At 38.9% G+C, this 144,179-nt stretch overlaps 1 protein-coding gene across 2 annotated transcripts; it reads left to right on the top strand.

The window, feature by feature from the left end:
* The first annotated feature begins 40,868 nt into the window (after positions 1-40,868).
* On the top strand, positions 40,869-115,645 carry LOC309602341 (transducin-like enhancer protein 1). 2 transcript variants are annotated; one of them, XM_082335842.1, is made up of 20 exons: positions 40,869-41,098; positions 41,809-41,909; positions 43,542-43,605; positions 43,699-43,743; positions 62,781-62,843; positions 63,770-63,844; positions 82,883-83,087; positions 83,834-83,850; positions 92,451-92,567; positions 95,729-95,782; positions 97,322-97,474; positions 98,286-98,430; positions 99,147-99,337; positions 100,761-100,837; positions 109,289-109,538; positions 111,320-111,567; positions 113,578-113,725; positions 114,087-114,237; positions 114,685-114,761; positions 114,922-115,645. In XM_082335842.1, the coding sequence occupies exons 1-20, from the start codon at positions 41,075-41,077 to the stop codon at positions 115,027-115,029; spliced, it is 2,313 nt and encodes a 770-aa protein (XP_082191968.1). In that variant the 5' UTR covers positions 40,869-41,074; the 3' UTR covers positions 115,030-115,645. The 2 variants fall into 2 exon arrangements, with proteins under 2 accessions (XP_082191968.1, XP_082191969.1); XM_082335843.1 differs by lacking the exon at positions 95,729-95,782.
* Positions 115,646-144,179: the final 28,534 nt, after the last annotated feature.

The following is a 144,179-nucleotide window of genomic DNA, read 5'->3' as shown; positions in this document are numbered from 1 at the left end:
AATGGATTAGCTACACAACCAGTCCCACTGTAGGGCCTTATTTCTCAAGTAACTTCATGACTGCTTTCCAGCTTGGCAGGGACTCTCTTCCTCTAAAGCTAGCTCCAGCTCGTTCTTGTTATCAATAGTGCAGCTCAAAGGATTAGACACAAAGAGCTTTACAATTTAATGAAAACAGCTGTTGAAACAACAATTAAGGCAAACAATAGTTTGCATGAAAAACTATTAATTATGCAAAGTTATGCAGAAAGTAAAATACTCTTTTATTCATAACCGCCTAATGTGACTGACAGAAAGTTAGACACCTTCCCCACTGTTGGTTTAAAGGTGTCAGCAAGTGGTGTCGCTTATAATAATATTCACCATTTTTTGTTTTGTTAACGTTTGAGCAGCTAATGGTTTTAAAGCCTGTGAATTCTCTGTGGCATGGCTGTAGCAGAAACAAGTAAAACAGTAATCTAATGAGCTAATATTTCATGTTGAGGCAGTGCTGAGCTCTGAAGTTTACTGCGCTACTTTACTACAAACAATGCTTTACGCAAGCAGTTCGGCATATCACTATTTAAATGTATTCTTCCCTTTTGTACTCTGCCTGCTTTACACAGTCTCTTCCATCATGTGCCATTGTGGTGATGCCTTAAAGGCAGGCACTTGGCCAAATCACTCACCACAGGTTGCTTCAACAGTATTCACTTGACTCCCCCTTCTTCTTTCACTGGACTGTTAGCCCCCTACCTTCTTGTCTCCCTTCTCACTGACTCTCAGAAATTCATTGCTTCTCTATTTGCAGTCTCCATCCTTGACTAGCAGCGCCAAGAATTGACTTTCCGTCTTTTGAATACAGTATGTTCCACATCTTGCCTCCTTACAGCACCTTGAGCCATTGTACCAAGAAGTCCCATTTAAAATGTTATTAACTTTGCAGATATAAACACTGTCTTATGCCTCCAACTACTGTTTATTTCAGGCTGCCAGTTAATTGGCATGCTCTAACACCCTTATTAAGCCAACTTGAAAATATGGCTTCAGAATGCCTTGGGAATTTAACTAATTTCATGCTAGAACTTAATAAGTAGGATCTGACACTCTTTCATATCTTCAGTAATCCATTAGGTGACTGTAACTCCTTTCAGTGACTGGATGAAAGCTTTATTAGTCACAGGGTCTCTACTCTAAACATGTCACCAGAATTTAGTACAGTATCAGCACTAAAATGCAATTGACTTTCTGACTAAATAGACTTTCAATGATATCCCAGAATGTCGTTTTGGATATCCACTTTAAAAGCTTTCTGCTAAACAGGATTATAATTCTATTCAAACATTCATTTTTGTTTCCTTGAGCAATTTTAATTTAGCAACAAATATATAGTAGTGACACAAAATAAAGTAAAAGAAAATAATCAATCCATACGGTATCAGCGCCTCAAATGATGCAAATGGAGTTGTGCCAAATTACGTTATTTAAGAATCTCACCCAATATTTAAATCAATGTCCTGTAAAGCTGCTTCTTTCTAAAGTCCACTGTATAAACTTTCTTCCTTCCCTCACTTCATCTGTTAAATATCTTCCTTTTCCCTTTTTTTCACTCAGTTTCATAAAGTGAAGAGTTGTTTTATCCATGCTGGCTGATGCTTTAAGATTGGATCTTCTGTCACCAGTGTGTCTCTAGCAGCCTGTAAAAGTTCATTAACACATTTCCTGGCAATAATCCAGTTAATGTATATTTGTTTAAAATCTCAAAAATAATTTTATTATGAGAAAATGCAAACTCTTTTTCCAATGGTAAGTTAGATGGAAAGCAAATGTCCTATACAGCAAGTTGCAATTTATATTATTCACTAGAGACTTCTAAACAGCATCTGAAATTTGAAAGCAATTACGCCAGTTATCCAGATGTGATTTTTCAATCACTGTGGTTTTTTTAAATTTTTTAAAATTTTTTTAGCAGTTCTTATTCAGTGGTACTTCACATAGCTGTCACACTGGCACAGCACTCCCAACTCTTCATTAGTCATTCAGCTCATGGAGCTTAATTGGACAAGGCTAGAGCGAATTTGACAAACATCACAGCAGCAGAAAAAGCAATCACTCTTTCAAGATGAAAATTTGTTTGATGTCTTACTGTGTAACTCATTTACTCTCCTTGGGCATCATGTGACCTGAATGTTAATCAGCCATTGATTGGCTTCTCTCTGTGGACAGTCACATGGTGAGAATATTAATGGACTGGGACCGGTAGCGGCACTGGTAGGCAACCTTTGGATTGGCTGCCAGGTTAAGATAGGGAGATAAGTGGGTGCTTGATGAACACTTGACAGAACTTCACAGAAAATTAAGGCCCTAAAATAGCATGAGAAAGTCTTGTCAAATCAAGCATGATTATCATTGAATGCTTAAGGAATTCATCATCTGCATGAAATTGATACACTTCAGCACTAGCAGGCCCTGCAGTCAGCAGGGACTCATCAGACTTTTATTTATATGTGTTCACCAAATCATATTAATTCTGAGAGCTAAAACATGCTAAGGATGAAGGTTATTTTCTGTTCAATCTAATTTATCTATGACAATAATCATCACTAATAATATGTCAAATTAGATTGCAGTCATTTTATGCATGCATGCTGATTTGGAAAATAGTGTTAAACTGTCCCATAGTAATTAACAATTGGTAAAGGTGTGCAGGACCTGAGGTCATCAGCCTATCTAGATGGAAAATTACATTTTATAGAAGGGATTTATAGATATGTATCCTTACCAAATTCTGAATATAAATTACAACCTGTAAAAGCAGATGTAATTTTTTTATGATGCTATTAGGGCTTATAATCATAGAATCATAGAATGCTTTGGATTGGAAGGGACCTTAAAGATTATCTAGTTTCAACCCCCCTGCCATAGGCAAGGACACCTTCCACTAGACCAGGTTGCTCAAAGCCTGATCCAACCTGGCCTTCCATAATCACTGAAGGAAGAGTGTCCTTGTCTCCAAATTATTTTGGGCCAAATTCTGCTCCTCTAGAAATGAAAAGGAGTTATACCATGGCTTCAGAAGAACCAACAATTGATTCTTTGTTCTTTGTATTTTCCTTTTTTTTCTTCTTCAGTGGGTTAACTTTCTAATCATTTACCGACAGCTTCTAGCTTTTAGTACAGATTTAGCAAGGTTCTGTAAGTACTTATACATGAGTCTATTCACTGTACAAGCATTAACAGCAGCAGTGGTATTGTAATTACATGTATTATAACAATGCACATTGCATAACATCTGCCAGTGTTATTAATTTAATACATTCAGATCTTGATGCGATGTTGGTGGGTGGGGGTTTTTTGTTGTTGTTTTGGGGTTTTGCTCTCATTTTTTCTTTTAGATGAAAGAATGATTGGAAATTGTGCAGATTAACCCACCCAGAATCCCCTATTCTTAGGGAATCATTAAAGCAAAAACTGTTTCTGCTGAAACACTCTTAATAGGAGTTCTTTTTTTCACAGTAGGTATTTCATGGTACTGATTGCTTTAATACTTTTACAGTCTCTTGACTTATAAAGTATTACTATATTATAAAATGCTTGGTTTTAAACTGTCTGCTTGGTAATGAAGTTCTAAGGGACTATTTATATCTTTTTTGGCTGGTTTGGTTACAAGAATTTGCACACACACATACACATACACACAGAAAATCATGCTTTGGCTTACAGAATTACATTTTAAAAATAAGAGGAAAATAATCTGTTGTTTCTTATTTTCCCTACTCTAATCTCTCGTGATCCTGGTACTGCTTCTCTCTCTCTTTGGAGGCCCTCTTTATTGATTAAATGAATCTGCTCGAAAGGCTGGTTCCCAGGCTCTTTGATCTAATCCGACCTGATCTTATCCGATCGCTTCAGCAGGACATTGGGGAATTAACAATAAGCAGCTTTACCACAAGTGTTTAATAACTCAACACAATCTCCTTATGGCTCCGAGCTGCTCATGTTCTCATCCAGTCAACAGCTCACGGTGTAACAGATTGGACATCCCTCTGAACCTGAGGAATTTTCATGCACTGTGAAACTAATCGCTTCAAGTTCCTTCATAAATCACACAAAGCAGATTTCAGCATCTTAACAAACTGGGAAAAAAAAAAAAAAAAAAAAAAGGAATGGGGGGAGGAATTCATCCACTGAGCTAAAGACCAGGAAGGGGCATGAGGAGGTATAATCTAAAGTCTGTCATCTTATTTAATGTGTTTCTCATCTGCTTAACTTTCACAAGCATAAAATAGTTCAGGCAGACTAAATCTTTACAATCCTTCAAGCCCACACTGACCTTATTTTTTTTCTTCTCTATGATAGAAAACATGTGGTTTCTACAGCAGTCGTGTTATTTTTGTCCCTGTAACAATCCTTGAGTTTGCTGGCAGCATGCAATTAGGCAGGTAACGTGACATGGAGTGGCAAGGTATTTTAACTTCCCATTGCATGTACCTACTAACAGTGAATAGATGAGCAGAAGGGATGCCTTGATGCTGAGAGGAGAATCAAGGTTACTTTTTTGGAATCTGAGAGCAGTAGCATCTTCAGAATGGATCCAGTATGAGATTTGTTTAATCCTTAGACCTTTCCATGTCATAGCCCTCCAGAGAAATTGAGTTTTATTTCCGCTTTCCAAGCATCAGAAGAAGAATCAAAGCTGTTGACATTTAGTCTCTGACTATCATCTCTAAACAACCAAACAGACAACTGAGACTGTGTAAGGAGGTAAGGAAAGAAAAGGAGTGACTCGACAGAAAACATCACCCTTGGGAAAAGGTTCACTAAATGTTAGAAAAGGGAGCTAGGATTTTTAGACCCATGAGGAAGGCATTACAAAACTTGGCAGTTTTGCTGTATAGCCAGCTCACGTGGCCAATGCCTTTGGGATTCAACTACACAAGTTTAAAATTTACCCAACATCTCAAAATTAAATTCACTAAGTCCTTTTACACAGTTGTGAAGACTTGTAGAGTGTCAAGAAATAGTATTAACAAAGCAAATGTACATATCAACATAGGTTCATCTGAAAGATTTGTGAACATAATTTTAACAAAGTTTTGTTAGTTTTAAGGAGACATGAAAGATATTTGATTATTGGTTTTGCTGTCAACTTTTTTATCAAGTTACAAAGCCTAGCTTTGTAACACAGGTTCTAAATAACACCAATTCTAAATCTAGCTATTAATTTAGCCCTTGCTTTGGAAAGCAGGTATCTACTGTCAGAAAGTTCCTTGCTGGATTCCTTACACTCAGATGTTACTCTACAGTGTGGCTTGTAACTGAGAATGGACGCCTAGCCAAGGTACTGCAAAAGTATCTCATCTTGCTCAGATCTTAGATCAATGGGAACTTCTAAAATTATTGAAGGTGCAGTTCATTTTCAAATACATTTTTGAAATTAAATTTTTAAATTTAAATACAGTTATGAAATTCAAATCAATTCAATGATTTTCTTTACTATTCCCTTATAAAGACTACTGAAAGTATCTCCATAAAGTATTTAAGGTCAATAGCAAATTCTTTTGATCTGTAGTTCAGTCAAGAGGCATTAAGAAATTCTTGAAGGTTAGCTTGAAGGCTATGTATGTATTGTTGAAGTCATCTGAATCTTTAAAATGATGGCAAGAAATGGCCAAATCTCCTATAAATGGAGTCTTCTTCCATACATAAGTTTACTTTCCAATTATGAACAATGCTTTTTGTCTGGTTCATGTCATGGGGTCACCATGCAAGGCACCTTTAACTGCTCTTTCTTGCTCAGTAGCAATCACCAGACATCAGAGACTTCTTTATTCTGTATTTACTTGACTTTGATATTAACCAGTGATGATGGCAAAGCCATGGAAAACTTTGCTGAGAGTTATGATGTGTTGATCATTTGAAAACCAGCCACAGAAACTCAAAAATATTGTGTGCTCATTGTGGATGATTACTAGAAACCAGCCCAAGGAAGAAACACAACATACATTAAATTAATTTAGATGGAGATATTTTCCTAGCAATGAAGCAATATTTACAGAAATTATATACTATGCAGATGCTGCAACAGAGGGATTAACTCTGTTGCTGTTGTGCTTGGAGTCCACTGCAATTTAATGTTGATTTATGGCATTTACACCTAAACATTTTCCAGAAATGTTCCATTTGGTGACTGCATTTTTCAAAAGTCACCAAATTAACAGGACTGACTTGTGTAGGTGGACATATGAAAAACTTTTTTCACTATCCCTCGTCAATCAAGTAACCACAAAAAAGCCACTAAACTCGGAAAACAATTCTGGAAAATATTGTTGTATGACTGACAGTTTGGGGCTTTCATGACACTGGCTGAGAATTTTCCAATATAACAGTTTTTTCAGATCACTTATTTGATTAAGGCTTTGTTGTGTCACAGGAGGGAAAAAGGTTCATTTTTATGAACTTTTGATGAAATACAGTCAGCACTCTTTTGCAAAGCTATTTCTTCTCCTGCTATCTCACCTGTCATAGTTCTTTAAAGCTTAAAGCCCAACAAGTTTCAGTAGCATACCTGTTGTACAATTTGCCCCTAAGGCACTGGACTGTGGCTCTAGACAGCTTGATTTGTGAACCCCATAGCATTGTGAAACCAGAGTCTGGAAGCCTGAGAAAACCCAGCAGCTCAGCAGGAAGCTTGGAGATCTCAAGAATGAGGGCTTGAACTGATGTTCACATGACTTTCGTGCTTCCTCACAGAGCTGAACACCAAATCTCTTCTGCTTTCATGTTTTCTACACAGAATATTTTGATTAATTCAGAACTAGTATAATTTTTATGGTTGATTTTCCCATCCTTTTTTTTTTTTTTTTACTTCTATTTTACATTCCAAAATTTGAACACTGTGTGGTTGTTGTTTTGAGATTTAGCTTTTGTTTTTCCAAATTTTCCAGCAAAAGAGAAATGCTGATTTTTCACACTATGCTTGTAGCTGTTGGATCCAGTGTGACTGCATGGTTATGTGATTTTGACGTCTTTCAGAATCATAGCACTCAGATCTTGTTTGGTATTCCCATGCAGGACAATAATGGGAACGGATGCTTGCCTATAGCTGGTTTCCCTCTTGGCATATTACAAATGGGATGAAGGAAGATCCAGAATTTTGCCTTAGTGTGAGGGCCAAATGTTATTTGGAGCCTTACACTTTGAAATTAGAGCAAGGCTAAAGACATCAGTCTCTGGGGAAATCTGTCCTATAAAGAAAGCTGCACTGGTGTCCTTAGCTTCACAGGCTGGTGTAAAGATAACAAACGCACTGTACTCATAAAGCTGGTTTATCAGAGAATGTGGAGACAGGCTAAAGGTTTAGACCTTTATATTCATCATGCTCATTGCCCAGTCTCACTGTATCTAAAACACATATGCTAGGATAAAGATCCTGACTGACAGCCAATGGAACGATGTAACTTTAAAGTCTATTAGTCATTATAGAAATGCTTTCTGTATGAAGCAGTATAAGAATATGAAAGGAAACTAAAGGTCTTCATAATTTTTACCATTTTCTACTCCTGCTTCCAAGACCAAGCGCTTTGATTGCACTAACACAACACATGTTTATATGGGTATAGTAAAAATAAATAGAACCCTAACAAAACAAAAGACTGTATTTTGTACATAAGATGAAGGGTAAGAGCAAATCACATATGGCAGATATTAGTCGTGGTTGTTTAATGCCCAGCTGAAGGCAATTCAGCTATCTAAGGATGAGAAAGGTATAAGAACTAAGTGCAGAAGTGTTAGGTCCAGATATACTGACTTTATCCAGAAGTTACATTTCTGCCTTTCACCTATGGCTGCACACTGTTGTATTGCAATGGGTAGGGCAAATCATATTTCATAGAAGTCTAATAATGAAGTATGTAATGAACATGCTTTCTCAGTGATGCACTGATTGGGTGAGCCTGCAAAGTATGAAGCAGTGTCATGAAGAGATATTATAGCTGAAACTGGATTGAAGCGGTGCAGCCACTTCCTTGCAGCACAGCCTGTAGCTATGCAAGTATCCTGCAAGGTACCGCATTGTGCTATGTTGGCACAACACATCTTAAAATATGGCACAGGTTCTCCTTGCATGCCTTACTATTTAAGGATTGCAAGATACCAGAGACTTTTTTGCCTGGAAAGTACAAAAACAGTACTTATTTTCCTGTTTTTCTCTATATTTCACTTGTTCACATTCCAATCACTGAAATTTGGAGACTTCCTACGGACTATACTATACTATACTATACTATATAAACTATACTATATATTGTGTCTCAGCTGCATACTTGTCAAAGCTTTAATGTATAAATTACAAGGCAGGACATCTGATTCTTCCTCTTTCCTATAAGCCTCCATATGAAAGTAATATGGTATAAAATCCAACAATGATTTCATGTTCTGTAGTAGCAAAACCACTTTTTTTTAACATAAAGTATCCTGAAAGCTTTGGAAAACAGGCTCTCTCTTCAAAACAGAACACCAGGCTTTGTCAATTTTTTCAGCTTTAAAAATACAGCACCAGCATTATAACAAACTTCCTCCTTTCGAGGTCACCAAACATGCAGTTTTGAAGAGCACACATAGTAATTATGCAATGAGTAACTAAAAGCTGAATTCAAAGCAAGCACCTTTGTTTATATCAGAAATGGCAGTGAATTGTACTCAGGACTTAAAGCTGAGCAATTGAGAACACCATGAACTATGACAGTGCTTTTCAAGTATTCTCCTCCAGGTCAACGTTGAACACCCAGAGTACTATGTTAGGTTAGGTTATATTTTCTTCTTTATTAACTATATTTCTGTTACTGAGGTCAATGAGCTCCAATGTTTTGAACTGAGGCACTTACCTGATCAGTAAGTCACAAGTTCTTTAGTCTTTGCAAAGACAGGAATCATGGTTCTTGGGTGCTAGTCTAATGCCTGTGCAGTTGTCCAAGCAAATTCCTTGGGAGCTGTAGGCTGGATTTCTTTAAAGGTGTCTAGTTGCTTAAAAATATGATAGAAATAAAGTAAATATATAGGGATCCTGCAGTCTTTGAAAATTAAACTAGTGATGGGATTACTCTGTCCAAATTGACGTGTCTACATATAAGCTAGTTTTCTGGGCTTTCCTTATAGTCAGCACAGAAAGGTAATTCTAGGTTTACATTCCTCTCACCCTAAGGCAATTTTTTTTGCAATAACTTAGATGAATCATGTTCTAGAAATGCCCATTTCACTCCATTGACCCTCAGAGGTTCCTAGCTAAGACATAGAAGTTCACACTGTAAGCCATCTAGGTGAACTGCATGTCACCCTTGGTGCCTGCTTGCATCTCTCAATGTAAAAGAAAATCTACACATCATCCCACTGTGTTTACGGATTCTTAAATTCTGACTCTTCCTGTACTTAGCAAAAATTGTTGCTACCATCCAGCTTCCCAGTTAGATTACTATCTGAATCAGTACAGTGATATTCAAGGTTTAAAAATTATTACAGCAACATGTAAACACAGTCTTGACATCAAATATAGCAAAAAGCATTCTCTCCTAGCAGGCTGCTGCCATTCATATGAAAAAGGGCATACTGTGTTATTTAAAAAAAAATCCCAAATGAAAGCCACAAATTGGAAAAGAAGTCTATAAAATAAAAGTGCATCATGTTTTGTCTGTTTTTGAAATACGGTCAGACTAAACCATTAAGTGGGGATCTTGTTGCATAATGTCTGCAGAATTCAACCACAAAGCCACTACACCAAGAATGTTGTGCCAAACAAAACATATCAAGACTAGTTATGCTCAATAAAATCTCTAAATCAAATGAATGTTCTTCATGCTTAGAACACTGCCTGATGTCAGAGAAAACACATATGAGCTTGCTTAGATATGGGAAAGTCTTTTGGTGTCAATTTATTCATTAAAAAAAAAAAGTCCAAATTCAGGCTAGAAAAAAAGAAAGGCCAGGTAATTCTTTATCCGTATTAGTAGATTTTTAGTGGGTAAATTTGCATCAACGAAGGCACGCATAGGATTAAGGGTTACTGTAGTGGGCCCAGAATTCCCTTTATTTCTGATGAAACTTGGAGGCAGGGATGTAGGAATTACGAGCAGTATGACTGAATAGTTTGTATTAATATACAAAGAGAGAGGCGGGTGTGTGTGTGTGTGTGTAGGGTCTGGGGAGAAGCCATAGAGGGTCAAAGTTGAGAAAGGAGTCAGGTAATCATGACTTATAACAGAAGTACATTGGATGTTTTCAAAAGACAAGTATTTGCTATTTCTCCAATACAAACACATGCAACTGAGAGTGCAAGAAAACTATTTTTTAGATATAACACTGTGGTGGTTTGACCCTGGCCAGCAGCCAAGCACCCACACAGCTGCTTGCTCAGTTTCCCCCTGCACAGCAGGACAGGGGAGGCAACAAGAAGAACAAAAGCAAGGAAACTCATGGGTCAAGAAAAAGACGGTTTAGTAAATGAAGGAAAGATAAAAAACAAGTGATGCAAAGGTAATCAAAGACCACCTCCCACAAGCAGACTGATGCTCAGCCAGTCTCTGAGCAACAGCCACTCTGGAAAACATAAAAACCCCAAACAACACTTTCTTCTTCTACACCAGCTTTATTGCTGAGCATGACATTACATGGTACAGAATAACCCTTTGGCCAATTTGGGCCAGCTCACAGCTGTCCTGGCTGTGTCCTTTTCCAATTTCTTGCCTGACCTCAGCCTACTCACTGTGGGGTTGGAGAGAGTGGGAAAAAGAGAAAGCCTTGACACTGTGCAAGGACTATTTAGTAACAGACAAAACATTGGTGTGTTATCAACATGATTTTAGTCACAAATCCAAAATAGAGCACCACACTGTCTGCTAACAAGAAAGTTAACTCCATCCCAGCCAGACCCAGTACAAACACTGAAACAGTTAAATGGCAGAATGTGTAACACATTCAAATAATTCTCTCTATAATAATTGTATCCAGTTGCATTGCTTTTATCAGGAATCACTACCATGTGTCATACGATATGCTTCACTCAAAAGGACTCTGGTTTCCTTCAGTGGATTCCAGTTTTTCTACAGCTTCAATCCTACAAAAAACTTATTCAAAATACTGCTTTGCGATACACAAGCCTTTATCAGTTTTGTTGTAGGATTTCTGCCAATTACCTGAACTGTAATGAATAAAAGAATGTATTATATTAAGTGCTGTATCTGTCTTCCCTTGGTCTGCTTCAGAAACACATCAAGACAATAACATTGTCCTCATTTGGAGAGGAAACACATCTCATTATTCACCTCTTTGTAAAATTCCTATTCCTAGTAGTCAGATAGCTGACCTTCCTACCTAAACAAGGTGTTAAAATGGTTAAGAGATTTGTTGAAAGTGACCAGTAACAGAGAGTCTAAGTGTAACATAATCCTCTTCAGAAAGCTATTTGTTGTTCTAGCCACAATAATCAAGGTTGCCGTGCCAAATCAGTTTCTTGATTATCTTTGCATAGTTTTATGCACCATCACAGGTCCAATAACAAACTGATGATAAAATAGCTTTGTTAAACAAAATTAATTTTATTGGACATTTCATGCCTCCTCCCCGCAAACCTAGCACGCATATGCTGTCTTTTTCTATACTGACTTAACTATTTAGAAATCACAGACTTTGTGGGTGATTACATTTTCAGTTTGGGAAAGAAATAATTAAAGACTTACTGTACTTTTAAAATCATTGTGCTTGATTCTGTAACCAGTCCTTTTAAATTTCTCATGGGAGTATTCTTACTGAACCCAATAAGCTTTCATAGGCAAAAATTTGGAAGACCAGGCTTTGCTAGGTGAATAGTGTTTACATGCACAATACAAAGATCTATTAGCAATACTTAAAAATCTTCAAAGAGCTAGTAGTCAAAATACACTAATTTTTACAAGCATCTATGAAATACAGACTACTACTCTATTTTAGGGATGAAACTGCTGACAAACAGGGAGATCAAGCTGGTTTACTCAAGCTAAATTTAATGGTATGATGGTGAACATTTTACCATCCTCAGCCAGACTATTATGAAAAAAGGCTGGTATAGCATTCTTGCGTATGAAAACCTGACGAAACGTAATAGTCAATCTCAGGAACATCTTTCATGTCTTTCTCAAGAAAAGTCATGAAAAGGCTTGTGGAGAATAGTATAATTTCTGCAAGGTGCTGGGAAAAAAATTCCCACAAGAATTGTAAAGTTTTGACTTTTTTTACCTCCATCTTGGAATGAAAATAGAAATTATGTAAACATATATGAACCAAAAATCTGAAGAAAGAAGATTAGGATCTGATCTGTTAAAACTTTCAAATTAGACTCTATTTCTCTGGTTATCCATCAACATGTTTATGTGTTTCTCATTGAATGGTCATTTTGACCTGAAAATCAGAATATTTTCTGAGGATATCTTGGTCAAGTTTCTACGAAAAATCTTCAGATTCAAAATGGAAATGATACAGTGAGGAGGAAAAATCCTCTGTTTTAATGCAAAACCAATTTTGTCCATCAGAGATTTGCAATGGACATTTCATCAATGTCATGATGAAGGCTGCTTCATTTCACCTGTACCTGCTTGCAACAAATTAGATTTGTTTGTAAGCATAGATTATAAAAGTTCTTCAGAGTTTAATAAAATTCATACACTTGTAAGCATATCTTATTGTATCTGCAAGCACATAAACAAAACTTCTCTTGCAAGCACAGTTTCTGCGATTCATGAACTTAGTCATATACATAGTTTGCACAAGGCACACAGAATGTTCACGTTAACTTATGCAGCGTATTTTAAAAATATGTTAAGATAAAGAAATTTAAATTGAAAATAATCTCTGCAAGCATAAGATGCACAGTTAAGTAATGAAGTAAATCAGATAGCTCTTCAAGGAAGATTCATTAGAAAAACTGATGGACATAACTGGCTTGAATGGCTCTGTTTCCAGAACATTATAAACTACAAACTTTTGTACCTACTTACTAATTCTATAAACAAGAGTCTATTTTAGATTGTCCATATCAAATGCTGGTTTGCTTTAATCTATAGAAAATATCATAGCTGAGGTTAAGGATTTATTTTGCTGTTACCATTTTGAGGAAAAAAAAAAAAAAATCAGAAAGCAACAAGAATGTTTTCCCTATGACCTCAAATGTATATTCTGGTATTTTAAGCTTGTCCCTGACTCTACCTGAATTCTAACAAAGGAAAAAAAAATAGTCTGGAAAAGTTAGTTTATTTTATTTGCTGCTTCTCAAAAATCAGGAGAGGTAAAGAAATATTGGTAATAAATTGTTTTTTCCTGAAGTATACACATACATTTAGTGGCTCTCATGTAGTCCTAGACAAGTAGAAAACTACCAGAAACACTTGGAACTGTTGTTATCTCCCTTTTGTATATGGAAGGGAAATAATTCAAATGACTTCCAGTAGGAAGAATTGCTTGCACATTTTACTGCAAACTTCCATCACTCTGTATGAGGTGGTATTGTGATCTAATTCATCATCTGGTCATAACTTCACCATCTCTTGGCACCATATTCTAAACTTTACATGACTGCGATACTTCTTTGATTCCTGAGTGAAGGCAATTATGTGTAAATCAGCCCTCTAAGGAATCCATAGATATTGCAGTGTTTTAAAATCCAGTTCTTGTCCCTTTATTCCAATGCAATAACTTCCCTGCTGTTACTTTAAACATTGTAAATAATTTCAGTTCTTTTATAGTAATTGGAAACTTATGCAATTTTGTGGCTTAATATTGCATATGTAAATATAGGTTAATTGAAACTGCCAACTAATAAATGCTCCTAATATAATATTCATAAACCCAGGATATTTCATACAAATATTTGGTTGCATATGAGACATCTGAATTAAATTTGGCTTTGAATTAAATAAAAAATAAAGGTGCTTTCATTTTATTTCATTAAGCTTAAAATGTCGTACTAGACATTGGAAAAGTGAATGAATTTGCACAGCAAGATTAAGGCAACTATGAATAACAGAACATGCATAATCATATCATATATTGCTCTTCTTCAGTCTTATTAACAATTTATACTATTAAAAAATATCTCTGGATAAGAAACTGCAATGGTTGGTAGTTAGAGGCAAAACACAATCATACTTTCCCTGTCAACATTCTTAAAAATGTCTCCATTTCAGTGTATATCTGTTGTATTGAAAGATATGTCCTCAGCTTGCTCATGGTATATTGCTGCTTACAGCTTCTAAAAGGCAGCAGGTGTGACATGGGACTAGTAAATTTGCTAGTCAAAATAAGAATTACTTTAAAATAAGAATATAACCTCATGAAAATGTAAGCCCACTGCACTCTTTTTTATACTGTATGCTTTGTAAGAAACACTGTTGCACAGCAATCATCAGGCAGCTTTACCACTAAACTAAAAAAGCCACTAACACTCTAAACCCTAAATATGTGCGCTAAGACTTCAGCCAGCCTTTTCACCATTTCCTGCAGGCTGTGTAATGGATAACTGCCTGTGTCCTTCTTTGCACTGATGGCCCCAAGTGATAGAGCTCAGGCAGACTTTCCCCAAAAGTACTACCTAAAGTATCTGGACTAATAAGACATTAAGCAGACTGCTGAAATGTTTAATTGGGACAGGGGATAGGGGGAGGAAAAAAAAAAAGAAAAAAAAAGAAAAGCATAACGCGTAGTAATATTTTTGTCAATAGGGTGCTAACTGTAAAGCTGAATGACAGCTATGACATAGCTTTACGTATTGTTCCCCTACTGTGTCTCACATCACAGTAGCCTGCTAATGTATAAAAGGGTGATGGAGTTTGTACAGTATTAATGTAATTATGACAAAAAACTGAAAATGATCTGCTACTGATCTTGAAAGCACACAGACGTCTGTGAACCAAGAGCGCTTAGTTTTATACTCTCAGTATCCTGTGAATGGGTTGCAGTGTTTGGTGGGTAGGTACTTTTGGGGAACCAGCCTTTGGCATCTGCACTGGGAGGTGCAATGTGGCTGCCTGTGAGTTTGCAATGGCACAATTCTGGCCATACACTCACCAGCATTTCCTGTCCATAGCCATTGACAAAGTGACGGAAAAGTTGTATGTGATTTCTTTTTTCTCTGAGACACTTTCCATGACTGAATTCTCTGAATTGGAAGTGTTAGTGGCTCTCAGGCCATAGAGGAAATTAGCCTTACATCTGTACAGACATCAGGGTTGTGTCTGTGTACGCAAACCTTTTTCATGTCCGTCTTCCCAAATAGCCTGACTTTTTTCTTAATGCACATGGCTTTGAGATGTCAGCAATCTGCCAAAAGCTGAAGACTTGGCCAGGGCAACTTTGGTTAGCAAATTGGCCAGCATGTGTTTCCAATATGTATGCTATTGCCTTAATTAGGTTTAATTAACAAGTGTTTATGTCTGTTGTAGGGGACAATGACTATCTAGTGAAGGCTTATTTATTGGCAACATATGGCATTCTGGTGAACGATTGCCAGAATAACTGTAATGAAGCATTTAAAAGAACTTGTTCAGTTCAGACTTCTGGAATACTAAAAATGTTTTTCAGATGTCTGCATAGTGCGGGAGGTGCCTCTTAGATCAGTTATTTGAAAATGGACCTGGTGCTCCTTTCAGCACCTTATGACGTGAGGGGATGGGAGGTGGGAAGAAACTGTCATGGTATTAAACAAAAATTTGCATATAAAACAAGAGAGATGCCAGAAAGCATAACTAATAGTATTATTTTAAAAAGTTACTAAAATTCCTTCTCTATATCCTAACACCATTATGTACACCCTAGACTTTACAGTGATAACCAAAGAAGTAGGATCTTCATTTCAAGTGACCCTGAAATTTAGCATTAACTTTAAGTAACTTTTAAAGTAGGTCACAATTAGAAATGTACACTGCTTGTGGACTCTATACAACCACAGATACTAACTCTAGTTAAAAAGATTTGTCTCTAAAATTTATCTAAGAAAAAAAAATAGGCACATCCCACATAATAACAGACGTTGGTCTAAGCAAATACAGATGTTGTAACATAATGCTTTTTAATGGGATTGGCCAGTAAAAGCATCAAATTCAGAACAATTGTTTGCCATTGAAGTTAATCTGATCCAGGGTCAATGCCGACTGCATTTCTATCTGGATTTTAGCTAGGAGCTCGTTGGCAGTTTAACTGCCTCAGAATAAAAATCTTTATTATTTCATGGAATTATCTTCAATTTTGTTGGAAACAATGGGGGTGTTAGCCTTCATCAAATCTCTTTTTTTTTTACATCTTTGAATTCTTGCTCTCAGGAGTGTACTTGCAAACCAGCAATGGAAAAAGAGACACACCAGTTCTGGCACCCCTGTGGCATAAAGTGGCATGCAAACTGAATTTACAGGCTTCTGAGGAGGTTGCCTTATAAATGGAAATTTCCAGGAGCAATTCTTCATTCTGGCTAAGTCTTCTCACCGTCAGCCGCACCCCTGATATTACTGAGAGGAATCTACACCATGCCCTTCCCCACCCCTCACAAAAAGAGAGATACATCTCTTTCCTGTAGGCAGCTGCCACAGCTCCCCTCTCCCTGGGCTGGCAAAGTATGTGGTCTGTCTCTGTGGCTCTCAGGCACAGGCAGATTTTTGCATGCAGTCCATAGCGTCAGGACCTGTGCCCACCCATGCACTACACAGCTAAATTTACTTGCTCTCCTTTTTACAAACTTCTGCAAGCTTTAGCTTGGCCACAGCTTAGGTAAGGGGCCAGCATCTTTCCCTCTTAAAGATTAAAACTTCCATATATCCTGTTTCCCTAAGGCCACGTTGGCACTTCCGCACCTCCGCAGAAGATATCATACTTCTGAGCTTACTCTCTTAAGAGGTTTAGAGGGAATCTGACCGCATCCTCATGTGCACACACAGGTTTGAAAAACTGCAGTTAAAACTTTTTACAACGAAAAAAGCTAGTAGCTTATTTCATGCTGGTTGTGCTTGAAACTCTTATCACCAAACCTGTTCTTACCTCTAATTTGAACAGGATTTAATGTGATGCTGTTAAATGGAACTGTATCTTCAGATTATATTTTACTATTGATTCACTCTCCTATACTTACAGTTTTTTCTTCTTTGTCCTCCTGAACAGTTCTTTCAGAGTTGCTCTTTGACTTTGCTTCACAAATACAGAATTTTTCATTCATCTTTCCTAGATATAAAGAAAAAGTCTTCAAGAAGTTCTTTAACAGTCAAATCTTTGCCTTTCATTGAGTCAGTGCCATTTTACACGTAAAAAGATGCAAGTGGCATAAACACTTGGAATTTAAGAAAGTAGATACTTACAAAGGTAGTTTTTGCTGTTTTGCAAGGTTAGCAGTCAGATTCACTTCCCAGCTGTACTCACACAATTGCCTATAATTTTTTCCCCTCAGATCAATGTTGGTGTTCCCCTTCGTTTTCTACTTAGCTACATTGGGCAGCTCCTATATACACGGAGCAGCCTTTACTTGTGGAGTTTAACAAAGATCCTGGAGTATAAATTAATAATACATATGATGAGGCACTGCAGATAACCAGCAAGTATCCCCAGGAGGCAATTAATAAATGCAAATTTTGGGGGGGGGAAAGTGCTATATTCTTAAATTGTAATCTCTTTCCTTTTTTTTTTACGGAACATAATATGTGACAATCCTAAACTAGATAAACCTAGTACTAGGGTCTACTTCAAGGTGAATACTTATTATTTTTTTCTTGCCCCTCTTTACATTGTTTTTATACTTTACAGATAATCCCTGTCCCGGTTTCAGCTGGGATAGAGTTAATTTTCTTCTTAGTAGCTGGTAGAGTGCTGTGTTTTGGATTTAAGATGAGAATAATGTTGATAACACACTGATGTTTTGATTGTTGCTGAGTAGAGTTTACACTGGTCAAGGACTTTTCAGCTTCCCGTGCTCTGCTGGGTGCACAAGAAGCTGGGAGGGGGCACAGCCAGGACAGCTGACCCAGACTGGCCAAAGGGCTATGCCATACCCTATGGCGTCATGCTCAGTATATAAGCTGGGGGAAGAAGAAGGAAGGGGGGGATGTTCGGTGTGATGGTGTTGGTCTTCTCAAGTAACTGTTACGCGTGATGGAGCCCTGCTTTCCTGGAGATGGCTGAACACCTGCCTGCCCATGGGAAGTCACGAATTAATTCCTTGCTTTGCTTGTGTGCGCAGCTTTTGCTTTACCTGTTAAACTGTCTTTATCTCAACCCAGGAGTTTTCTCACTTTTACTCTCCCGATTCTCTCCACCATCCCATGGTCGGGGAGTGAGCGAGCGGCTGTGTGGTGCTTAGTTGCTGGCTGGGGTTACATCACGACATCCCACTAAAACTAGAGCAGCTATTTAAAAATAATAGCTTCATTCAACACAAGGAAGGCTAACGAAACTGACTCAGTATATTTAATTATAGTCTACCATACTGTTATGCCATTGCCAAGAGCTAAACATTATCAAATACTGAGATGTATTTACAAGTGACAAGTAAGATATCTCAGTTTCAAGGGACTGCATGGTTCAGGGGTGTTGCAATAGGACGCATACACCACCAGTATAAAGATCGCTAGTTCAAGTGTGGACCAAGACAGTCATGGGATCAGAAGTCCTATGTGGTTACTTCTGTAAAAGTATTTTATCAGCATACCATTTATAAAGAGATGTCACAAAATCTCTAAATCATTGAAATTTAGCCAAGACTGGCTAAAAACAGATGGCATTTCAGTTTCTTGTTCTGAGAAAAGACTATAAAATACTCAGAGGGAGTAAAAGCTCACAAAACTGATTTTTATAATGCTGGAGATATGCTTTCAAGAGGAAAAGGGAGGAACTATTTTCCACTAATTGAAATGCTATTACTCATATGCAGTATGTAGGACAGAGTTGATTTTAAAACTATCACAGTCCTTCAGTGCCTTAGGAGCTAATGATTCATGTGAAACTTACATATTCAGGGCAAATGCAGCCCTAATACAACCCCACAGAAGTCAGTGACATTATGCCTTTTATACCAGGTTTGATTTTAGTATGTACTTGCTTGTTTTATTAAGTAGACCTGCTGCTTGATTGATACTACAGTTACAAAAAAAATAAACAAGCATATTAAGGAAGTTAAAGGATATTTTTTGAAGGGGAGTATTTTTGTCATTACCTTTGTAATTGGGCCTCCACAGTTATTATTACTGAAATACTGGAAGACTTCAGGCACCATTTTGTACCCAGAAAATGTAGACATTAGACAGGTTTCCTCATTAAAGTTTTATCTGGAGGCTCATAACAAAATGCATTTTCAAAGTAACAGTTTACTAGTAATGTGGCAGACAGGAACAGTTCAGCAGTTTTGCTACAACAGTTCGTTTGTTTGGTAAGATGCTATGCAAACTAGAAAAGTCCTCTGAAATATATTCTTATTTGTGCAAGGGTAAGAGACATCTTCTAAGAAATGCTGCTGTGGTTATGAAATAGTATTTCATCAGAAGATGCAGAAACACTTTGGGAGGCTGAACTGTAGCTAGGATTTTTTTTAGTCCACTCCAAGGAAGGCAAGGTAAAATAATATACATATAAAAATTATACTGGAAAGCAATATTATAGCAACATTAAAGTGGAAATTCTGGTTGTCCAAAAAGGCAAGGAGCTCTAAGCCAGGTTTCTCATTGTAAGCATGATGGTGTCCCTCATCACTTCTGAAGTTCATGACTTTTTTCATTATTTATAATTGCCTAATATGTACGCTGAGTGAATTCTCATAACTTAATGGTTGACAAGGAAAAGAAAGTGTTCCTTCCTATGCTACAACTTGCTGAACAACATGTCACGCAGGCCTTTTAGGTATGCTCAAGCAAAGATAGAAAAAATGAAAGTATCCTCACATGAGAAAAGCTTTGAATTCTTCAGGCTGAACCCTCTCTCAGGGGAGTAATCCAGCAGCTGGCACTCAAGTGAAACAGGGCGCTATGCTGGAAAAAAGGGAGTGAAATTCCCCTCTTTCTCTCTCCCCCCTATTCCTTCAATGCACTTACGAGACTCTGCCTTGCCCAGCTGTCAAAAGAAAAGACTAATGCCCTGGGCTGTGGGTGTAGGTGCTCCATGTAAGAAATATCCCCCCACAGTCCCAAGCCTTGACATGGATTGTCCTGAAATTTCCCCACATCCTTGTCCAGGCAGCTCTGTTTGCTACCCAGTGCTCTCATGGGACCTCACCTTTCACATGCATTGTACCAGTAGCCTGAGGGTGTAACAGAAAGCTGCGTGTTCACCATGGAATATGAGGGACAAGAGCCTAAAAACAAGGGTCATCAAAAGTCCTAAACCCCCGCAGGGACCAGTGCCTCAGCTCATGGCCTGACCATATCCCTACCCAAGTCAACAAAGGATCAAGCTGCACTACAAATAAGGCTTCAGATTTACTTGAAATGGGGGAAAGTGTAACTAAAAAATATTGAAATGACTCTCTAACCCAGAAGGCTCTTTAAATCATTCTCCTTCCTACATTCTTCAAAATCCCCGATTGTGGCCTTCATCTTAACACGAAGTACAATATTGCACAGAACCAAGATTAGCCTTGTCATAGTGAAAAATAACCATCTGGCAGTCCTGGTACAGTGTAACAGTGTACTACATTGAAGAGAAACAGCTCATTTTAATTATGAACAATTAGTCTCATATGTAATACTGTAATTGTGTTTAAGAACTTTAATTTTTGTCACTTTCCCTAGAAGGATCAATGACATTTTTCTATAAGAAAGTGGGTGGTGACAAAATTGGAGGAGTGTATACAACAAAATTTAAATTTTGTCCCTTTGTTCAAAAGTCTCCTTGCCTGCAGAAAATTATAAAAAATATCTAGTATCTGCCAGAAATTCAGTCCCAGGTGTCAGCTTTCTGCCTCAGAGCAGTATTTCTATTTGCCACTCCTCTTCCGAACATGTCACGCAGCAAGGCAAGCACTGCTGCTGACATGACCCTGATAGGCTGACATACAAACAGAAATGAAAATTATGATTTTCCGTCTCCTGCTCATTGCCTGAATGCCCTTATAATGATACTATTCAAAATGAGTGTTTACTATTGAAAGTGGGTGTTTGCTCTGTATGTCTTGCATAAGACTACCATCACATTTTCTCTCACGTAAAGTGACTTTCAAAAGTTGTTTTAAACCCTGAAGAAACAGGGTTAAAATTAGGAACTACTTCCCTTCTATATGCTGACTCAAATCAAAACTAAACAAAAGAAAAATCTCCTTAACAGTCTTGAACTAGTTCTTGTAGGCCAAACAATGCAAGAGCATACCTGTGAAGATAAAAAGGAGTGATAGAAATACTAATTTAGGATGTTATTCATCAGATATAGTATACTATTCATCAGATGTTTGACTCTATAGGGCTTGAACTTCTGACACAGCATCTGCTACAGTAAAAGCTGGTGTTAAAAAGCAATGACCTTGAGATGTGCAGAGCTTTAGTCTCCATGCAGTAGCTGACCAAATTTGTAAAATCAGCAAAAGGCAGAGTCAGAACACGCATAAGAATAACTCAGAAGCTCTTTCCCTCTCCTACTTTTTTACCATCTAGAAATAATTCCACTCCTCCATAAAGTTTTTTAAAGATAATCCACTAATTAGATTATGATTACACACTTCTAGGTTTTGCCACTGGATTTCACAACATTGGTTCATCTGGACATTAATTGTGTTGTCAATTCAATTAAAGAGCTTATCCACCATTTATTCATTATGTGCATTTCTGAATTGTCCATGACAGCAGGATGCAGAACTTCAGCATGCATTTATTTTGAGCAGTTCATGGAAAGACACTTAAGGAGAGCCCACCTTTCCCTTTTCTCTTCCTGCATTGCATCTTTCATGATGACTCAGTCTGCAAATAAGGTAGATCAGATTTTGTTTAACTGTTAGAACAGAAAACATCTTCCAGGAGGGATGAATGTAAAGTCCAATTTCAGATTATGAGTCTCTGAGGCAGGAAGGGTCTTGTTTTTTCTTTGTGTTGTGTGTTTCACAAAGGGATCCCAAGTCTCACCTCGGGCTGCTACAATAATGAGACATTAATGATTTTCTGTGAAAGACACATAGAAGCACAATCATATGTGCATAGATTTTGCAGCATAAAATGTCTATCATACATGTAAGAATGAATTTTTGTACAGCATTAAACAATTTCTGTTTTTAGAAAACAAGAGAAGCCAAGAATCCAGGAACACAGTAATGCCTAAAAAATTTTCACCTCTGTGAATTAAAATATAACAATTCCAGTATAAATTAATATAGGCAATTGCAAACCCATGAAAAATGGGTTCCATGTAATGGAAACGGCAAATGTGGTGCTCTAGTAATTATCTCTAAACAGAAGCCAAAATTGAGTTGCAGTATTTAAAAGTATTTAAAAGAATATAACTAGAAAAAAATATTTAAGGTAAATATAAGGCTCATAAGGAATTTTTTAGTTATTAAATTTGTATTCTAAATTGAATCATCTTCAAGTCTCATAGACCTTCTTTTTCTTTAAGTAAATTGAACTTACTTTAAGGATCAATCAAAACTCAATTGTAATATAGCATAATAAATTCCCATACTATAAAAGTGATGCTCAGAACTGGGAGCAATCAGTACTGAACAGAACATAAATTTTGTTCTCTGCTTTTTTTGTGTGTTTTAGGAAGTATTTTGTGGATGCATGGTTTAACCCCAGCCAGCAACATCAGTGTGTTATCAACATTATTCTCATACTAAATCCAAAACACAGCACTATACCAGCTACTAAGAAAAAAATTAACTCTATTCCAGCTGAAACGAGGACAGTGGAATATTCTGGCACAAAGCATGTAACACACTTTTATTTCAAGGGGAAGATGCACCTTAAGCTCCATAGATCAAGGAATCTTAGCCACAAAATGGAAATTCTGCTATTCACATAGCTTGAACTTCTGCATAACATTTTGCCCCACCCAGTAGTAATCCTGGACTACCTGTCTGCCTGGTATCCACTCAGCCTTACAACAGAGGCAACATGTTCTCACAGAAATTTTATTTTGCAGAATCAGCATTTTGAGATGAAATACTGTTCCACTGGAAGTTTTCTAGTAGCTCTAAAGGCAATAGTTCTAATCTCACAGGTGTACCACAAGAAACCAAGGCTATTTTTCTGCCACCCATGTGCCTGAGCAGAGGCTCTGTGGCTTTATGCTGCTCCTAAATATTCCCCAGCAGTATGAGCAGTTTCTTTATTACTTTTTATTTTCATGTTGGATCAGAAATCTTCCTGTTGCACTTCTACTTTTTGAGGTGTGCCCCCACAGTCTGTCTTTGGGTCTTGCCTGCCTTCTCTGCACAAACACTTCTAAGTCTTCTTAAGGGGGTGCTTCCATCTAACAGGCAAGGCCAACAGAAGTGGAAGCCATGTGCCTTACCTTGCCCAGCCAGCAACCAAATATCTATGGATTTTAGGTATGCATTTTATTTTGCACACCCCCCTTTCTTGACAGCCACTGCTTTGAAATTCTTACAGGGGTCTGCCTTCTAAGGAGCTGAGACAGGGAAGCATGCTTACTCAACAGTCCTGCAGACTGGGATCTGCAGAAGCAGGATCCTTCATAGGAGCACCCAGATGTTGCTCTAGGTTCTTTGTGGGTGAATAGTTTTATCACGTTTTTTATGGTCTTCTGGAATCCTATACATATTAGTTCTTTACAGGCAAAATCAACTCTTACAGAAAGAGACACAATGTTATGTTTCCAAACAAAATATTTATTTCCAGAAGACTTAGCCCATGTAAGTCTGTAGATCTTTCAACAGTTAATGCCCTTCCTGGGCTACTTCACACCAAAAATTGTGACTTTTCAGTGCTAGTAAAACCTTCCTTGGTATTTCTACATATTGATGTGTAGCAATGATGCTTGCATGCAACAGATGACTCCAGGAAACATCAAAATTTCTGAAAAGTTTACTATAACATTATAATAAAAAATTATTTTCCTTTAGGAAAAGTGATATATTAAATATAAGTTTTAAATTATAAGTGCTTTCAACCCAATAATGTGCAAATCTGCAGATAGGTATAGTGGGAATATGTTATCAAGAAGCAATGACATTACATTACACAATGAAGAAAGTGAATGTTTCTTCTTTCAAGCAATTTGAATGCACTTGCATTTCTATAACAAGCCATGTTTTTTTTATAAAAAGAACCAAAATAGTTGATTTCTGAAGGACAAGGAAGTAAATTTAAGGTAATAGCTATAATTATGTCAGGAAGTGCAGTGAAGGTCATTGAATACTGAAAGCTGTGACCATTTGTTGATTGATCTACTAATTCCAGCTGAGAGGACTATGAAAATGTAGGTCTCAGTCCTGAGGAAATATCATCCGTGATTGACAGAGAAGTATTTTTTCCCACTAGAAAGAGTCAGGCTTCCATGGGGACAGACTAGCTCTTTGCTTTTCCTCACTATGCTGGATTTCAGATGGAAGAATCTAAATGAAGAAGGACACCTAGTAGAGGTTTGAAACAGTGACTTGGTAGACAGAGAGTTGTAGGCTTGAAAGATAATTGAGGTTGACTTCTACCACATAACAGCAACTCACAGCCATTAGGTTTCTTTCTTATTTAAGCAAGGCTTATCAATTCCCACTAAGCTTCATTCACAGGTTTGAGAAACCTGAGCCAATGCTTGTAAAATGGATAATATCAAAAAAATTTCCAGAAATTCCCTTTGTTAAATAATGCAAGACCTGAAAAACAGCATAAAGAGAATCATATTCACATTAAATGAGTTTTATTATTTCATACATACATATAAACATGTAGGAATGCCTGTGCCCTGCTGTTTATGAGAAAGTTCAACATACATTTGATTTAAAACCTAGATTAATTGATTTTTTCATACTTTCCATAATTTTTATCATTTAAGTATACCTAAAAGAGAGCTTTTTAGTATACATAAACCAAACCATGCACTCTGTATAGAAAAGTCTGCTTATATTCCCCAAATTGCTATGACTTCCCTCAAAAGATTGTTTTAGGGTTCTTTTTGGCTAAAGATTGGGAGAAACTCCACCCGAAAGACAACATGGCTTAAGACCACACATTATCAGTGTAGCATGGGACTGCTAGCATGAAATTTCTCTGTCTGCTGATGTGACTCCTTCCCTTTGCAGTTACTGCAGCTCTGTTAGATCTAGATGTATAAGAGCACAAAGCTGTCATCCATGATGCCCGGAGTTTTTTCTTCTCATACTGGTTTTCTTGCTGTATCTCTGGGTACATCAGCTGTCTTTTACTATTTCTTCAGTTGCATCTTTATTCTGTCTTGAATTTCTGCCTAAAATGTCAGCAAATATTTGATGAAAACAAACAAACAAATAAAAAACAAAAGGAAAAGAAATGAGGTATCTTCGTGATCATACCTGACTACGCACCTAAAATTTTTCAAGAAGTAGAAGGAAATTGTGGGAGAACAGAAAGACCTGCACAGGCCCTTTCCACATGACAAAGCACTGTTATGCAGCTATCAAGTCCAAGTACCTGATAATAGCACCCTTTGTGACACAAGGAGAAGGGAACTGCACGAAGTGTTCCTTGAAAAGGAACATAGATGCTACTCTGTTTTGAAAAAGCAAACTTCTCTTGTGTTGTACCTACTGACTATCCTGATATTCTGTAGAAAGGTAAGACAGGGTACACGATGGCTGCTGTTGCTCCTCTCTCATGTTGGCACATTATCATGTTGTGCTGGTGTCACTCCAGTAGTTTGCATTAATCAGTAAAGCAGGGTTGGTGTTCCTGTATGTCAGCAACCGCAAATGTCAAACAAAACATGAAATGTTTTGACTGTCGTTTTTTCCAGTGGAGGCCCGAGTGTGATCTTTGGAAATTATTTTAATATATAACATTAGGACCCAGTCACTTTTCTTCAGTTCTTCAAGGTTGTTTTGTGGTTATTCCAGCTAGTTCCCCATTGCAATGGGTTGAACTACCTCACCCTTGCTCCACAAGATAAGTCAGTGTACTGCAAAACTGCATCCCATCACAAAATCTTTTTTCCTTACAGAAAAGCTATAAGGACTAGTTTCTGCCAAACTACTCAGTCCATGGTTGATAACAAGCTTTAAATGAGGTAGTGTGGACACTGGAAGTGATCTAGCTGTGACCACTAATTGCAAAGCACATTCTGACCTGTGCGCTTCTTTACCATACTTCAGCATGCTTCCTATTCCATTTTAAATCTTCTTTTCCACAGCTGCTAGGAGCATAGACCCATGTATTTTGCAGCAGAATCCTAAACAGGGTTTGTGAAGAACAGTTTGGTCACATGAATCTTTGTTTCTGCCCCTTAAAACTCAACTCTGATGACATGAAAGAAAAAATTAAATATGCATTACTTATTTTTTAGTGTTGCTAACCCTATTCTCAGTTCCTACAAAGATGGCACAATAATCAGATAGCTGAAGCTAAAACCTAGGCACTTTGCAAAATACTCCAAAGCAGTTATTAAAAAATACTTTAAAAGAAGTACTTACTTTTTTAGCCAACATTTTTAATATATTCTAGTTGCCAAAGATATAGTGCTAAATTTAAATTCCATGTGATTTCTTTTTGGTAAAAATAAAAAACAAAAGGGATAAAACACAATCTCGGTTATGTGATTGTTTGACTTTAATAACCTTCAACACCTACAGATGTTGTAACTGGAACCCTGGTACTTCATTTCCAAACTACAGACTTCTTCCTTTTGAACTAAAAGGAGAGGTCTTTTGGCAGTGAGCTGTAGCTGGACCTGTACATCCTTTCTGAACTGAAAAAAATCACTAGACACATAACCAGCCCTATCCTCAGCAACAGAAACCCCTCAGTCCTTAATATACCCATGTATAAAAGGCTGGGTTTACAAGAAGCTGGGAGATGCCTGGGCCCAACCTCCTTGCAACAAAATGATTAATAACTCCACTTGACTAAATCTTCTTTCTTAAATACCTCTGGCACATGAATATTCAGCAGATTTAAGTAAAAGATAAGTTTTAAGTGGTAATACAACAACAGACTCTTTGATCTAGACTGACAAAACCAAAATTTTGAATTAGAATATTTTTAATATAACGAAAAAAATATTTGACTAATTTTTTTCTTGCTTGACAGAAACATTCCTACTTCCCTTTAAAGTAAATGGGTTGGACACCAAGCCAAACATTTATTCCAGTATGGAATTACAAGACTGGATGAAACAAGGTTTCATAATTGCGGCTGTTTTTACCCTGAAACCCTGGGGCTGTTACTTGGCATGTTAAAAAAAAAAAAAAAAAAAAAGCCACCTAGTGGTGCTTTTGTGGGACCAAACCAGCACAACTATATACATCAAGTACCGCAGGAACCAGTGAATTGACTGGCTGTAGTGTTCCTTCATAAAACCAAAGGAGTATGCCACAGTGGAAGTTGCTGGATTCCCCTAATGAACGACCAACTCTTTCATTTTGTTGCACAGCATCCAGAGACCAAGACGTAACTTTTGAGCATGTCCCGTTGTAGTGCTCTGCAGCCTTGCAAGACGTCTCTTTTCCCTCTCTCACCAGTAGGCAGCAGGAGTAATGCAAATGGAAAATGAGGGAATGGTGTGTGAAACAGGAAAAGTGTCATCTCAGAAAAAGCATCATGTATTCTAAAAACAATATCTGAGACTTTCAATTTAACAGAGGAAATATAGACATATCACCACCCCATGTGAGCTCTAATGTGTCATTCTTCACTATACTGAAATCCCAGTCTGGTACTGCATACCACAGACACTCACTTCACTCTTGCCTACCAGACCCAGTGTGAACCATACACAAGCTAGTTACATGATCTCACAGTTTACCCGTTGTATGCAGATGAAAGGTACATCTATTCTTATGCTCTCTTTTAACCAGACTCAAGGATGAAGATGAGTTCACAGTTTGTTTGCTTTCTATCTATAAATGTAAAACGTCATGTCTAACTCCATCTAATAAGCTAAAGGACCAAGCATATATATCAGCTAGAATATCCTTTCCACAAGTACACAAATCAAATACTTTTTATAATTTCTTCTATTTTGTATAAAATGATCACAAATCCCAGTGGCTTTCCATCTCCACAATCATGAAACATCTTTTGATTAGCGTTGTATTTGCTCATGTGAATATATGGATGTGTGTGAGTGTGCACACGTGTGCATATGGAGGAAGAGAAAAAGTTGAACAACACATTCTCATATTTAAAAATGTGAATGTTAAATCCCATCTGAATGAAGCATATTGCCCCAGAAAAGGACAGACTGGCTTGAAAGGAAAGTGCAACAATAAAACAAAATAGTCTAAAGCATAACTTTAAATCAGTTAATATGGTGGCACTTTTACAGCTGAGTTTGCATTTAATAAAATCAGATTCTTTACTGAAAAGGGTGAAACATACTTTGACTTATTTTTGTATAAAATTTTGGGGAAAAAAAAGAAATAGGAATTCTTACACTGTGAGAAGAATGTTTCACAATTTTTTATCATATGATAAAAAGTTAAGGTCTTTTGGACTCTTAATTACAGAATTATCTTACGGAGCTTTTTTTCTGCTTAAGCTATCAACAGATATTTATGATTTCATTTAAGTTATTCTCCAAGTACTGATTTGGTGGTAAAAGCTACGTTAATATGTCTGTTTTCACAGATATACACATTTGAAAACAGATGATCTAAATGAAGGTGGTATTCCTTCAGGCAGGCTGTTTGCATTTATCAACATCACTCCAATACTTCCAGTGTGTTTTAACACTTCCTCAGGTGCCAGTTGCAGTTTGCCATTTATACTGAGGAACAGAAGGTATAAAATGGTGAAAGCAGAAGACAACAGCATTCCCTGGCATCTGACGCTCTAACAGGGACATTTTTCAGCATTCTGTATTCATTTTGAATAATCGTTTGGAAAAGGGATAGAGAAAAAAAAAAAAGTGAGGTTACTTTGGTTTGACTTTCAATTAATCACAGCATGAACTGAAAGTTTTACCTTCTGGATCATGTTCTCTCTTCCCAGCCCTTTGGGTTCACTGAATGCCCTGCCTGGGAATTGAACAGATCTGTTGCTACCTCATGCTGTTGTATAGGTACACATGTATGTGTACATGTATGTATATTACCAACATATATGTACATATGCATAAATAACTTCCCGATTTACTGAAGAACATATCTCTCTTTTTCTCAAAACAATGAATAAACACAAAATTATACCCTGTATTATGCAAGCTTTTGTATTACATCCATCATTTAGTATATACCACACTTCATGCCCTAAATAGTGCCCGAGAGTCTCTCTTTCTTCTTAGCTGATCTAAGAGGAAGATGGGAATAACATTTACACATTTTTGCTATTATTTTGTCTGTACAGGATGCTTACAAAATTGTGCTTTTCCAGGAAATTTGGGAAAGAATAACACTCACATTTTCATTCAAGTAACACTTTAAAAGTGACACATCTTATTCACGAATGGGCAACTAATAGTCACGTACTAGACAGAAAATGAAGTTCAATCAGAGGCTTAGGGCCATACAGTCTATCTACTATAAAAGAACAATCTTTCTGGCTTGGGCCAGATGCTAGTAGTCTAGCTTTTTTTGTAATAGTCTTCCACTCATTAAGAAAATATCTAATTAGGCCCAAGACTTAATGTAATGGTTTCTCAAATGTTTTCAATGAAAAAAAAAAAAAAATCCAGCAAAGCAAATATCTAAAGTAGCACTTAAAAATAAATTAAACTTTATTTTCCACTCTCTCATGCTTTTCAAATACTTATTATCCAGATAAATGTGTTCTTAGCTTTTACTGGAGGTATACTACAGAGTTTCAACTTCTTGCGACGATATAACAATGTTCCAGGGGACTGCCAACATAATAAGCTGATTGATTTGAAGATTTCTATTTTTAAAGTTCCACTGCATTCCCATTAGAAGTTAAAAATTCTGTGGAATAAAAAAAAAAAAAAAAACAACCACAAAAGTAAGTGATAGAAGGCTATCTAGAGAAAGATGTATTTTTTTCTGAACTCAACAACTGCCGATAAAGTATTTTCTAGCACTGTACTCCAGATAAACTATATTCTAGCACTTCTCTGTGCAAGTAAGTAACAAGTCCCAGATGTCCTTTGCAGGCAAAAGAAGGCGGCATTCATGCAGGGCAGAAAAATTTTGAAAGACCTTAAAATAAGAAAGAGTGGACAAAGAGGGACAAATATTCCCTACAGTAAGATTCTGCAAACTACACCCAGTAACATTTCTGCAGTTGCACAGTTTCTTGATAAGAAAGGTATGCTTGACAATTAGGTTAAGATAGGTGATTCTGGGTGGTTGCTTTTCTCTCTCCTTACGTATCCCAAGCAGGAAAACTCTCAGTATATCTTAGTACATTCAGTGTATTTTACTAGACATGTCAGGTATGGGATGAAATCCTACCCAGCTGAAGCGAATGGGACCTGTTGAATGCATACAGCAAGATACCTACACAGTTGGCATTCCTATAGTTAGCTCTGTACTTCATGCATTGAGAGTCTCTCATGCTTTATGACCCAGGAGACAGGGATGCACATCAGCTTGATTTATGGTATTAAACAAGGTAGAGTGATGTGTGGTGCAGAGAAAATGAGACCAGGTTTATGGCTGTGCTGCAACTGGCAGCCCACATTCAAGGGAAATCATTAGAAGACAATCATCCCAGTGCTATATCCCTTCTTCTGCACATGGTCTGTTATCCTTCTAGGGCCTTCTCTGAGGTGTCTCACAGCTTGGGATAGAAACAAGTCGGGAAATATGCTTCCCATTCTTATTGTTTTCAAACACAGGGGCAAAATATGACAGGCTTTGTTGAGCAATTTGCTTGTGGGAGTTTTGCTCAATTGAGGATTCAGAAGTTGTCTTGTGGTTTGGCTGGCTAGTTTGGAGAGAACCAACCAATATTCAAAAATTATTTAAAAACATGTGTGACCTTGTCTGCACCATCTGGTCAGTTCAGCAGGAGCCCTATGTGAACCACTTAAAGAAAACTGGTTTACAACACGGCCTTTTCTCTTTCCATAGTATCTCAGCCTATGACAGACCTAAAGTTGAACAATGACCTGTGATTTGTTTTTTCTCCCCACATTTATTTGCTTTTTTTTTTCCCCAGTAGAATTGATAGTATAAGAAAAGAAAGAGTACAACCCTCTAAATCAAACTAGAGTATGTGATTTCAAAATAAAAATATCTACTTACTTAAATGGTAAATTGTGATAGATGTTCAGGTGTCTACCTAAGTTCAGACATACCACAATTTATATGAAACACAGGCAAAATCAAGCTCCTAAGAAAAGGATGTAAATGAAAACAAAATGGACAAAGCTTTATGAGATTAATTAAATGAATGAAATACCTCTGCTCTTTTAGAGGAGTTGCATTGAAGTAACTGTCCTTCACTGCAGGTAGTACATTGCTCTTGAAAATTAAATGCTATATTCTGAATTGTTCTGCAAGACTGCAGAATTTGCCATACAAAATGCATGTAGAAAATATCCCTAAATGCTTACCCACCTCTTCCTTTTGTTAGACAAATATTCCCCAGCTTTGTTGAGCTAAAAGCAAAATCGGGGGAGGGAGGGAGGAGAAAATAAAAGAAAAAAACAAAGTATTGTCAGTATGCTATGATGCAATAGAATGTTTTCAGAAAAGGTGCCTGACTTCACAGGACCTCATTAATAATGGTCTACACAACTGGTGGCTTTCTACAAATCCCCAAATACTGTTCTTGTCTTTCAAGGACATCTCACTTGCAGATGTGAAGAGCACTGCTAAAAGTGCTCTTGTATTGCACCACCTTCAGAAGACTAATCATATATCTCTTTCATTTAAGTGAAAGACCTTAATTCAAAAGCAAAATACTGACACTTAATTGTTATCTGTCCATATGGGCAATATGAGAACATTTAATCCAATGTATAATTATGTTAAATGGCGTATATGCACATCTGTATGCCTTGTGCTGCTTACTCTCTGCTTTTTGTGGTTTGCATTGGTGAGATTTGCAAACTATTTTATTGAAAAATTACTGAAGATATAATGATTTCACTTATGTGATCCAGTCTGTTCCCAAAGTACAACCTACTGCCAGTTTTAGGGCATAGACATTCTCCTGAGCTAGGCTCTGGGGTCATGTAACATCGAGATTTTCTCCTGCATGGATGCTACTTAACTCAGACAGCTGAGCACCTGAGTATGCATAAGCACATTAACAGACAGTAAAGCCACAGCAGAAAATGTGAGAGGCTGGATAGAAAATATCTTACTACCAACTGTTGAATTTATAACAGTGAATTATGGATATGTGCATACTTTTCATTGCTTTTGAGCTCAGGTGGATAGATGGCAAATCATTCTTGTGCAAGCCAGAAAAACAAAAGAAAAAAAAAACAAAAAAACCCACAACCATCCCCTCCTCACCCAAGCAATTTAGTGTACAACATCCTACTTATACTGTACTCATTAGGCCGCTCTTTTCATAAAAAATGTCCTTTCAGTGACTTAGGCTGGTCTCTCCTCAACAACCAGTATTAATCTCAACTCTTCATCGTGCTTTCTGACTGCTAAATATTCAGACATTTGGATTACTGGTGCATGGTTACTCTACTGTCTGTGTAATCATATCATGTGGTTTTCTGTGGTAGAAGGTTTACTGGTATTTTAGAGGCAGTAATATGTAAGTGGAATTGCATGGGGTTGATCTATTTTTCCTCTTCTTTATACCAATTTTATACTGGGTGATGCCACTGATTACAAGCATACCAGTGTATCAGAAAAGATCAATGGTTGCAAGATATGTCTTTTTGATGGGATGCTTCATTTGAGCATTCACTTGAGGGCTGAGTTGATCATCCATATTAGTGATAGTTCTACGTGTATGTCCAACTACGGAATTCATGATTTCATATTTTGGAGGACGGATGTGCTCTATTAATAATCACAGCTGTAATTACATATTAGCCCTTCAGGATATAAACTGAAACACCTGCACTGAATGTGGAAGGGCAGTAAGTTCAGAGTGAGAAGAAAAACAGAGAAGTGGACAGTGCTGGATGACTGAGACATTTAATTATTTTCTTTTTATACTGTGAGCAACTGTAACTAACTGTTCACAATCTTGCCTGAAGTTCAATGGTGTTTTTCTAAGGAAATTTCCACATTTTTTAAGAATTGCATCATGTGGGCATTGAAATGTTTCCTCCCCATATAATTCCCTTCCTTCTCCCCAGTCCTCCTCCCCATCGCTATCCCTGTCCAGCAACTTCTCATAATCCCTCCACTTCCCACTGGATCCTAAAAGACACATTGGTAAATCCATTCCCTCAAGAATATGGGAGCCCAGAGCTTTTACAGCATGGGAAAAGCTGGAAACAGACCTAGTGCCTCTGTGCCACCAGCGCTGGAAGCGCATCTCCGCAGATGTTGCAGCCGTAGCATGCCAGCGCATTACAGCATCCACATTATGAAGAGACAGCAGGACAGCACAATCTGCTCTCATCTAGACTTCACCAGACTGAAATCTGAGGTCTGGAGTAGAAGGTTGGTATAAGAGCAGCTCATAGGGGGTTTATAGCCTCAGTGTAGGCAAGAACACATATTCTGAAGAACTGAGAGGCAGAAGTATTAGGGAAAGAGGCGTCAAACTCCAGCCAGCTTCCAGTTGAACCTAATTCCTATTGGCTGACAGAGAGTCATGATTTTGTGCACAATATTTCTGTATTACATCTATACTTAAAAGATTCCTCAAGGCTGTTGCTTTCATACACAGAGAACAGATATTACGGTAAAGGACAGGGCTTCTTGTACCTTTGCAGCGGCAAGGAGTTGCTGTTCCTAACCCTGAGATGCCAGTGCACTTGGAGCCATCTCTCCCTCTCAGATAATCCCCTTCTTTCTAAGATGAAACTTCCTTCACTCATTTCAACAAATGCTGTGGAAGAAACAACTGCACATTAGCATTTGTCGCAATGCTGTTTCCCCTGTGGTTTTAAGTCTAAGGATCTTTGGTGATCTGTAGACTCTAACATGTTACCGACACCTTAGGAAAAAAAAAAAAACAAACTACTATTCATGTCAAAAGACAATATATAGGGAACTAAAACAGGCTGGAAAAGTTCTAAGATTTTGCTAGTCAAGGAAAAAGAGTGTACCACAACTAGTCCACTGCAGTGAAATGGTTAACTGTACCTCCGTGACACCCTTCCCTTTTAGGAAACTCCCAAAAAAGGGAATAAAACCCAGTCTTCTACACTTGTGTAGCCTCACTGGTAAAAACACATGTGTTTTGCATATGTGTGTCACACACAACCTAGGCATTCGGTATGCGTGGCCCTGATCTGGTGAAGTCTGACACAGAGATACCCTTTTTCATGCAAGTATTGTCATTGACTTCAAAGGGACTATTTCCAGGAGTAAACTTAGTCATGTGTGTGACGACAGGATCAGGGAGCTAGTATGAGCATGTGTCCCCATTTACTCTACAAAATAGACACGCACTGCTCCTTTTGCTGTCATCTCCTGTGGTGGAGACCTCATTCTGCAACAGACTGAAGTGTGATATACTGGCAGGTGGTCTTTATTAGAAAGGTCATTGACATTGTCAAGCATCTTTTGAAAGGTGACATTGCACCTAGAAGGTTATCAGGCCAGAGCCATGAAGTCTACAACAATTTCTCTGACAATATTGTAAACAGGTAATATGTCTGACCCCTTTGTAGACTTAACAAAACACAAGAGATTAAAGTTCTTCTGCGCCTCTTTCACCCCTCTGTCATCCATGTATAGACTTCCCCTAAGCTTTGTCCTGAAGTACCCTGCAGAAGTAGTGAAGTTGTGAAAGAGCTACTTTAATTATAAGTACCACAGTAATGAATTCAAGTACACTCATTTATCATAAAGGGCTTCCCCATCTGTCTCTAAAGTATGCTCAAAAATGCTGTGTATTTGATAACATGAAGGTCGAGAATTTAACACATTTTAGTTTTAAACACTCTGGTTTGGTTAGCTTTTTGTAAGATTGTACAACTGCACTTTAACTGAAAGAGCAGATTGGGGGGGTGGGGTGGGTGCATGCGCGCGTGCGTGTGTGTGGTCTCTTCCTAATTTATTTGCACTTCAACCCATTGGGATCAAGCTGCAATCCCTGTAGGCAAAAGAAGATTAGGGAAAGCGACTGACTGTTTTTTCCCAGACACAGAAGGGAAAGCGACTTCTCAAGTACCGCAAGTTTTTCTGGCCACTGTACAAATTGTTCCTGAGTATGGAGAGTTTCCAAAAGACCTAATTAGCAACTCGCTGCAAACATTTCTTTGCATTAGCTAATGATCCGGCTACACTTGTAAGCAAACAGTACCAACATATCCAATCAATGCAGAAAAACCAACAGAATGCCTATTAAACATCTGGATGTAATTTTCTAGTTAGACTTAGAACAAAACGAAAACATATGCAGGTTTCTTTGATCTATGCCTCAACAAAGAAATTGTCGATAAAAAAACACACTGGCCAGTCAATGTGTCATTTTCATAAAGCCTGGTCATTTCTCTTCAAATGTTCCCAGTTTAATTTTGTTGGTTTCCTGCAATCTCTAATTTTACCATATTGTGTGAAACCACAAGGGATTCTTTGGATCTGATTTTATTTGAGGTTTTACTGCCGCACGATCTGCTACTGACTTTTTTTTTTAATTCAACTCGGGGAATTTTTAAGGGTGAAAGAATGGGGGAAGGGAATACAGACATGACGGTAAAATGACCTAGTGCAACTTTTTGAACATTCTTGCCTACAAGGAAAGGTACTAATTAAAAACAAATCAAATTACAAAGAGGGTATGCAATGGCTATTAGCCAAAAGATAGCGAATAATTAGAAATGTAATTGCTTTACCCTGCTCACATCATTTGCACTTCATAAATAAAGAAATATTTTAAAAGTGATGTTGTTTTGCATGCCCTCATAATAATTATTATTCTTGCAGCTGTATAGGTAGTCATTGCTATACCACAAGCACAGTATGACTCAGATACTATTTTTTTCTCTATTCCACCTGTGCCATCCTGCCATTAAAAAAAAAAAAAATAGAACCCCCTCCCCCATGCACATAGACATAATTTTTAAACGTATTCTCTGTTTCTCTTTCAGTTGAAAATCCAATGATCTCTCAATATAAAACTTTGAAAGCATAAAATCTATTGAATTCTATAATTGCTTCCTCCACTGATTTGCTCTCACTACATAGGTAGTAGAACAGTGGGATAAATCACAAATTTGCTAAATTGTTTCCCGCCCACCTGCAGCAAACTCCTAGTGATTAACATCATCAACATTTTTACTATATGAGCCAGTTTGTGGGAAGTTAAAAAATACTGCTTGTAAATAGTACTGTTAACAGTAAAGGAAAAAAATATAAACAGTGTGGTAAACAGAACATCATACAATACGTCATTTCCCTAAAGAACAGATGCTACATCTGAAACCCTTTCAGTATATTCAAACTACATTTTGGACCCAGTACTGCTTTCTTCAACAAAAAGCTCCAACTGCTTCCAGTGTGAGTTTTCAGTACACAGTCAATACAGGACTAGGCCCTTTTCTATACAAGGTGGGAACACTACATTAAAATGCTTACAGTGAAAACCAAGTGATTTCAAACAGCAGAGTCAAATGGATGATTTAACAGAATGGTTTGGGAGGGGGGTTAATACTGAAGGTAATCTTTTTATTCTATTTTTAAAACACATGACAAAGGTTTAAACACAATTATTTTTAATCCAGTTTGATAATTGTGTAGAGTATGTACACTACTGTGGCATAACAATCTGGTATAAAATACCACCTTGAGTGGAATACAGCTCTTTGCAACATGCTTAGCCATATTTTGGCCTGTCTTTTAGTGGTGTAAATAGTGAGTATTGTCGTGGAATGAGGATGTTCAGTTTTCTGGGATTAATCCAGATTTTTACCAGTCTAACAAAAAGGAAATTTTTATGCTCTAATCAGCCAATGATGATGCATTATAAATTAATTAAATATCAGATCATGTTGGTTATTGTTCATACTATGTAATGTCAGTGGCTTTCATTTGAAAAAAAAAAAAATCATCACATTTGATTCTACTACTGCTTTTACAGCTTTTCTACCTCGATTATAATGGAGAAGATTCAAAATGCCCTTAAGTGTCTGATTCCAGAATCTAAGTAGGTCAAAAGCACTTGTTAAAAAAAATCAAAAAAATAGAGCTTTTCAGTTTGTGTTAAAACATGCCTTGGACATTTTAATGATGACAAATAAATGTTACAAGACATTTCAACTTTCATGTAGGCGAGCAATTAAAAAAAAAAAGCTTTTGTTTATGTTCCAAAACACAGTGTTGTTTTAATGTCGTATCTGTTAATATCTCATTAACAACTTGTGCCAGCAGGTTAAGCAAAGTACAACCAAAGTTAGGTAAGTAAGTGTTACGTTATTACAGACTCCATAGCTACTAGGTACACACACAAAGTATATAATAATAGCTTGCATTTTTATGGCATCTTTCATCTGAAGATCTAAGTACTTTACAGGCATTAATTAATTAAGCTTTCTAATGCCATGAACAGAGCAGTGAGTTGGCTTGTCCAAGACTACAAGGGAAGAGCTGGGAACAGAATGCAAGATTTTTAGCTTTACTTATGCACGCAGAACACCAGAGAAGTTTACATTCCCGTCCTGGGAACCACAATCTATCAAAGGTCACTATCAAGGGTATTTTACCTCATGTCTAAAAAAACATTAAAAGTCCTCACATTTATTTATGTATTCACAAAGGCATATGCACATATATATCAATATGAACACACACATACATATGTATAGGTGCAGACACCTACAGGTACAGACACTATTACATGTACACACATACACGCACACAGACACATGCACAGAGACATACATGCACCTGTTTTCAGTGTCAAAACTCTATAGTCCCTGAATGAAGTCCAAACTTCACTGCAGAAGACTGAGGGATTGTAATTTTCTTTTCCTTTGGTAGTTTTATGTAAAACTGGGAATAATATCGCATGGAAATTAGCACTCTGAATGAGTAAAGCTGTATCTTGATATTGCAACACATCAAATTTCGTATCAAATTTTAAACATAGACTCCTCTTTCTTTAGGATACAAGACAAAGCGTAACACAATTCTAAATAAGTGTATCTAGTAAACACTAATGGGGAATTGTAAGAAAATGCAAATTATAAAATTGCGCTGTGTTTGAATGATGTGATACAACGTTTTCAGGCCTCCTTTTAGGTAGTATACAGGTGTACTGACAGCATAAATATGTCTTAAGGCATTGTTTTAAGTCTGAAGGTATCAATATTTCACGCTTTATCGTGTAATTGTGCTGTGGATAAGGTGGTTGTTAATAGAGGATATGTTTTGAAGTTTACTTCGCACTGCAAGCTGTGTCACCATTTGTCATCTCAGTAGTCACGCACAGAGTGTGGAATTTGTTTGACCTTCATCTACCCCAAGCGGGCCTATAAACCATTTACAACAGCAAAGCTCCCGACGGCTTTCCTCGAGCAGACCCCTCTTACAAAAAAGCCCATTTTCCCCAAAGGACAACGCCCGTCTGATCAGAGGGTCACTCCAACCAACGTTTCACCCGGTGTATGTGAGTGACGCAAAGCAGCGTGAGGTTTTCCCCTTCTTTACGGTGTTTTCTGTACAGCTGAGAGCACTGCAGCAGGTGCTACAGCACGCACCGGTATCATCATACAAACGAGGCGGGGATCGGTGCCGTACCCGCCCGCCCGAGGCACCAGGCAGGTTCTGGGGACAGGGAAGCTTGGCCTCTGCGCTGCGCGCCCTGGGCCAGGTTCCGCCTGGGCACCGGCCCGGCTGCCGGGCCGGGTCCTTCACACGGTCGGGTTCTGTATCCCTCTGGTTAACTGCAAGAGATGGCGGACGCCCACCTGCGCGCTCCGAATACCCGCCAGCACCCGCACGCATCGCGGGGAGAGGCTCCCCGCCGGAGGGCGAGCCGCCTGCCCGCCCGCCGAGACCCCCGGGCAGAAGCCTCCGGCGGGCCGCAGGCGCAGAGCCGGGCCCGAGGCCGCTCCGAACCCCGCGCCGCGCGGCAGCAGCCGCCCTCACGGCCGCGGGGAACAAACGCTGCGCGCGCGGAGAAGCGGCGTGGGCTGGGGGGCGGGGCCGCCCCGCCCCGCCCCGCCCCGCTGCGGAGCCGCCGGCTCCGGCGGCGGGCACGCGCAGGCGCCGCGCGCACGGCTCGCCGGCAGCCCCGCCGCCCCGCCCCTCCGCCCGCCGGCCCCACGTTACTTTGATTGACGGCTCAGCCTCCCCGCTCTCCTTCCCACCGACCTTCCCCTCCTCCCCGCCGCTCCGCGCGCTCCGCGCCCTCCCATTGGCCGGCCGGGAGCGCTCCCGCCGCTCCGCCAGAAACGCTTCCCACCGAAAGGCTGAGAAGCGGCGGGACTCGGGCGCTCGCCATTGGTCCGCGGCGCCGGGCTACGTCACAACCCCACGTTGGCTCCGGGGAGGGCGATTGGGCGGCGGCGGCGGCGCCCCCCCGCCCCGCGCGGCGGCGTGGGCGGGGCCGGGCGGCTGGTTAGCTGGCGGAGTGTGAAACCGCGTGCTAATGTAAGCGGCGCGGGCGAGCACGGCGCGTCCCGCTCGGCCCGGGCCGCGCACCCGTCCCGCCGCGCGCCTCCCGCCGGGCCGCCCCTGCTGCCCCGCGCCCTCGGCCGGCGCGGAGGGGAGGGAAGGAAGGGAAGGGGAAAGGAGGCCGGCGGCGTTTCCGGCCGCGGGGGTCCGGATCTTTCCGCCGGGGCGAACTTTATCCCGCGTCAGCGAGGAGCGGTGGGGCAGCGCGGAGGAGGGGGAGGAGGATGCTGCTGCTGCCGGTGCCGCCGCGATGTGCCGCGATCGGCGGGCTCCGGTGAGGCGGGCAGCTCCCCGTTGCGCGCCCGCCCGGAGGAGGCTGCAGCGGTGCTGTTGCACGAAGGAGCTTTCTGTCTGATTTAGCCCGATACGGACGCTGTTATCTTTTTTTTTTTCTTCTTTTTTTTTTTTTTTTCCCCCTCCCCGACGGAGTGGGCGGCTTGGCCGGTCGGGCCAGCGCGCATTTTGAGGGGTTTTGTTTTCCTTTTGTCCTAGGGACCTCTCTGCAACTAACGGAAGAGTCTCTGCTGCGTGTGTGGTTCCCCCTCCTCTGCCCTGCTGCGTTTCGTGCATGTGCTACTGGAGCTGCTCCGATCGGGGCCGGCTGTGCAGAGGCCCCCCCGCCCCCTTCCTCCTCCTCCTCCCGCCTTCCTCCCTTGTTCGTCGCTCCGTGTCTTGCCGATGACCTGGCCCCTCCGCCGAGGCCCGGGAGCAGCGCGGCCCTCCCTGGAGACTTTTTCTCGCCCTCCCGGCTTGCGACGGTCCCGCCGCTGACACCGCGTCCCGCTTCCTCCGGCTGGATTTTCCCCTCTTGGCAAGAGGCAGAAGTGGGGAGAGGAGTCGCCTGCGCCCGGGCTTTCCGGCCTTACAATTGCATCGGCAACTTGCGAGCCCGAGAGGGGGATTATCGGCTCCTGCGGCGGAGAGCGGCGAGGCGGCCGCGGCCCCCCCCCCCCCCCCCCCCGTCGGGTCCCGTCCCGTCCCATCCCGCCGCGCCCGGGCGCCGTGGGCGCCGCCCGCCGGCCGGAGCAGCGCCGGTGACCGTCCCGAGGGCGGCCCGTCCGCCTCCCCCCGGCACCCCCAGCCCTCCCCGGAACAACAGCAACAAAGGACGCCGCGGCCGGAGGATGTCCCCGCGGCGGGGGCACTGAGCGGCGCCTCGCCCCGCTGCTGCCCGCGGCGGCGGAGGGAGGGCGGGCGGCCGGCGGCCGTCGCCGCTCCTGCCCCCTCGACGCCCCGGGTGTGAAGCCGGGGCAGGGCGGGGGGCTCGCCGCGAGAACCGCGCTGCGAGGGAGCCCCGCCGCGCCCGCAGCCATGTTCCCCCAGAGCCGGCACCCCGTAAGTACGGCCCGGGCCGCCGCTCCGCGGGGGTGGGGGCGCGGGGCTGGCCGGGGAGCGGGGCGGGGGCTGGGCGGTCCGGGCGGCGCCCGGCTGCCGGCGCTGCCCCGCCGGGGCGCGCCCCCGGCTCCCCCGCCCTGCTGAGGTGGGGGCGGGCGCCCCCCCAAGTTTGTCCCCTCCCGGGAGCAGCGGCGCATCCCTCCTGCCGGCGCGGCCGGGGAGGGGACTCCCCCCCCCCCATTCCCCTCCCCCGACACCTTTTGTTTCGTGGGCAACTTATTTGCTTCGGGAATGACGGCGGGGGGTCGCCGCCGGGCCGGGCAGCATCCCCCTCGCCGCCGAGCGCGGCGCCCGGGCCGGGGCCGGCCGTGACCCCGCGGCGGGGGTCGGCGGGGAGGAGCCGGCACGCCCCGCTTTCGGGTAGACGGCGGCGGCAGGAGCGGGTGGGTCGGGGCCGGAGCGGCTCCCGGAGCGCGGTTCGCCTCGCCCCCCCGCAGATGAGGGACGGGAAGGTGGGTAACAAGTGCGCAGCGGCCCGGGGCGGTGGCGGGCGGGGCGGGGCGGGGCGGGCCGGGCTCTCCCTCCTCGTTTCCTTCCATCCCTCCGGCCCGGCCCGGCCGCGGCGGGCAGCGCCGCGCCCCCTCCCCGCGGGGCGGCCGCGCTGTGTCTGAACGTGCCTCTTTCTCCCGTGCCGGCCGCCGCCGCGGCAGACCCCGCACCAGGCTGCGGGCCAGCCTTTCAAATTCACCATCCCGGAGTCGCTGGACCGCATCAAGGAGGAGTTCCAGTTCCTCCAGGCGCAGTACCACAGGTGAGCGCCGGCGGGCCGCCTCGGGGCCGGGGGTCGTTGCCCCGTCCCCGGCCGGGCGCGGGGGGCTGCACTGAACGGCCGCGTCCAGGCGATGGCGTGCGGCGTCGCGGCTGAGCCCCGCCGCCGGACCCGGCCTCTGCCGCCGGCTTTGGTACGGGGCGGCGCGGGGACACCCGGCGGGGGGTGCCGGGAGGACGGGGCGCGCAGGAGGAGGCAGCCCTGCCCTGCCCTGCCCTGCGCGCGTCCTGCTGCCGGTGTGCTGCCCGGGCACCTGCGACAGGGTGGTCATGTCGAAGCTGGAGCGGTTCGGCGCTTGTATGCATTTAAAAAAATGTATATGTTTGTTAGGGATCCTTATGTGGAGGTTTTTTTTTTTTTTTAAGTATATCGAGAGAAGACCTGCGCTAATTCCGTGGCACAGAGCATTAAGGAGGCTAATTCTCATGTTTGCTCATTTGTGTGTGGTGTTAATGCAAAGATTAATAAAATGCCAGCGTGCGGTGCTTAAAGAGCCAAGAAGGATTGTTAAAGCACACAAGCGCTGGAGTACTAACACAAAGTTGATGTGAATCTGCTGAAGCTGTGATATGTGTTTCTGATTGCTGTGCTGTCCTTCAGATGTTCTTGTTGCGTTTGTGCTTGCTGCTGAGGTCCCCACAGAGATTTACGGTATGGGTTCCTGTGTGTGCAGGGCAATTGGCCTTAAGGGGCATTAATCTTTCTTAATTTTGTACTTAGGTGCACCTGCAAGATCTGGATAGCTTTGCAGGTTTCCCAGTTAGAAATCACTTGGTTTAGGTTAGGCTTCTTCTTTCTTACCTATGATACTGTAGTCTTATCGAAAATCGTTAAGTTGTTTAAGCCGTTTATTACTTTAGAAATGCAGTGTAAACTATAAACATTCGGTATCGCAGCAGTAAGTGAAAAATGCTGGCTTAAACACTAGCTGTTCCCTAGGATGCTTAACTAGTGTCACTAAAAAAAAAAATCAGTTTGCCAGAGAACAAAGGGAATGTTGAGGCATTTGCCCTCAGTGAAAGTAGTCAGAATTAGACCGTTGTTAGTGATGAGATATGCAAGTGCCAAATGCAACTTCTTTTCATTTATGAAAACAAAAATAGAAAACAAACTTGCTGGTAAATGATAGTCAAAGTTACTGATTTTTTTCAGGCTGTGGGCAAGATAATATTAGCTAGAGCGTACTTAAGGTTAAGAATTGTAGACACACTCAAGTTGTAATTTTAAGTGTGAGTGGTGTTACTTGGCGGTAATTTAGTAAATGTCGTCTAGAAAGAAATACCTCTGTTTCACTGCCGAGAAGTGCTTTGGAAAAATTCAGATCCTGTTATAGCTTGAAAGTTGTAGCACTTCCTAGCAGCTCTTTGTCAAAGCATGAAGATTGGATATGTTTGGGTTCTGGAGATGGTTTGGGTCTCATACAGTACCTATGAAATAGCTTTTAAATTTCCTGTTCAGCCTTTGTATTTAAAATACGAATTAAGTCTTTCTCTGTTTGTGTGTTACTTTATGAGGTTTTTTTTAATTAGCTGCTTCTGTCAAAATACAAATAAAGTGGGTAGATGTCAAAACGAATGACATAACAGTTACATTAAAGTGTGATCTATTTTGTAGCCTTAAATTGGAATGTGAGAAACTGGCAAGCGAAAAGACAGAAATGCAGAGGCACTATGTGATGGTAAGTATATTTGGTTTTTCTTTATTTCAGTAAATATCTCCCAATGCAACGTAAGCCAGCATAAGAAAATAATGTATGCTCCTTTATTTGCAGTATTATGAAATGTCGTATGGATTAAACATTGAAATGCACAAACAGGTAAGGCATTTTATTTTCTAAACGACAAAATCTGCAGTCTGTCTAGTGCATTTAAATGTAGCTGTTCTGTTTATGTTCGGATGACTCTATTGTGTGTCTGAATCAATAGGCTGATTTGTAGCCGTGATTAGTAAACCTTTGCCTACCTGCTGTCAAATGAGGTATAGATGAGGTTGAGCAACAAGGCTTTCTTGGTAGTGGTCCTGAAAGACATTGGCGAAAATAGGAAAGGTCTTGTGTCTATGGCTTCAAAAATATAATTCAGTGCTTTACATGGTTTTCTTTTGTTGGTGGTAGAGCCTTTGAAATGTAGAACTGGTCTTATGCATGTGTAGCATATGTAGTGATAGCTGCTCAAATCCTTGCTGTTTAAAGGTATGAAAAGATTAGTGACTTGGAAAGCTCTAGTTATGACTATGAGTTTGCAAGTTCCCATAAAATTCACACTTATGGCCACTATAATGGTGAATAAAAAGAGTATTGAACTGGAACAAGACACTAAGGACCTCATAAGAGAAGAAAAGCTAAATGATTGCTCAGCCCAGAGGACCCTCAATTGAGTAGTCATTGTCTGCCAAATAAAGCATTAATGGCAGGGTGTAAGTATTCTGTAGATATGCTGACATTCACTTTTTCATCAAGATGCTGGTACAATAAGTCTTTCAGAAATCGATGGCCTCTTAAAAAAAATTATCATTAGATGAAGTTGCACAGTTGGACACATTTCAAAGTGCAACAATACAATTCTTTCGTGATGTGTATGTGCTATTTCATCTAAAACTCTTGTTTCATTAAATTAAAGAGCATGGCTGACCGGCTAGGGCACAGCGAAGCAATTGATTAGTTCAGGCTTCGGATCTTCAGTATATTCAAAGACTTTCATTAAGCAAGTGAATTGCAGAGTTGAATTTTGCTTTTGTAACTCTGAACTCTTTGATTTTTGTTTCGTTTTCCCCTAAAAATATTATATTTGATAAGGTGGTATTGTAATTCCATGATAGCTTTACGTCTGCAAGGCTGCGTAGGTATTCTCTTGGTTTTTAGAGGTATACTTGTTTGAATCCAAAATGCTGGTAGAAGAAGAAATGTGACAAGCCCCCTCCCCCCCCTTTTTTTTTTTTGAGTAATGAACTGAATAGGTAGACAGAGCAACTAGAGTAGTGCTTGACTTGGTTCTGTACTGTAGCCGCATTAGTTGTCATGTGTTTTAGAACAACGTAATTTTTTTTTTCTGCAAGGTGACTTTTCCAGGCTTTGTGATTTGGAAACTTCTTTCTTGGATTTTTTTTTTCCTATCCTAAACAACTTTTTGGCATACTGTAACCTGTGAGGAGGCCAACATCTATATAGGAGCCTCATTTGGTGCGAAATGGATGTTGTTTTCAGATTATCTTTGAAGAGAACGTGTGACTTCAGTAAATGCACTAGGAATTAACTTCAGATAAAATCAATTAAGCCCACAAGATTAAAGAGTGTCAGAACTGAGGTTTCCACTTTGACCTCAACATCTGTGTATTGCAAGGGTTTAATGTTCTGTATGTATGGCAACTATAATTACTTACTGAGTAGGCAGTGATACTTCGGAAGCTTTTAAGATTTATGACAGAGCATATACCTATGTTGACTCTAGCTGGGGAGAGTAGAGCACACTTGCTCTGTGTATGCCGTTAAGAAAAGAATAAGCTTTTGAAGGCATAAATACATTTTCCTGGATATGAGTCTCAGATACTATGCTTTTACATGTTAAGTAATTCTAATTTCCAATAAAAGTAGCACCTTCTTGTTAAAGATGCTTGATTTAGATGCCTGCAATCAAGATGCCAAATGGTGTTACAGTTAAGTATGTAAGTGGTCTTAGTTTTTTTGTTTCCTGTAATCTACCAATGCCATTCTTCTGGATTTCCACCGCTAACGATAAGTTCTGAGGAGGCTTTTGGCAGATAGTAATCATAATTCTTATTAAAACTGGTGACGTGTAGCCCCAAGGGTGTAGCCAGGCTCAAATTGATGCTTTTTGCTGGCTGATCACCAGCATGGCCTAAGTGCTCATTATGTTGTAGAGAGGGCCTTTGGAGCTCTCATTACGTTTGACAGGAATTCTCTCTAGGGGGAAACTGGGCATTAGCTAGACTCCTGACAGGCTGAAATTATTCCTGCTTCATGGCTTATAACCAAATGGTAGCAAGGCATCATCAGGGGACACGAAAAATTGTCATTTCTGACAACATCTTTGTTACTGAAAAATGCAGTGATGGGGAAACTTTCCACTGAACAAGCTTTAACGTTTTTAAGGCCTGCCTCCTATGTGGATGCTGCGCTCACTATGTGTGAAGCCCTTCAGAGTGCTTGGGCTGCTGATTGAAAAACAAAATACACTGCAGCAGTGTTTCTTTATGCAGTGTGGTGCATACATCACTGTTAAGGTAGAGTCACTTCAATAAAATGAAGTAGTTGCAGTTTGCCTGTGTGTGAAAGGGTTGATTTCCTGTACTGACGCAGTTGCATCAGCAGTTCCCTCTTCATTTGATTTAGTAATCTATTACAATTTGACTAAAACAAAGTTAGTCAGGACTTGAATGTTGCTATAAACAGACTTAATTGAGGTGAACTTTCCATACACAAACAGCTGTACTGCAGAGCTTTCCACTTCACTATGTTGCGTTTGAGTCCAGAAACGGCCATGGTAAGGCTTCCTTCACAGCTTTAGCTTTGGCACTTTGCAGGGTTTAATTGCATAACTGTGTGCTTAAATCAGGTACTGCTGCTGTATTTCAACCTGCTGGCTGAACAGTGGTCAGGAAATAATCTTTTTGGCCTATTTGTGGCTGGTTGTGGGTGGTTTCTTTTTTTGGTTTTTATTTTTTTTTGGTCTTGTTTCTGTGGTGTGTTTTTTTTTCTTAATTTTTATTTTTTTTAAGAATTTCAAAGGTTAGTTCTTAAGAGGATGTTGTGTGTGGATTCTTACACTGTTTTCAGAGATAATTATTTTCAGGTGAATAGTTACTGACTAAGGTTTGTGTACTTGAAACAGAAACAAGCACCTGAGGATTCATTTAGGATGGATGCACTTGATTCAGATATTGTTTTCATATGTGTCAAGAAGACAGAATGAATAAGGATGTTTCATGTGGTCCTAAGTTTCTCTTCTGTGTTATACCGCCCAAGTCAGATTTTTCCCGCTGTGACATCCATGGCTGGCAAAGCAGATGCATCAGCTGTTAGTGCCAAGATGTAGAGTCGGTTGGGTGTTAAAAATCACGCCGTACTTAAAGGGTTGCTGCCCCTGGCTATTAAGGCAGTGCCTCTTTTATTTTCACCAGCTCTGTCTGTCATCTTCTGTCATAAGTCAGAAGATAAGGCTTCCTGTGCGTTTAATGCCTAGATTGTTTAGGTGCAAGATTAGCTTTTTTTCAGTGGCAGGCAGCCAAAGAAAGAAAAATTCATCACTGCTGAACCAACTGACAGACTATATAAACTACTACAGTATGTGGGTTTCTGCTATCCCAATGGTGACAGCTAGGTTTCCCTCTCTTTGGGTGGGTTATTGTGATCTCTGTGACCTGCCTGGAGGCAGATGTGTCATTCAGTACCTTGCCTCTTGTAGAAAAGTATACAAACTCCCAAACTGCATTATGTTAACCAATTGTACAAGAGTTAAATGTCTGTTTTAGCCTGGATTGTTTTGTGGAATCATTTCTAATGCTCTATGGCAAAGGACAGCATCTTCTACTGATATCTCATTAGAACATCAGTCTTCAGGAGTGGGTTAAATAGAAGAGAATTAAGGAGCTTAGTTAGCTCTCTACAGCTCCTGAGTAGGATGGCTGTGCTGTTGAAAGGGATTTAAAGATAAATTAGTTTTTTTTTCTTTTTTCCTACTTGCATTTTAATTATTGGAATGAAAAACTTCACGAATCCTTAAGGTTTTGGTGGTGTGCCGTGAGTGTTTCAAGAGCATTTTACAGTTGGCACTGCCACATAAGACATACAAGACCTGTTTTTATTTAAAAGAAAAAATGGTAAGGTTGATTGGGACATAATATTTTTCACTCAAAAAATTGTACTTATTCTACAAATACTAGGCTTCTAAATGGGTACAGTTGTGTCACCGGTGCAGCCATTTCAACCACAACTAGAGCTGCCAGTTTGCACAGGGAGGAAAGACTGAAGTAATGACCTTAACTTTCTCGACTTTTGAACCACATTCAAGCTCGAGACCAGCATTGTTGTTAAGGAGTTATCTGACAGATTCAGGGCACTGTGTGAAATATGTCTCCAAGCGGCTTTTAGATAACCATGTTGTCAGATACCATCTATTATGCCAACTCCATATACAACTTAATCTGAAAGTATGTCACAGTGTAAACACTGTACATATGTTAAATACTGCCAGATCATGTTGCATTTTAGGCTTTGTCTACCGGATTTCAGGTTCCTCACAGAACCATGGAGGGAGAGAGGAAATGCGTTCCTACCAGCTATGTTGTTAAACTTCCCTTGCATTGCTGGAACTTAAATTACCGAAGGCCTGTTGATGTACTTTATGGATTGGTTCAAAATTGGACAAAAAAAAATTTCCTGGTATTTTTTGGGGCAGGGAGAAGACTAAGAGGGAAGATGCTTTGTGAATGTGCAGTACCCATTCTGTCAGAGTCGGGGGAAAAAGCTTAATGCTTTTCCTCCTTCTGCTAGTTGTTATACCAAATCAAGCTGAGCATTTGGATTGCTTTTGCTCCCACCCTACTCCAGCACTTAAGTGTTTGTAGCAAAGCAGTAAAATTGCATTGTGTCTCCTGTGCAAAATGGAAGATAGGATCTTCTAGGTTTGACAGTAGGTCACTGTTGGAGTACAGAAAAAGCCTTTAAAAACAATTTTAAGTTAACTGGTGCTTACCAGAAGACTGCACGGTACTGTTATTTTAAGAATGATAACAGTTTTGAGTAGAACTAATGAGGTTATCTTTCCAGTTGGAGTAAGATTTAGGGATATCTAATGGCAATTATGTCAAACTACTATTCTCATCTTTTGCATCACGCTTCTTAGTTGGACTCTGGATGTAGCTATTTGAGCAATAATAGTTGTTCACATAGTTCCTTTCAGAAGGGGGGAAAACAACAGCTGACAGGAAGAATTCACGATTTTTCAGCATGTATTTGTCAAAACAGCTGTTTAACGGATTGGTCCTTACGATTACTTGTAAGCTGTGGCTTTTAAAGTACTTGAAAGTTGGTGCCATGTTCAACCTGAACTTGTAACCTGTGCTTTTGCAAGTGTCAAATTTCCATCTGAAGTATTTTGGGGAGGTAATCTTGTGTGACATCTCTGGGCAACACTTCCCGGTGTTTGACCCACCCTCATTTTGAAGAATTTTTTCCTTCACTATCTGGGACTTTGCCTTCCTGCTCTGGTGACCATTGTCTGCCTTTTGTTCTTCTGCTGTGTACCTCTGAGAAGAGTCTGGCTTAAGTCTTCTCCATAATCACCTCTTTGTCAGCAATCAGATCTCCTCTCCCATTAATCCTCCTCTTTTTCAAACTAAACAAATCTAACTTCTTCCTGGTACGTTGTGTGCTCTGATTCCCTGATCATCTTACTGGCATCACTTAGTGACTTGCTTCAGTTTTGCAACATCTTCTTTCTTGCCAAACAAGGGGAACAAAAACGGGAACAATTTATTTTAATCAGCCAGCTGGTTACAGTCATATTATTGCATCCTAGCATGAGGTGTAGCCTTCATCAACACAAGGGAGTGGGGCTGATGCACATGCAACTTGTCCTCCAGGATACCTGTGCCCTTTTCTGCAGAACTGCTTTCTACTGTGTTTCTACCCTGGCTGTGCTGTTGTGGGGAGGAAGTTGTCCCAGGTGCAGTACAAAAAACAGCCTTTGTTTGCTTTGAACCTGGTTCACACTATCTTTATTTGATGGCCCCTAGTTCTCAGAATAGACAGGTGGTTGATGCCTAGCTGCTTTTTCAATGCACTCAAAATTTTATATCTCTGTTGTAACCCATCTGTGTTGACCCCTTTTCAGGTTGGGCAGTCCCAGCCTAGAGAGTTGTGTAGTTTGCTTTGATCATCTTCCTTGCTTTTCCCTCAACCTTTTTCATTTTTAACTTGGCCTGTTGAAATGAGAGGACTAGAACTACATGTTGTTCTCAGGGTGCAGGTGAACCAGAGATTTATATTATCATATAATTCTGTTTTCTGGATTTCTTTCCTCTTTTTCTTTTTTTTTTTTCTTTTTTTTCTTTAGTAAAGTTCCCAATATTGAATTTCTCTTTTGGCTGTCATGAAATGCTGAACTGCTGGAGTCACCTTTCACATTTGAGTTCTTGCTCGTGAACGATGATTGTAAGCTCAGGAGCCATTGCTTTACATTGAGGCTAGGGATGGCTACTCCCAGTGTGCGTAAATTTTCTTTATATACAATTCTTTTCATTGTCCACTTAGACTGGTAAGGTCTCTTTGCAGTTCTTCAGCCATTGTTTTTACTTTGAATGAATTCTCTTATGGAGCAAGCTTTCTTACTCACAGCTTCTTGTCTTTTCCAGGCTGAACTGCTGAACATATTCATAAAACAGATGGCAGTAAAGGTCCCTGTGAAACTCTACCGGTGACCTGCTTATGGCATAGTGCTGAATATGACTGAAGAGTAGATTAGAGCTTGCTGAAACCGAGTTTATTCTTAACTGAACCATAGTTTAAATCTGAATAGGTTTAAAATTCAGTTATTTCTTGAGGTTGTCCCTTTTAAAAGAAGGCCTAGTGATGCACTTTTTTTGGTACTTAAACTAGCCTGCCGCTGTTGCTGTGTCAAGAATCAGACAAACAAATGGGAAACAATGTTGAATTCTCTCACTTGGAACCATAATCACAGTATGTTGAAGTGAAGTTGGAATACAAAAAGGTTTATAGCATTATTTCATAGGGTAGTAGTATTTTAAGTTTGTAAATGTTGAGGATTATTTTAGTTGTTAGCAAGCTTAGCTGTTATAAAATATACTTTCTAGTATGGGGAAAGCAGTTCAGGAAATTAATCAGTTTGATGGGTTTCACTGAACTTTTTACAATGATAATAGTATTCTGTGGCTAATGATAAATTGCACAGTGTTTAAGAAGACTCTGATCTCTAATTGGGGATTGGCTGAGTTGCTCTCACCTTTTCTTTATGTTCTTCAGATGTGAACAAATTAGTGCAGATGATTAAATTATAAAGTTCTTTAGAGGGGTATTGGGTAAGCTTTATGTCAGGACTGCTTATCTGGAAGTATCTTGTACTTCTCAGGCAATCCGAAGACCTAACTAGCCTTTTTGGCTATGTGATAACAAAACAGAAAACTGAGGTTAATTTGTGTGTTGCTGTAGGGTTGGGGTTTTGTTTTTGTTTGTCCCCCTGCCCCAGCAGCATGGATGTTCTTTTTTTTCTGTTCAGTGTGGTTTGGTGTTTTTTTTTTTTTTTTGTTCCTGTTGGAGCTTTTTGATGTTTGTGTAAACAGTTGGTCAAAGCAACTTACTTGTAAGGTGACCAGTCAGTGTATTGACATGAACAGACGCAATAGAAAACTGCATTAGGAGGCAAGCCGTTGGGATTTGCAGTAAATATATTACAGAACACAAGTGAATTGCCGATACTGCTTGTTTAGCAGTTTGCAAGGGCAATGGTAGTATGGATTTTTGAATTAGAAGGGAAGGACTGTTCTTTCTCTGTGCTGGAACATCTAGTTGATGGCTGAGGATAAAATTGATTTAGAGAACAAAATGCTGCTGCCTTTATTTGTGCCATTTTAAAGACTTCTATGGATTAGCAAGCAGAAACAAAAAGATAGCTTTCGGTTTTGGAGAAGGGGAGCAAGAATGGGTATGCTTGTTCAGCTGCATCTTGATTAGGTATTAAGGCTATGAGGAAACCTGCTTTTGTTAGGTTGAGAAAAGGAAAGGACATCTGAAACTGTGTGGGTTTTATGATCTGTGGAAATCTACCTATTTATGAAATTGTTTTAAAGTGTTATAAAACCCCTGAATTGCTGTGGTCTCTGCTTCATGGTATGAGCTCAGCTTTTTTAAATGTAGAAGTTTGAATTAAATCCCTGGGGGGAGGGCATGAAAAACCCACAATTTCTTGAGAAAAATAACTAATGGAAAGATCATTCTTTTGTGGTGTTGCCACAACAGTTTCCATTTACAACAAAGTTTTTTGTTTTGGTGAAAAAAAAACCAAAAAACCAAAAAAAACCCAAAAAACCCTGAAATGTTTATCATTTTTCTTCATGTGTGAGTTTGGGTGTAAGGTCATCCTGAATTTCTATTTTTGTAACTGGTTATAAGGCTTCCAGCTGTTACTTTGCAAACAGCTAGCTGTCTGTGGCCTCAAATGATGGACGTAAATTGCCAGTTAAGCGAACACAAAATCTTTAATTAACAAGACCTATGGGAATCTCTTAGGTTGTTTCTTTAAACTGAAATATAAACTGTAGAATCGCAGCACTAGAAAGGACCTATTGCTTCGCTGTGTCCTAGCTGGATCGACTGTACCAGTGTCATTCCTGATAGGGTGCTTGTCCTGTTAGCAAAGGCTGTGCAGCAGTGGTGACTCACGACCTCTCTAGGTACCAGACTGATTTTATGTTCTTGCTGTTGAAGTACTTCTTCAGTTACAAATTCAATCTTTACTGTTGCAGCTTCAGTTCTCTACTATGCATTTTCTTTGCTGTGGATAGGGAGAGCAAATCATTCCCCTGCCTTCCAGAACCATTTTGTATACTTGTACAGTCTAATGTTCATTCTCAGAATATTGTTGCCCAGCTGAAGTACAGTTCCCGAAATAAGTGCAGTACTCCAGGGGAGGAAATGCCATGCTGAGTAGCATAGAAGGTTTACTTAGCGTACGGCTTACTGTGGTGGCAGCCTTTTTTGCAACAGCATGCTATTGACTTACGTTCAACTTCTGATCCGCTGTGACCGAGAGATTCCTTCCTGGCCCATTATTTCCTTTTCCTTTATGTTCCTGTCTAGGCACGCTATGGTCCTTTATCCCTATTTATCCCTGTCCTTCTTTTGCCTTTGTAGTCCATTTTTCCATTCACTGCAAAGTGAGTTCTGAAGCTATTCTCCAGCATATTCTGTCTTTCTCAGCTTGAAGCTCTCTGCAAATTAAGGATTAGGGCAAATGAAGAGATCTTCATGCTTGTTAGTGGGAAATACTGAAAAATACTGGGCCTATCATGCATGCAGACCTTCTTAATTTGCAGAAGAGAAGGATGTATTCATACACAGTTTAATCATCAAGCAGTTTTGTACTTGTTCCCGTGAAGTTTTAGCTGGGTTGTGCTGTTTGTGTTGCTCCTAAGAGTGCTACAGATGTCAAATTCTTAGCAAGGATGTTAACATCATCTGCCTCTCTTAGTCATAATTACTTTACCTTTTTGGACATTGCATAATTCTGATGTTGTTTACTGCTGAAAAATACTTCTGAGTTGTGATGTATATCCCTGTTTCACCTACATGTTTATGGATAAGAGGCTTTCTAATGCCCCAGACTTAAGGAATAGTAATTAAGCTGGAGTGTCTTTGCTCCTTCATTTGCTGTTTTCCATCAGTTACGCACTGTCCTTTCATAGTTTCCTATCCACTTGACATTTGAAGGTTCTGGAAGGTGTCCACTAGCTGCTCAGTCTTCACTGATGTGCTCTTTTTATTTCATCAGGCCTAGTCGATTTCAAGACATTTTACTTTGAAGGCTCTGATCTGTTGCTTTCCTGTTTTTAGCTGCAGTGTTGACCTTACGTAACTAGTATTAATTATGTGGTTGGTAATGTTTCCTGTATAGTTAAGACAGGTGCAAGAAAGTATAGACTTTTTGGCCTTCTCTGTGTCCCTTGACCATATGTTTCTGTTTCTAACTGAGGGGATCGAACCTTTTTTTTTTTTTTGTTCTCCTCTGACTATTCCAACCTGTAGAGCACTAGCTTTACTTTAGCTCCCATTTAGTGGCACATAGGTACAAAAATACGTGCTTGTGCTGTATATGTTCATACTGCCTCGCCTGACCTAGTTTCCACTTCCTGTACGCTTTCCTGTTTGTATGAAGTCAGCTTAGAATTTGGGATTTAGTCTCTGGGTACAATTCCATCCCTCCCCTTTTTCCTCTGTCCCTTCTTCCATTCCCAGGTGTATTAACTGTCATCAGTGTCCTTAATACTGTTTTATGAAGAATATGTCAGCTCTCTGTAATGCCATTTTATCTTCCCCCCTCAGTAGCAGGCCCTATAAAGCTGACCTTGCCAGTTGGCATTTGCTTTCCTGAAGTCTTACGGTCTTTTTCATTCTTCCGTCCTGTCCCAATGATTTTAAATTCTACAGTGGTTGTCAGTCTCAATCAAATTAGTTTCTGTTTGGACAGTTTCAATCGGTTCTTCTCTATTAGAATGTAATCTAGATGATATATTTACTAGTTTTTTCTAGTATGTGAACAACAGAATATATGTAAAAAAAATAATAAAATGGAGAAGAAACTTAATGACATGTTCCCAAGATTTTGCTGAAAGATTTCCAAACCCTTTTCCCATGTAGTGAAAATCTTCATTATTTTCACCTTCCTTCCAGATCCTGTGTGGTGGATATTTCTGCTAGTTCCTAACAAAAGTGTTGTCAATCTTCTGAACTTGTTATTCATTAGTGAGTCACCTGATGGCACCTGAAGCACTGATATGAACATGTTTTTAAGGCCTTAAATTGTTTCTCTGACTTGACAGATCTTTTGAAACTGAGCTGTGAATATACTAAGTATTGTAAAATAATGAAATTACAGTTAAGATACAGAAGTGCATGTGACTTATTTGGTAAGTTTAATTTGGTAGTTATTTCTAAAGTCCTGGTGAATGTAGCGTATTGAATTTTTTCCCCATATTTCAGGCCTTTGTCTTGATGTATTTTGTATATAGTCAGATGGCATGCTTATTGTTCTAGTCAAGTCCAGATTCTACTGCTGTTATAATCTTACTTGAATGTTTATAAGGACTGAATCCTGACTGGGAGTTTTGTTATTGACTTACATACCATGAATGTGTATGCTTGGTTTGAGGAACTTTATGCTCTAATTTTTAGAAGCTGTGTGGTTCTAGGCACTTCTCCAGCTATGCAAGGGCTCTGACTTTCTACTGCCATCCCAATAAAGTGACTCAGTGTGGCAGGTGCTGCAAGGATGTATGCAGAAAGTTGGATGTGACTTGTGGGAGTGAGAGCAAAATAGGAAGTAGTTTTAAAATAATGTCCTAAACCGCATGAAAAGCCAGAAGGGCTCTTCTAGAGCACTGTACGAGCACATGAGGGTGCAGTTGCATGGGAAGAGGGGAGCTTTTCCGGTAGCTCGCTGTTCCCGCAAAAAACCTCTGCTCCCAGCTCAGTTCTCCTGGTACTTCGGACTGCCCTGCTACCTGATGGACGCCTTCTGTGAGCCTATTTAACTTGCTGATGTGGTGGTCTACTAAGCTGGCCCTTTCCCTCCTCCTATGGTAACGTTTTCTGCTTGACTAGTTAGTTGAGATGTTGGACAAGTCAAAATGTCTCCAGTGTGGTTTGAAGAAAGTGTGCATCTGCAAGCAAAGGTAGCAAGACCTTCTCTTCTGGATTGGAGTTAGCCTCTGACTTACTCATCATCTCATGGAATCTAAATAGAAGTGGGAACTGTGTGTGCTGGTAAACAGCTTGAAAGTAAAATAAAGCTGGGTGCTCACTTTGAGATTTAAATACTTCTCTGTGTATTGAAGGTTAGCTTAAGCGTGGAAACTAAGCTGTAGAACTAAAATTTGGATAAACACACGTTTTGTAGTTGTGAGTGGTTGAGCAAGATGGGCTAAAGTTGGATTAAAGGAGAACTGTGATAACTGTCCTATTCAGTAAAGTTTAAGAAGAGTCCTGACATAGTGAAGATATGTGAAAGGAGCACTTTAACATCCTGACAACAGCTTTTTTGTTGCCAGTTGGCTTGGGTTCAACAGGATTTACAGCTGCAAATGGGATGGGCAGTTGTGTACAGTGGTTCATTGAGAGCTACACTGTAGCCTCTCTCTATTATTACAGAAAGCACTGAAATTAGATGCCTGAAATATATCCAGTCACTTCACTTTACAGTCGAATGAAGTCCAAACCTGTAGTAGATGTTCGGCAAGTGTATCTGTTGACTTGTGCATCATATGTAGCTTATGTTTAAATTAACATGACCTTTCTGTAATTTAAACTGACATCTAAGAGAATTTAGATAAATGTAGTTTAGGTACTGAATTAAAAAAATACCAGTTTCACTTTGGAAACTATCTAGCCTTCTGTAGCTTTATCATTTTGAGGTTTTATTCTGTTAATATTTCTGTTACTTCTTCCTCTCCCCACTCCCACTTGCAATATGGTGATGTTTTGGTTTTTTTCATAGCTAAAGATTTTTCATGCCAGTCTTCTGGGGGTTTTAATATCATCATCTTGTGGGTGGCTGATCTTGCAATTAAAATGAGTAGTACAAATGTGGGGCAGAGGGAAAGCTGTATTTGTTAATGATCTGTCATGTTAAACTGACAGTTTACGCCCAAAATACAGAGATTGTTCCTGTCGCTGAAATGAGCGCTACCCATTGCTGCTTGTCAGATTGAATTTCAAGTATCTGTTGAGAATAAACCTTCCCGCCCCCTTCTATTGGTGAGAATATTAGTAATGACAGTGTTTATAATTTAAAATAGAGTTTGAAGGCCAACTTCCACAGTTTGTCGCAGGGTGGTTAATACGGTGGTAAAGGGGAGATGAATGTGGCTACTTGTGCGAGTCTATTTCTCAGGAGGCCTGTAAATTTGATTGGCTGCTGCAGTTCTAGCAGAATCATTCGATTTGAGAGCAATAGAAAGATAAGATATCCAATTACCCAAATGATTTGCAGGGTTAGCCAACGTTGTCATGGAGACGCGAGTTGGAACAAATTAAATTTTAAGCAATAAAATAATCTTAAAGCACGTCTGGGAACAAGAAAATTTGGCAGTGGCACTTACCTGAATTGAATCTTAGCTTGACACGCTGTTGTTTGACATTGATATACTATGGGGGCCTAAACTTTTAAATGGCATGTTGCCTTTATTTTTTTTTTTTTTTTTACTTTTGCAGCCATTGCCAAAACAGATTGTTGTGTATTAGTTTTAAATAAAAGGGCATTAATAATATATGCATATCTCAGTGCTCAACATGGATTCAATAACTCATGAACAGCAAAGTTCACAGAATGCTAGCCTTAATCATTTGAGGCTTTTGAATATTTAAGTTTTGAGATTTAATTATAACATCCCCTCACCCCCTGAATTTTTAGCAACAAATGTTTGGAAGTGCTTGAGTCTTTATGTAGTAAATTTCTAACAAAGCATGCAGAGAGCTAAGCACAGTGGAATGTTTCTTTTTTGTAATTGCTCTGTGAATATGTGTGCTTTTTGTTGCCTTTGAAGATCTCAGTCACAAAAAGAATAAAGACTACATCGTTTAAGTGTACTGCTTGTTTCAGTGATTCTGCTGAAAAAATGAAAAATACTAAATGGGTACTAAACTTTAGCTCAAGACTAAAATATACACATGCAGTTTCTTACCCAAGGACTTTTGAAATGTAGTATTTAACTGATTTCTGACTTGCAACAGGGATTTAAAAAATGGTCAAGCATGTCCAATAAAGAGGGCTTTTATCCACATGTCTGGTAGACAGATGGAGATGAAAATTGGTCTGAGGTCAAGCCATTTGCAGCATTCTCATAGCCTTCGATTTTCTTCTCATCCCCACCACAGATAATCTCAAATGATTCAGTAATGACCAAAAGTGCAACATTGACCTTTACTCCCTGGTGGATTACTGTGCTACATGCTGTAAATGGCAGGAAGTCCATTTTGTTCTTCCAGAAGGAGTTCAGTGTTGTACTTGGCTTTCTACGTGTTGAAAGTGTAAGTGGAGGCAGAGTACTTGACAATTACCTTCTAAAGCTTTTGTGAATGTGATTTGACAGTATATTCTTTTCTGTGCATTAAAGGCTGATTCTCTGATTCTTTTGCTTTAAAGGAACAGATTAGGACATGCTTTTTTTTGTATCATCAGAACTTTGGGTTTTCTTGTTCCTAAACTGTATTTTTCCCAACCTAATGACAAATGTGAGTCTCAAAATTGGGTTGAAATAACTAAAGTAAATAAAAATGTAATAAATAGAATACAGAAGCCTGTCCTTAAGAAGTGGTGATAGAGTGGTTTGAAATACTGATCTAACTTTGTGATATAGGAAGCACAGTTTGCAAGGAAGAATAACAAGCTTCTGACATACAATGGACATTTTTAGCTGAGTATTGTTTTGTAAAGGTAGGTCTGGACAGCTTTAAGGAGTCTGAGCACTAATAATAGAGCAGTTGTCACAATACAATGGATTGTTAAAAATAATGTGTTGTAAGATTTAATTTTTGCTTTAGATCACCACAGATGCTGTAGCTAAATTCACTACTGGAACATGTATGGTAGACACTGATCGGAGCAAAACCAAAATTATTATTGTTGAAACCTCTGAAGCTGAAAGGTGATTAACTAATTCTCCTCAGAGGAAGGTTGCATTCTTCACTCAGAAGTGAGAATGGTGGCTCCCGTAGGCTAGGGCTTCCAGCATTAGTGATAAAATGTATATGGGTGTTAGGTGTGGTGAGAAATACAGATAGAGTTTGGATACTTGTATTACACTTCCTTCTTTTCACTCCAGTGCAAAAATCTGTAGTTGTTTAAGAAATCATATTGATTTCAGTATGATATCTTACATAGTGCTTTAGAAAGTACAGGCTGTCAAAATGCAAAATGACCTGGAATAGACTACTGTAGAGGAAAACACTTCAACACTTTTTTTTAGCAATGCAGAAGGAAAAAAGTTACAATTGTATATACAATCTCTTAACGGATTAGTAAAATGACTTATTTAAATGAATATTATATTTAGTAACTAGTCTGGCTGCTTTGCTCTTTGTCATTATGTTAAGAATTCACTTTAGCAAGAGACAAACTTAAGTACAAACACTTGAGTTTGGCAATGGTTAGGTCAAAACATTTAAGTCCTTAATTAGATGGAACGGAGGCAAAAAAATTACGAGTGAAAAAAAATCCGTCGGCTCAACTTAATTTTACAAAATGCAGCTGAATTCCTTCATGTTAATTTTTAATGATACTTAAGAAAGGAGGGTAGCACTTCAGTCAGGGGTCTGATAAGCTTGTCATTTGCAAATAAATCAAAAGACAATCATTACAACAGCAAGAACCAGTGAATGATGTAGTTTTACCATTCTTTGATGGGCCCCACACTCAAGTCCTCTATTAAAAATGAATGTATTCAAGAGGCTCTGCATTAAGAACACAAACAATTAAGGGCACTTCAGATGCTTTGCTAAGAGCTGCCATAGAGCTAGGAGGGCTTTCATGAGAGATGCAGGCTTCTACAGTCTGCTTTACCAAGGAGCCAAAGAACGTGGGCAATTAGTCATGTTTGTCTATGCTCGAGCAGCTTTCTGCAAAATTTTCTTTGTTTACTCATTCTTCTGACTGCCCTACATGTCTCAAGATCAAGAGTTAGATAATAGTTTTGTTACATTGGGAGGCCTCTGGAAGTAACTGATAAGTACATTTCTTTTAAGACTTTCAAATGCATGAGCCCTAAATCTGGAATATATAGCTTACTCTAATGCCACCATTTACTGATGTCTAGTCTTGATTAAAGAGGCTCTCCTAGACTCCATCAAAAAAGGTTTTTGCTTTCAAGAGTGAATATATATACAGACACACACAAACACACGTGCATATGTACTCAAAGATATTTCACCTTGAAAGGTGAATGTACATTGCCTTTTGAACAGCTAGATTTATATTTAAAGTAATGAAAGTTCCTTTTTCTCAATTCTGAAAACAACCTCTTGCAACTCCTGATGGGCAAGATTAGGTCAGTTGTGCATTAAAACCTAACTTTCACAGCTCACTAGAGAATAAGAATATTTAACATGTTTGTGAATAAGAATAGCTTTTACTGAACATTTCAGAGCAGGAAACAGGAGATGTATGAGATCTCATAGTGGATAAATAATTTTAAGTACTTTATTTAATTTTGTGTGGGAAATAGTGCGAGTAGGCAAACTGTCTCTTAAAAGTAAGCAGACTTTTGTTATGAAGTATGGAATAGCCTTTCCAGTTTCCTTTCAGTGTAAATGTCTCTTAACTGGCACTTGTAATAGCAGCAATAAATCTCAAAATAAACTTCTTTATAGAATCATAGAATCGTTAAGGTTGGAAAAGACCCTTAAGATCATCGAGTCCAACCGTTAACCTATCACAGCATGTACTTTTAATTTTACCTAGCACTGTGGATGAATATTAAGGATGCTGTTCATATATGATCATCAGTGATGCTCTGCTTTGGTAAAGACAAACTCAGAGGGATAGATTTTTTTTCAGTTGTGATACTAAGTCAGGTATGATAGTACCGAGACAATAATTTTAAAGTAAGATTGACTGGAAAAGGGGGAAAGTTGATTATGCCCCCTTTCTTTAAAAAAGTAATAAAAATTTTTAAAAAATCTAATTGACCTGCATTGGGGCTGGTAATTACCTCATGGTGTTGTATTCTTTTGTCTTACGGTGTGCTGTCCTGTATGCTGTGTTATTACAGCGAAGCTCAGATATCTGGGACCTGTGCAGGAAAACCCAATAACATGAACAACTTGCATGTTTTAGAGACTACTGAAAATAGATTTATTTTTTTTTCTTATAGTTACAATAAGCCTACTTATCTCAGTATTACAGAATAGGGAGACTTTTGTGTAGGCAACACAGGCCAAAGAACTTTTCAGTAGAAACTGAATGGTTTTCTTATTTTACTTTTTTCTTTCCCCTGTTATCACCTGCTATGATTCATCCTGGCTTCTGTGCTGAAAACAAAAGTAATCCCATTGGTCTAGAGCAATGGATTTCTTGGACCCCTAAACATCCTAGCTAAACATCAGCCAACCACATTGCTATGTAACAGACTTTCTTTCCATAGCTGACAGACCTCGCTTTCTGGAGAGACATACCGGGTATGTGGAAAAATGCCCTTTAGTACATAGATTCTCACAATTGTGTGGGTTTTTTTCCTTGTTAACAGACACTGAAAGTACCAACAGATTTGGTAATAGTTAAGTCTGATAACTGATAGTAGCTAAGCTGGTAACTTCCTTGTATTGCCTTTGCTGGTAAGTATGTAGTACCAGTACTAAAGGCCTTGCACAGAATGATGGATATCTTATGGTCATGGCCCAAACAAAACAGAAACAGACCTCTGTGGTACTGTGTGAAATGGCAGCTGTTTCTATTGAGAATAGAGATCTGTTCCCCATGTTGCAGGGAGAGAAAGGTTTGCTGTAAAGCGACTGTCACTTCATTGCCCTTATTTAAGGGGTACCTTTCTGTCCTAGGAAGAAACCATCCTAGAACTGCTTCAGAGACTCCTCTCTCTGCAAAACTTTAGAGTAGATGTGTCAAATGCCAGAGTTTGGTCAGATGGAGTACTTCAAGCTTACAGACGTGGTGTTTTACAAGTCTCAGTGCTATCAAGGATTTTCCCTGCCTCTGTCAGAGGTGGGGAAAGAGGTGTTAAAAGTTGTTGCTAGTTGTATTTAAATCCCAAATCACCTGTCTACTGAGACATAAAAGCAGAGGGTGGCTTTTGTATCCTCATTACTGCTTGACTGATGTATGCAGAGCACATAGCAGTGTCTTCCTAAAAAGATCAGGGTGATGGGGAGGCTCAGGGAAAGGCTCAGCAGATGAGTTAGTAATGTTTTCATCTGACTTCTTTGAAAGAGTTTATCTTTGCTCAGGTTTATGCATGTCATTTCATGGAAGGCGTAATGATTCTCAGCAGGGATCTCTTGCTTCTTGTGTCTTAAAACAGAACAAAACTCCCAAGAAATATCTATATGGATTAATGATGCTACAGAGGCCAACAAGAGCTGTTCAGAGTGTCTTGTATGTAGGCTGTGTTCACATCTGGACGCTAATTATGGTTTTGTGCAGCTATGTTACAGTGACTGTAGGAGATGTTTTTTAAGAAAAACTGTAGGAGTTTTGCAAGTACCTTGAGGGTTAGTTATAATGGTTGTTCTGAATGGTGGGCAGATGTATAGGTCTGAAAAGCTGTAAGCACAGGTAAAACTGTAATGAGAGAAAAAGATCCTTGTACCCCACCAGAAATCCTGTGTTCAAGTTGACATGCCAAAAGTGGGAGATACGAGAGTGGGAGATACATAAAGCTGTCAAAGTGGGACTCAAACAATTCATTCTGCTGTCTTCTCTGCGGCTTTCAGTGAAGGATTGTTCTGTTCTCTGCTGATTCCTAGCCTTATTGTTCTGTTACTTACAGTTTCACTAATTTGCTGTTATTGACTATCACATTTTCTGATCTGATTCTTGTCTGCATTATTTTAATTCTTTCTCAGTATGGATGTTTTACAAGTCTGTACCTTTTGTCTCCATTCTGTCTCACTTCTGTTTTGGTATTTCTTCTGTACTCCTGATGGTGTGTTTCTGTCAGCAAAACTAATTTTACCTTCTAATAGGCAGATAAAATTGATCATGAAAGAAACATTTTTCTTCCATGCCTGTCACCTTCATGTTATGCTGCTTGATAATTTGAGTAATAGTAAACCTACCTTTTAAAAGGCTTTATCTTGGACTTAATGGATTTCAAAAATGCTTTACTTGTTAATGAGCTATGTACAAGGACCAGATTTGTGCCTAAATGTGTATACAGATTAAGTTCTCTAGACATGGCAGATGTCCTAGAGTAGCTAACTAAATATCTGTCCTCATCGGGGCTTATATATTAACTATTTATATTTGCAGTAGTATGAAGATGTGGATTTTTTTATTATTTTCTTCACTGTGTGAACTTAATATAATCCTGTACACTAGTTAATACATGGCAACAAACCTAAACCGCAGTTTTAATCAAAATACTTTTCCTCTATAGACAGAAATCGCCAAGAGATTGAATACAATTTGTGCACAAGTCATCCCATTTTTGTCTCAGGAAGTAAGTAAAACTGTTCAGCTGTTAAAGTGCAATTATGTTGCTTTTCTGTTTGCAAATTAGCTAGTTTTAAGATGTTAATTTTATCACAATACACAAGTGTAAGGAACATCTGTTACAGCTGAAGTGTGCAAACCCCCTGCTAATTTGGTCTAACAAATCTGAGTTCAAACTAGTGACAATGGCTCAGCCTCATTCATTGCCTGAGGAGAGTGGGAGTCTGTAAAATATTACCAATGCAACAAAATTATTTCATTTCTAATCATGGTGATTGCTTATTTGATATTCAGTTGTCAAATGTGCATCTAGTGAAATATGCATGCTTATCTTGTCTACATAATTTGTATCAAATTTTAGTGTAAAAGGTGAGTAGTTAGCTCAGGTACAAAATACTGTTTAAGGTTACAAACCTGCATCTGGTCTGAATGACTGTGATTGTAGCATATTGTGGGCAGCTGCTGTTACATTTTGAAGCCTGTTGTTTTGGATATGCTGCTTCAAACTCTACAGTTTACTAGGAGTATTTGTAATTCTTGTTGAGTTCAGTGAATCACTCCTTTTCCCTGTTTGAAATTTCAGTATGTTTTGCTGTGTGGGCACAGTATATAAAGGTTAAAATTGATGCTAGTGTGAAGTTGACATTATTGTCCTGTCAACTCAATTAGAAACTGATTATTTATTTGCCAGAAAATTAATATTGAAGTGGCATGGGGGACGAGGTGAGCTGGCGGCCTTCAAGGCTCTTGTTTGCTTTTGGACAGGTGAGAAATAGGGCACAGTTACCTTTTACCTTCATAAGATGTCTTGCAATAGGTAGCCTGGGCTTCTGCAGACAAACCGGTTATTTAGGTGTTTGTGATCTTGGTTTGATTTGGTGTGGTCAATACCTTAACACAAATTCCTCCCTGTACCCTTTCTTCTTTTAATAGCATCAGCAGCAAGTGGCCCAAGCTGTAGAACGTGCCAAACAAGTGACCATGGCTGAACTGAATGCCATCATCGGGGTACGTGGCCTTCCAGGTCTACCTCCTACAGTGTGTATAACTTGCTTTCATATCTTACTGCTTTGCTATTTTTAAAATAAGCTTAATGTTTTAATATCTAAGACTGTTTTGATTCTCAGTGTTGCTGAAGTGTTTGCCTTGCTTCACACAGATTTTTAGCAGGTATAAAGTTAATAGTTTACTTTGTCAGAACATCATTTTGTGCAGCAACGCTGTGCGTAACAAAACTTTTCCTTCAAGAAATATAATGATTAGGAGAGTTGCTTATTTATTTGTAGGTATTGTATGTCAGTTGATCTAGTTACCTTTGCCTCATGCTTTTTGTGACACTTGAGTTCTTGGAGCCTGTACAACTATTCATTCTTCTCTTTCTCTTTCTTGTGAATCCTTCATGAATTTTAAATTAGCAAGCTACTGAAAAGAAACTTCACTCGCTTTTGAAGTAGTATTAATTGTCTGACACAGTGTTCTAATAGCCTTTCACCAAGTATGTGCTTCTAAATATGCTGAAATAAGTTAATACTATTTGCTTGTGACTGGTTGTCAATCACAAGTCATTTGCTTTGTATTAATGAACTTTCTGAACCATACATTCCTTCCACTGCATGAGTTCATTTCCCCTGCTACTAAGTCTAGAATATTTCTCATGTTTTCTGCCCTTCCAGACTAAGTGAAAGAAGTAGCTGAAACAAGAACCCGTCCTTTCTGATTTTATTCATATGTGAGCGCCTTGAGCGGATTCAAATTACTCATTTATCAATTTATGTTAATTGCTTGTGAGAAGATGCCCTGCTGGTCTTTATAGTTCCCTCAGACACTTTGTAATGATAATTAGACATGCTGCTGTACGGATTAACAGTGCCATAGTCCAATGACGTCTACAGACAATGGAACCAGTTAATCCATCTGTGCTTAAAATTACATCCCAACTGGAGATGGAAAAAAAAAATAGGAGTGAGGGAGGATTAAAAGAATGAGCCTCAGCTTGAAAACTCTCCTTTCATCAGTTTCTCAATTGCAGATCTGCAGTCGGTTTGCCTGTGGTAAGCTATTGGCAGTCAATTAGGTGAAATAAACTGGGAGGATGACCTTCATTTCCTTTTAATAGCTTTTCCTCCCTGAAATGGGGAGCTTCGGTGGATTTTCAGCTTAAATTTTATTCAAGCTGCTTTATTACACTTGACAGATTAGCTTTGCGTAAACATACCCCCCCTTCAAATCTGTGCTGTTTTTTCCCTTCGTATCAATTTTTGACTGTTACTTAGTTGATTTGCTAATCACATCTTAGAAACCCACACAATTACATCTGTATTTGTCACAATCTCCTCTATGCTTTGCTTGTGTAGTGAATTACTTTATGAATACCTGATTTGATCTTTGAAATACAGCACATGTACATTTGTGGTATTTGATTAGCAAAGATTAGAGAACTGTACTTTCTTGCATTTTTTTCAAAATGAATTACTTCTTTAGGATGCAAATGGAATAGAAAACCCTTTTTAATGAACTAGTTTTAAAGAATATTTTATGCAGTAAATGGAAGTATGTATTAAAATATATTTAAAAACTTTCTTGCTGGACTTAGGGTAGTGCTACTTAGCCAAACCAAATTTTGTTATCTCAAGCATGTCATCTACCTCTTTTTAAAGTCTATGCAATATAGTCTTTTAAAAGCAATAGGATCTACAAGTGTCACATGCAATTAAGAACTTTTTTTGGGGGGAGAGGGAAAGCTCTTTGGAAGCAAGAATAGAATCCTCCAACTTCTTTGGTTTTAAATTATCTAAGATTCACCAGAAGAGATGCTTTGCTGTGTCTTCTGCGAGACTTTTGAATGATGCCATACAAATCCAAAACTGTGAATGAAGAAATGCACACGTTGTGCACAAAATTTCTTTGACCATGTAGATGCATGCATATACATAATGTTAAAATTAGATGTATGTCACAGTGGTCTCTTACAGTCTTACATGATCAATAATTATGTTGTGCTGCACAATAAGTTTCATGCTCTGACATATACTTGATTTTGTTTGAAAGGGATGGTGTGCATCCTGGAAAATCTGAATAGCATAAAATTGGGTTGACAATTCAGTGGACCTTTGCTCCCCCTCACTGAGCACGCAGCGTGTCAAGCCCTCTCCCCAGAGGGGAGGACACATCAGAAGCCTGTCTATTCCTACAAGCAGCAGCTGCACCGAGAGTAAGCACGGCCCAGTTTGATAGCAGCTGTCAGTATTGTTCAGGGAGCCGACTTAGTATAAAGAACAATGGAAGGGCCATGCTGTTAAAGTGCAGTGTCTTTCAAGATAAGAAAAGAAATAGTAATTTAACGGTTTAGACACCTATTATGAGCATGAAAGATCATGAAACTTCTCAGAATGCAAAGAGGCTGGAGCAATCTGTAACAGTAGAAGATGTGATCAAGTAGGCTGTGGCGTCATACTGTGGAGGATACTTATGTACAATAAATTTTGAGGACAGGAGGAAAGTTTACTTTTCCTAGCTGATGTTCACTTTTCTCTTGATTAGATAAAATCTGCATTTTTGTTGGGGTTTGACATTTTTCCCTCCCTTCCTTTCCCTCTTTATGGGCCATTGTTTCCTGACAGTAGATGATTTAGGAGTTTCCCATTTGGCTTGCCTGAGTTAGAGCAATTCCTGTTGCTGCTGGGCCATATGTCAATTCTGGAAGGGAACAAAGCCTTTAATTAGTGGGAACAACTCTTTGAAATACAAGATGATTTTGAACTATATTTTACACTTTTTTTTTTTATTACCAGTTGAAAAGGTGGAAGCCTATTAGAGAACAGACTGTGAGGATAGGGACTTACAGTCTCATGGGACTGAGATTTTTCAGAGAATTTACCTACAAAGTCAAAAGCCAGGTGTATATTAAGCACTTACAAAAGAGCATGAATAAATTGACACATTTAAAAAAAAACCCACAGTAATATAGTTGGACTCAGTGAGCTTGTAAGCAGTGCTAATCCTCTGTGTTGATTAAAAATTCTTAACTTCAGGAAAGAACTGTGGATGATATTTAGTTATTAACAGTCATACCTCTGGCCTTATAATTTTCTTGCATGTTTTTGAAGGCTTTAACTTCCAGCCATGGAGTAGCAGTGTGGCTAAACAATCTGCTTGCTATTTTTTTTAATAAGGCACCAGTTAATATTTGTTATATTAAACTTGAATGACGTAGCGATTTTGCTAGATAAATAATAAAACAGAAACCTTTGACTTAAGATAAGTGCACCTGTTAACTCTTTGGCACTGCTGCAGCTGCAGGCAGTGTCCACATTTGACGTTAAGGAAGAATCCAGATCATGGTATGAAAGAATTGGATAGATTATCGTGGTTTACCTTGAAGGTGGTTTGTTTTTTTTTTTGAGAGAGATATGATCTGGCTGGAAAATCAAAGGTACTCAAATTCATGCTAGGAAGTATAAGGGACAGTTAAATTGGTCTATCTAGATGCAAATAATGCAAAGTTTGTTAGATTTACTTTCAAATTAATAAACTAGGTAGTTTTATGAGTAGCATATGCAAATATCTGAATGGGAAATGTAAGCAACAAACTGGAATCTTTTTTAGCATTGCGTTTTAGATGCACGATTTCAGTGTACCACTGAGTAGCCAGGTATGTCTTATTTTGCCTTTTGAGGTGGGTTGCTAATGGTTCTGTGAAATATGTATCTTTTGGATTGACAGTACTCTTGAGACAGATTGAGTTGTAGGCCTCCGAGAGGGCTCTCCACTGTTGCATGAGGTGATTGGCTAAAGGATTAGCAAGATGTGGGATTATTTTTTCTCTCTTGGCTGTGGTTGCCAGCTATCTCTGGGATTGTACTGTGTGAAGCTTAAGAGGATGAGGTTAACCTCTTGAGGGTTTATTCTTATGAGTGTGTAGTTAATCCTTAGAAAGCCTATAAATAACTAGGCTGTATGTTTCATTATAAAATAGAAATACAGACTAGAGCAGAAATGAATGCAGAACATAGTGCAAGGGAAGAGCTAAGCAGCTGTAGCATTACTTTAGATCCTCTTCAGCCATGATCTGCATTATGTGCTGAGGGAGGGGAAATTGCCTAGTTCTTTTAAATTAAATAAAATGAGATCTAGTGAGCACAAGACACTGTCTTCACTTTTAACATAAACTAGCTAGCCCCAAGTCTAAATTACTAAACTCTGGCAATAGATATTCTATTGTGTGGCAACATCCTGGGTTATTCTTCATATTTTGCTTTTTTAAAATACGTAGAAACCTTAATTACATGCTAGGATTCGGTCATGGTAGGTGCTTTTGGAATACAAAGGCTCCAGACTTGTAAACTAAGTTTAAGATAGGTAGCAAAGGAAGAACGTATTTGTCAGCATGTCAATTGGTATTCTCAAAATGCCAGTCCTGAAACAATGGTCAGATTTTTATTATTAGTGCCACTAAGTTTTGAGGAAAAATAAGAAAGCATTATTGATGTGTATTGGTAGTTTGTCCTACTCAAAACAGAAACCCTGGGAGAAAGTGCATAAAATGTGAATGAATAGATAGTGTTAACCAAACTTGGTTTCCACTTGACACATACCCTTGCCACCCCTCCCCACCCTCCCCATACACTCTGGACTGATGGGGAAATGGAGGACCTTGGAGCAGCAATACAGAGGAGGGTAGTGTCTAAATGAGACAGTAATTTCCTGGAGAAGAAGATATTCTCGATCATTCTGAAGAGGGGAAAATTGGATCCACAAGTCAAATGTAATTGAGTTGCAGGGCAGACCTCCCTTACTTTGCAAGGTTTCATGGTGGGTGGTTAGAAAAAGCTACATCTTGGATCTTAGAATCATAGAATCGTCAAGGTTGGAAAAGATCCTTAAGATCATCGAGTCCAACCGTTAACACTGCCAAGTCCACCTATACCATGTCCTCGAGCACCACATCTATGCATTCTTTAAATACCTCCAGGGATGGAGACTCAACCACTCCCCTGAGCAGCCTGTTCCAATGCTTGACCACCCTTTCAGTGAAGAAGTTTTTCCTAATCTTGTCCAAAAAGAAAAACAAAAGATCTTTAGGTGTGTCTCTCATCTATATCTAATATCTAAGCTGTAAGTCAAAGGTGAGATGAAATATATGGTTACAAATTTGTAGAGCTAAACAGCTTTCAAGAAAGGAGTGAAAGGGAGATGGTTGGAAAAAAATGTGGTTAGCTAGAGCTCAAACCTGAAGATATGCAGCTGCAACTGTGAATGCAGAGAGAAGGTAGATTCTGATGAGATGAGCATGTGAGGTACCAACAGTGAGTCAGTACCACTTGCTAGATTCCTTTCTACTGAGCAGATGTTGGGGATATGGGAGGTACATGTTTGAATGGTGTAGAGCTGTAAGTTGGTCTGTTTTGCATCAAGAGAGGGGTGCAGGGGGGACTGGTAAGATTAGAAAAACCTGCGTATGTGGCAATAATAAACAGAAGACCAGAAAAGTCAATGGAGAATGTGGTTTTGGGAAAGGTTAGGTAGATAGAAGCAGAGGAGATTGATATGCTAGAAGAGATGATTCCTTCTTTTTGTGAACTTGGCTCCAAATGATTCTGTTAAACAGACTGATTTGGAAGGAATAGTTTTGGTGGAATGGAAGGGACTAAAGTTGGGTCAAAACACTGGAATAGTACAGTTCCAGGCAAGGATTTACAGAAAGTGTGTGCAATGAGCTTTAACAAAGACAATATGGAAGTGTTGACAGAAAGACAAAATAGGGGTTAGGGATCGGTTTGCTTTTGAAGGTGGTTGAGGCAGAAGAGCATCTATAAAAGTCATTGGCACAGAAGGGTAGCTTATTTAATCCCAGAGGAAAGGATTACTTCCTCTAGAGAGTGATTCAAAGCGCCTGTCTTGATTAAAGCATATGCAGGCAGAATAGCTTTCCATGTTTGAAGATAGTATTTGTGAATATTACCCACTTTTCCCCTAAGTTATCAAGGAAGTAAAAGGAGACAAACTGAAGAGGTGAGCACACCTTTTGCTTACAAATGTCTGCTTTGCATTCATACTTGAAGTGAGACAAGTGGGGGAACTGGAGTAGGTGAAGAGTCAGTAGGCTGAGATAAAAATGTAATGTGACCTTCAGTGCTTCTCTTGGAAGAAGTCTGAGATCTGGTAGGTTTGGAGGAGGAAGGAGTTGGATGGGAAGAATGAATTGGTTGGCGCAGAGAAAAGATAACTCAGCTGGAATTGCATGTGGTGATACCAAATGCAAAGAAGTTAGCTGAGTAAAGATGAAGCAAAGGGTGGTCATGGAGTTGTCCTGCAACATGAGTGGGAATAGAGAAAGGTGTTGGGAGTTTACATGTTGAATGGTGTAGGGCTGTAAGTTGGACTACTTTGTGGTAGGAGAGGTGCAAAGAATGAAGCATACAGATCTGAAAGGAACTAAGGTCTGCTTTTGAGAAGCAAACACTGATACGCTGATGTGAACGAACTGTCAGTGTGCCGATGGGAGTGGTGTGGACTGCACAGGCAAAATATGCCTGTAACTGGGTGACTGTGACAAAGATAGAGTCAGTGGGAGTAGGAAAGTGCAGGGGGGCTGGAGGGAGGAAGATACAGGGGGACTCAAGTACTGTAAATATGAAACATTGGAAACGTGCAAGAAAACAGCAACCCACTATGCTTTTCATGGGGAAGAGCAAGGCAAACTGTCGAGATAGGGGGTTGTGGGCGAGGACTGGAAGAGGAGGGAGAGAAGCTTGCTTTCCTTGTTCTTGCACAGAGCGAGACTAGTATAGGCATTTATGATAACTTCAGGAAATATTAAAGGCAGGGCAAAGACACAGTTTGCACAGCAGTTTGCTGTAACTCTTCAACGTGCTGAAGAGTTTGTATCAACTGCAGGATTCCTGGTATTTGGCAACTGCGTTATTTTTTATTTTTTCAGAGTGGTTAACTGAACTACCAAGGTTGCTCTCTTGTATAACAATTTCCTGAGAATGTCCAGTACTGTTTTTAAAGGTGCTGGCTAACTGTTGCTCTTTAAATTGAATACTTATAAGCAGTAGTATTGAGGTAGTAAAAACAAGGATTAGCAAAAGTGGATTGCTCAAATGCGTGTTCAGAAGTGATTGTCATTTGGTAGTGGAAGTCATTATAAGATCGTACAGGAAGTTTCCAAGAATCTGGTCTGTGGCTTGGAACCGTAAATAAAAATCAATGTAATGCTTTTCTCATGACTGTCATATTTTTCATTCTTTGATATCTCTGAAATGTTTTTGTCGTTAGTAGTAGCTGAGACAAAAGGGTGATGAGCATAATTTAAAATACTATATTTAACTTCTGGATTTACCAAATTTACCAAAAAGCCTTTCTACTTCATCATTACTATCTTCATGTTCAGCAAGATTTAAATTTCTGGAGACTAAAAGAGCATGGAAGGAAAAGAAATACTTTTTAAGATAATCATACATCAATAATAACCCCCCCCAGAGTAATATCTTTAAGTCATTTCCAAATTGGTGCATGCTTAAACTGGTTGGTTTTGGCTGCTGTAGCAGCAGGAGCATGCTTTTGAAGTGTCGTTGGATGGTAGCAGTATACTAACAGTAGCTAAAAAGGCAAATACGTAGATTTGGGGTTAGAAGGTGAGTAATAGAAGGAATTTATGGTTGCCCCAGAAAAAAAAATGCGCTGGCAGTTTCTGCAAACCAGAAGCAATGTATGCTGACAGCTTCATTCTAGAGGCTTAAGGCTTGCATCTGAGTCTTCAGAGGAAGCAATATGTACTTGTCTAAAATTAAAGAGCAGCTTTGTTCTCGAACTGACTTGCATTCTTCTGATCACTGTCAGTGTTTCAGAAAACCAGCCTTTGTCTTGTCTGGACCAAGAGAATTTAAGGTCATCTTCTGTGGTTTTTAGAATGTGGTTTTGAATTTGTTACTTTCCTTTAGAGTCTGGGAAGTCCTTTGGTGAAGACATGTTTTCCTGCGCAAGGATCACTTTTTCCATTTTTACTCTGACTCTACCCCTCCACTCCCTCCTGCCCTGTGGCATCTGTCCTTTATGAAGGCTTCTCTGGTTCCTCCATTGTTGCAGAGTATTCTTCCTCCAATTTGACTTCAGCTTTGCTGTTTGTCCCTCATTTCTTCAGAATTTAGCCTAAGGAAAAATCCCCAACATTATTTAACCTAAGGGGAAAAAAATACCATTATTAATACAGGGGCCCTTACAACTTGCTCTTCTGACTTGTTTCTATTTCCTTTTTTTGTATAAACTGAGACAGGAGCTGTTCTTAAGCCAGCCCTGTAATACATATTTTTAGAAGAATGGCTATCAATGAAAAAGCTATATATACAAACACACAAAAGAACTTTTATATTGTTATATAAAAGTCTAAACTATCAATATATGTAATGTGGACAGAATAATATGTAACACGTACGTAGTATATAACAATATATTAATGATTTATTAAGATATGAAGTATATCATTGTGTATATGTGATGTATAGAATGTTACATGTGTGTATATACATATGAGGTTATGCTAGCAAAGGGGCTTCTGTAACTCATGAGCTGCCTGTGTTGCCAGCATAGCTGCTGATACAAGCACTAGCCATGCTTCAATGGGTCTGCACTAGGTACAAGCTACTAAGTTTTAGGTTGACTTACAGTGCGTAAAAGCATGGAAGACGGAAGAAAACCTTTCTTTTCTGTTGGCAAAAGCCCTTATGTTCATGCAGCTACACCAGTGGAGTGCTAATGCACCTTGGGGAGAAGATGTCGCTGAACTGGAAGAATTCCATCTGCTGGCAGTATCCTGCGTCCTCGCTGCAGGGCTCTGCTGGTGTGGGACGATCTGCAGAGGCTCCACAGCGTAGCTAGGCTGCTAGTGCAGAGCTGCTCTTGTGAAAGTGCCAGTCATGCTGGCAGTACTATATAATTATTCCCTCTGTGTCAATGGGATGTTAAAAATCTTGCCATTTAACAATTATCACTAAACTTTTGTTAAATAGTTAATTGCTGATCACTTTAGCGGAAAAACAGCTGATGTGCTCATTCACTGGGTGCGGTGACAAATCATTTGGGTGGGGTCACCCACATCTGTCATTACTGTTTACAAGAGTGAGCTTTTTGAAGAGCCCTGAAGTGTAATATCTCTTCATCTTTCTAATTCTGGTGCCTGGGCTTGCCCTTCAAAATGCCAGAAGGAAGAGCAGAGTAACCTAGCTCTTTAAAGTGAGACAGAAAAGCACAGCAAAGATTAGAGTTGCTGCTCAGCATAGTGCTAGAAAAAAGACAGTGCTTCTTTCTCTGTTGCAGTCTATATGTCTGCCATCTATAATGGTGATGTAGGAACTAATTGATGGTTAATAAGCTACCCTTGGAAATTATTTTTATATTTGCTATTTGCATTATACTGGGGAATATTGAAGACCTGTTTCTCAGTTGTATAGGTGTAAAGCTAATGACAGTATTAAAATTTAAAAACAGGATCTTGTGATTCAACAAAAGTACTGCGTGCGTACTTGCAGGTAGGGTGGTACTGGCTGTATAATTCAAACTGATAGCAACCCAAGCCTTTCTTGTGTTGAAAGACTTCTTTTTCCTTGTTTAAAAAAAAAAAAAATTCTCATAAAATGCAGAACATACTCTAAAATACAAGCTAAAGATTATATTTAGTATTTATACATCTTATGTAAGGATTTTAAGGAGCCCTCAAAAAAATTTTCCTCTTGTAGTAATGAAAAATTGAATGTAGAGTTTTGCTAGGTAGATGCAGGCTTTGCTATAACTGCTTTGACCCTTGTTGGCTCACATGCCTTCTGTGGGCTCTTTAGATGTGACCCACGTACACCAGTGGTTTGCTGACCCCACATTACAATCTGTGTTCCCTTCCTGTGTTATAATTTTTGTATGGAATTGTTTTTTTCTTGAATTACACTGCCAATCAATAAATATATATTTTTGTTTTGCAGAAGTTAGTGTGGCAGCTTCATGACTACAAGTAGTTTTTATTTTCTTTAGATAGAGAAGAACTTTTAGCCTTATAGAGCAAGTATATGGGGAATTATTCTTGTGTTTATGCTAACTTTCCTTACTTTAGCAAGATTAAAGAATGTAGTTTAATCTCCAGTGTAAGGAGAAAAACATCCCAGACTCTAGAGCTGGCCACGTTTAGTATTCTGTGGCAAAACTGTGTGACATAAATCTGTAGAAGAAATACATTTTACAGTGAGACAGGTATGCATTAGTGTAAAAGTGTAGTGAGAGCACCAGAGCATGAAGTGGTCTTTTTAATCTTCATGAGCCAGTTGAAGTCAGCATTGCTTTTTCTATTTTGAGTTTTCTGAAGAACAAAGGGGAGACAAGACTTCATTCCTAAAAGGGGGATCCCATAGCAGAGGACTGAAAGTGAACTCTGAAAAGGAGGGAAACAACACAGGGAGGGAGGAATCAAGTGACTGAGTAGAAAAGAAGTTAAGAAAGGAAAACAGATAAAAGACTCTGAGACCCATAAACTTCATGTTGTTTTGCAGTAGCTTCGTGGAGTACTTTGGACGTGCTGAAGGTCTTGTATCTGATTTTTTTTTAATAGATAAGGTGGCAGAAGGGCTTATGTTCTTATCATCGCTGTATCAGTGGAGCAGTGAAGTACAACTTCTCAGCCTTATTTCAGTTAGCTTAGAGATGAAGTTAATTTGTGAGAAAAGGACTGCTTGGGGATTGTGGGGGGGGAAGCTGCCTTTATCCCAGTATAGCATCAGTTCTCTGGTTTACATGAGGGAATTTATGCAACCCCTTACAGCTTCAAAAAAGTTGATGTGCAATTGAGACTTATTAGTGTGGTTTGTGTTGTTTGAGCAAGTGGAAACAGGAACTGTTAAAAACTTTGAAGAGCCCTCTGTTCAGAAATTTAACATTAGTTTAAAGCAGATTCCCATAGTAGAAAATAATAACAAACTTAAGATAACTTTTTCATCTTCTTTCTGACTTTGGTATTTTCTTTCTGACATCAATTCTCTACACAGTAAAAAGCTGGATTTTTTTTTTTTTTTGGGGGAGTGGAAAACAAATGGTAAGACCCAAAGATGCTATCCTATGCATCTTCTGTAACAAAGGATGAAAAAGGAACAGGATTTTTCCCATGAGACAGTTGGGTCTTTAAATAATCATGCCACTGCTACACATTTTATATGTACAAAATATATGGCTTTGGATAGCTTTTGCCAATACTGTCCTTCTGTGGACTTAAATCTCTGTAGTACAATGACATTTCAAGTGGTTTATAGATGGAAGAGGCTTGCTTGAAGACACTGTTTCTTTGTACTGAAGGGACATTCTCTTCCTGCACCCGAGGCACTGTGGCTTGTTCACATAATGGATAGTTTTCAAATAACTTCTACGAAACTACAAAGGCTCCATTCTGGGCTCACTAGCTAGAGATGCAGTGGTGAGCACTTTCAAGTTTGTTTACTGTGGTATAGTGTACCTTCCCATCTGTCAGGATGAAATCTGAGCATTTAGAAGAACAGGAAGTAAGGAAACTAAATGAACAAAATAAACACAGATGTTTCAAAGGATTTAGGTAGAAAATTAAGCAATGATAGTAGTAGCTGACTCTCATTTTTCTAAAAGACGTTTGAACAGGGAGAAAACAGTAAGCAAGAAGAATTGCAGAATCACAGAATGTATGAGGTTAGAAGGGACCCCTGGAGGTCAGCTGGTCCACCCACCCTGCTCAAGCAGGACCATCTAGAGGCGGTTGCATAGGACCATATCCATATGGCTTTTGAGTATCTCCAAGAATGGAGCCTCCACAACCTCCCTGGGCAACCTGTGGTAGTGCTCAGTCACCATCACAGTGAAAAAAGAGTTTTCTGATGTTCAGGAGGAACCTCCCATGTTTCAGTTTGTGCCCATTGCCTCTTGCCCTGTTGTTGGGCCATCCAGTGATGGATGACAAAGACGATTAAGGGTCTGGAGCATCTCACATACGAGGACAGGCTGAGAGAGCTGGGATGGTTTAGCCTTCCCTAGGCCCATTGTTGGATGCTCTCCGATATGTCCATGTCTCTCTTGGACTGGGAAGCCCAGAGCTGGACAAAGTATTCCAGGTGTGGCCTCAACAGTGATGAGTAGAGGGGAAGGATCACCTCCCTTGACCTGCTGGCAATACTTTGTCTAATGCAGCCCAGAATGCAATTCACCTGCTTTGCTACAAGGGCATATTGCTGGCTCATGTTCAACTTGGTGTCTGCTGGGACTCCCAGGTTCTTTTCTGCAAAGCTGCTTTCCAGCTGAGTGGCCCCCAGCATATACTGGTGCATGGGATAGTTCCTCCCACTGCAGGGCTTTGCACTTTCCCTTGTTGAACTTCGTGAGATTCCGGTCAGCCCATTTTTCCAGCCTGTTGAGGTGCCTGTGAATGGTAGCACAGCCATGTGGTATATTACCCACTCCTCCCAGTTTTGTGTCATCAGGAAAAAAAAGCAAACTCAGAGCTTAGTTTTGCCGATTGCTGCTATGGTACTGAAGATTAAGGTTCAGATAGGTCAGAAAAAAGTGTCTTGCAGGGACTGCTAACACACTTTGTGATTAGTTATTCTAATGGTGAGATTATCAAGGAAAAAGAAACGTCCAAAAGCTATGAAGAGGAAATGCAGCTTCTGCTGCTGAAGCAAAGTTAGAAAATGGACTAGTAAGCAATCCATATTGGGTAGCTCGTATATCAGTTTGTTCACCTATCATAGAATGACAGAATGGTTTGGATTGGAAAAGACCTTCAAAGATCAAGTCCAGCTCCCCAGCCATGGGCAGGGACATCTTTCACTAGATCAGGTTGTGCAAAGCCTTGTCCAACCTGACCTTGAACACTTCCAAGGATGGGGCACGCGCTTCTCTGGGCAACCTGTTCCAATGTCTTACTATCCACATGGTAAAACATTTCATCCTTATGTCCAATCTAAACCTACCCTCTTTCAGTTTAAAACTATGGCCCCTTGTCCTGCCACTACAGGCCCTGGTAAAAAGTTTCTCTCCATCTTTCTTATAGACCCACTTTATATATTGAAAGGCTGCAGTAAGGTGTCCCCAGAGCCTTCTCTTCTCCAAGCTGAACAACCCCAACTATCTCAGCCTGTCTTCATAGGAGAGGTGTTCCAGTCCTCTCTGATCATTTTCTTGGGCCTTCTCTGGACCCACTCCAACAGGTCCATGTCTTGTACTGGGGGCCCCAGAGCTGGTTGCAGTACTGCAGGTGGGTGTCTCATGACAGTGGAGTAGGGAGAGGGGGAGAATCACCTCCCTCAACCTGCTGGCCATGCTTCTTTTGATGCAGCCTAGGATACAATTGGCTTTCTGGTCTGCAAGTGCACGTTGCTGGTGTGTGTCCAATTTTTTATCCACCAGTATCCCCAAGTCCTTCTTGGCAGGGCTGCTCTCAATCCATTCATCCACCAGTCTGTACTGATACTGGGAATTGCCTTAACCCAGTTGCAGGACCTTGTGCTTGGCATTGTTGAACCTCATGAGGTTTGCATGGGCCAAGTTCTCAGGCTTGTCAAAGTCCATCTGCACGGCATCCCTTCCCTCAAGTGAATTGACTGCACCACTCAGCTTGCTCTCACCTGCAAACTTGCTGAGGGTGCACTCAGTCCTATTAGCTATGTCATTGATGAAGGTATTGAATAGTGTTGGTCCCATTACGGTCCCTTGAGGGACACCACTAGTTACTGGTTTCCACAGGGATGTTGAGCCATTGACTCTTTGGACTGAGTCTCACTGACTCTTTGGATGTGATCATCCAGCCAGTTCCTTATCCATCTAACAGTCCATCCATCAACCCCATATCTCTCTGAGTGGCAAGAATGTTGTGAGGGACTGTATCAAAGGCTTTCCAGAAATCTAGGCAGATGATATCTGTAGCTGTTTCCTTGACCACTGATGCAATCACTCCAATGTAGAAGAATGTGGATATATTTTTAAGAGAGGTTGTTTGTCATCCTGCAATTATGTTCTTCCCTGTAGCTGAAATACTCTTTTGAAAGTACCTACAGAAACTTAAATGCAGGTATGTGTTAATGGCTTAGACTGTCTAATGAGTTTACTCCTGCTAGATTTGACTGTTGGTAGTGTGGGTGGTGTGTGCAGGGTTTGGGGTTTTTTTAGAATGAGGGAGAAGACTGAATCTGACAGGAGCATAATCTTGAGTTGTTTCCTTTTTTGGAAGGTTACATTTGCAATGCTGGTTTTAAGAATATTTCTAAACAGTGAGGGAGAGGGTTATCACTTAGTCGGCTAGCTGTACGTGCTCAGACAGTGGCCTCATATGTTCATTGGCTGTAGACATTTGATACAGGCTCTCACTTCCTTCTGCTACTTATGCAAGCAAATAAAAACCCTGAAGATTTCCCTTTGGGAAGGGAGAGAATATGGCAATGAAATTGAACACAGTAATACATGTTTTTCTCTCATATCTTTCTGCCTGCTTGAGCTTAACAAAAATCACATTTCTTCGGTTTTACAGAAGTTGACATGAAATAGTGCCCTTTACATTTTAGGTCTCTAAATGACTTCTGTGCTTGCCAGATATTTTTTTAGAACACCGCTGTGGAGCTTGGGGGAATCTGTTGATAATATTATTGGTGCTAGTTCTGATAAGGTTTTTGAAAACTTTTTCTACTCTCAAGTGTTTATTTAGAAGGGCACAAGAGAAGACAGCTATTGTAGTCTGAGACCAGGTATAACTTTTTTTTCCACTGTTCATGTACAATCACATCTGAATTTTTAATTCAGTGCTTTTCACTAGATACTGAATAGTACATCACACGTGTTTAAGAACGGAAGAATGCTCTAACTGTTTGAAACTAGGAATTCAAAACTAGATTTTTAAGTAAGCCATAGGTGTTTGTGACCTCAACAGAGCTACTTTAAGGTGGGAAGTGGGATTGTAGGAGCTCATGCTCTATCTTGATAAGCAAGAAGCCTAAAGCAGACATGTCATTGTTTACGTATAGGAAATCTGTTTCACAAAGACTTACTAACTCTGTCTCTGGAAGTCTCGGGCAGAGACTGAAAATTAATTCAAAATTTTAAGTCCTAGTTAAAGAGCTCTTTATAGCTGGAACTTGCCTAGGATGTTGGAGGTGAAAAAGTGTACTGCCTTTAAAGTTGTTAGGAGGTGCTTGATCAGAGAAGCAAGTGCTGTGTTTTTCATATGTTGATTTTTGGGTCTTTGCGGTCTGTTTAGGGTGATACTGGGAAAAAAATTCGAGACAATAAAACCTACATCTAGTCAGCACAGTAAGCTGAATTTGCTGTTCCTTTTCCCCCTTTGCAAATATGAAGAACTTCTGTTTTTGCAACAAAATGGTGGGTGAACTACTGATGCTTTTAAAATCACCACCATGGCTAATTATCTCAGTGCAGTCACTTATGTATGCATCATTGCACTCTGCTCTACCTTTCTGCTTCCCTCTGAAAGTGGACACAGCCCTTGCTCTGCAAGTAATGATAATAATTGGTAGTAAGACAGACCTGTTACTCATCCTTTTTTGAGCACATTTCTTATGGCAGGTGTCTAGTTTTTAATTAACTGCTAATGAACATGCCTAGTAGACCATGATACTGCTGCCAACTTATTTCGTTTTATATCTCACTGCTGCTAAGCTCTTAAAAGGTGACAGAGCAGGCATTAGTGTCTTTGAAGTGACGGGAAAGTGATTATATGCATAACATAATTGTTTCTAGGATCTGCTATGGCAAATGTCTAGTTACTAAATACATCTGGTGAGCGCTGCTGTTATCCATCTCCCTGGTCTTTAGTTTCTTCCTTTGTGTGCAGCACATATTCCCTTTTCCCCTTCTAGAAAGAGAATACAATATACTTTCAACAATTCAAGTTTTTTAAATAAAAAGAGCATGGACTTCTGGAAAGAATCATTGTTATCTATATGTCAGGGAGAACTTTAAACATATTATGAATAGGTAATATATAAACAATAAATCAGTATATTTCAGTCTTAAACATCAGTGAGCCTCAGATAATAAACATTAAATCACAATATACCTTTGTTGCCTTAAAAGACAATGATCAGGTTTTCAGTATTAAGTCTGTTTAATGTAGTTGGATATATAAGCATCTTTGGGTACCAGTTTCCTCTGCTACCCTCAGTTACCATTTTGCAAAGCTGCTAAGATGTTACGCAGAGTGATGTGTTTCCACTTACAGCTCTCATACCATTCTACACCTTACACTGGATATTGCTCCCTGCTGTTCGTATGCAGTCCCGTTAGAGAAACAGGACATAGCCCTTCTCGTCATGTGCTTTCAGCTTCAGAACCTGTTAGAGGGGATTAATCTGTTCCTCGTTTCTGAGACTTTCAAAATACCCTGTCTGTAGGCTACAGAGCAGAGCCAGGGAAATTGCAGGTAACATGTCCCTAACAGTTTGATTTCTAAAGACATTAAGCTATGCTTCCTGAAATTGTGTGAGTTAACTTGTTTGGTAATTAAACCAAGCAAGAGGCACGCATAACAGGAATCTTCACAGGCTTCCTGAAGGGGTAGGGACAAGAACGGAAACAATTTAACTTAATTTCCCTATTTTGACCTTCCCACATGCACACTGCAAAAGAAGCTAATTTGAGCTCACTGTTGGAGAAGGGAGGAGGTTTTTCTCCACGAAACCAATTTGGAAGGGATAAATCACTTTTAGTTCTTAGCCAATTGCACACCACAATTAGTTAATCCAGTGTGATAGTGCAGCTGGGGACAAGTAAGAGCAATGCCATGAATGCAATACAGTGCTGCTGATGCATGTTGTCTCATGGCTAGAGTGCAGATGACTGACCTAGCTTAAGTGGTCAACAAGGAAGGGAACAACTGAGATACCATCTCTCTGAGAGAGCCTGCCAAAACATCAGGTTATCTCGTGATTTGAGGAAACATGCTGGAAACTGCTAAAGTCTTGATGAAGTCTGTGAGAAGAGACATGTCCTCTTGTTCTTTAGAGGCTGGATCAAAAAAAAAAAAAAAAAAAAAAAAACACACAAAACCCAAAAACAAAAAACAACAAAAAACACAAAACAAAACAAAAAAAACAAACCCAAAACTCTACAGTCTTGTCAGACTTTACAGTGCTGTTTACTGATACTTCTTCAGTTAAATTAAGTTGCACTAACAATAGCTGCTTTATTTTGTAGAAGGTGGTCTACTACTTTAACTACTTCAAATAAAAATAATTAATATTTCCTTCAAAATGTTACTTTTTGGGTTGTTGTAAACACATTAAAGTAGAAGAATAAGAACTACCTCTCTCTTCCCTTGCTTTTTAAAGATGCTGAAAAGTTGGCAAGGATAGTGATCAGATGTACGTATTACAGTGAAGACTAGCAAGGCTTTTTATGCAGCATGTGAAAAGAAATTCATGATACATGGCGTGAGAAAGATTTAGTAAACTTGTGGCTTTATAGAATCCACTAAAGGAATTGTGGTAAATTTTAAGATTTGTCTTGTATATCAAAAATAAGTAAATGATGGCTGCATTACCGTTGGAACAGCAGAGAAGTGAAAGATCAGCAGGTCCAGTCCAGAGTTCTTCAGTGTCGGTCAAAGTCATTCATATGCCAGTAGATGTTGTGCAGGTATTGTTGACAGTTTGTCTTGAAGAGTCTTAGGATCTATGGAAGCAGATAAAATACTTTTGGATTATTTTGAGTTGAGTTACTATGGAGTAACTTGTGAAATACTGTGAGCTTTAGTCTAGGTATGATTTTCAGTAGCTGTCAGCAGTACTGTAACAATTTTGTCAGCTCTTATAGGACCACTAGCATTTACCAGGTCAAACTCTCATGTCTAGCTGAGCTCATCCTCTTTAGACATTTGCTTGTCTGTCTTCTCGTTAATCCCATGAATTGGGTGGTACTCTAGCTTTTTCCATGTTATCCACCTTCAGCAGAGAGATGGTGGAGCATGGCCATGGTGGAGACGTTTGTTCTGTCTTCTGTTCATACCCCCAGGCACAAGGAAGCAGGAAAGAGGCTGAAAATCTGTTTACCTGTAGCAGACTAAAGGGCAGCTATGATTAAGCTAAAGATGGTTTTGAAGCTTAATTTTCTAAATAAATCTGCGCTGAGCATTTTAGACAAACGGTTAGCTGAACTTGGAAAATATTAATAGAACCATAACAGCTTTAACTAGAAAATATCGTGATATTTAAACCATGGGGAAGCCATTCCATTATAAGGACTCTGTTTCTAAAATTGCTTAGAGGTTATTTTGCCAGATTGGTTACAGGGTTGTATGTCCAGTCATTATGATATTGATCTTGCAAGCTGCTTTTGAAACAGATGGAGGTATTTTAATTCATTAATATCATGTTTCTTGCTGGGAATTCCATGACTTTATTGATGCTATCTGGAATGCCTGGATTTTAAGCTCAAAGTTGGTTCCTAAATACAGTGTTAGTTCATGAATAATTATTTTTTTTTCCCAAAAGTTTGGCTAGAATAAAATATAAATTTAACTACACTAAATATGAAATTGAGCAGTGTCTTTTAGGTTTTTTAATATTCAAAATAGAAAACTACTTACTGGTTCCAAATTGAGAGAAGAGAGGGGGGGGAGTTTAAATCAGCGTTGCCAGTGAAACTTGTTTTTTTTTTTCCCAGAGCAGTGATACTTTTTTCTACAGAAAGGGAGAGGTATTTGGGCTGTTGTTTGTTTGTCACCGGTGATGCTGTGGCACGCAGTAGCTGCCCAAAACAACTTACAGTAGCTGAACCTATTCCTTGGGCTGCAGTCAAAGTATCCAGCTAGCCTTTTTTGGTTTATGGGACATGAGCAGAGGTGCCCACAGACAGCATGATATAATGCAGTATGTATAGTGTGGTGGGACAAAGAGGAGAGGCTAGATTTAAAACAAACAAACAAACAAATAAAAAAAGTCCACTGTTGATTCTCAATAATTAACCAAACTTCTTCCTCCTTCTTCCCAAACTATGTGCTATGCGTTGTTCTTCTGGGGATGGTGATACTGCTGGGAACAGCAGCAGCAGTTGCAGGCTCAACATCTCTCCCATGGCCATGGACCTCCAGTGCCTCTAACACCACATCCATCAGGACTTCAGCCTCCAGGAATCCCTCCACTCGGAAGCAGTGCTGGCCTTCTCGCCCTTTCTAGTGCTTTGGGTGGGCAGTCTCACTTGGCAATAAAAGATGACAAGAAGCATCACGATGCAGAACACCACAGAGGTGAGAGGCATGGCAGGCCTGATTAGGACATTGTCAAATTTGCGCATTGCTGCAAATTATGTGCATCTCTAAAGAATTCAAGTTATATAGAATGAGAAAAAACTGTTGGCAAACTTAAAAATGTCTGCTTATATACCACTGAAGCAAAATTCAGCTTGGAATTTTTCAGTATTTTAAAAGGGGATAGCTAGGTGTCACCTGCTCTATAGTTTGCAGGGCATTTTGACATCCTGGTAAATGCTTAGTTGTAACTCCAGTGGCCTGCACCATATTGTGGAAAACTGTTAAACTGCATAATGGGTAATTTTTTCAAAGAAAGTAATGTTGTTAAATGGGTGGGTGGGAAGGTAGGGGGAACGAGAAGTTAAATTTTGAAGTGAATGTGTTCAAACAAAAGATTTAAATAATTGCATCTGTTACTTTAGTTTCATAGGCTTAAATTCTAGTACGCAATTAAATATTGGGCAAAATTGCACTTGACTAATTTTTGAAAAGAAAATAATTTATTCTGTCATGAAATAAAACTAGGCTTTGTGTATGGTTAAACTGTAAATCATGTTTACAAAATACTGTAATTTTCAGGAGATCACTGTATTAGGAATGTGCAATGACTTATATAAATAAAAGCCATTTTAAAACTGTTCGCGGCTTGTGTTCTAATTTTTTTTCCCCCCTTTTTTATTTCTGTTCTTGCCTCTGTGTCTGAACGGGCATGTCTGTGCATTTCTTGGTTACCGCGGGAGCAGACAGAGAGCCGGGCACAGTAAGTACCAACATTCCTGCTAATGTTTCCACTTCTACGTAATGTAAATAACCAGACATTGCACTGTTTGTCTGTTTTGTCTTCCTTTTAGTCAGTTTTATGATACTAGCTTATGTGTTTTCTGTTGAGATATCTCTTGCTTTATGCAGAACACCAAGTCATTTGTTTGGAGAACTGTATGAATCAGGTTTGTTTCTGAGCAGAATGATTTTGGGGAAACTTGAACTTTAGTTTGCTTTTTGGGGGTGGGAGGGAAGCTGAAAATCAGACAGAACGTTGACTGCAACTTAAATGTTATCAGTCAGAGTTAAGATTTTTCCTGCAGGATTTTCAGGAATTAAGAGTCGCAGAACAGGTGAGAAATTTAAAATTCATGTGTCATGATGACAGCCTTTGTGAGGAAGTATAATTTTTCCATTATATAGCTTGTAATGGAAAGACTTGAATTTCTTTAATCAGTTGTATCTTTTATTTTTATTGGCTCCGTCAGCTTAAAGAAAGAAACCTAGGAGTTTCTTTCACTGAATCTATTTAAGCTGTGCGAATGTCTTCACTGCCTAATTTCTGCTTCAGGTATAACTTCCATCGCAATACGTTTTTTTTTCCTTTAGACATAAGCTGTAATAGAATTGGTCTGAGAGAATCTTATCCGAAAACCAGCCAAAGAACTACTTTGTTACAGCTTTTTATAATGTTGTGTTTTGAGTGATACTGCTATATTAATCTGTTGGAGATAGACATGTGCAACTTTCATGTCATTTCAAGAAACAAAGCTAATTCTGCTTGTTGATGTCATAGGTGAATTTGGGCTCTATTTTGTTTTTCTCAATTAGAGAAGACAAGAACTAGGAGAAGTTATTTGACAGGTATCTTTATGGTACTAAATTTCTGATTTTTATTGCTGCCTTTCTTTTTTGTACCAGGGCTTGACAATTATTTACTGGAAACTATCTGCATATCTTTTGCGGCAATCTTTTTTGTTTCTAGATTACTAAGCAAGAAGCATTCATTTCAGCTTGCTTAATGTTATTAATGACAGTGTAACTGTGGAAATAATTTTAGGCTGGGTTTTCCTGAAGCCTCAGACTTATTAAGGACATATTTCTTTGGGAAGGACATATTTCTTTGATGTTAGTCAAAAGCAGGATTCCCAACAACTTTTCATAAGAGCTAAGGAGGGAGGTTTGCAATGTGTGTCTGTGTCTGCATGCACACACACGTGCATACGTGGGAGCGATGGCTTTGTGTTTTGCGTTGGTGGTTGTGTTTTCTGTCCTTGCTCCCTTCCCATCCTCCCCTGCCCTGTCTGTCATGTACTTTGCTAAAGGGTTTTTGAGTTTAAAATCAGATGCTTCACAGCGTTGTGAAATTCAGACTCTGAATTCATCTTGTAGCTGAGAATAGTTCTTGCCTATGGAAGGAGAACTGTCAAAAATTAAACCCGGCTTTTGTGTTGTGGGAGATTTGCAATATCACTTGCTTAGTTTACTATATATGTAAATTTTAATTAAAGTACATACAATTGTTGCTGCAGTTACTTCTGTCTCCATATGTGTAACTCATGATTGCTTGGTTATTATCTGTAGTAGGCTTTTTTATGCTGGGTTTACCACTAAGTAACCTTTAAACAATCTGAGGATTTGTTACAGAGAAGAACTTTGCTGTATGGATATGTTGAGTTCAGGTTACTACACTGTGGTGGCCATAGTTTCTTTTTGGTCGCAGTGGAGAATAAGACTTCATAATTAAATTAAACTTTAATAGCTGAATATAGGGGAACTTGAACTTAAAATTGTTTAAATACAGTGTTGCATTAGAATCTTGGCGTAACGGTAAACGATACCTTCAATGAAAGAATCGTAATTCAAGTGATAGTCAAATTCAAATCTATGACTAAAATGATCAACTAGGAATGATTTGCTCTTTGACCTTCTCTAATTCTCTTGTATTTTTAGTGTATTTCTCTTTAATTGAAAATATATTTTTAAGGATAATGTAAAATTGGTCACAAGTACACAAGGCATACCAGCAGGTCTGTTTAATTATTACATGTGGTTCCAACTGAGCAGTAGGCTTTTACTTTGCAAATTACTTTATAATGTCTGGGTTACCAAGGTAAGATCAATTTGATTTTCAGAGTAACATTTTAAGTGCAATGGTGCTGCCAGAAATCCTGACAAAGGCTTGCTTTCATCATCCAAGACACCAAAACCCATGCTGTCTGTTAGTTACCTAAATTAGCCATGATATTTGGTATTACTGTGCAGTTCTACAGTATGATTTCCATCAAATATGTCTAGTGTGACCTTCCAGTATCATCAGTAGAAGCTGACAGCTTTAAATGTGCAAAGTTGAAAGACTACAATTTAACGCTTGCCTGTTTGGTTTTAAATTGAGGGGTTTTTTACATAACTTTGAGTTAAAGCATATTGTGGCATATTATTTGGGCATATTAATTTTTAAATGACATCTGGTTTTACTTTTTTGAAGTCTACTTAGACAAATCAGCAGTCACAAGCTTTTATGTCTTGTATGTTTAGAAATACTTCATAATGCACTGAGATTCATGTATTTATAAAGGAATATAAAGATGTAGTGATTTCAATATTCTTGATTGTGATCAGTGTCCATTTTACCTACTTGCTATATCTAAATAGCAAGGGCGACATTTTTCTCTTTTATATTACGTAAAGTTTCAGGAAGTAAAATGAAAGAAAGTTCTTTGTAAATGCATGTTTATGAAATATATAACATTTAAGTTAGTAATAATAGTATACTTCATACATGAACTCCTAAAATTATTTGGTCAAAATTAAATTATGGAATTTGGACAAAATTAAATTATTATTGGTCAAAATTAAATTATAGCTGCTTATTAAATAAGCTACATGGACAACGGCAGGTGAGTTTTGGCTGATGTAGCTCTAACCATCCAAAACTGGGTCATGTTATTGTGGGAATGCAGGCGTCCTTACTGTTGTGACACAGTCTGGCTGCAGGTAATGAAGCCAGGCAAAGTAAGCAAGTTTTGCAACCAAAGCTTAATAAAGTTTTGGGAGACATCAATATGAAAGAACTTTGATGTCCACATTTTCTTCTCTAGGGAACATACTGGCAACATTTTTCAAACTCATCTTGGGTGTTCATTTATCACTTGTCTTCCCACTGTTATAGTATCCTGTTTGGACAGCATAGAAATGCAAATGCTCTGAAGTGCTATATTATATCAGTAACAATTTGTAGACAGTGAAATCTGACTTGTGCTTGGGATTTACATTAAGGTTGGTGTTTATCTTTTGTCCTCATGAAAAACATTGAAGTTGGTTTTTAAGACTTACGAAGTATTCATAAATTTTCCAAGAAATGTTTTTGCCTTCATTGTTAACCATAGATGTTGCTATTATTTTCTAAAGCAAATGCTCTTTTCTTACAGCAGAAAAATATTCTTGTGTCCTTAGGTCTCTGTCCTATTCTTCTCCTCCCAGTCTTGGAGGAAGGTGGCATGCACAATTGAATGCTACTTTTTAGTTGATATTATATGCAAGCTGGTTTTGTTTTGTGTTTTAATTCTTTTAAACGGGAATCATAAAAAATCATATGAAAATGTAGGGTACTCTTCAGTGTAGTACATGTATGCTTCTTGGCCTTTGTGAGGAAGTATTATTTTTCCATTATATAGCTTGTAATGGAAAGACCTGAATTTCTTTAATCAGTTGTATCTTTTATTTTTATTGGCTCCGTCAGCTTAAAAATAAGTCAAATCTTACAGTCTTTACAGATGCAAACCACAAAATAGCTTCAGCAGGAGTTGCTCACACAGAAGAGCTGTGGGATGCTATGTTGCAGTTTAGTTTGTAGCTGATACAAAGCAGCAGCAGGCTGATGACGAAGGACAAGAGGACTGGGGTGGTTTGGTATAAATTTTTATGGATACCCTGATTCTGACAAACATTAGCTAGAAAATACTGAAATCAACAGAAGCCTTATTCTCTGTTAATGTCTCCTGATTACTGAATCAATGTGGAGAGTGAATCAAATCCATTTAGGCTTCTAGGTTTCCTTGCTTCTAATATGAACATACTAGTCTAAATGTAATTTAAAATAGTGGGTGAAAAGAGGGCAAAGTCAGTAGCTTTCCATCACTGGTAATTTAAAACAAAACCGACTGACTTTATAAGTCAACTTTTGGGTTGTTGACATGTGTTTGCAAGAAGCATATTCAACAAATGGTTATTAATGATTCTTGAGTTGAATAACTTTGAGTGCAATCTTCTTGTGCCTTGCTGGGTGATGATTAAGCATTAGTCCCTCTCCCGACATCCACTATATTCCTATCAGTGAGTCCTGACAATGAGCGGTGGGACTGCTGAGCAACTGATGTTTTGTTTGTAGATGTCAGACTTGATCCTGTTTTGCCTACTCGACAAGGGATCGCATTTGTTCCTGTCTACTTTTGGATATCTATAGATAGCACTTGTGTGTGGTGCAGCGGCACAGGTCCAGCGTAGTGGTTAAATAAACACAGCGGCCCTGCTTGGTAATATGGGCAATTGCAAGTTGTCAGCTGTAATAACTGGCTGTAATGGCAGCTGGGTGCAGTTGGTTTGGATGTATAGCAAGTCAGTGAATGGCCAAGCACAGAGGAAGTGTGTGTGTCTTTGGGGAAAAGGGGAGTGGGAAGGTTAAGGAGCCTAGCACTAGAGAAGATCTTAATTGGGACCAGGTGTAGTTGAACCGTGAGCACAGATGTGATGTAAATACTGTTATTTAATTGCTGTAATGATCAGCATAAAGTTAATTGTCAGTTCTGTATGTTCTAGTGAGTTGTCTGTGCTGTATTATAACTCGGGCTAAATGAGATACTGTCGGCTCTCAGCCTGTACCCCTGGCGCACATACTTGTGGTTTGGAAGTAGTTCCTATGGGGAATGGCATGGCAGTCGAAGAAGTGCATTTGAATAATGTGCGTTATATTCCTAATGGGGAACCTGCCTTCTCTCTGTGCATCATGACTAGGTTTTCGTTTCACATTTACCGCTGGTGGTTTCAGTGTTTAACTTTTGCTGGCAGCAAAGTTGCTTTAGGATCCCAAGTTGCCTGTTATACAGCCCTTATGCAGTCTGGTAACTCTGACAGCAAGTGGTGCTACATTAGGCTTTTTTTTCTTCTTTTGGGACTTATTTGAAGAAAAGGGATTTGTGTGAATAAATTTTCAATTATTGGAAGAAAAAGGAAACATTTACATAAAATTGATTTTGACCATTTGTTCCGATCTGAGATTCATGATTTACAGATGTTGCATTGGTAATCCCTAATAAATTGAACTCCTAGTGTGAAAGCAAGGATTATCCTCAATCATGTGTCTAGTCTGTTGAAATTAAGACAAAACGAAAACTGATGTCATGCAGTTTCTCTTTAGGAGATCAACTATGCATGTATATATCTTTTTTGCCCTTTTTGTACAAACTGATTATTATTGAAGATCAATCCCAACTGAAAATGTCTGTGGTATTACTTAAAAAATTGCATAAATATTATAGCTAAAATGAAAAATGCTTGGCCTTATTTTGAAAATAAGTCAGATGTTAGTAGGCCTGGTAGAAGAACTAAACAGATTTTTTTTTTTTTTTTTTTTTTAAAGAGAAGTTAAGGAGAACTTTGTCATTGTAAAGCTGTTGCTGCTGTCTCCTAGCTGGTCCTATGCTTGATAGTGAACATATAGCAAATATAAACTCTACCAGAGCTGAAATGAGGAAAGGTGGCTTTTAGTAGGTTGTCGTCACTGTTCCCTGAACCTTAATGTTAACAGCTGCAAGAGATGTCAATAGCCCAAGGCTTATATGATCATGTCTTTCCCAGGTTTTTTTTTTTTGTATTTTCATTTCCTTTGTTACTTTAGTGTTCTGGATCTACCATATGTACTACTTAAAAAGATGCATATTTTCATATTGTTGAATGAAATCTTGCACAATTTTGGTTTGAATTATGGTAGTAGGTGACAGTAGCAAGCTATTTTTTTATCAAAAGTTATACTTTACCTGATTTTAGTCACAATTGTTAGAACTTCCTTGTACTCCTAAGGGAAACAAAACAGTAACTTTTTAATTATTGAGTTTACTGGTAAATTTTGCCAGAGTAACAGCATGGTGTTATTTGCAACTGCCAGTATAGCTATTGTGAAATAAGCTGCTTCACAACAGCTTCTAGCATGGATGCTCTGATTCCAGAGAACAGTGCTTTAAATGGATGTGGTAAGTTAGAGAAAGGCAGTGTAAATATGACCATAGGGGAGATGTTATGCAGAATAGGCTTGTGAGGACTGTAAATTATTGTTATAATTATATGTTTAGTTGGTAAGTAAGACATCAGTCTTTTGAGGAAAAATCAAATCCAATAATCTTTGTTTGGCATTTAGGACACAGTGGGAGCCAAGCATACCTAGGAGTTCCTAGGTATATTTCACAGTATTTAAATCCTACAAGACAAACTGTACAGAACATTGTCAGCGTTGTAGACTTTACATTAAACCAGAAAAAAAATCAGCTGTTGTAGTTACACGTATTTGATGCCAAAATTTGCAAGCTGTTCCCTACACTTCTGTGTAATAACTTAAAATAGCAGCATTGCTATATTTTTCCCATCTGCTGCCCTTTTGCCACCTTTCCGTTATGCACGCTTAATTTTGGCAATTTAAAATGAGAAACTGAGTTTATTCACTTACTGTATTTGCCTTCATTATTTTATTTTAAGCTCTTCAGTAGTAAAATAGATCTTTTTTTAATGATTTTTTTTTTTAAGGGAAGTATCTCTTAACTAAAAGACTTTCCTCTGTAAGAAAAGACATTTGCAGTACTCAAATCTATCATCAAGTTTGAATCGACAGCTTGCTTCCTAAGATGTTTCTACTGCTACAGACATGATGCCTTGGATTCAATATTAAAATACTGAAGATGGCTTTTAATATTTTTCAAACTAGTGAATCCCTCAGTTTGTGTGCATCTGGGAGGAGATGAGAGGTTAAATTCAGACTGTATTTGTCAAGGCAATTAGTTCAGTGATCCAACAACCCCACGTTGTAGCTGCAAAACATGGCGGTGAAGACATTATTTTGAGCTTCTTTATACTGAATTTCATTAGACCCTCCTATATGCTTTATGTAAGCCCGTTGGCATTTGTTTAGCTTGAATAGTCATGAATAAAAGAGCTTAGAGTTGGCTTTAAAGTGCAGCTTCTGAAGTAAGAAAAAGAGGATTCACATTGCCTTATGTACCCGGTTTTATTTTCATTCTCCTTGGGACTAACATTAATGTGTGAGCAAAACTACTGTGGTGTCCTCAGATTTTAAAGGGGAAGCCATTCAGTGCACAGTTCACTGGCTGTTAGTATATGTTTGATATATTAAGAGTAAATATCTCTGGCTCTTGGGTAAATCTAAGTATTTCCTTTGAGGGCTTACACTTGTATCATAGTATGTATGTTGGCATTAGGCTTTCTCTTGTGAGATATATGTGTATGCGTGTAACTACGTATTTACTTAGATATTTATGTAAGCATATATTTATTTATGTAAGCATGTACTTGGCTTTTAGGAACTAGGCTTACCAGGTCTTTGTGAAAGGAGATTTTTTTTCTCAACTCATTCAGTATTGTTCACAGCATTAACACATCACTGAACAAATTGCCCTCTTGCATATGCTAATCCTGCACTTAAAAGAACTCATTGTAACACGTTTTAATGCTTTAGCTGGAACGGAGATGGAGATGGGAATCGCAGGCATGTCAAATTGTCATGTGACTGAAAAATGTCTAAAATGCCTTTCTCTTTGGGTCAACAGTTTGTACTTAGCATAACTTAGCATGAATGAAAGCAGTCCATGTAGTTCGAGGAAAAGATTAGTCTTTGCTTTTGTCTTTTGTGTGTGTGTTTGCCTCAGTTTTTCAGCTCAAGTCTGATTAAACAACACTTTAGCCTTAATTTCACACTAGTAGTGAATGTTATGCTGGAAGTAAAAATATTTGATCTTTGTTTGCAATACATTTGTTGAAGGCATCCAACTGCAGTTTACTGCAGTTAACATGATTACTGCATAACCTTATTTGGTAAATATTTGTGATTTTAAGATTTAAAGGCAAGTTGCCATATATCTATCCATGCCTGCAGATGTAGACATACCAAAGCCTCATATATTTATGATGGTCTAGAAGTGAGCAATCAATCAGATTATATTTAGTAAGTGTCTTTTATTATATGGGATCTGCATATTAAAAAAATAAATTAAAAAATCACTGTTACCTGCTCATGAATAAACAGCAAGTCTGCTTCTCCTAAACAATAAATTCAGTTGAATTAATTAGTTAAATAGATGGTGACTGACAAGTGAACTAAACTTTTGATAAGTTGAACAATGAAAAGCCAAGCTTCTTAGAATGCATGAAACTGTACATGTCTGCCTGGAGGACTTTGAGTTGAATTAAATGGAATGAAAGACTATGTAGGTATCACATTTCTAAAGCATCTATCACATCCAATTTGAGTTTTTAAGCATAAATGAAGGAATCTTGAAAGGAATTTTTGATTGACCTTGTTTTTTGTCTTCACAGAGTAATTCTCTGTTGGTCCCGGACAGTCTGCGAAGCACAGATAAACGCAGGAATGGCCCTGAATATACCAACGACATCAAAAAGAGAAAGGTGGATGATAAGGATTCCAGCCACTATGTAAGCAAGTCTGTGTCAAAGAAATGATTAATTTATTTGCACATACTGTGCTTGTATGAGGAGTAAAAGAGCTGTGAAGAACAAGGCAATGTGTTTCCTATGGCTGATGTAGTACATTAATACATGAGCCAGAGAGACCATTATTCATGTTGTGGGAAGAGTAGTGACTCAATAGTTTGGGCTATTGTGAAGTAATACTCCTCAACAGGGAATTATAGGCCAGAGGTAACTGTTTGGGATTCACAAGTGTTCTGGGACATTTCTCAGAGTTCAAGCAAGAGATCCTTTCTGGACTGCTCTAAAACCTGCAGGTTTGTTTGAAATGGAGGATTTTGTTGGGGGGGGGGGGGCGGTTAGTACATTTTTCTGATATCCCAGGGCTGTGGAACTATTACCATGTTGAGTAATAATTACCACTGCAAAGTGCATATGTTATGAGGCTGTACCAACTTGCTAAAGTTTGCTTTTGGTTGATATGGCAGTTTCAGCAGAAAGCAAATTGAAATATAAAAAGTTCACAGTTTATGTTCTGCATTTTTTACTAGCTTGCTTCTTGCTTGGTTTCAAAGAGATGCTTCAGTACAACAGTGTGGCATATGTGAACCTCAGAAGGTTCACACAGGTGTTCAAGTCTTAAATGCTCAGCCAAGTCTATATGCATCATCACAGGATGATACTTGAACAGGCTTTAGAGTCTAGGGCTGGTGTGAAAGAGTACTGAAAAGCAGAACATAAATCTAACAGAAGATATTATTCTTTGACATAGCAATAATGTGGCAAATTGTCTGGTTTATATGAATCCAGTCACTTACTACTTCCTGGTTACTGAAACCCAAGGGAAAATCAGGTGGTGCTTTATTTCCTTGGTATTTGGTAGGGTAATTTCTCTCCGCTTGGACCCAGAATATCTCTGAGGAGCTATTGGATATCCCTGGAGCTACTGACAGTAGATGGAGTTCCTTTCCCCTTTCTGCACATTGTGGTGTTGTAGTACTGTTAACGGTTTTGCAAGTTCTATTTCCACCACTTTCTAATAATCTTGTTTTGATTACAGAAAGGTTTGGCAAACTTCCCCATGTTACTCCCTCAACTTTGAGGGTTTGATATTCTATGGGCATTTTTAATTTTAAATATTTGAAGATTAAGCATTCTTAAGCTACATTTGCTATAAAAAATAAAGGAAGAAAAAGCTTAACTTGCTTGTTTTTCTTGTATTGCTACTGGAAAGAAATGGAAAGGGTATTATTGCACTGTAGAAACAGTTTGTTTTAATCCTCATTTTAAATGTGTGGTTCTGTTTGCTGTTCGCTTGAAATAGATTTTACAAACAAAGGCAGCATCAAAATAAAGAATTGAGCAAAACAATGATATTTGAAAGTTCCAGATTTATTCTAATCTGGAAGAAGATTTTTCTTCCTAAAGGTTCCCCGATTCTGCGAACACAGAACTGCTGATTTCAAGCTCATTTTAGTTGAGGCCCTTGTAGGGACAAGGAAGTGCTGCTTTTGTCAGAAGAGAGATAAATGAGTTGTAGGAATTGTTGCTTTTGGAAATACGATGCAAAATGCATTTTGTTTTTTTTTTTCCTTTTTGACTTCTGACTAATTTTCATATTAGGACCTGTATAGTTTCAGCCTGTGGGTTTGTTAGTGAGGAGAATCTTCTGATATTAATAGTACCTGTAGGAGATGCCTTTGATAATCCCAGTAAATTTCTATTTCTCAATACGACAAAGTCAGTGGAGTGCACGTAATCATTGCTTGAAAGCTATTTTTGCTCTCCTCAGGGGTGGTATTTCTGGTGAACAAGTGTCCCATCTACTGTGCTCCCACATGCTCAAAGGTGTTCTACCTGTTTTTGCCTTCTGGGTGCTTCATACTTTTCAAGAGGTTGCAGATAACCGGGCCTGAAGCTTTCCTATTCCTTCTCCTTTTTCACTCTGTGGTTGGACAGCTTCCTGAGTGGCAGATAGAGCCACTATTCTGTCTTCAGTGGCACTCTTGGGTCCCTAATATGTTTGCAGTATTTCTTGGAGCAATATTCAGCTGCTAAAGCAGAAGGGAAAGGTTGAAACTACCCGTTGGGGTTTTTTTTGTTTTTTGTTTTTAAATACTTATGGCCTAAAGTGAGAGGAAGGAACTGTTGTTTTACTTTGTCTGCCAGTGTTAAGTGTGATAGCCCAGACACTTTGAAAGCAAGAGATGGGGGACAATTTGAGCAATCTTGTACGTCTGATTTGTTTGCCTAGAATCTTTTTAACTAAAAGTTTTTTTATTGGAAATGTCAAACTTGCCTACATGAAAATTTTAAGTTTTGTCATTCACTTGATTTTTTTTGTTTGTTTGTTTGTTGTCATTTTTGAGTCAAGACACCTTCTGATTGAACCACCATGGTGCACTGAAGAAATTACTAAACGACTGTGTATCACAGAATGTGTCTACTGGGGCATCCCAGCCCATTTTGGAGATAGGGACCAGAAGGCACTTGAGTAACAGCTATCATGAGGCACTAGAGCAGCTTAGGTGAACACAGATTTATGTGAAACAGTCAAAATGCAGACTGACAAGCCACAATAAAACATTTCCATTTAGGAATGTCAAAGTATTTTGGTTTTGTTAGGCAGAAATGTTGAAATGCTTGGCATTCCTGAAGCTTTTTCTTCCCCAGAACTTTCCATTTCAAAACTTTCCTTTCTGGAAAAGGAGAAAAATTGTCCTATCACTTTGAGGAAGTTGATTTATCAAACAAACGCCAAAAAGCTCCAGTTTTCTGAGATCTGTTGTTTTTTCAGGTATGCACAAGAAGTAATTTCCATAAGATTAATAAGTAAGATTAGCATATGAACAGAATGAGTTTCTCTTTCAGGAGTAGTGACAACACTGTTTTTGATGGTAATAAGGAGGGGGTTTGGACCATCTTGCACTGATGGTGAGACCACCACCTTTCAACTAGTCCTGCCTTATTTGCGTTTTATTATTGAAGCACAAATAAGGTGCTGTGCTCCTGTTTTCATTGTTTTCCCTATTGCTAATAAGGTAATGAAAGGTTGTTTGCTTTTTGTTTAGGAAAAACAAAAAATGTCTGAGTAGATGCGTAGTCTTTCTCTCTGGGCTCTTAATGTACTAATTGAAATGAACACTATATTTATTTATTTTTAATAGGACAGTGATGGGGACAAGAGTGACGATAACTTGGTTGTAGATGTATCCAATGAGGTAACTTTTTTCATTTTTGTAGTCTTGACATTTGCCCAAAGGTTAAAGGAAAAGTGCATTTAGATGTTAGAAGAAAAAGAATCCTCTATGTGGATATGTTAAAATATTCACAACTTCTCCTTTTTGTTAGTACTGCAGTTGCTGTGTCTTCCTCTGAGCTTTATCTGGTTGCCCTTTTGGCTTTTCCTTCAGCTGTGTTGTCCAGTTCTGTTCCCTCTGCAGTTACATTCTGATGCTTCACAGCTGCCCTGTAGTGGAGAGAGTTGTGGTGAGATGCAGGTGGAGGGCTGAGGTTTTCAAACTACTGTCTTCAAATGAAAAAAGAAGGCAATACCTAACCTTGTATTTAATAGCGGGAGTATAATTATGAACATTTTTGGTACCTTAAATATTACTAGTATTTTAACATTGTATGTTAAAGACAGCATTTTCCAGAAGTGTTGGTTTTTAGAATGAGGTCAGCTGAAGTCAGAATGAAGTCAGTCAGTTCACAAAATTTGCCAGAGGTTGTAGCCACTTACTTTCTTCAGTGCAGAGATTTGGCAGTGGCATCAAGGTGAATGGATGGGCCTTCCCTTTTCTTCATCTTTTATTTCATACAACAAAGAGATTTAGGAAGCCTGAATATGGTAGTGAGGTGGTTTTGCTCTGTGAAAAGCACCGGGAGAGAAGCTGACAGAGAAGAAGTGTCTTCAGCAGCTCCGAGTGCCCAAATGATGTCAGCCAAGTAGAAAAATGGGTATCCAACTAGGGATTTTAGTAAGCCTTTCAGAAGCCCTACTTAACGATGAAACTGCTCAATAATCAGTCAGTAGACTTATTGCCCTCTTGTGAGGACTGCTTCTTCCCTGCTGCTATTCTCATGAGCCAAAGGAGCATGGAGAACCTGTAGAGCTCTGATGGCATTGTAGCTTGCTGGGCTCGCTATTTCAGGTTGAAGTAAATACAGAGAGTGCCTCTGAAAGAGAGAAAGATAATCACCTGAGAGGTGCTTTCAGTTTTTTCTGTAGATTTAAGTAGCGAGGCAATTGCAGACGGTATTTAGAGAGGAGTGACAGATATTATGGCATATAAAGCATGTGTCTTTACCTCTTCTGAAGACAGAGATGAGCAAGGTTTGTATGGCCTAAAAGAGATTATTGAAATGTTTGTTGTCACTAGGAGTGCGTGGAGAATGTACATAGAAAAAACCAGTGTAAACTTACTGCAGTTACTGTTGGTCTTTCTTGCTCTTGCTACATGTTGTGTGTGCTTGCCTTAGTTTGTACTTAGGTATACTTAGATTGCAAGCTCTATGCTTGGAAACAGTTTATGACTACATGTAATGTAAAATAAAACCAGATTGCTTACTATATGAACTTACTTATGTCTCTAAACTGATGAAGGGATTTCAGCTTTTTTTCTATAGGGATAACAAAATGTTATTTGAACTTACTGCCTAAATTCTTCTAGTTTTTTTTTCCCATAGACTCCTTAGTGGTGGTTGTGTACCAACCTATGACACAGTTCTGTGCTGTTCTTCCCTTCCCGTTGTTTTAGGATCCTTCTTCCCCAAGGGCAAGTCCCACTCATTCACCACGTGAAAACGGTATAGATAAAAACCGCCTGCTGAAGAAAGATGCCTCTAGCAGTCCAGCATCTACGGCCTCTTCAGGAAGTTCTACTTCCCTTAAATCCAAAGAAATGAGTCTGGTGGGTAGCAGTCTGTTGTCCAGATAAATGTTGTTCATTCTTGCGAAGTGTTAATTCTCCATTCTCCTGCAACTACTTGTGGCAGAAAGTACATAGCTTCAAATATTTGAAGCTGAAATAGACTACTGGTTTTCCAGACCTTTATAGTATTATTCAACTTTCCTCCACAGCAATACTTTCTGTTTCATTTTGATTTTTTTTATTTCCTACATTTCTGTCAAATGATTTGCGAATTTAAGCATTGTTTATTTTTTCTTTCTTATTTTTCTATGTGGTTTAACATAGTCTGTATATAGTCACTAAGAAATTCTCCAGGCTTTTGTTAAACTTTTCTAAATAAGCTGTTACTCTTCAAAAACTTTTTCTGCAGTATCCTTAATAATTTTATTAGATTCTCTGTAGCTTTTGTGTCACAATTTTTTGATACTATCAACTATGGTGGTATTTTGTTTTTGTACTTAGATGTGCTGGGTCCAATAATAATTGAGACAGTAATGATTTCAAGCTAAAATAATTTGGTGATGCATACTATATTGTCCTGAAAAAAATTAGCTCAGGCATTTTTTTTTCATGCCAATGGAAGAAGGAAAAATAACTTTCTACGTTTCTTTTCTTATTTTAATTTTGGCAGCAATCAAAAAGGTCAGCATTTCTCTCTCACAAGTTAATGTTGTCAGCATTGCATGGATTTATGAATATTGGCTGAGGGACTAGGTAGTAGATGCCCAGCATCCCAGCTGCTGTTGTGATAAATTGTATAATATGGCCTGGATTAAAAATAATACTCATTTAATTTGTTTAATGATACCAGCATGAAAAAGCCAGCACGCCTGTTCTGAAATCCAGCACACCAACTCCTCGAAGTGATGTGCCAACTCCAGGCACTAGTGCAACTCCAGGCCTTCGTCCAGGCCTTGGCAAGCCTCCAACAATGGACCCTCTGGTTAACCAAGCTGGTAATGCATTACCTCACATGTTTTTACGGTTCCAAAATTAATCTTTTTTTACGTATGTAGTTCTGGGTGAATGTTAACTAAATGTATTGCTTTGTTCTTGGTATCAAGAGAGGGCTTGATGAGAAACAGATGTTTGGATTATCAAGAGTTTGAATATCTCTCTATCTCTTATCCTTCTTTGTTTACTTTTGTCTTTATCTTTTTTGCAAATAATCCAGAGACTGAATGCAATATAAAAAGACTTCTCAGAAGTTTCTGGTACTTACTCTGAATGCAATCTCTTCTCCAGCTCTTTGTCTGAGTCTACTAATATTTGCTGCAGTGTAAATCTTGACAAATGCAGGGGGAAGTTTACTTTTGCTTTCAGGCTGGTACAGCACAGTTGCTTCAGACATGAGCTGTGTAAACCATGTCTGTCAGCTTTACTGCTTAATTTGGCACAGGAGAGATTAATGTAAACAGGGAAATATTACAGAAATGGAAATAGGTAATGCTAGAAGAGATTGTTAGAAGTAATCAGCAAGTTCAGACTTCAGTAGACCTTATTTACACTGAGTGAAAAGAGGTGGTGGTACTGATAAATTACGGCAATGTTTCTTGGCAGTATGTGTGTGTGGGAGGGGAAGGTTAGGTATTGTAGGGGAAAAAAAAGGGCTGTTTTCTTCCCTCTATCCAGCAATATATAAATAAAACTACTTGATCTCATTATTCCATAGCTGCAGGTTTGCGGACACCATTGGCAGTACCAGGACCATACCCTGCTCCATTTGGAATGGTACCTCATGCTGGCATGAATGGAGAGTTAACCAGTCCAGGGGCAGCCTATGCCAGTCTGCACAATATGTCACCCCAGATGAGTGCTGCTGCTGCTGCAGCTGCTGTGGTTGCCTATGGAAGATCTCCTATGGTAGGCTATACGTTGCACGCAATCTCAGTCGTGTGAGTTGTGGCTCACTGAGAAGAGCTACATGCTTCATTTAGCACTGTTGAATTCCCAAGTTATAACAGCGCCAGAGGCTTGACAGCTTTACTGTGTGTTTCACTTTCCTGAGTGGCTAGAGAAACAAATTTGCACCTTGAAAACAAAGAATCTCAGTGTATTTATGAACGTTTCCTTTTTTCTTCACCTTCATCAATGCTTTGACTGATTAATAAATGCCAAAAAATTATTTTGTGCTTTAAATTAAAAGGTAGTTTTGGTAGCTACAAAGTATTTCACTGGTGCTGTGGACATCTGCTTTTCTCTTGCTGAACCAGATTTGTGTTCTGTACAGACACACTCAAATTAATCTTGAAGCATGTGGAAGTCTTTTTATCTACGTCTCTGTCCTTGTATTTTGTTTTTTGTGGAAATCAACATGAAAAGTTGGTCTGTACATACCTTGGAGCTCTATGATAAGGTGTGTTAAGAATAGAGGCTGTTGTGGATGTGGTAAGTAAATGGAGCATGGCAGTTATAGCTGCTGTCAAGCAGAATAACCTAGGGGCCTGATTCTGCAAACATGAGCTTGATGGCAGCTTTATGCCTAGACAAACTTACCTACTCGTATATTTGCAAGATGGGACTTAAGCTTGTCATCTTCTTGTTATTGTAGATATGGCTACTTTTTTCAAACTGGTAAACAGGGCTTTTATGTGAAAATGTGGAAATTATAAATAGCATATGCGCTCCTTAAAGCAATAAGAATTTTAACTCAGGTATAGTGTTCAGAAGAAAAACTAAGTCTGTTTGGTCCAGAATTTCTGTTTGGATTATTTGATGTACGTACTTATTCAGGATATAAAAGTTTAGTGGAATTGCAGTATGTAAAGAGAGCATAATATATTTAAGCTGTAGATAAATTTGTCTGCACCTTGTAGCATAGCTCTGTGAGAGAGATCTCGGCTGATGTGCCCACACAGTGCAGTGTGGAGCCATGCAGAGATTCTAGCTGGGGCCTGAAGCTGCTTTCCTGCATTGTGCTGTGCCTGCATGGGTACGCGCTAGCTGTCGCAGAGCTAAAGAGCATTGGCGTGGCTACATGCCGACACACCACAGACTCTAATTCCAGGGCTATGTCTGTCCTAACACAGGGGTATTTGTGTTACACTCAGTGGTGTGAATGCATGATATACATTATTGGTTTTCTATTTGCACATGAATACTTCTAGCAGAAGCATGCATAGGGAAATTGACTTGTTTTTCCCCTACTGTGAAGGGACATACACTTATCTAATACTGTGGGTAAAAGATACATTTTGGTTAAATGCATAATATCTTGGGGGTGAAGAAAAGGGGCTTGCTGAATGAGAAATTGCAAGTGTGAGATTAATTCATTTTTCATTGTCAGGTTGGGTTTGATCCTCCTCCTCACATGAGAGTACCTGGAATCCCTCCAAATCTAGCAGGGATTCCTGGAGGAAAACCGTAAGTAACTTTTAACATTTTGGTAACATCTGCAATATCTAGGGAGAATAAACTTATGTTGTGTCAGTGAACAAGAACTCCAAAGGGAGTAGTGTCTGCTTGTTCTCAAGAGATTGTTTTAGACTTCACCTGGTAAGAATTCTGAAATGGTAGTTGTCATATCCCAAAACAGGTCTGCATATACCTATTTCCAAGGAAAAGCTGTTGAAGGTATACTTTAAGGTTTTTTTTATTTCCTTCTTCCTGGGGGAAGTTAAGGGAACTACAAACTGGTAGACATTATTAAAATGTATAAAATAAAAACATACTGAAACTAAACTTCGTACTATACTGAGCATAAATGTGTGGTGCAAACTTGCAGACTCCTTGTCTGGCACCTGTGTTATTGGTCATGATAGTTTGTAACTGTTGATCACAGTGGGTATCTGAAGCACTTGCTTTAGCAACTGATGCACGCCTTGCGTAATGGAGCAAGTTCTTTAAAATATTTTCGTAAGTGTGCAGCTGGAGAGCAAAAGGATGATGAAGCAGTTGTGCAGCAGGTGGTGCATAGATGTAGGATAACATTCACAACAGGTTCTTTTTATTTAAAAGTTTTAATTATTGATGAAGAGGTGGTTAAATAAAATATTTCTGTGATGCTGTGGCTTATTGATGTTACAATAAAATAGATTCATCAAAACAGCATACATAAATTTTTCAGTAATTTTGCTTTGGTAGTCTGTTGAGATTGAGCTTATCCATGTGCAGTAGAGTCATAAGCAGGTATGACCTCTTAAAAAATGTGATTATATTTAAAGTATTTCTGGACAAACTAGTCCATGCAGGTACAAACAGAGCATAGGCTGCAAATTTGACTAATCTGTTTTCTTGGAGAGAGTGGGGCAGAGAGAATTATAACACGTTTTTCAACACTCTGTTAGAACCTGTTCTTTGTCCCCTCACGCTTGGCATTCAGTCCTGTCTTCTCTTTCAACAGAAAGTTGCAGTTAGAGTAGTTTCTCTCTGTCTAGGTACTTCTATAATTTTGAAACTCACGTAACGCTTTTCACTACTGTGCTGGGTATCCCTGTTACATACTGTCTTCTTTAGCAATTTATCATGGCTTAATTTTTCCCTTTGCAGCTTCAGGAAAAATTCAGAAACTATTACTTTTAGGGTACTGTCTAAGTTATAAGACACACTGTGGTGAAAGTTGTATACAAACATATTTCTATTTGCCTTCATTCTGAATGCCTGTTAATAGCTAGTGATACATTGTAATGTCAGTCATGCAAACATCCTTAAAAGTACACCAGATTACATGCAAAAAAGTGTGTATTTTCTTCTATTCTTTTTCTATAACAGTAAGAAAGCCGCAGACTTAGATGAGGAGAGTCATCCTGAATGTGTTTTCATTGTTATCCACCATGCTTCTGAGAACAGACTTAGCTATCTGTTGGCAACGTGAGCAAAGTGTTAAATCTTGGATTTACTTAAAGAAAAGTTGGTGGTATGTTGACAAGATTATTGAAGTGAGGGCTCTGTGAGTTGATGTTATGTATCAGATGGTGGTGTATTTAAATTTAGTACAGTAAGGAACAGGCTTTGTTCTCAAAACATTCTTCTATTAAGGGTCAGACTCATTCTTGCTGACTTTAGTAAAATTTGACATACTTATATAAAATGTTTTTGGAGATCGCATAATCCGGTAGCTCTAAGTTTTTACTTTTAAACAAGGATATTCATAAACTTTCAATGACTTATTCAATTAGTAATGCCTGGCAATATTTTATGTTATAAGCTATGAAAACCTGTTTTTGTTCAGTCAGAAATGTTCTGTGGCTGAGTTCTAGTTGTTGCACTATTGAAGGCACAAAAGCAGTGCCTGTATGCTGCTACACTTTGTATCCTGGTATTTCATAGCTAAATTACAGTCTGCGTGGTTTGGATTTTTTTTTTAAATCTTTTTATTTAGTGTTTTCAGCACTTTATTCACATTGCTTTGTAGATTGCCTGCTTTGATACATACTTCCTACTCTCCAGTTGATTTGATGTGTTCTGTAATGTTTCTTTGTGGTCATGTTACTTGGACTGAGTCAGTTTTTTCCTCTAAAGTGACTTCGTTGCTTATCTTTATAGTAAGTGAGGCAAACCTAAAATTCCATAAACTGGTCTGTTACCTTTCCATTGGCAGCTTTAGAACGATCTCTTGTTTTAGTCTCTGGCTACGGCTAGCTGGATGATATCTGCTACCTGCAGCATCTTTGAGTATCTCTTACTTACATTAGTGAAGTCTCCTATGTTTTCTGTACAAAGTACATGGGTTATATAATCGTGCAAACTAGTGGAGTACTCCTGGTTTGTTTTCAAAATCTGCCTTTTCCTGGAGTGCAATTAAGGTGCCACGTTGAATTTGTTTTATGACATGTGGAGTTTTAGTCTGAGTCTTGTTGCAAGTGGTACAGAGAATTTTCAGATTGAACTATTGAATCCCCAGCCATATGTGTGTACTCACAGCTACACATTTTTATCAATGGTTATGCTGGGACTGTTTTTTTCACCCAGCCCTGCTTCCAAGAGACGATTGAGTTCCTTCCTTTCCAAAGGAATGACATTTCTGATAGCACCCAGTTTTCTTTAACCCCTGGGTATTCTGACATCTGTTAATGACCAGCTTGTTAGAAAAATTAGTAGCCTCTTAAGAAGGCTCCTACTCCTACTTGTCTGTCTGCTTTTATCAAGGGACTGTTGTCTGGAAAGCTTGTCTTTTGCTTGTCTTATTTTGTAATTTGATTAAATGTAAGTCTTTGCTACCATCTTTTTATGTTCCTGAATGTGAATCTTTCAGTTTTGCTCTTTGCAGAGTCTAACCTTGTTAGCAGTGGTACAGATGTACTTGGGAAACTGGGTAGCAATCTAGAAAGTCAAAGTGTCTTCAGCAATTTCTTAATTATACAAATGAGCTAGTCTTTGCATTTGGTAGCAGGTTGTGTGTTTTTTTTTGTTTTGTTTTTTAAATTATTTCCTATGAGGCCTTTCAGGTTTTTCGTATTACTTTGATATTTTGGTGTACACACATGTAATCTTATATTAGTTGTTTTCTTTCTTTAGCTGTTTGTAGTTTAGTAATTAATTTTATGGGCAAGGACTTGATATCTATATGTGTGTATGAATGCGCATAAAATAAGTTTTGGTATTCTTGGTTTCAAAGCTGCGTCCCATCAGTAGATTATTCTTGTCTTAGCAGCTCTTCTGGTTTTGTTTTGTTGTTTGTTTGTTTGGTTTTTTTTCTTGGGGGGTGTGTGTGTTTTCCTTCCAGATTTCCTTGAGCCATCACCTAATCAATAATTATCTTTTTCTTAGGTTGGGGGTGGGAAATTGATACTGGTTTTGGACATGGGCATGTGGTGTCCGAGTCTTGCACTCAGTTGTTTTGATACATTTAACTATGCCCTGGACTGTAAGTTCTTGGCGTGTTGCTGTAATCATCTTTTTTGCTTTGTGTAGCCTTTCTAGCAAGGTACTTATTTAGCTTTTAGTCTTCTATAGTTGCTAAATTAATGTTCTTGTGGATTTCTCCTTGATGTGAACCACACCTTCTAATAGTTGGATTGTGCATTGAACACAGATTTTCAAGCTCAGTGGTAACATTTATGTCCACAGTATTGCTTCCCTGGTGTCTAAAATTGTGAATTAATGGTAGCATTGAGGGCAAACATATTTCTCAGTATTTTTTCAAATGTGTTTTTAATTGAAGCACGAGGTGTCAGATGCCAGAAAGAGCCAAAAATACACGTTTCTCATTTTAGCAGGAAAGGGAAATTTCATGTGGTAAATGTTAACTCTTTCAACTTCTAGTTATAAGTCGACTTTTCTTTTGTGTTTTTGGAAAGGAATAGTATACTGTTCTGGAATTGCGCAAGGCAAAAAATAAAAAGATTTCAGCTCTCCTGATCTTTACACTTATTCAGTGAATGTTCAATGAGGAATATTTTAAAGGAAGGCTAATTTTATTATATTGGAGAATAATAGGTTGGTTTTTTTCCCCCTTTGTATCTCTGGGTAGAATTATTTGATGACATATATGAAGTTAAAGATTTTGTTATTTCTGTACAAATACCTTTATCCTTATTTCTTGGCATTTTGTTCTATATAATGAAACACTGTACTCAGATATTCACTATTTGTTGTGAAAAATACAACTAAAAATAAGCTGGGGTACAATGAAGAGCTGAAAGTAAAACGCACTCATCAGTAGAAGGAACTCTCTGCTTTTGTGTTTTATAGTTGGGGTATTTGTGTTAGTTAAGGAATTCTGTTTGAATTGGAGGGATGAAGTGGAAGCTTTTTTTTTTAAGCCATGGTACTTTAAGTAGGCAGGAATTGCATGCATTATATCAATCTGAATACTTAGAGTAGCTGGCAGTTAGGTAGTTTAGTTGATTTGCCATGTTCTTGGGCAGTGACTTAATTATTCTGAACTCTCCTCAGCATGTCAGATGATATTTATTATATACTTATTGGATACTTATTTGGAAATTGGAGGGCCATGATTAACAGATATAAGCTGAGAAACTGGGTTGTACTAGTATCACCTACTATGCTGTAATGTATAGGAACTCTGCAGGTTCTCAGTGCTGCTTTGACACAAATGAGGAGAACTCTTCGGGAGGAATAGATCAGAAGACTATTTCTGTTATTCAGAAAGAACATAATCATAAGTGACAGTGTACTGGTTTTCAGAACTTTCCTAAATAAAAGGCATGCAATTTTGTCTTGTAACTGTTCTTTTCATAATATAGAATTAATTACAAGTATATATTTACATACTAATTGATACGTACCTAGCTTGTTTTATGTTAAATTACCATTGCATTGTATAAGAACTTTTTCTTTGTTCGCTGTGGTTGTTAGCCCAACATGAGGAAGGGCTATCTTAATGCTAACAGTCATTTGATCAAAGATGGATAGTCATGGAACCCAGTCATTTCACAGAGGCAGAATGCTGTGAGTGAGACAGAAATCAATGATCATCATGAAGCTGAACAACAATTTCTGGTATACACTCTCAGTTCTAAAAGATCAGAGTAAAAAGACAAAAATGCATGTTAATTTTTGCAGTGTTATGGAATTCAGATGTCAATAGCAATTTGTTGACAAGATGGGAGGGCAAGGGGTGCCTGTCAAGAAATATCTTGAGCTTTAGAGAACTCAAGAATTTACCAAATTTTACTATTGACTCCTTTAAGGTTGGACAACTAAAATGTTTGTCAGTTTTGAGAATTCAGGCCTGTGAATATATCTAGCATATTAAAAATTGAGTAATTTCTTAATCGTATGTAAGTACATCTACAGCTTTGTAGGTGTAGCACTGGAAGTACAGTCCTCCCCAGAAGCAGCAGAGTAGGCCCTCTATCTTGGTGACCTGATAGAGAGGTAGCCAAGGACAACAGCATTGAGCTGCAAATAGTCGTTTGCACTGCTATCTCCAGTACTGTGTTCTTCTGGAGACAGAAGCTTTCCTTGTCTAGGGAGTGTCAGTCTTGCAAATGATGCAAGTTTTTTCAAAGTAAAAGGTATGCGTAATGAAAAGTTACGCCACAATACCTAGTAGATAAAAGTTATAAGTTACTAGACCACGTAAGTATGCTGACAGTGGTGATGTTAGCATGACATGCCACACATCTTCAAGCAAACAGGAACATTTACTTTGTTGTGTGCTTGTCTTGGCAGGGGCAGAGGGATTTGGCAATATGTAGCCATTTTTTTGCACAGTGGACTGCTGGTAACTTGCACTGTAGAAAAACTATCTTGGATTGTTAAGAAACTATTGCTGGTCTGTTTGTTACGCCCTCAAACGCAGTCATCCTGAGTCCTGACCAACCAGTCTTAGAAGCAAATGCCTGCTCACGATGATAAAAAAGAGAGAATACTCTTACGGTTTATATAACCACATTTTAAACACGGTCATACTGGTAAAATTCTACATGATTAAAAGTACACTGGGTAAGTCTCTGGCATTTCAGAGCAGAAGAGTCATCGTAATTCTACAGTGTGCATGAAGCTCTTGAAAAATGTTCCTATTGTCTTCCTCCCACCCCATCTCAGCAAGAACTTGGAAGCTATGTGTACGCACAGAAGCATTTCAAAACAGCAATTATTTAGGTATTTTGAATTGAACAGAACATTTATGCTGTAACCTTCCATTAAAAAAAAGTCATGTACAAGTGGATTATTCATCTTAAACATGCTGGAAAAGATTGCTTAATACTTGCTTAATTGTTTTTCTTCTGTCCATGATAAAAGCAAGGGCAGGCTGAGACTTCAAAGTTGTGCAGTTCTGTGTACTCTTACTGCTAACAAATATTCTGCAACTGACTTTGATCTGAAGCCCAGGATGGGGCCCAGCTTTTCAGCCTCTTAAGTGCTATGACTCTTTAGTTGGATTCTGTACCTGAACCTGAGCAATTGTTCAGCTTCAAGCAGTCTTGTTGCCACTCCTCTTCTGCTTCCTCACCAATCCTCTGTCTCATCTGTATCTACTCCTCTCTGCAGAAGTGATACATATTTCTAGTTAAGCCTTTATTGTTGCTGTAATTTTTCATAGAAAAAAAGAGAAAGGGTCCCATGGGAAAAAATAACATTTGATATACTGTGCATCTTGTGTACATGTAAGGGAGTGAACTTTGCACTTCCTTTCTTATCTTGCATTTCCCATTCCTGACATTTCCATGACAAAAAAGATTTGTCATCTTTTGTACTCGTTCATTCTCCATTTCTGTAAATTCTTGGAGCAGGCTTTCAACTCACATGTCCAACCATGAAACATGGATGAGGTACAGGAATTGCATGTATATGTATTATTAATTTCTTCTTTGTTTAATCGGAGTTACTGTTAACCAGTTTTTACCCTTCCCTTCTGAGAAAACTGTGATATTGCATGGGGTGACTATTTCCACTGTTACCTTCTGTATGAAAGAACTGTAGAGTTCTTTTATCTCTCCACTTCTCACTCTTTTTTTTAAAGGAATATCTTCTGCTCTGCTCCTGGGCATACTCATATGCTTTGTGATGTCTGTTAGGGATCCAGGCACCTTGCTTGTTCCTTCCTTTCAAACTATGCAATACTTGGAAACATGCAATAAAATACTTTGAAAATACTAGCTCAGAGCTCAGAACAGAAGATTAAATTGAATTATCTATTGTTGGGTCCTTGGAAGAGGGATGCAGTACTAATACTTGAGCTACAGTGACTGAAGATTTCTGAGGAAGAAGGTACATTTGGAAAAGAAAGGGCAATTCTGAATATAAGAATATATTAGAAACATAAAGGTATCACTAGGAAGATGGTAGCTCATTAGTAAAAAAAAAAAAAGGATACTCACATGTCACCATTTTTTATCCACTTTGGCCTCTTGAAAAATGCTATTAATGTAACAGCAGCATCAAAAACATGACCTGTGGATGTGCTTATAACAGAAGAAGCAAAAAAGGAGCTCACCAGTGGAACAAAAAGCAGCCTTTTGCAGTAGTATTTTCATTATTATTTAAAACAAACCAACAAAGAAAACTCCCTGCACCTGAAACCTTTATCAGCTGCTATTTGTGCCCTGGTCCTTGAATAGAGCTGACTTGAAACATTACAGTGAACATGAAGAAATAATTTTGTGTACTTTCCCCAAGGAGGAGTGTTTTTATTCAGTGCTGGGATTCACTTCCTCAACCCTCAGTTTCCATATACTTGAAATCATGCACTGAATACAAATAAAAAGTGTTGCAGAAGTGCCAGAACTACCTGGGAAACTGAACCTTCCAGCTTTTCCAAAATACTTACTCAAGAAAACATAATTATGAGAAGATGGTATCGGCTTTCTGATGAAAGGTGTGTGCAACCACTCTTAGAGTTTCTATTTTCTGTTTAAAGCACTAGTTACCAGTTGGAAAGAGAGGCATGTGAGCACAGCTGGTGCTGATGTTAAAGATGGGGTGCAGAAACAGAGCAAAAGTTGAACTTTGTCTAGTGCTACTGCAAGGCAACAGGTGCAAGCCGCATGGAAGAAGGCTGAAAGAGTAGTGCCTGGTGAGGGCTTGCTGCTGCAGGACTTGTGGTGCTGAGACTTGGAACTGCTGGCTAGAAACCAGGGGCTGGAAGGTCATTTGATTATCCAGGTGGCTGAGGGATAGCAGCCATGGCCTTGGTCTGTAGAGTTAAGGGTAGAATTTAATGTACTTCCCTACCGCACAAATACTTTAGGTGAGGCAAGCTGAAAGTATCTATTGTGAATCCTTGTCTTCCTCTGAGGTTTCATGTGCCTGCCTTACTTGGCACTGTAGCTCTGATTTTCATGAGAAAAAGCTTGGCAAAGAAATAAAATTAAAAAATACTGTGTTTTTCTTGCATTGTAGCACTGTAACTGGCTGATTTTTTTTTTTTTTTTTGTCTTCTCTCTTCTCTCCCTTCCCCGAAAGAGCCTACTCCTTTCATGTTACTGCAGATGGTCAGATGCAGCCAGTTCCTTTCCCTCCTGATGCCCTCATTGGTCCAGGAATCCCTCGCCATGCCCGTCAGATCAACACTCTGAACCATGGGGAAGTTGTGTGTGCAGTTACCATCAGCAACCCCACAAGACACGTGTACACGGGTGGGAAAGGGTGCGTCAAAGTCTGGGACATCAGCCAGCCTGGCAACAAGAGCCCTGTCTCTCAGCTGGACTGCTTGGTAAGCGATCAGGAATTTGTGCACAAGGGTAGCTTCTCCTTGGAGACATTCAATAAGGAAATAGCTGTCCTTGTCTGGATTTTGTTCATATTACAAGGAAATAGCAGGCAGTTCTGTTTCCTGCTTTATGTATTTAGCTGTCTTTTTTTTTTTCTTTAACATGTAACAGGTGGACTTACAGAGAAGAGTGCTGGTTTGTTCAGGGATAAATATCATCACTAAGGGTCAAATAACAGATCGGATAAGATTTCTGAGCAGAGAGCATATCTGATTTTTTTTTCTCTTTTTTTTTTTTTTTTTTCTTCTAGTCATGATGATGATTTTTGTGCATGAGTTTAAAAGGAATGTAGCCTGGCTTATGCAGGGCTGTAGAGAATCTTCCTCAGTGTTTCTCTCACACCAGGAGGGACAACCTCTTTTTTTTCTAAGAGGGTACCAAACACATAATGAAATAATGTGACATGGTACCAAGGTCACTGTAAGTCTTGCTATGCTTTTGTTGGTGATCCACAAGTTACACATTTTGGTTGGTTGTTTTCATATCTGCAGGATACGAAAGGGACTGAGTGTGGTAGTATAGGTAGCTGAAAAGCTAACTCAAAAAAGTTAACAGCTCAATAAAAGATGTTTCTCATATTAGAAGCAGCATAGATGTTTGTGAAATGTTAACTGAGAAGACTTAATGTTGTAAAGCACAGTAATATATATGCTGAATGAAAATAATTCTAGCATCAATGTTGATCCAATTAAATGTGGTGGGTTTTTTGTTTTGTTTTGATTTTTATTTTTTTTTTTAGCCTTTACCCTTTATTTACTGCTACCCTTATGTTAGTTGTCTAGTAGTAAAAGTATGGTTGAATATGTATTGTGTTCTGTGGCAGGTATGTGTCTGGATGTACAGTCCTAGCTGCCTTCATTTTAGTTATGGACCAGTAATGACTGACTAATTTGGCCAACATTTCCACTGCACTACTTAACTGCTCCTTTGTGAATAAAAAAAAAGTAGTAGTAGTAGGAAAGCTGTTGATTACTTCTTGCAGTGTTTTTTTGTATGTTTTGAGTTACAGATCTTAACCCTCCATTTCCTAAAGAACTGTTAATATGTTAATTTGGCAGCTGTTATGAAGAAATGGACATCAAATAAATTTAATGAGTCAAACTTGTAATAGGTGAAGGTTGAAATGTTTTCCACCTCTAAATCTCCTGTAGTACCTCTTAATCAGCAATAGTATCACAAATGTGAAACCAATAATATAAGTACAATAAAAATCATGTTGAACAACAAAGGACCAACATAAATCCAGGCCCAGTATGGGAATACTTAATGTTTTAACTTTAAAACAGTGAATGCAAAATAGTATTTGAAAGAAGACTCCAAAACCTGAAAGGCTTGAGACTTGAACTGCATTTTCATATAGGGTTGCCTAAATGCCAAATGAAAGGTCATTTGTTTTAATATTTCTGTTGTTGGTGACCTTAGCTGATGGAGTGCTCTAGCTCTGTTTTTGTGTAATGAGATGGAAGACTTGCCATTCATCAGATTTAAAACAAGAGTAGACTGTGGCAACAGGATTCTGCAGTTTAATTTCTGCAGCTGCAGCCTCTGGTTAGTGATGAGAAGTAGGTGTTTGAAACCTTTTAGGATCTGCTGGTTTCTCTTCAGTACTTTGATAATGGAAAAAGATAGTGTACGTTTAAAACTTGGATGCAGTTAGAATCATATTAGTGGTCATTATTGGCAGTCACGTATTAACATAACTGAGGTGATTTGTGTTGTACAGAACAGGGATAACTACATCCGCTCTTGTAAATTGCTGCCTGATGGATGCACCCTAATAGTTGGCGGGGAAGCCAGCACATTATCCATATGGGACCTGGCAGCACCAACTCCTCGTATAAAAGCAGAGCTGACATCCTCAGCCCCTGCCTGCTATGCTCTGGCTATCAGCCCTGATTCCAAGGTGTGCTTTTCCTGCTGCAGTGATGGGAACATCGCAGTGTGGGATCTGCACAATCAGACATTGGTCAGGTGAGTCACTACTTGTTTACAGAAAACTTTAATAGAAGTTACTCTTTGGACAGCTACATAAATATTTATCTCTCTGAATAGTGGTTCATGACAGCAAAGTAAGTAGTATTTCTTATTCAAAGAATGCAGTTTACACACGAGTTGGGCAGAAACTGGTTTTGGTAGCTTCAACCTAGTCTTGGAAGATGTGCTTTCAGGACGTAAAGGGTTGGTCCATAACCTACTGCAGTCAGTGTGAAAGTTCCTGTTGGGTTTTGATTAGTTGGGATTTGTCTGCAAGTTTCTACAAGCAGCATTTCTGCTGGTTTGTGATTGATGTAGACTGAACATGCCTTTTAGGGAACTCTTTGAGGTTTGTTCTTCTCCTTTGTCTTAAGCCTTGTTAACTAATAAAGAGAATTTTCCGTTCTTATATAGTGATGAGAAGTAGTAAAATTAAAGTTACAAAAGCAGTTGAAAGTGTGGATCCCCTCAGTTATTTAGGAAAGCATAAAGGACTGAAGTTTGGTCGTTCATGAGAGAAAGGTGTTTGAGTTTTTTGGGGGAATTTGATCTCTAAAACTTTCAGAATGGGTTGAAAAGAGTATAATGAATGCATTGCCATGTAAATTACTTTTGAAATCTTTTATTAAGACCTTTGATTAATGAATATATTACTAGAAGATTAAAGTGTCTGGCAGGTCAATATTCAGCATTAGTGCTATGATGGAGAAAGAAAGATAGGACCATGTGTGAAACAGCTCTTAGCAACTAGCTGTGTGGTTTACTAGAAGATAAATTTTGGTTTATGCTTACCAAAGTAGTGGTGGCTTACAATACTATGAGAAGAGAGAGCCTAAAGTGGGAAAGGCTGTGATATTTTAAAAGTTTGAACACAAACACTGAAGAATCTGCTTAGTCTGCTGTGTTTCAATTAAATTGCCTGTATATCAATAATTAGCCTAAACTTATGTGCAGAGAGTCATATTAATGTGCATACAAATTTTACTTTCTGTTGAGCTTCGAGGTCAACAAAGAAGATTCTGGTTATATAAAATCTGCAGTTTGCCCTATGCACACTTAGTGTCCGTAAAGGTGCACTCTCTTCATCTGTGACTGTCTTGCTTTTTGAATGTTTGCTGTAGGTGTTCCCACCACTTGCTGGCTGTTCTTGTTAATTGATAACACATGGAATTTTGAGACCAGAGCTACAAAACACAATGTGCCGCCTGACCTTTCTGTGGCAGCTCTTGGTGATTCATGCCCTTCATTCCCAAGCTAGTTGTCTTCCTTCTCCCCCACCCCCCCCCCCCTCCACCTTTCACATTGAGGCATAGGACTTTCCTAAAGCTAATTGCTGATGAGAAATGCAGGAGCCCCCGAAGGCTTTTGCCAAAGGATTAAGGAAAACTTGAGATGACCTTCTGGTTGCTGAAAGCTGAGTATTACTAGTGAGAAGATTTTAAAACAAACTGCACCGTTTAGATTTTTGTGATCTCCTGCCACAGAGAATGCAGCTTTGCTGACTCAGCAATGCCTGTGTTTAACTATTTGGATCTCTGTCTGAACCCCTTCCTACTAATCTCTGCTTATTATTTATCATTTTGACTTGCAGCCAAAGAAAAATACAGAAGCTGTTTTCTGAAACTGGAGGATTTTTGTTGCCTCAGCACTTGTTTTAATCTCAGTTGTCGTTAGTGCTTTTAACTATAATTACTGTACTTTAATGTTCTCACAAGTTTGTGGGGTTTTTGTTTGTTTGTTTTGTTTTGTTTTTTGCTTTTCAAAACCTGATAGGAAATATTTGACTTTGTTCAGCTAGCCATGATGCAATTCATTTCTCTAGCACCTGGAAAATGTTTTTGTAACACTGTTATAGTTCATGCTCAGTAAGAGGGAGGGGCTGATTTTTGCCCATCAGCAGACACAGAAGAGATGACACACACATACAGAGTCCAAAACTAACACCACAACAGTGTTTACCTTGAGCTCTGGCAGGAAATCATTATTCAATCTGGTTTGTTTTATCAGGCAATTCCAGGGCCACACAGACGGAGCCAGCTGTATTGACATTTCTAATGATGGTACCAAGCTCTGGACAGGAGGTTTGGATAACACTGTCAGATCCTGGGACTTGAGAGAGGGGAGACAGCTACAACAGCATGACTTCACATCACAGGTAACTGGATTTTCCTACAACTTGGGTGTGGGGGTGGAGTGGGAGGGAAACATTTAGGATGAAAGTTGAGATTGAGCCCAGTGCAAGTGGCAGATTGTTCCCTCTTCCTTTTGGCTTCTCACAACACAATATTTTGGAGCTTTCATATGTTCTCTCTCTTCCTATTTTTCTTAGTTAATAGGTAAGAATGGGGGCTATTTAGTTGCTTGAATTTTGAACAGCAGTCTTGCTATTGAAATATGTGAATTTTAATTGGCCCTTCTCTCTCTCTCCCTCTCCCAATTAATTTAACCACTGTAGAAAAAAATAAAAAATTTATCTGTAGAAAAAATAAAAAGTGTAAATGTGGTTTAATTTTCAGATATTTTCCCTTGGTTATTGTCCTACTGGTGAATGGCTAGCTGTGGGAATGGAGAGCAGCAACGTAGAAGTGCTACATGTAAATAAACCAGACAAATATCAACTGCACCTTCATGAAAGCTGTGTATTGTCACTCAAGTTTGCTTACTGTGGTAAGTTGCGCTGAACACAGAAGTGGAGGTCAGGGCTCTAATTCCTGCTTTGCTGATTAGTTATTACATAGTCGTAGCTCATTTGATAATCAAAACTTAGTTAGTATCTCAGTTTCTTAAGTTATGAATAAATATCTCTGCTTTATGAATTCAAGCGTACTTATCTACATAAACAACCATCTGTTTGTCTAAAGGCTGCTGTGAGGGTTGATTTGTGTATAAAAAGCTATTTCTACTTACAGAGTGTAGGGATTTCCCAGTATGTAATACACTGCAAAAGCATGAGTGTCCACATTGATTGTAAGCAAAAAAGTACTATGTTGATTAGCGGTGAGAGCTTTTATAATGGTAATTAGTTAACGGATTTCATAGATGTGAGTTGAAAACCCAAAATCTGTCAGATGTCTGTTTCATATGTTTTCATAGTCCTTCTATTTTATATTCTAGGTAAATGGTTTGTGAGTACTGGGAAAGATAACCTTCTTAACGCATGGAGAACTCCTTATGGAGCCAGTATCTTCCAGGTAAGGAGGATGATGCTTGTAAAGAAAAAACTAGAACACCCAGAGTCCTGAGAGTGGACTCGGATATCTTCACCTATGTAATCTACCCAAAATGGGATGCTGAGATGAGGGTAACAGACTTTTTTTTTAATGATGTAATATATTTCTATTTTTCTTCTAGTCCAAAGAATCTTCATCAGTGCTTAGCTGTGACATCTCTGTGGATGATAAGTACATAGTCACTGGCTCTGGAGACAAAAAGGCTACAGTCTATGAAGTTATCTACTGAAAAATATGATGGGGATATAACTTTTAGAAGTTGAACTGGGCCAAAATTGTTTTTAATTGTAGAAGTAGAAAGGTTTTACCTTTTAAAAAGGAACAAAAGTATTGAGGTTCCAGACCTTGCCATGAAACTACTCCGATTTTTCAAAATAGAAGGCAACATCCAGCAACTAAATATTGGCTACGTGGACCAAACGGAACACAGAGGCAAGATGGACAGATGTAGCCTAGGTTTTTGACATAGGTTTTAAAAGCCCAGTCTACTGAAGAATGTTGGAGCCTTTTATTTTTTTTCTTTCTTTGTGACCTCATGCAAATTGTTCTCATTGCCTGAATATGGGGGATAAATACCTTTCTGTTTCTTGCAGTTCAAGTTGCATTCTGTCCTGTGTAGAACAGTGGTGTCTCAGATGAACTTGTTTCCTGGTTTTGCATCTTCTGATATGTTTTTGTATTTTTGTTGAAGGTCAAACATTTGTATAAATTGTAAATATATTTAGTTTATTACAGTAAAGGCTTTAGTACCAACAACCAGTCTTCCCCCCTGCCCCTCCCTGCCTGCCCTGCTTATTTAAAACTAAAAACCTTTTGGGGATATAAGTACCTTTTTAGAAGCAAAAGCAAACACTATGTATAGTTTGAAAATGGTGTCTTATTCTTTATAACTCTTCCTAGATTCCTTTATCATACTTCAAAGTAGTTGTTTTGACATATTAGGGTATCAAGTCCAGTAGATACTGTCTTGTGCTACAGAAAACTTAAAAGGCAATTTTGTACTAATTATAGTGTAAATATAAAAATTGAACATTTCATAAAGTTGTGCAGTTTATTTTAAGTTTATTCTGATGTCCCACGTATATGTTCTTTGGCAGATACAGTAATATGTGCCTGATCATAACTCATTTGGTCATTTCTCTAGAAGAAGAGGTGACTTCCCTTTCTTTTCTCCCCCAGCTGAATAGAATTCATGCAAGACTACATTTCAACTAAGTACATCAGAGCCTTTATTCATGAACTGAGGATGTCTATGATTAAACAAAGCTAGAGAAGCTGCATCCTTCGTATTTTACAGAGAAGTGGTAGTTAATGACCATTTCCTTTTTAATGTCTTGTCTACACTTAGATACTCAGGTAAATTTAATTAAATTACCAAAAGTGTGAGTTTTACGGGGGATCACTTAAACAATGTTAAATACTTGCAACACTGCAAGTGAAGTGAATTAACCTAAATAAGTTAAACTCACTTCTTAATTTCTTGTGAGAATATTGACAAAGGAATATTTTGATTTTTAACTAATCCACTGTACAAATTAATTAGAATTAATTTTCCTGAGTGTCCCATGTTACGGAGGCCTATAGATTCTATGTATTCATATGGAGCAATCTTTGAGTCTTTTCCACTGTCGCATCAGTGTGTGACACCTGTGAAGAGCCATGCTAAGCAGCCAGTTACCAAAGCTATGCATCTTCAAATCAAGTTTTCTTGGTGTACTCAAGAGAAATGGATGAGGAGAGAATGTGTACATTTTATTCTAACTATGTTTTTTCAGATTAACAAGTTCTACCACTGTGTGCTAGACAAACCTAGCTATTGCACCAGTGAGGGCCATACATTTCCTACATTCTGTAATTTAATTAGTATTTCTGTTGCTAATGGAGAGTACAGGTGAACAAAAGGATATCTTTGAACAGATAATTCAGATTACACAAACTGGCAGACAGGTTAAGACTCATCTGTGAAGAGCTGCTTTCTCATTTTGACAATGACCTATATCCCTGCTCTTTCAAGACACATAACTAGGAAGAAACAAGTTTGACTGACAGACGCGTTGACTGGATAGGGAATTTCTAATCTGGGGGCAAATTTTCTCTCAATTTCAAGTCTGAAGACACATCAGTTTTCTTTTCAATTTACATGACCATTCTACTGAAACCATTTTATAGTATCTAGAATTGTAATAGCCTTAATACATTAACTTTGCATTTGGAATGTAAAATATTAACCATTCAGGATAATCTGGTTTCCTAGACATTTAAAATTAATGTTCTATCCATATGTATCTATATCTTTGTCTGCTGCTGTGTTGTGAATATCTATCTGTATGAAAATGACAGAGCAGCTTAGGTGGCGGTCATGTTCCTTTCACACATAGTGAGACAAAAAGCAGAATCATCAGGCTTCAAAGAAATAATTATATTTGCTACATTGAAATGCCGTGAAGTGCTATGCCATTTTAAAAAGGGAAACTTCAAAAAAGAGTAGGTACTAGGTTACTTGATTTTTACACTGACCCTGTTTTCATATTGGAAGTTTTTCCAAACGTTGACTCTGCCAATGATCATTGACTTTGTTTAGCAGCACTGGCAAATTTGCTGTAGCTAGGAACATTTGGATTTCTTCCAAACTACTATCACCTTGTCTTTTACTTTATAGGTGTTCTTTTTCCTTTCTTAAAAGTTTATTTAAGAGGAACCAAGAATGCAAGTATTCGAACACATTCATGTAACTTTTAAAAAAATATACATGTATATAATGGATCTGCTCTAAATTGTGACATGGTGGTTTTTAGTAAGACCACGTTCTTCGCAATTAGGAGGTTCAAAATCATAGTATCAGGAAAATCATGAAATAACTTGTCTTTTCTTGTTAGCTTCTAGAATGCACAGTGAGTCAGAGCAGTTATGGAACTGGACATTATTTATGCATGTGAATTAATTTAATCATATGTACCATATGTTTCTTGGTTGTAATTAAAAAAATACATCTTTGTTTTCCCCAATCAGATCTACTTCAAGCTTTGGGTTTGAAAACTTGGGGATGCATCACATAATAGTCCTCTCAATTTTTTGTTTCAGGTTTCACTTTTAGTTTATGAAACTTTTTTTTCATTTGTCAAACAGTAAAGCCTGTTCCACCAGCAGATGTAATTTTAAATGAAAAGATACATTTGGTGAAATTTTGGCATGTCTGTCTACACTGTTACCTACAAGATTTAAAACGTTCAGAGCCAGAACTTCTGTAAGTTCTTATAGCTCTGTGTAAAGTAGTGGGTGGAAATAATTGCATACTGAATGAAGAAGCAGACCTACCCAGACCAGCAGTAACAGAAAAGGCACTGGGAAAAGCACATGGAGAAAAGAGGTACAGCAGTAACTATGCTGTAGGTAATTAATATTTTTTTTTTTGTCAATTTAATTACGATGCTAAAAGATTCCTTTGATTAGCCCCGTTCTGGGACAGTCTTTGTTTGCTGGGCGGCCCTCAGTATTCAGAGATGTCTGAATGCCACTCTGGCCAACACTAGTGCCAGATAGAAGCAGGGAGTCCTTACAAATGACATATTGGATGTCAGTGCAAACAATAACTGATGAAGAGGAGATCTGTGGTAATATGAATTCAACTGAACAAAATCCTTTGCCAGCTCTAATATGTATATTTTGTATATGTGCACTAGGCATAACCTTTTATAAATCAATTGTGCAGAAAATCATTATATTATTCCACACAATGCATTTGTCAGTGTGTCAGAGTACTTCTTTTTGATTATAGTTCCAAGCAAAGATAGTTCCCCACATCAACCCACAAGCTGCTGGTCCTTGAGAGAGAATTTTCATCCACATTAATTCTTTTAAACTTGTTTGGCATTTCAAAAGCTTTTGTTCCTTTAAAGGAAAGAGGGAGCACCAAATGAATAGGAAGTTCATAGACTGTTAAAATAATAGTGTTATTTTTAATATAAACATCAAAGTAGAATCTGTCATCTAGTCACGTGCACACTTTTATGTATAAACGATTGACCATGATTTTTCTGTCACATCTTTGTATTAGTGATGCAGGTAGAATTTTCAGAAGTGTCTAAGTTACTTAAGTAACTTAAACACAGATTGACAAAACAGATTTTTTATTTTTTTTTTTTGTGGGTTGTGTGTTTTTTTTTTTTCTTTTGTGCAAAGAGAGCCCCACTTAGGAGCCTGTGGGATCATGTAATGTAGTTGTAGAGTAGTCCTTCATATTTTCTATCATATTGGTGCAATTTTGAGTCAATGGGGAAGCTCCACCATTCTAGTGATTAAGAAAGGTGGATTTTAATGTTTTCAGGCTAAGGAAGAGTACTGAATTCAGATTTCACACTACTGATAAAGTGTTTAGCCCTTAAGCAACTTCACTGGAGAAACTGGACTGGGTCCAATGTGCTGTCTCTGTGAAGGATTTTATTTTTTTTCCTGCCACAAGTGCGTAGAAAGAATGTGAGAATGTAGGCCTATACAAGACTTGAGTCATGGTGTCCTGCCAGAGAGAGGTGTTTTATTACGGAATGAGAAAGACGAAGAAGCTCAGAGTAGGACCTGATCAACACCAAAATGAAAGAAAGAGTTCATGGCAGGGAATACACAAAGGGATGAGGGAGAATGGGAACATACACACACATACATTTTAGTGGTAAACATGTAATCTACAAAATTCACCTAGAATGAGATTCCAGCCTGCAATTTCACTGACTTTTATTTCTCCGTAAAGTTGTTCAGATGTTTCTGAATAGTAACATCTTTGACATCCATAAGCAGTCAACTAATCCTAACAGGAAAGAGAGTTAAATCACAGCTAGTTCTCAACATTTCCCATAACCTAATATTTTTGTAGCTCAAGATCAGCTTTCCAGCAGTTGATAATCGCATTTTCAGCAACGTGCTCCCAGGTGTCCCATTGCAGCTTAAGTGCTTAGTGCAGTGTGGTAGATTTTGCTGGGAAAACCAGACATGTAGGAACTGGGTGCTTTAAAAATCTGCTCTGTGGGTCTAGTTTACTGACATTTCTGAGAAGTTTACTCAGAATTTCTGTTTGACTATACAGGAGAGCTCAAACGCTCACCTAAACGTTTTCTAAACCAGCAAAAACTGTGCTTAGAAAACACTTTGGTGGGGGTTTTTGCTTTTTTTGCATTGATTTTTAAAATTTTTTTCTTCTTACATAACTTTAAAAAATTGTAAATTGAATACAACAAGAAAACATGAAGGGAAATAAGAATGAATAATTGTTTTCAGAGGGCAGAACGCTCTTAAAGATGCTGTATCTCAAAACAAAACAACATATTGCTTCTGCGATATATTAATTCTTGAGAGAGCTGGATTTGTGTTTCCTTGGAGCTAAAGTGCTATTCTCAGAAAACTGAATACCAAAAAATTGGTGATGTAGGGACCAATGTTAGTTATCATTTTCAAATCTGAGCAGAGGTGGTTTCCCACCCTCCCCCCCCGTATATCTTATTGCCAGGTCCTAGAAGCTGAACAACAGTCTGTGCCCTTTCTGGCTCATGCATTAGTAAGAATTTTGTTGCTAACAAGTCTGTTGGTGATATGTAGACTACAGGAAAATCTGATTGAATCTTTTAGTGGATAGCTGCATAGATATTATCAGCCAGTGCATGTTGTAACAATTTCCCTTACTCAAGCAAGCACCCAGAGATAAGATAGCGTCATTGTTCCATACTCATACTTGCATTGTTTGTGGAATTGCTGGTCGGTGTAGTTGAGTCACCATAGAAAAATTCTGTGGTGGCTTCTGAGGTAAAATTTAAATTTTGAGATCTTTCCTGTCCTAAAATTTAACATGTGATTTTGCCCACAGTAAGGTTATGTTCATTCATGAAAGAGATGCTGCAAGGAGCACTAGACAGTTGCTATTGTGTAGAGCTTGGCAAGGATTGCCTTTGCTATGTTCACAGTACAAAGGTATAGGATCTCTTGAACCTCATTTCTATCTCTGTTTTCTGCCAAGAATGAGTTAGAGGCGAAGATAACGCCTAGTTTGGAGATTAATCAAACATACTGTTATCATTATCCCTTATGTATACTCTGTCATTAACAAAGAAAGTGGAGATGATAGCTTGTAACTGCAAATAATAAATGCTGGTTTTCCTTCAAGAGCGGATTTTAATGGCAGTTTAAAAAAGTTAACAAGCAGAATGACAGGGTCATAATGGAAGTTAACCCATAGCGTTGGGAAACTTAGAAATCACTAGTTACTTTCCTGGTAGCGAGCCTAATTTGTTTAAAATAAAATCCATCTGTTCATTTCACAGTCTTTGTCCCACTTCCTTACAGCAATCCACAGTGGATTACCCCATTACTTTAAAAATTGGCTGCAATTATGATAAGCTAATAATTCTTATTTTGTGGTTTGCTGTAACAAGATACTTTGGAGAGCAATGAAGCTTCCCTTTATTTTTAAAAAATAATCAGGTATTGCTATTTTTTGCAGTTGGACCTGAGTATTTTCTTAATTAGGTTTCAAGTAAATATACAGTCTGATGGCTTTACAAATTCGAAACATTTTTGATTGTTGATGAATCAGCCAGACACTGCTGTTAAGTATGTAAAGGACCTTAATGTCACTTTGGTATTTGCTTAGCATGCCATGCATGCAACAAAACTTTGGAGTGATTTAACTTTTGTGGCCCCATTAAATTTACTTCCTGGAATAAGTTTCCTTTTCCTACAGGGGCCAGTTTACTACTGTGCTCTCCTGTGTTTCCTCCTGAATATGTATTAGTCCTCTAGAGATGTTTTAATGCGTTATACATTCATAATGCTTCTACTTTTCTCTGTCTGTCTGATTGTTAATTATGTGAGATGTGTATTTCTGACAGCAGTTGAGTGAATATTCACTAATCTATGATATAATTGAGTTTTTGAATGTGTACTTCAAGAAGTTTATAGACTTGTATAGAGAAATCATTAATTTTCATTTGTTAAATTCAAGATTCTCAAGTCCTGATATTCTTTTGTGTTTTTATCAGTGAATCTGTTTAAGGAAGTACTTCTGGTTTTCATAGCTTTTTTATTTGTTTATGTAGACACTTTTCTTTGTTGAGTGCAAGTTATTGACCTGGTAATCTATTTATAATTCTGCCTGATTCTTCAGTATTTTGTCTAGCTGTAACTTATTAAAAACCACAAATATGAAATGGGGATATTAATGACAAGTGGTTTAAATGTGAGAGTTTCAAAATGCATGTTAGAATATTTCAACGCTTTGTTCACTGTAATTTTACATTTTTTCATTACTTAAGTAATTAAAAAAATCCTTAGGGTTGAATTATAGTAAAATTTTATACATCTCAGTACTAATTTTGTCTCCCAGTGGACAGCAATAATTTAGATGGGATTGTTTTTATCTAATTTATTCTTATTGGGGGGGAGGGGAAAATATAACCTTGCAAATTTTTGCTAATTATAATAATTTCATTAATATTGTTGGTTGTTTTTAATAATCTCCATGCCTTCAGAAACTTGTTCTTCTATATTTTGAAGAAAAACATACAGATATACAGGGTTCTGTAATAGAATGTGTTTACAGTATTTATCCCCAGGTTTGCTGTAACAGTAAGGGGAAGTACAGTGACAGATATAACTTGCAATAGTTGCTAGTGTTATGTGCCTTTGAATCATTTTCTTTAATTCATTGATTTTTTTTTTTTTAATATATCTTAGGTGAGAGTTAGCAGCTTTAAATCAGTTTCATTTCTATTAAAGTGGATATGGTGATATATTCTTAGAGCTTTACTAGTTTTACTAACTTTAAATAATTTTAAATCTGTAAGGTAAATGGTTGTGTGGATGGTTTTGAACTGATCATAGTCTGTTCAGTTTAACTTTTTAGATTTCAAGCACTGCTAGAGTAGAGGGAGTACTTACTGGTTATATTTAGCTTTTTTATGCTTTCATTTTGTCCAATATATGATCAGTGGGACTTTCTTACCACAATAGGTGTGCTCACTGTAGTGGCTTTTTTTAAATGTTCCTATATTTTGCACTGTGTGATTCATTTGAATTTAGCTTACGAATCAGTCCCTTTTTGTAGGCATCTGCTTTGTACGTTGACAAGTATGAAAATAATCAAAAATATCACTGTTTGCAGTGAAACTGTATATTTCTCTGAGTGTGAATAGCATTTAGCAAGGCTTGTCTAGTTAAAAGGCAGTTAAACTAGTAATCATACATGATCTGTGTTTAACTGTCATTTGTAGAAAAAGTGCTACAAAGTGATATGTGGTGATAACAAATTCAGAAGGAAAAGAATATGAAATTCAGATAGCAGCTTGAATGATTTGCTGTTAGCGTGGGGTCCAGTAACACTACAAAGCTATAAACTCTCTCTAGATTGCCCAGTTAGGTGGCAGAGATGCAGTTTGTCTTTTCTGAAGCTGCCTGCTGCTTGCTAGCTCCATCTCCTGTCACAGCCTATTAGCTCCCCAAGAAAATTGGTGGGAAATTGCCTGCAGATTGTAGGAAATTGCATCTCCAGGCCCTGGAAAAAATGTAGGATAGCACAACACTGATCCTCCCAGAGCAGCTATTAATACAGCAAAAGCTGACCTTTGGCATGGTGTGAAACGACTTTGCTATTTGCTGAATAAAGACTGTATTATGTGTGGTTGAAGGAGGGTACAAATTATTATCCTCGCTATGCTTGTAGCCAGCCTGCTCCAGGAAGCTTAAGCATTAGTGATAGGTTTTTGCTGCTCCCAACTCCTTCCTGTTGGAAGATGGGAGATGAGATGTTAGAGCCTTATCCAGAAATTTCATTGTACAGATGGGCAAAAGCCACCATGTATTTAAATGATGTTAATACATATGTCGTTCAAAGGTTTAGTGACAAAACTGAAAGATAATTTATGAAGCTGATCTCAAAGAAAATTCATAATTATCTCTGCTTGGTCTAGCCTTGGTCAAGAGTAGGAACAAGTTTTTGGCTATTTCGTTCTGTGTGTATATCCGTAATAAGCATTTGATTTTGGAGCAGTTACAGTGAAACGGAGCTGATTTATACTGTAGCTGCTGAGTGTAAAAGTCATGGGACACACATTAGTTCTGATAGATTTTAGCATTAAATTCCTTGCCACTAGGAAACTCACTTCTGTCTTGTTTAAACAAATTCCCATGTGTTCTTTAAGGCATGATATGCAATGAGTTTCATCCTCTGTCATTTATACTAGAGCTACCTTTCTAATCTTGTACTTTACCTCAGTTTTATAGGGCCTTTCAATAAAAGAGTCAACTTTTCCGTGAATCCTGAGAGAGGGGATATGTAGAATTAGTTTGCAACATAAAAAAATAAATGCCAACATATTCTTTGAGCTTGCAATTGTACTTAGTTGGTTCAAAGCCTCCTGAGGAAGATGTGTGTGTGAATCAGAATGATGTATTGATCAGAAGTGAGCATGGGGAGGGCAGCAGCAGGGAAAAAGTCATTTTGCAATCAAGAGCATTGCTGTTTTCAAACTCGGCTGAGATCTGTTGGTAACTGGCGGCTGCTCAGGGATCTGAGTGAAATCAATATGTTCATTTCCTATTGTATTAGTGTCCACTGATGTAAATGAGCTGACAAGGCTTACTAACAGTCACACAACTGATGAGAGAAAATTAGTGGCCTGCCTTATGGAGCTGAGGCAGAGGAGCTGAGCGTAGGACAGCATGACAAAACAGGTACTGCTCGTAGTTCAAAGCACAGATGAAGGGGATCAAGAGCACTTCATGTTACAGGGCTCTCTGGGCCCCTGTTTTGAATTCTTATGATCATGCATGCACACGTGTGTTGATCTGAAATGCTAATTTGTTGAGGCATTGTCTTTCTAAATTAGTTACAGCACCTTTTATGGAAGTTATGCAGTTTAGTGCTGTGTGTCTTTTCTTGTAAAACACAAATACAGGAACAGAAGAGCTATGGTGCTTGAGCCTTTATTCTGTATTTACAATAGCTGTTCATCTTCCAAGGTATTACATACTAATTGCATTCTCAAAATAAACCTTGCCATTTAGTAACAAACATGGGTTTTTTGTATAGTGCAATACCTATATTGGAATGAGCAAAGAATATTCAGGGGAGACACAAAACCTGTCCAGTTTGGAGGACACAGAAAATCTGCCCTGGCTAATCACTGCATTTGCCTTCTCTTGTAACAAAAAAACAAACAAACAAAATTGAGTGATATAGTATCCAGAAATTCATTTCTCCTGGCTGATGGGATTATGAACACTGTTACGTGCATGCTTACTCTGGCTTTAATGAGGCCAAGCCCATTATTCTACACAGAGCAAGGATGTAAGAAATTATTATTGTATGAAAAGCAGAAACTTCTTGTCATAAATTCAAAGTTGCAAGCTCTTGCTTTGTTGTGGACAGAACAAAAATTCAGACTGGGCTGTGAGGGGTTTAGAGTGCACCAAATGCTGCTCTGAATAGTTGCATAGTTTAAGAGAGGGTTGGTGGGGGAAAAAACAGCTCAGACAAACCAGTTGTCAGCCAACACTTCATGACTGGAAAAGATGTGCAAGCCATAAGTAGCAGTCTTCATCCTGTAACAGCTTATGAGCTCCAGCAAAAGACAGGACACTAAGCTGTGCTTGCTTTCTTTTTCTGTAATTGGTTCAAAGAGAATTTGTTGTCAATCTACGCGCTGGTCAGTCTCAGTTTGGTCAGGCCATGTTTTTCGTATTGCGTAAATACAGCCAATAACACATCAGAAAAACAAAATCTGAGTTCTTTAATCAGCCTGACTACTATTTTTTTTTAATGATGCCTTCCCGTGTAATACTTCTCACTTGCCACACTAGGAAAATGAATCTTTTTTTTGCCCATCTTTGCTCAAATTTCCAATATTCCAAATGTCATAAAATGGTTCTAATTTACTGCAGTATCCTGTTGAATATCAAATGTTTTGCTGGTGTCATTTTTCATAGCCCCAGCAAAAATTTTTAACTATGAATAGTTCATTGTACCCAGAATCATATTCATGGTCATTCATTGAAACAATTCATAATTTTTTTCAAGTTCTCCATTAGTGGCTTCCACTGGGTGTTTAATTTTTATGAAGTAGTTGATCTGAGCATTCCTGTGGTCTACCAAAATATCCTTTTTCCTGCACCATACCTTTCTGACACTCCAGCTGAGAGTAAACCAACCTAGTCCCTACCATTTGCTCTTAAGAACCCAACACTATGAGACAAAATCCTGTAGTGCTTGGTCCAGTTAACCAAAGAGCTTATTTTTCTATGAAATATCCCAAAGCTTTTCTTTATACTCAAATAAAGGTTCAGCTTTCTGCTTATAAAAAGGCACTAAGCAGGCTTATAGCATGACCATAGCACTTCTTAAAGCTTTTGGTGCCAGGATGGGGTGGGTGGCAGGTTGAAATAGGGAGGAGGGGGGAAAGATGAAGAGCAAAGCCTCCCTTTTGACCAGACTTTTCTCATTAGTGCTTGGCCGTGAGGTGGGAGAGGCCAGTGGAGTGCCTGGCTTCAAGGACAGGGCGAGCAAGGGTTTGGAGGGGCCCAGGTGCCATGTTCTGGTGGACACCCAGTAATGTCAGGGGAGGGGGAGGTGAGCAATGTTGTGCACACAAGGTGGTGGGGCATAGTATGACATCCAGCTTGCCCAGCCAGCCCCAGTGCTGCTGGGGAAAGGACTGGGGCTGGGATGCTGGGCAAGGAGCTCGGGGATGGGGAACTGAGAGAGCAGGACTGGTATTTGGGGCCTGCTGGGAAAAGGGTCAGTGGGGGAAATTTAGGGGAGGAGGGTCAGGCAGTGGGAAATTGGGGTCAAAAGATGCAGTATAAATAAATCTTTTGTGGATGAGGATGAGCTAACAAATTTGTGAATAAATAATTTACAGCCCCATCACTAAGTGTTGTGTGGGGTCTAGGCTTGTTCAAGATGGTCCAGGGGCAAGTGAAGAAAAAGACCTGGAAGAAAGGGGTTTGTGGGGTGGCATCAAGTGTTTGGCTTGTTGTGGCTGCTTCCACTTGTGGGATGTCCACTAAATTAACAGCGAACTTGTCATCTCCCTCGCCTCCCTGCAGCAAGCTGCTCTGCAGCAGATTTGAAGCACCTGAGGGGAAGGAATTGCACACCCTGGCTCTGCTGCCTCTCCACAGCCAGGGCGAAGAACTGCTTTATCTGGGGCTTGTTTACTGGAAAGGAAGGTGACTGTGGATTGGATTGGAAAGGAACATTATTTTTCTGCCAGCAGGGAAGACTTTTCCATTTACAGAGGAAATGGAGATACGTTAGAAATAGCACACTTGAGCAGCAATGAAGATGTAACACCAGAAAGGTAAGCCAAGACTTTATACTTGATTGACGGGATCTGGGTGGAATATTACATTTCTGTTATTGAACTAAATACAGTGAAGCCAGGACACACTGTTGGTTGTTCTGATTTTTTCTTAGTACCCTCAAGAAAGAAGGCAATGGAAGAGCAAATAGCCAAGCAAATGTTTATCTGCATGTTTGATAAGTTCCTGAGAAATGGTCTTATCCAACCAGACGATGGCTAACCGCTATGGTTAAAGTGTAATGTGCTTTTGGCACAGACCTCAGTGTTCTGGTTTGAGCCAGCTTGCTTGGAATTGTTCTAATGAAAACAGACTGTAAGTAGGTACCGTCAGAGGTCCTCTTCTCTGTTCCCAGGAGAACATCTTGTAAGGAATTTTACTTTACTGTTAAGGAACACAATATCTAGAAAAGACTGGAAATTCCCAGTGCAAGTATGTTGACGATTAACTCTTGATCAGTCATGCTAGAGACTTTGGAACCTGGATATAGGGCAGGAAATGGATGAGGTGCCCAGGTGAAGCCTCTGCCTTTTGCAGTAACTATAATGTGACATTAATAGCTTCTGTTTTAGAACTAATACAGGCCAGTGTCACAAAGTGCTGAACATTGTGTGGCATTTACCTCCCCCCAAAATATAAAATCCTTTGGCAATCCTACTGAAAATTCTTTGCTCTCTAATCTTTGCAAACTAGCAAATAATACAGAAAATTGCAGGTATTGTTCCAAATCACTGTTGCTTTTCTAGGGCTGGTACTACAGAAATCCTTAAAAGTGGGTTTTATATTTGTGTGGGTTCTGTTAATCTCATATATAGTGACAGAATCTTCTTCTGTCAGGAACAGAATAGTGTTCTGCCGTGTTGCTTTGAAATGTTCCACAATATGTGCTATAGCAAAGTGTCTTCCCCACTACACTGCTACTTTAAAGTCTGAGGCTTATCATAGCAATTTCCCGTGCTTTCCTCCGAAGCCTGAAAATATGCCTCAAGCAAGACGTTCAATCAAAAGTATAACATTGCCAGTTATTTGACTGTCTCTCCAGCTTCTTGGGAGGTAGCTTGCTGCTACGCCAGTGTGAAGAAACTCATGTTACAAAAGCAAAATGAAAGAAAACAGAAATTAAACAATAAGAACAGCTTCAGCTCTGAGCAATTGTTTGAGTATCCCACAGCAATCAAGTTTCCCCTTCTAGAAGAACTTTAATTTGATCTTACTTTCACTGATTTATTTTCTGTTGCAGTTTTGAGCTTTTTAAAAGAAGCATTTCCTTTTTGAATGTCTCTAATTGGAGATTGGGAGGATTTGAAAGGCCTGCCTAACATCTGTAACACTTCTACTCTTTTTTTCCCCTTGATTTTTGTTTGTCTTGGGATCGCACACAAGCAAAATATGCATTTCTCTTTTATACAGTCCTGAGGAACCAGTGTGATGAGTGGGTTGGGCTGCATGAATGGGTAAATCAGGACTGACCTCTTTAGATGAAACTAGTTAGAAATGGTATTAAATCCCAATCTGCTGGGCTTTGGCAGCTTAGGAGGCTACAGTGTTTAGTATCTCGTTATACTGGAAAAAGGAGCTGTTTTGTTATTTCTGTTAGCTTTGCAATGAATGTCATGTTGTGCAATCAATATGTGCTTGATTTCCTGCTGCGGGTGGAGGGAGATTGTCTCATAACTACCAATTCAGGCATCCAGCAGGAAATCTATTGGGGGCGGGGGGGGGGGGGGGAACAACAAAGCCAACAACCAACTGGAAAAAAGCCTTTCTGTTAGGGTAGTAGACCCACTTGCTCTACTGAGGGGAATGTGACACATGCACATCCATGATAGGTCTCCTCAATTATACATCTATGCTAGCCTTTGCTAAAAGCTAGTTATTTTTCAGCTACTTCTCTTGTATTTGTCCCTTAAAACTACTCCATTTATTTAGTGTAGGCTTTTAGCTTCATATGTTCTTGTTCTTGCTTCCTAGTCTCTATTCATGACCCCTTCAGTAAAACCAAGGAGGAAACATAATCCTTATGTTGATGTTTATCATAAAGGCTTCTGACATCCTGCTAGCTTCTTTTCCTACAAAGCCAATTCTTACCAAAGTTACTGATCTAGCTTGGAAAGAGTTGGGCAGTCTATCTGTCATAGGATCATTGAATAAAATTTAGGTTAGAAGGGCTATCTGTATGTCTTGTGCAGTATCTGCTCAGACAGGGCCAGGTTCAAAGTTAAGTTGGGTTGCTTGAAACCTGTCCAGTTGAGTTTTGCATAACTCCAAGAATGGAGATACCACAGGTTTTCTGGACAACACACCTCATTGCCTAACCATTCTCATTATAAATTGGTTGTTTTTTTTTTTAATCCAGTTGGAATAAGGACTGCTGCCTCTTCTCCTTTGGCTTGCAGTCCAGACAGCTGTGCCCTGTCCTGACAGGCAGAAATAGGAGGCAGAATGATTTGTGGGCTGTTACTTCTCCCTAGGACTCTTTGAGAGAAGAGATACTATCTTCCTCCTCTTCATTGTTCCACTTTGTGCTGGTTTTGGCTGGGATGGAGTTAATATTCTTTATAGTAGCTAGTAGGAGGCTATGTTTTGGATTTGTGCTGGAAACAGTGTTAATACAGAGATGTTTTCATTATTGCTGAGCAGTGCTTAGACACCTTTTTGTCCTGGTTTAACCCTAGCCAGCAACTAAGTACCACAAAGCCACTTGCTTACTTCTCCTCTCTTCCCAGGTGGGATGAGGGAGGGAACTGGAAGAGTAAAAGTGAGAAAACTTGTCGGTTGAGATAAAGACAGTTTAATAGGTAAAGCAAAAGCCGCGCATGTAAGCAAAGCAAAGCAAGGAATTCATTCACTACTTCCCATTGGCAGGCAGGTGTTTAGCCATCTCCAGTAAAGCAGGGCTCCATCATGCGTAATGCTTACTTGGGAAGATAAACGCCATCACTCTAAACGTTCTCCCCTTCCTTCTTCTTCCCCTAGCTTTATATGCTGAGTATGATGTCGTATGGCATGGGATATCCCTTTGGTCAGTTGGGGTCAGCTGTCCCGGCTGTGTCCCCTCCCAGCTTCTTGTGCACCCCCAGTCTGCTCGCTGGTGGGGTGGTGTGAGGAGCCGAAAAGGCCTTGACTCTGTGTAAGCACTGCTCAGCAGTAACAAAAACATCCCTGTATTATCAACACTGTTTGCAGCACAAATCTAAAACACATCCCCATACTAGCTACTATGAAGAACATTAACTCTATCCCGGCCAAAACCAGCACATTCTCCTTGCCCCTGCCCTGGCTTGGACTTATCCACAGATTGCAGTCCCTTAGGGTTGTACCTGCTCCAACTGGAGCCTTATTGATGAGCCACAGTCTCTTCAGAGGTATATCTGCTGCGGCATAGACTTATCCACAGCCACAGTCCTTTTTGGCACCCAACGTAGTCCTTGCTCAATTTGTATTATGTATTTCTCATCTACTGGAGTGGGACAAGTGGTAACTTGCATTCATCATTGATGGCAAGGTGTATCACCTGCCATCACGAATGGTGGGAGACAAATGGGATGAAGAAGAAGGAGAGAAGGTTAGACGGGCATGGGGAAACAGCAGTGAAGGTGGTAGCCAGCTGGGATGAGAGGAGCTGGAAAAAACAACCTTATGTAGGGAAAAAAGAAATGGTAATTTTAACTCCTCCATGGATATGACTCAGTCTTGAGTGGGCTGTAAAATTCTGTCATGTTTTTTTCCCCTTTCCTTATATGAAGAAGGAATTTATACCTTAAAAATACCATTGTGGTTTCCATCCTTGAGAACTGTTAAACCTCTTCTGTATATAAATCATTCCCTCCCATGCAGTAGCTGAGATGAATTCTCCTTAACTGCAAGCACAGCACTTGCATGCAGCACTGACTTTATAGAGAAGGACTTATTCTTGGGTGAAGTGCAAAAGCATTAGAAAGCTGTTATGTTCTCTTATTGTGTCCGAGTTGTCCTAAAAGCTCTTTGTATAACCTGAACAGTCACGAGAACACTGTATGCACTGGAATGAACTTGGCTACTGATAATAATACAAAATGTGAATTCAAAAGGATAGCAGTCTTTGCATGACCATCTTCCTCTGGGCATACTTACTGGGCAAGACCTGGGAGTACTCAGCTGTACCATTGGTGCTGTCTGATACGCATGTGTGTCCAGATGCAGTGTGATGGACCAGAGAAGATCCTAAGAGAGCTATTCTCCTCCTAATCCTTATTCAGCTATTTGTAGCTTCAGCTATTGTAAAGCCTCAGTGTGTTCTTGTCCAATTAGACACCGTGTACTCTACCATGGCATTGAGATACACAGATTACATTTGTTAGTTATCAATTGTAAGGCAAAGTTCCTGTGAGGCAGAAACACTGTTCTTCCAGTGTAATGACCATAGATCAAAAACTATGTGTGAATACTGATGGTAAGATAAAATGTGGCCTACCAGACAAAATGCAGTACATAATGTGGCTTGTAGACACAGCTGAACAAATTGTTCCAGAAGCTTCAGGGGTCACTGCAGTGTAAACAGAAAGCAGGGGTGACCTGTGCTGTGTTCTCAAGACATAATAAATACATTCTTTGTGCTGCTGCTTACCTTCTGCTGAATCAGGTATTTTAAAACACTGTGGGATTCCTTCTCTGGGCAAAACTTTGAGTCTCAACTTCCTGTATTTCAAACAGGATTTCTTTTTGTTGTCCTTGAAAAGTTGCATTTAAGTGTGTTTGAAGCTTCAAAGTCTTTGTGTAGTACAGTGTAAGCTACTGCTTGTAAAATTCCTGCTTTTCGCAGCTGGCAAATCTGTCTGCCAGTTCCAGGAAGGAAAATTAAAGGGTTTTTAGAGAGATGAGCTTGATGTGGCTGTAAGTTGTACATAATTTTATTGAGCTTGGTGAAGAGCAAGTACCTTGTGCTGAATGAAGAACTGAGCTACTTCAGTGGCTGTTGAACCTTTTTTTCCCCACTCAGCACATCTTATGTGCTGTCTGGGTACTTTTATTTGTTGGTTTCTATGTTGTTGTTTGTTAATTCTAATATAAAAAATATAGCTTGTCTGTTTCTCCTTTTGGCTGAGTAGGGATGAAAACTGGAATATGCATCTGTCTTTAGGAGAGTGGAGAAGTGTGATGAATTGAAATAAATTCTTCTGAACTATGTATGTTTTGCACTCCTAGGAGCTCATGAATAACAGGAGTCTTATGGGCAGGTACTCATTTTGCCTTGTTTTTTTCTTGGTGTAAAGCACTTATTTTAGACATTAACTGGTCTGATATACTGACTTGGCTGTCTATAGACGCTACTTGCTGCGTATATGTCATGGCACCAAGAAAAGAAACAGCAATAGTAGTGGCTATCTTAAGCAAAAGAAAATACAAAATGAGGCTTTCCTTGACTGTCATTTATCATGATGATTACCATTCGACTTCCCAAGTTTGGAGCAGGTACCAGCAGGCTTTCAAAAGAGCCATGGAGCCTATCACAGGTTACTGCAGTGCCAAATATGATGTTGCTAGACATATACGTGGGACTGAAGGAAGAAAAATACTCAGCAATCTGCCATAACTTAATCCAGATGGTCAAGTTTATGTTTTCTTTAAAATGCAAACTGTCTCCAGTGAATTCATTAGAACCATATTGTAGCTTTCTTTTCTAGTATAATGTTAGCGGCTAGGTTAAAAAGCCTGGGACTGCCAAACTAATCTCAAGTGCCTGATTATTTTCTTTCTGAAGGATTTAAACTGTTCAACAATTCACGCTCTCCCTCGTGCTTTTCTTTTGCGCTTTTCTTTTTCTTTCTTTGTTTCTCCTCTCTCTCTCTTCCCGCCTTCCCTCCTTCTCTTTTCTATTTTTTTTTTAAATTAAACTAGTGTACAACCCTGTGAATCATTGGCTTAAGGTATCTAGAGTAGCTAATACATTGTTTTTATCTGAGATTAATGTAGATGTTTGAATAACAGGGAGCTGTATTCAGCCAGGGTATCTGCCTTGTTCTTATCATGGATGGGTCACATATTGAATAAGAAATATTGGTCCTAAATATGGTAGATGTCTTTGTCTACCCATGTTTCCAGACTGTTTCTTCCTATACCTTTTCATTGTTTTGAATTTTCTTTTTTAGTTTGTTTTAAAGATTTGCCATAAGTACCCAAAATTTGGGACAGGTGTTCTTATTTAGTTGTTTGTTTAAAGTAGGCTAAAGCTGAACCAATTCTGAGAACCTAAATAAAATGTTTTTATACAAGTTAATTCTGAGAGAATTAGATCCTTAAAGAAACTCTAATACCTCCTACTAGCGAAGTGAAAAAAATCCATCTGACTAAAAAACCAAGAAAACACAAAACCATCAGTGCTTTGCACCCACATATCTCATGGAAGAGCACTAGATGTCATTTACTGATCTTTCCTGATAGTGACTTTACTGAGAAACCAGGAAATCAAATTTCTAGTGAAACATAACAAGCATATACTGGGACAATAATAGGATACTCACTGACTCATCTGTAAAGGGACAATGTCTCTTTTTAAACTTGGAAAAGAACAGGGTAGAAAAGATTTCTGGGTGTCACTACTTTGTAGGTTTACTCTTTTTTTTGTCACATTTAAAACAAAACTACGTTTCATCCCTCTATTTCATCCCTCCTAAAAGATGAAGGAGCTGAACTCTGTCCATTTACAATGAGAAGAGCTTCTACAGTGGGCAGTTCTCAGTATGTAAATTGCATCATACTCCTTCCTTCATTTCTTTTAGGACTTATTGTCTAAGTTGCTTGCATTAAATAGTACGACTATTCCGTGGATGTACATGAGAAGTACTGACATGAATAAGTCAACTGATGTTGTCTAATGCAGCACGACAAGGAACTGAAGGGAATAGGTTGTATGTTTTTTTTCTTCCTGATCTTTGTTTAATTATAAGGAAGTAATTCTGGAGAGGGGTATGACATTTAAATTGATCATGTCCTCTGAACTACCCAATTTGAATTAATTAATTCATTGACAAAACATCAAATAAATACATATAAATTGGAAGTCATAGGATGAAGTTTCCATTTGCTTACTTAAGTAGATCAGATCCTAACAAAAGCTGCTCAGTCGTGGAAACAAAGTTGCTTTCCCCCTCTCAAAACAAGTGCCGCAGCTGTATAATATGTCATCTTCAAAGGTGTCTGTCAGTCCAGTTCAGACCTTGGCTGTTGGCCACTGTCTGCTATTTTTTCACACTGAATGCCCTTGAATATACCAGGTGCAAAGTTGTGGTGCCCCATATGCATCATAATAGTCATGCAGCAGACCATCATCTCAAGACTGTTCACAGCCCAGTAACGGGTCAAAGTCTGATCTATTTCTGTTGCAGAATTGCATTGTGTTGTGGTAGCAACACAGCTGGAAAATAAAGCACGATAGTACCCAGGACCACATAAACCATCTGCCATGTACATGGTACCACAACAGTGAGTCAAAGATCAAAGGAGGAACAGATTATGAGTGCGGTAGGAGTACTGCGGTAATATTGAATGTATTAGAAAAGTGAGTATGCTTGGTTTTGTTATCGTATGTATTAAGTGATTATTAAGCAAAACCATCTCTGTTTTCTAAAATGCTTCAACTTCTACAGTGAATTTGAACTTAAATATGCAGAGACTAGTGTTTGCACATGAGACAGTGAGATGAAATCAACCATGGTAATGTTTGGACAATGTTTGTTGTATCTGGTACAATGGGCTTGCTTATTTTTCTGAGGCGTTGCTTTCAGTATTACAGTAGTGTCCAGTAGAGATCAGCACTCCATTAGCCTCCACTTGTTGAAACAAACAAAAAGAAATGCATCCTATGCTAAAGACCACAGGATCTGCTTTAGAAAGAGTAAATTAAACAAACTGGGAGAAAGGTGAAGAGGTGACCTAGGTTAAGAATATTTTAGCACTATAAGTGCGTCTTTGTGGAAGAAAAAATAATATTTGAAAGAGTGGCTTCTCTATAACACAAGGGAAATAGGCACTGATGCATGCAAGATGTTTGTTCTTATTTGTGAGGCAGCAAAACACCCAAGGGAACATGCCAGTGTTAGTCCAACAGAGTGTGGCAGGACAAGGGGTTGTGTAATGATATCCATATCCAACCTGCTTTTGACAAATCTTGTCTTGTGTGAGAAATGGAGCAAGAGTTAGAGGTTAGAATCAAGATGCTTAGAAAATTGTCACTTGTCCCAAAATCTTTACAGGTGCATTTCAGTTGTCATGGGATGGAAGGCTCCGAGATGCTGAGTAACTTCTCTCTTCCAGGAGATCTAGGAGCACAAGATAGACACCTGGTATAGGTTACTGGAATCATTAGAGTAAGACACATTCCCAGAAGCATATAGGATTAAAACTTTGGACACCCAATGGAAAGATGTTTTTTGTAAGCCTGTGAAAACATATGTAAATTGAAACTTGTCGAAATGTTGCCATTGACTTCAGTGAACCTGGATTTTTACCACATTTTCTATGCCATGTTTCTAAAAGCAGGTCTGTGTGACAAAACAGCTGTATCTACTATCTTTTCAAAGTCTCTTCAGGGCTGTGTCGCAGACCTGCCTGAAATACTCAGGATTGCAAATCAGAAGTTTATAAAAAGACATGTGAAACTTTCTTCTTTTGTTGGAATTTTTTGATTTGTCAGAAAAGGAAATGCTTCGTGATGATGACTTACCTGAGATGGTTTAAACCTGTTGGAGCTCTTGTCAGCTCGCCCACCTAAACTTTCAGTAGCCCTTTTTGCTGGGAATGCCAGTGTTTCTCAGGTCTCACAGGGAAACATGAGTCATAAAACAAGCTATTTTCTCACTGGGTGTTACTTCTAATGTCAAGAAGTCATGCTTTAACCAAAATCTTGTTGGACCCAACTTCCAAAAAGCAGTATCTCTTTTAATAAAAGATTTTTCTGGCAAAACCCAAGTAGTCTTCCTCTAGGAAAGCTGCTGCTTTCAGAGGGACTGTCACTAAGAAGAAGCCGAGTAAAGCTTAGGTTTACTATATGCCAGGGGATGGCCTTAGGCAGCATGAATGCTTTTCTCCACTTAATGGTCTTCAGTTTTCTGTCTGGCTCGATAGCCTGAAACTCTTTTGTGAAACAACAGTGTAACAAAGACCATGACAGCACAGCTAGTGCTTTTAACTTACAACTGTACCCCATACAACTTCATCCTTCTGCCTTTTTTCTCTTCTGCCAAGAAAAAAACTGAATAGCCAGAATTAGTGCTCCTTGAGTACCAGTTCGCTTGCCTAGCAATTTTATTCAGAAAACAGATGGTTCAGTATGTGAAAGAGGGCTGGTAGGGACCTCTGTGTGAGGTCCTTGGCAGGGTAATCTCATTTCAAAGATCTAGGTGGCTGGAATTCCCTCCCCCTCCCCTTTAATACAAATCCTTAAGTGTTAAGTCAGGCAGAAAATGAGTCTAGTCTACATTTATCTTACTGAATGGCAGTCAACTCCCGCCTAATCTTTCAACATATATTTGTTCAATGGATCAACAGATTGTGTAAGCAGCATGACGGACGGGTTTAGAAATGTGTCTGCTTATGTTTGGTTTGTACTGAACCATTGACCATTTTGTTTGTGAATCCATCATAAATTACATCTCCAGGTTACTCAGTACAAGTGAGGAGGGGAAATACTTGTTCTCACTGTGTTGAAAGGCATCTTACACAGCTGTCAGCCTCCAGAAGGGAAGCTGAATCGCATCAGTACTACTTTAGCTTTGTTTTTCAAAAGCTGGATGGATATGGCTCTGCTTTCACAAGTCTTTGCTAATTGCAACCGTACTTCTCATTGAAGATAACGTAACGCAAAAGGCAAGAACTGTTACTGTCAAATAAATATGTAATAATTTGGGAACAAGGATATGATAGTGATTGTTTATGTTATTTTAGCTGCATTTGACAAAACCAGGGCTAAGTAACACCAGAAACATATGCAACAATTTTAATAATGGAAATATATATTAAAACTTCATTGTTACAACCAAGGCAAAAATGACCTGATGGGTTGTATTTAATGATATCTGAAAGCAAGCTAGGAAGGTGGCACTCTCAACATCAACAGGAGTGTGGACTGTGTAAAGGCTTCAGTTAACTCTTCCTAATCTGAAAAATTATTTTTAACATAGTTGTTATGTGACTGCTGCTACCTCATGTGGGAGATGAAAGAACAGGAGGAAGTTCCCAGGCCTAGAAACTGCTCTTCTGCAAATGGGAAGATCTTGTCTGGAAGCAGGTGAGGAGCAGGGGACATGGAGGTGACCAGAGTCCTGCCCAACACCCCTTCCCAGAGGCCAAAATGGCGAGAAAGACAAAATTCAATGTCTGCCACTTTTGGTGATTGTGTTGGCTTTGAGCCACTGCCTACCCAGGGACCATAGGCATGTGGCACACAGCTTCCTTCCCCATATACATTTCTTCACCAGGGCTGGGGAAGGGCTTAAAAAAAGGAAAAAGATGAATAAAGGGTCACCCTTCTTGTTGCCACCTGTCCTGATTTCCAGCTAAAAGTTAAAGCTTTGAAAATGGCATGACTCCCTGCAGCCTACCCCAAACTTTGTTTAAACAGGTTTGAGCTAGAACTAAAAGAAAGAAAAGGAAGGCAATGAGGAGGGAGCTGGAGAAGAAGAAAGGACAGTCTGCAAAGGACTAGGTTTCTTTATGCAGTCAGAAGGAAGAAACTGCAGGAGAGTGATTGCTGTTGGCTACTTTGCTGTTTTAGATGGTTATGTTCTCATGAAAGCAAGTTTTTGGAGTCATGCTTTTTTGTGGGATTTGTGTTAGCCTTTTTTTAGTCTCTTATGCATTGAGACTTTTTGAGATTGGTAGGAACTGACTGAATTTTTTGTTATTTGAAAGCTTAAGCTCCAGTGGAAAGTATGTACTGGACTTTTTTAAAGAAAGCACAGGGAAAAAAGCTGTTTTTGGCAATTGCACATAATTATGTTTGAATTTCCTCTTTTTTTTTTTTCCTTTTGTGTTGGAGAGTAAATTTGTCATTTCTCTATGAAAAAATGCTTCTAACTTTTAGTTCAGCTGAGAAAAATAATTTCTTCCTAACCATCTCTAATAGGATTTGAAGAAACTGGTATGGAAAAAAGATGAGAAGGATTCCTCCTTGAGAGGAGCCTTGAGAGCAGCCTTGAGAGTATGAAGAAGAAACTAGGAATGAAAAGTTGAGCATTTCTATAGAACTGGTTTTGGGGCATAGAAAGGAAAATGGAGCTTGTAACTCAGAGTAGCGTGAATATTATCCTGTGAGCTTTGAACCACTTTTTCTTAACCCTTGTCCTCTAAGAAAAAATCCAACATCTGTTCAGTATAGTAATCCCTGGAGTATCATTTTAGTAATTCTACTTACTGTATTTCTTTTATATGGGTCATGATGCTGACTGAAATTTCCCTTCCCTCCTCCTCCTCTGTCTTAAGAAGATGTAGAGGGCTTTAGGAATTGCTTCTAGAATACAGTGTTTTCCAAATATTAGCTCAGGGAACAAGATGGCTGTGAACTCCCATGTTTGCTGGAATAAATAATCCTACACTGTCCTTGCAAATACTTTTGTTGTTTTTTCTGTTCTCTTCTTTTTTATGAAGTTAGGAGTGTGGGACGGTTTGAGTACCATCTTATGCGCCATTAAAGCCTTTTAATATCACATTCTTACTTTTATCTTTTGTTTACTTTCAGCTTTTCCTTCAGACAATATTGAGAGTTCCTTTCTTAGCCAAAAATAACATTATTGCCAGTTTCTCAACATTTTGAAAAAAATAAATTACATTATGTAAATCAAAACAAAAAACTCTTCACCCAGCAGCAAATGCATAAACTTACCAATGCACAGGTACAAATATTGATAGATACCGTCACTACTTCTTTGACAGCTAGTGCTTAATATGAAGTACTGGATACTCTGGCTGTGAAGTTTAAGTGTGATTTACTGAATGATTCCACTTCTTCCATGCACTTGTGTGTATATACAGTAAATATCAAGGGGGGGACAGAATTACTTAGACACCAAAATTCATCATTTTCTCTCAGTGTGTATTGTCTGTCAGGCTCGCAAATTTAAAATTATAGTACAAGAACTGTATTAACCTGCTCATTAGCAAAGTAATTCCTTTAGAAATGTATATTACTTCCATATCAGTATCTAACTAGATAATTTGTTATTTGTTGTTGTAATGATTAACTGCAGAAATTTGGTTAGAATAGCTGCTGACCAATAAAAAAAGCTAACTGAAAATCTGAATTTTTGGCAAGAATCATGTTATCTTCTCCAGAGCAAATCTATTTTTGTTGTTGAAAATATAATTCTTTTTATTCTCAGATGCTGCAGTCTTCTGGGTCCTCACATTCCTCTTCTTCCTAGTGCTCACAAGTCCTGATTGGGCTTCACTGGGGGGAGCAGGGTGGGGAACACAACCACTGTGAACTACAAGTGATGCATCACAGGAGAACTTGGGCTAACTGGGAAGACTGATCTACACAGGAGAATGTGAGCATGCAATCTTTAAACCACAAGCCCCATGTAATATCATTATGAAATATATCTGTAAAACTTTTTGTCCTTTAAAGTTTATCTCCTTCTTGCTTTTTTCTTCCTAATATATTGAGTAATTTTGAGGGGAAACACAAGTTCTGTTTTGAAGTATGCCATTGCCATGAAAGTCCAACAATTCAAAAGTAGATCTTAGAGTGTTTTTCACTCTGTTTTGAGTGCTGTACCCTGGGTATGCAAATTAGGATTTTAATTCTCACTCTGGCTACTTTTAAACCATGTTATATGCCTGAAGCAGCATGAATCAGCACTTCCAAGTGTGCAAAAAGACTTAGAAGGAATAGGCAACAGGGAGCCTATGCTGTGTCACACCGATCCCTTCTCCAACCTTAGTAATGTTTAGGTGTTGCTGAGGCAGAAGAGGTGGTACTGAGGCATGCATATGTGTAAAGATGTTAGTGCTGTGGTCCTCTCTGAGATGCCTTTTGAGTATTCTTCAAACATGTCAGATGTACAGGGTCAAAGCTGCTTAAGCATGGTCCTCTATGCATGCTATGCATTTGCTTCCTACTATAAGTAGCCAAGAATTTCAACTCTGGATATCCAGTTCTGCTTCACAGATTCCTCTTTCTTGAAAGCCATAGCTGGAATTTTGTTTGTTCAAGACAAAGTCTTCTCACCAGCTTCAAATGTTTTGAAATAAACATTTAAAAAAGGTGTTGACTTTTGAAAACTAGGGTCCTGCTGTTTTTGCCACCTTACCTCTAAACTGGCATAAACTACCTTTGTTGTATTCTATCAAAAGGATGTTTAAATATGCTTTTTTTTTTTTCTTTGTCTGCTGCTTAACCTGTCTTTTGTCAATGCTAGAGACTGCATGATTAGTAAAAAAAGCTTCAATATGCTCTAGTGAAGGAAGATACGGTACAGCACAGAGGACTAGAGTGGCTGGCTAACAGCTAGTTCCGTTTTAATCATCTGCTAAAGAAATATATTGCAGTTTGAAATGGTTACTGGCATTTTCATATGGGAGCACATTTTGGTTAGAATCTTACTGTGGTTTGCAGGTATAAACTGGGAAGGTTTCTAGTGGTTTCAGCAGCAGGATTAGGTTTGAATAGAGTCTGGAAATATAGCACTGGAGTGTGCTGGAACCGAAAAGCACTCCTGGTGAAAAATCAACTAAAAAAAAATATTTTAGGAGAAGGCCAGTCTGTGGAAATGGATTCCTGTAGGGAGCCTTGTGCCTTGCTTTTTCTCTTTTGCAGCAACAAGAGCTTGACATCCATAACATGGCATGGAAACCCTGCTCTTTGGACGCACGGCTGCAAGGTGTTTCTGAAGGTTTGCCGGCAGCCAGGCAGGGAGCACCCTTGTTCAGGATGTTACCAACCCCAGTTTCAGTGGCCACAAACTGCTTTCCTGAGGAGCCTCTGGCAGGCTCTTTCACCATGCTGTCTGTCAGTCTTTTCTGTCTGCTAAATGGCATGTTGCTTACCATCTTCTGTAGCATGCTTTGAGATTCACAGCTAAAATGCCATGTAAAAGCTAGGTAGTACTAATCTATGCTGGCAGCTTGTTAAAGTGTCATGGTTTCAGTGATGCATTTGTAACCACTCTAACATAAGATAAATGTGACAAGTGCTAATTCCAAACACCCACGTTATTGAAACTGAGAACAGCTTAGCTAAAGCACTTTGAATTTCCTGAGGACATCTGAGGTCTATGGTTACAGCATCTCAGACTGCTCTTACCTGAAAAATGAAAATGTTACATTAAAGATCCAAGACTAAAAGACAAATGGTTGTTTTAAAAGGGGTTGGGGGAGAAATGCATATGCATATGTTTGAGACCTGCAAACATCATTCTCTGGAGGAAATTAAGGAAACCGTAGGGTAAGAATATGTTGATCTCCCTACGGGAAAAGAAACAAGCTAATGCCCAAGCACCAAGACCTGTGCATTAGCACAGCTTCATTTATGAGTGTCCCTCACCATGACATTTTCCTGATGAGTCTGTGTCATGGACAAGAGAAGTGCCCATGTGAGAAGGAGGCCACATGGAGGGAGGAAGAGAAAACTATTCTTCAGTTGATGTGTTGCCAAAATTAAGTAAGTGATGCCCTTTTCTGGCTTGAGTGGGAAGTTCTGTACACGACAGTGCTGAAAGGGGGCCCCATCAGTGTCCACTGTAAGCAGTGGCGTTTGTCGGGATTAGTAAATTCTGATTTTTTTTTTTTTTTTTTTTTTTTTTTTTTTAAAGAGAGAAACTCATAATTTTCAACTGACTTTTACCTATGGGTTTTCTGTGTGGAAGATGGGAAAATACCGAAATGCCTGATGTCAAATTACAAGAAAGTGCAAGATGTCAACCAAGTACTGAAGAACCATTGAGCAGACAAGTACCTTGCTAGTGCTGGTGACTCCAAGAAGGTGAAGGTCCCCTGTATGACAGATAGCAGAAGGTGTTTGGGGTGGTGGTAATATTGTGCAGCTGCAGAAAAAGCATGGGACAGTGAGAGAAAAGCAAAAGACAAGAGGTGAGTGAGTGGTCTGCGAACCACGAGGCAGGCTTTCAGCTATACTATGAAGGGTTTGCAAATTACAGTATGGGTTAGGCATAACTGCCGGAAAAGAGTGCTGAGAAAACTGTTTCGCACAGGAAAAGAAGGAAGAAGAAGAAAAAAAAGGAAGCTTATACTGGGGATGTGTAAGTCGCACCATCTGGGGCACGTATTTCTGCAGATACTGCAGAATCTCCTTCTGAACAGTGGAACTGTGCAGAAGGTGGGATTCCTTTCCCATCATAAATCTCATACCTTGATATTTTTAATCCCCAAACAAGAATAATATAAAAAGCCTCACTAAAAGGACAGTGATTATGGTGTCATTTCCATTGTTCTTTCTAGCCTATTCTATTGTGAAGTTGTTTTCAAGAAATTGTTGTGCTCTGTGGATATTTAGACATGAAGAAAGGTTTCTGCATTCCAGTTCATAAACAGTTCAAAGTTGTCTACCTAGAGAAAAACTACAAAGAAACGGGGAGGGATAATGAACATTTATCATATTTGCCAAAATTTTTACTTAGGCTTGAAATATAGTTTATGCAATATTTATATATCTAATTCTCTTCTCTTTTTCCTCTTGCTCTTAACCCATGAAATTTCATAAAAAGGAATGTTTCTTTTGGTAGAGAATGGTATTTTTCCTTTGCTGTTTTCTTGTTCTGAAGAATGTGATGCAGTTATTCTGTATTCTTACAGCCATTTTTCCTGACACTCCAGCTAAATCTTCCTTTGGTTTTTGTTCCTTCATGTGATATACAGTTTCCTTATTGAAGTTATGATGAGCTGATCTCCATGAATCACTGGAGATCAGCCAGGCTAAACTGTCAACATTAAAGTCTACCCAACAGTCACACTATTCACTGTAATACAGAATTTAACTAAACATACCACCTTATACAACCCAAGTGCTATAATAACTACCTTAAATTGACAGATCTATCAAAATAATTTACTTATTTTTATGGCAGGAAGAATCTATAAATGGTCAGAAGATCATATTTTTCTCTCATGTAGTTATTTTACAATTAAAAATGGTGCAAATTTTAATACATTTCTGAAGTACTAGTTACATTGAAACAAAACAAAAGGTTAGCCCCTTAAAAATACAAGGAAAAATTATTTGGATCAAAAGATCTGAGAAACACATCTGGATACAGCATGAGGAAGGAAAGGAGCACTGAAACTCTTCTGCTTACATTATAGTTACTTTGAAATTGTGTGGTTCTTGCGTAACTCCTCCTCATCTCATATGGTCTCTAATTGTGAAGTGAACAGGAGGAAGAGGTTTTTTTTCGTTGGACATGGTACAACAGCAGGAGTCTTCAAGTTAAATCCTGTATATCTGGAAGATGATCCTTCTGGCCCACTTTCAATGCATTTCTCTGTAGAAAACAGCTTCTTCAGGGTTAGGATTCTGTTTGGCAACTAGGTGTTGTCTGGGTGCTTAAACTTGCTCTTTTGAGATGAAAGACATACAGTGAGTTGGCATCTTGTTCTTCTGAACTGGGAGATATCTTACAGAAAGATGTGTACTGTCAAGGGCAGGAGTGAGAGGTGGGGGAATCTGAAGCAACAGGAATACACTCAAAGGCCTTATTCTCTTCTTAAATTCCTGCTCAGGACTACTTTTAAAGGCTGGAGGAATATGGAAATTCCCCTAAGAGGATACCTCCAGGGGGATCAACATCTCCTAGTAAGATTTCTGATAAATACCTTTAAATAAATTTATTCGTAGCTCTTTGGCTATAGCTGTACTTTTGAAATATTTTTCCTTTGTACACAAACTATTTTCTTTTCTGCCTCAATGTCTACAATGTGGTACTTGTTTGCATAATCCCCTGAGGTTTTATTGTGTAATTAGTCTGCAGTTTTTTCTTAAGCTTAAAGATAAACTTGTTCTATAATATTTCCCTTCTCTTGTTCTACTATTTGCAAATCTGGGAAATGGTC

The sequence above is a fragment of the Platalea leucorodia genome (assembly GCF_965183815.1).
Source record: "Platalea leucorodia genome assembly, chromosome: Z".
NCBI classification, from domain to species: domain Eukaryota; kingdom Metazoa; phylum Chordata; class Aves; order Pelecaniformes; family Threskiornithidae; genus Platalea; species Platalea leucorodia.
This window is presented reverse-complemented; position numbering and strand designations above follow the sequence as displayed.

Bases quoted from the DNA above. Each gene is read 5' to 3' on its own strand.
- LOC309602341 (XM_082335842.1), top strand. From the start codon at position 41,075: ATGTTCCCCCAGAGCCGGCACCCC. The intron at 99,338-100,760 runs GTAGGCTATACG...TTTCATTGTCAG, and splicing joins CCTATGGAAGATCTCCTATG to GTTGGGTTTGATCCTCCTCC. The intron at 100,838-109,288 runs GTAAGTAACTTT...CTTCCCCGAAAG, and splicing joins GGGATTCCTGGAGGAAAACC to AGCCTACTCCTTTCATGTTA.